At 37.3% G+C, this 144,179-nt stretch overlaps 1 protein-coding gene and 1 non-coding gene across 2 annotated transcripts; both read left to right on the top strand.

Moving 5' to 3' along the window:
• Positions 1-24,212: 24,212 nt before the first annotated feature.
• On the top strand, positions 24,213-122,262 carry NRIP1 (nuclear receptor interacting protein 1). The gene is made up of 4 exons (XM_030329365.1): positions 24,213-24,314; positions 42,676-42,756; positions 73,097-73,221; positions 114,956-122,262. Exon 4 carries the CDS (start codon positions 115,303-115,305, stop codon positions 118,768-118,770), a length of 3,468 nt encoding a protein of 1,155 aa, XP_030185225.1. The 5' UTR covers positions 24,213-24,314; positions 42,676-42,756; positions 73,097-73,221; positions 114,956-115,302; the 3' UTR covers positions 118,771-122,262.
• LOC115524356 lies at positions 47,136-47,289 on the top strand. Its single transcript, XR_003972059.1, has one exon. It is a non-coding gene; the product is annotated as a small nucleolar RNA SNORA62/SNORA6 family (small nucleolar RNA).
• Positions 122,263-144,179: the final 21,917 nt, after the last annotated feature.

The raw sequence follows: 144,179 nt of genomic DNA, 5'->3' as shown, positions 1-144,179 counted from the left end.
AACTTTTAATTGTTTCACAAATAAACTGTTAGTTTTTAGCTACCCTTTGTGTTTGTGGAAAAAAAAATTGCATGTTTACTAAAGAAATACTTGTATTTATATATGGTTCTTTGCTTCCAGTTTGTGCTCAGATTAAAATAAATAATTCAGGGAGTCTGTTGACCTGCTCTTTAGTCCATACATACGATTTACACTGAATGATGTTTTCTCTTGAATGTGTTGGAAGGACTTCTACTGAAAGGCTTCACTAGTGACCCCTTGTTGCTATAAACAACACTTACACTGACAATCTGGTTCAACATCTCTGCCGATCCTGTCTCAGCATCATTACCCACTCTGTTCATGACCAGGGAACTTTGCTGACCTATCCTTTCTCCTTCCTTCTCATTCTCCAAGCAAGATACCTGAAGCTATAGCTATGCCTGGTACCTATAGACTATGGCACTAGGGGACAAAACGTAAGGGTTAAAGAGTGCCTTCAGGCTGCACTCACTGTCTTTGCTAGAAGTGGTAAAACCATGATGATAGGCTGCTTTGTATGTAGGTGTCCAAACGAAGTATCACCGTCCACTGAAGAAGGGAGCGGGCTGGGATTTCTTTCATACTCTCGTCACATCTTAGGTGAAGAAGACAGACAGATATACTACATCCCATGGAATTAAAGTTAGAAGAGAACCACATCCAATTCTAACCCTGATAGACTCAGAGGGATCAGATAACTGCTTTATCCATGCACTGGTCCAGGGAAACCAGCAATTATCCTAAAATGAATCTGTTCCCTGTGATTAGGCAGTGCCATGAGAGCTTAAAGTTGAGAAATCTGGAAACACAAACTAGTCATGGGAAACTATTTTGTGCAGCTGCTTTTGCCCATCACACAGGTTTTTGTTAGCAAGTGTTTCCACTTTGTACATATTCAAAGAGATATAGATAGAGACATATACTTAAAGATCATTATGCCCTGTGGCACCCGTTTTGGAAAATAACAGAAAAGCTGGGGTTTTTCCACCCACATCTGCCATAGCCTTAATGAAATTCTCTTTTGGGACCCTTATCTATACTTGAATCAGCTCTATAGAAGTTGTGGTCATGTGACTCCATCATCTGCAAACTAAACCCTTGATCTGAGAGGTTGGCAAACAGAAGAGAGTTTCCCAAACTTTCGAATGCATTGTGGTTCCATTAAGTGTTGCAACAGTTGAGTCTAAGGATTCTGGACCAAGGGGAATTATAAGTATTGTCATTTTGGTATATATCATGGAGCTCCTTTCCGTCAGTTTCTAACTGGAACTATTCTAAATATAATGTGGATGTACCATCTTGGCATTGAGAGGTTTGCAAGTGAAAATTTTAGAACAATACAAATGTCACTAATCATAGAGAGAAAGGACAACCAAAGATGTCCAATAATTTCTGTGATTTTCTAGATACAAAGAGTGATTCGTGCCCTACCTTTTCACTCTGGCTCTCCCAATAAAGACCTCAGGAACTGAAATGGGTAATGTGACCCACGGAAAAGCATTCCAACAGTTGAAACCTACCCTTATTCTGACACTGTCTCATCTTCTACCATGAACACAGCTTGGAAGAGCATCCTTGCAAGAAAAATCTCAGTGCCCACTTCTCTAGAAACTCGGTCCTTCCTGAAATCCACGCTGCTCATGGAACAGGAAATTCTGGCAATCAATGCCAAGTTTGAGTCAGGTCTCCAGACAAATGATGACAAGGCATCTAAACACTGTAGCCTGGAAAAGCTAAGGCAACCAGAATAGGTAGGTGACATCGGCTATGTTCTTTAAACACTTCAACCTGTAGACTGCCTAAATCCTGGGCAGTCGGCATCAAGCAGATACCAGGTCAAACAATACAGTACAAGAGAACAAACAACTTTCTGAGAACTCCTCTGACCTGGGGACCTTCAGACCATACTGTAACTGACCAAGACAATTCAGTTTGGACAGCATACAAATGCCTGATCATGTCAGTGCCTAATTGAGGTACTACCCAGAATCTTTCCCAGACTTTACAGGATCCCTATTATCTTAGAAAAGTGGCAGCACATCCCAGCAGGACCATTAACAATAGCTCCTTATTCTAGGCATGTCCTGGATCCCTGCCTAAATCCTGATCTATTGCTCTGCTCTTTGTCTATCTGGCTTCATTTTCTAGCTTCAGTATCTGTGACCCTTATCATTTGGCAACTGTCCTTTGGCATTTGGGGCCTTAGCGTTCTTCCCATTGTAGAAAAACGAGGGAAAAAAAACAAAAAGCAAATATAAGAATTCTACCTTTCCATTCAGAGATGATCACTGTAAACATTTTAATGGTATGTCTTTATATACACACACACACATACATACATACACACACATGATAGTTCTGTATATATATATATACACACATATGAGATCACACATGAAAGATTTGTTTCACAGTGCTTGGCACACAAACACTCAGTAAACAAGAGCTATCATTATATTTCTGATTTTTAGCCTGCTTACATTATTCAGCAACATTTAATGAAAATGATCCATGTTCATAAATATTTGTCTATACATGATTTTTAATAGATACAGAGGATGCACCGTAATTTAATCCTCTATTGTCAGACACAGGTTGCTTACATTATTTTGCTAGTATAAACATGGCTACAGTAAACATTATTCTAGGTAAATTTTTGTATTCCAGGATAAATTCCTAGCAATAGAATTGCTGGGTCAAAGAATTTGCATAGTTAAGACCTTTCATATAGAGTGATAAACCTGCCTGCAGAAGACAAGTTTATACTGGTTTACACTCTCCCAACAGTAGTATGTCCAGAATATCAATTCATTCATTCATTCACTCATTCATTCATTCTTTAATTCAACAACTGAATTTCATGAACTACAATCAATGCTACGGATACTTTTGGGACTTAACGTGCAAGTACCATGCTCTCCTGGATCTGCAGTTTAAAGGCAGGGAGGCGGGACAGGCAGGGAAGAAACATTAAATAAATATCACAGTGATCAACACAAAAGTCACAATGATCAATTATAAAGTATAAAGCACCAAACTTGTTAAAAAAAATAAGTTTCTGTTAGGTGTGTATTAGTTATATTTTGATATGTAGCAAATTACCCCAAACCACAGTGGTTTCAAACAACAAACTATTTATTATCTTACAGTTTCTGTGGGTTAGGAATCTGGTTCAACTCAGCTATATCCTCAGAAGAGGTTTAGTGTGTATATTTTAGAGGATGACAAGCAGGTCTTAGTGAAAGAGTAAATATGGATGAAGCAGAGAAATAAGTCAGAAAATATCCCCAAGTTTCTGGCCTCAGAAATTGACATTTTAGGTTTCATTATTACTATTTTATTATTGTTATTATTATTTTCTTATTTAATAGGTAAAAATTATTTTCTCTTTTGCTTTTTTTTTTTTTTTAATTTTTTTCAACGTTTATTTATTTTTGGGACAGAGAGAGACAGAGCATGAACGGGGGAAGGGCAGAGAGAGAGGGAGACACAGAATCGGAAACAGGCTCCAGGCTCCGAGCCATCAGCCCAGAGCCTGACGCGGGGCTCGAACTCCCGGACCGCGAGATCGTGACCTGGCTGAAGTCGGACGCTTAACCGACTGCGCCACCCAGGCGCCCCCTCTCTTTTGCTTTTTAGTTTGCATTTATTTTCATGTATGTACTGGTGAGGAGGGTGTTTTGGTTTAATTACTTTATGCCTACTATCACAGCAGTTTTTCAAATGGCAGAATTCATCTTAGAAACTTGGTCTTTCACATCTTTGTTAGTAATTTAACCATTATAAACTTTTTAAGATGTTTTTAAAATTTTTATTTATTTTTGAAAGAGAGAGACAGACAGACAGAGTGTGAGCGGGGAAGGGTCAGAGAGAGAGGGAGACACAGAATCCGACGCAGGCTCCAGGCTCCGAGCTCTCAGCACAGAGCCTGATGCAGAGCTCGAACTCGTGAACCATGAGATCATGACCTGAGCCAAAGTCAGAGGCTTAACCAACCGAGCCACCCAGGTGCCCCATCATAAACTTTTAACATAGTAAGCGAAAAACGGAAGATGCATAACAATGTGTTTATAAATGAGCATATAATAATAAATTTGTAGAGGTACCCATGCTTGTAAGTGTTTAGGTTGCTTGTGGAAAGAAACTGGGAATAGTAGGTTTTTCTGGAGAGAAGTGGCTACCTGAGGGACTGAGAGACACTAACTTTCCCTGTATACTTTGTCTGCTTTAGGATTTAGTTCCTTTTGCTGATATTACCAGTTTTAAAAATTGCATTCTACTAACAAGTCCGTAGGTATACATATGACTTTTTTTTTTTTTTTAGGTCAACAGGTGACAGACTTGAGTACCCATGTTACTGTCACCCAATGGCTATTTTACCGAATGAACAAGATATAGCCACAGGCCTCCAGGATAATTCATTTCAGAAGACACTGGCTCAAAAATATTGGTTGTATCATTTTAAGAATTGAATACAAAGTCATTCTTGGTGCATGGTAGCTGGTAACCTGAGACCATTAGTAACAATAGTATTTGCTCTGTGTATCATTGTCTCCTGTGCATTATCTACACCAGGTATCAATTATTTAGCACTCACTGTTGAGCCTTGTGCATTATCTAGACTCTTTGATTCACATCCTTAGCTCCTCTGCCACCTGCCTCTTAATCATTTTCCTGCTCATTAACAGCTCCAGTGGGCATGGTCATAAAGGGGAGGCAAAACTCGAATAAATTTATTTGTTATTGTTAATTGCTCATATAAAAAGGCTTTATGAGGGAAAGGTTGAGTTTAGTGATTAAAATGAGATGTTTCAGTAATTTTATTTTTTTTCATTCTTAATTCTTTCACATCTATTCACCCTGCTTCCTACTAATTACTGGTTTTTCTCTTTGGCTATCAAAAAAATATATATATTATCTGCATAAAAGACTACTTAGATGCCTACTGGCCACTCATTCAGCATTCCAACATTTATCCCCAAATTGGGCAACATAAAATGAAGACACATACACAGTAGTGGGTGTTGAAATGAGATGTTTCACGATAGTAATCAAAGACGACAACAACAAAATGTAGTAATACATGAAAAGGACAATGGAAAGTGGGATGGGCCGACTTAAGATGAATATAGAAAGGCCAGGTGTTAGATGACTACTGAGGAACAAGCGTTCCCAAAGAAAACAGAGACCAACTATTTACCATGCTTATTAAAATAACTGGGAAAAGAAGCAGAAATGGAACCTAACCCAAAGATAGGAAGGAGTAGAATAGGTAACTGAAATGGCATTCTAGAGGCCATGAATTGTTCAGTAGGTGCCCAATATCCGTTCATTCTATTCTGATAACTGTTTCCCATTTATCTATTTGAGGATCTGTTCCCGGCCCCTGGTCTCAGTTCTCATGGTCCCTGACTTGAAAATGCTCCCTTGACTCCAGAGACAGCATGCACTCCAGAGCTGGCCAATCAAAGCATGAGATGTTCCTGGTGACGGTAATTGGTTCCCAATGATGCCATGGCCCACTTTAGACCACTCAGAGCCAGTAATACTGATTTGGGACAATTCATATTGCCCTTTTGTAGAATCAGATTTGTCCCACTGTGTTGCACTAGGAATGGGAAATTTAAAGTCAGGAAATGTTTCCACCCTCTTTTTTTCTGTGAATGAAGCTGAGAACAAAGCTGTAAAGGAAACAAACATACCAAAAGTTCAGAGCCCAATCCTGCCAAGAGGTCTGAGAGAAATCCAGACTGGCAGGACACTGTGTTAGTGCTTGCCTAAACCAGACCCACCTGAATCCATCAGTGTCTGTCACACAAGTTAATCAATGTAAGTTTCCCTACACCCTTACAATAGTTTGGATTGAGTTTTCATTGTACAGAAGAGTCCTGACTAACAGATGTTATTCATGTAAGGCGCTGAGGGAAAGAAAGATGGTTTCATTTTTGTCTGACTAACTAATAGTTTACAGGTAGGGTTCCTGGCTCATGGAGGTGGCTTGCCATTCATTCACTAGAAAGACCCAACCCAGGTCTACTGGAGCCACAGGGAGGAGGCTCTTTTACTGGGCTATAAATGCTAATAGTTTCCCTTTCACAAATTTAGAAAGTGGTAGACCCCCATGCGGGAGCTCTGAGAAAATAGCTGACACTGGCTTATTAACATTTTGTAATAGGAAGTATTGACCTCTGAAAGAATGAGGATTTGAGGCTGAATAAAAAAGGTGAATAAAACTAGGAGGGGGTGGGCAAAGAAACGGGGCAGTGAAATTCAGAGTGGAAGTGCGGGAAATGCAAAATCATTTCCATCCCTAATATAATTGAAATCTCTCTGGACCTGGTAGTGTAACTGATGCCTGGAAAACATGGTAAATTTCACTGTGACATTGAAACCGGCTGAACTGAAACACTTTGCTGCCATCACACTTTGAAATCATCATCCTAGACTTGAACTTTTGGGAAGAGTTGAACAAGATCAAAAACTCTGAGTCACTTCTGTGATAGCTTGATGCCAGGAAGTGATGACCTCTTCGGAATAATGGGACAGTGACATCAGTTTACAGTGGGGTCACTAGGTATTATGCAGGGTGGCAAGTTTTTGTGCACTATCCAGTAATATGCTTCTTGCATGAAATATGAGACCAGAGCTCTAATTCTAACAATGTTATAAACAAACCTATGCAATTAAAGCCTAGTGCATGACTGGAAGCAGAGATAAGCTAATAAGATTATAAACCAACTAAATAGATCCTGAAGCCATATGATGACATCATGAAATTTTAGAAGATACAGCTGGTTTCCCGTGATATTTTTGCAGTTGAAAATATGTAGCATCTGGTCTTTCGTTTATCATTCTTTGCTGAAGTAGTTGTCATCTTAAGTTTCCTTTTATCATGTAGATGTGTTAAGTTTAAAAATAAAGTTGGAAGATTTTGATAGAACATTCAATCCAATTTCAAGTAAGAATTAAGCAAAAATTAATTACTGTTTCATAAGCTAACTATAAAGATGGGCAGTGCCCTGAGCCTTTGCACATGCACTAAGCAATTTTGTACTGTTGGAGCACCATTAACCTCGAGAATGATTGTCTTTCATGCAACTGTAGAATGTTCAGTCATTCCTTTTTGCATGCTTACAGGGTAGGGAAGTAGTATAATATACTGAGTGTAGATTTCTTTGATCCAAATCCCAGTTTCACCATTAACTAGCTGTGTAACTTTGAACAAGTTACTTAATCTTTCAAGTTCTAGTTTACTCCTCTATAAAATAGGAGTAAGAGTAACTGGCATTAAATGACACAAAATTTATAAAGCATTTTGCAGCATGTCTAACATATATAAGCCTCAAATAAATATTATTAGTCATTCACTCAACAGATATTTACTGAGGTCCAAATATTGGCCAGGCACTATGATAATCCCTGGGAACACTTGACCAAGAAAAAGTAAATTGTCTCTTAACAATTAACTGGTGTGTAGGGATCATCTCTGACATTTTAATTGCCTAATACGTATCTGCTCCATTCCCTGACCCTCAACTAAAACGAGCTTCGGGAAACTATGTTTCTGACATCCAGTGTTCGAGATGAGAAAGGATTCATCCAGAGAAACAATGATAAGTGACACCTCTACAATAAAAGAGAATGTGTTCTAAAATAACATGCTATTATCAAAAATTTAATTCTAGGTGGTAGCAATGATATGTGTGGAGCCATGGAAATGTATTCTAGCATCCGAGTCTGCTCCTGATGGATGGACATCAGGCCAATCATACGGACTTCTCTGGCTTCACTTCTGTTACGTCTCCTCTGATTATTCAACTCCTACCTCTGTTATGCCTGCTGGCAACTTTCCCTCTGCTGCAGCCCCTGTCAGCCCCTGCCTCATGTCCTGTCATCTGCATTACACAACCTCAAGCACTACCTCCACTGACACTTCCTCTAGTCTTTCCCAGATCTGACAGGGTCCCTACCTGCCAGGAGCTCACAGTCTAACAGGGGATCGGGGATTTGAAAATTCAACTGTATTTAATTCTGGATGAAGTAAGTACCAACAAAGAAACTTAGGAAACATTATAGAAAAAGGAAAGTTTTATGAACAGAGTGGTATTTGAGCTGACTCTGTCTTTTGATGGGCAAAAAATAAAAGGAAGACCATCTCAGCCTACGGTAATGGCAGAAGCTTCTAAAAAGGTCATCACTTTGTTGTTCTTTTAATAGCACAAAAACCCAAAACCAATGAAGGCTTTCAACACGATGATCTAATCACTTACATCTTCTGGAAGGGCATATTTAGGTCAGTTTTTCCAAGTATACATGTGTGAATGACGCTTCTGGTTTTGCAGAGTTCCAGAAGAAACAGAAACGCAGCTTTTTCGCTTTGCTTTCGTCCACTAGTTACTTGCTTAATAATGTACTGCAAGTGGCAGCTGTTAACATAAAGTCCATTTATAATGTGTATGTGTTGGGGGGGTGGCGATGAGTACTGCGTGTATATGTGTACACATATACACACATACATACATGCATAAAATGTAAAACAATAATTTAGAAACAAGAACCATTTTGAATTCTAAAACAGTTCGTCTAATTTCTATAAAATAATACTAAATAGTGATAATATGATGTATTATATTTTCCACTGGTATTAGCAACTGGATTTATTTTGTTTCACATACCAGACGTATTGTAATTACCATAGGCTAATTCAAAAAGCACATGTGGAGTATTCGAACATTAATTACTCACTCTTTTTGTGATGAGTTGATTAATATGGCTAATCCTCATTACTCACCTGAGCCTTAGAGTCATGATGGCTTTGATCCGTAAGATATATAGAAACAGGACATGACTAAATGAGACAGTTCAGGCTCATGGTATTTAGATATGTCAATGAAAAACCTTTAATGCCATCACAATACCGGTTCTTATCTCTCTTCACCAGAAAAGAACACAATAGAGCGTGAGAAATGCATATGCCCAGGTTTTAACAAAGAGCCCATTACCATATTAGACTTAGCTGTGCTCAGTTAACTCTGAAAGATCAAAATACAGGCAAATGATCCAGCGAGTGCACTTTATTGCCAAATGTTGTCCAAATTAAATAGATTATTTTAGCAAATGTTTCATTAGTGTTTGACTTAACAGACAAACCACTATTTTCCCTCTGAGCATGTTTTAATCAAAATGGAGAAGCCAGCAAATGCTGTTTGATAGTTTTCAAACCTATACCAAAATCTCTTCCACCATCAAATACCTTTCAAGTTCCTTTAAAGGTGATATTAAGAATGCTTATGCCCAAATTATATAGCTCAGTTCACTTCAGAGCTTTCTTGCTATTTTATGTCAATTCTCTTCCACACATCATTCCAACAGGATTAAATTATATATGCTTTAAACATACAATGTGTTGAAGTAGTGAGAGTCAGCCTACCTTCCTGAAAAGATTAATTAAGTGCATAAGATCTTTCCTGGGTAGAAAGAACCTATCTATAAATTTGGTTCTTTGATGCAGGATCGAGCTACTCCCCCACCCCCACCCCTGCCACCAAATGGATTGGAAAAAAGTGTTGATCACAGGTAGGGCTAGTCTACAATAAGAATGTCTTGTTCACATTATACAACTGAGGAAATCTGAAAAAGCCTGACAGGTAAAAACCTGACCCCTTCACTGGCCTGTGGAGTGTCTCAAATTCCCACTCTTCAATTCACTCCTTGTGAATTTTCTAAGACCTCTTCTAAGGAGTCCAACACAGTAACTAGCCAATTTATTAGCAGGGATTAGTGTATTTGAGCCACTGATATATCTGTGTCCATGGAAAAAAGCAGGCTTTTAGGAGAGTGACTAAAAGATTTTAGTATTTGATTAAGAAATGAAACATTTGTAGGAAAGCTTTTTTCATAACACCCTGAAATGTTGCTAAAAACGAAAAGACTGTATATTTGTGTAAATTCAATATCATGTGAAACAAGGTTCTAGTATGGTCAACAGTAGCAGAAACTAGATTTAAAAACAAAATGTGAAAAGATTCCAAAAACTATCTGACAGCTGATTCCCCCCCACCCTGAAAATTGAGAAAAGATAACCGTTATTTGATTTTGAAAAAGAGAAAAGCTTGAAACATCAGTATTTTTCAAAATCAGTTTGTGAACTGTCAGATTAAATTTTTCAAGGATTGAGGTAAGTGATAAGTAAAAGGTTGAGAGTCACAGTGTAGGGCTAAAAAATCCCAGAGATGCTCATTGAGCACTCTTTTAAGAAATGCTACATAGGGGTGCGTGGCTGGCTCAGTAGGTTAAGTATCTGATTCTTAATTTTGGCTCAGGTCTTATCTCAGGGTCATGAGCTCAAGCCCCATGTTGGGCTTGGTGCTAGGCATGAAACCTGCTAAAAAAAAAAAAAAAAAAAAAAAAAAAAAAAAACTACATAGTCGATGCTTCTTGATGGCATAAAAGATTAAGTTGTGTTAAAAAACAAAATAGACATCAATGATTGGGCCAAAAAGTGATCCTTGGGAAATAGACCCAATGTGAAAACATTTTAGGAATACCTTAATGAATGTATTTTACTTATATTGTCCTTTGACTTATACATAAGAGTGATAAAAGATTTTTTAAAATCTATGTATCAGTTAAGCTTAAAAGGGTTCCTCCAATAAGTATAAAAGAAAAATTCTGTGTGATGAAAAAGCATTGTGTCTTTATTCGATTATAATCTTCTTTCTTAGCAGTACAAGAAACAATTGATGGTGTGTTAGAAAGAAAACTGGTGCATAAATCCACAACGTTCTATGGAGCTGTAATAAAGTGAGTTAGAAAAAGAGCATGTACTAGTACCAAAAGTAAGGTTGGCACATTGCATAACTTGGTTTAGGACTGGCCTTGATCCCAAGGAAGAGATCAAGGAAATAACAACCACTACTAAAAGAGACCTGTAAAGTTCTGATGCATGCAAGCCATCTGGGTATTAGAAAAGCAAATTTTACCCCATGGGAGGAATCTGAATCTGCTTACAATTGATAAAATACCGTTCTAGCCTTATATGTTAACACATTGACAATCAATGGAGCTTGCTGGAAGGGTAATAACATCTGCAACACATGGTTTAATGACAGTATGTTATAACAAGTAGGTTTTATAAAAGCCAATCAGTGATGACCATAAGAAAAAAAGCGTGTTGGTAAATTCATCATTTATGATATGGTTCAATAATCTCTTCCTTAAAAGGAAGAAACCCTTTTTTGAACTCCTAAAATATGAACCAATGCCTCCCTCCCTGTTAAAAAAAAGCAAAAAACATCTTAATCACGTCTTGATTAAAGAACATACCAAACAAAATATTAGCTGACTCCTCATATGGGTACCACAAAGTAAGTAACCATAGTTTGTTCATTTGGTATCAAGAGAACTTGATATAGTGCACTGCAGGGTACTTAGCAGGCAATCAATACATAATTGGTGAAAGAATGAATATGCTTAATGTATTTTGTATATAAGATTCACAGGCATTAATTTGTAGGCAGACAGTTCGTAAATAAGATTAATGATGCTGTTACAATATTACAAGTCTTAATTTATGTGGTATAAAAGATAATGACTACACTACAAATATTAGTTTATTGATCTACCGCACCCATCTTACCCTTCTAGTTTTACTAGCCCTTTTCACAGGCTTGGGAATGTCAATCCTTTGAATTAAGTTAACTTGCCCTCATCTCCACTCATGGCTGCAGCTGATTAGAAGAGGGGTGGATACTTGCACATAAAAGTAGTCCATTTGGTTGACCGATTGTCAATCAAAATTTCTATTTGGAGAACTGGACCAATAAATGGTCTGAACAGGAGGAGAATGAAGACACATTATTGGTGGAGCACTAGGATGAAGTGCTATGGTCTCCTGAGGGCGAGTGAGGCAGAATTTCCTTAGATTCCTTGTGTTTTAGTCCTTAGAAGTTCCTTTCTTTTCAAGTTAATTGGTATGTTTCTCTTCCTTAGCAGCAAAGATGCCCTATCCAAGAGCAAGTACATTTCTTGTATCCTATCGAGATCAAGATATAGTGTACTGGTTAACACTGGTTGGCCAACTTTCTAAGAGCTGGAATATGATGAAATATAATTAATGCAAGATGTACCCAGATTTATTGACCAACGATCATCAAATAATGATGAATCATTGTTTATTTTACAATCTAAAATATTGTATATGCCTCAAAAACTTTAGGTCTTGCTCTATACCAGAAATAACGCTTTGGCCACTGTGGCAAATAATACCATGGAAGGACACACTAAAGATCACTCTAATCCCTTTCTAGCATGCCTTCCCGGTGACTAGAACCTGGAAAACTGAATGTTACATATGTTACGCATATTTCCTGGGTCCCAGAAAAAATTGTGTAAATTATCTATTATATTACTTTATAATAAGCCCTTTGGCCGCTTAACTTAGCAAGAGTTCATTTTGTTTTCTGAACCAAAGAACCATGGCCTATGTAGTAATTGGTACCAGAAATGGGATGCTGCCCAGCACCGCTAGCCCTGAGTTAGTTGAAGTGGTTGGATGGTGAGTGGTGAGGGTCTAAGTTTAATGTGGCGGCCACACCTTTGCCTAACCTGTCCCTTGCTTACCTTAAAAATCAGGCTACTTGCTGACGGAGGCTATAACGTTAAGAGACAGAGCAAAAACAAATTTATAGTGTTGGTAGGTGGTGGTTCATTTTTGTTATTTTTAGCAAAATCTAATGCATTAGGTGAACCCAGACTAGAACTAAACCTTCTTGAAGCAGGGGTGGAAGGAAGCAAAGATTTATCAAGAGAGGTATTCTCTGCCTGTGCATGCTAATGACACTGATGGACAGTCCAATGATTTGGGCCTCATGGCGTTGAAAAAGCCATCTGCCTCTGTACCTGAACTTGAAGAAGTTTTAAGCTGTAGCCTTAGCAGGAGGTAAGACTCTTGCTTTGTCATAAAGCAGCAGTGATATTGCTGGCAGTAGGTGATGAACTGTATTGCTTCCCCATCTAAGCCTATTATTTCAGATGCTCTCAAGGTAACCACCATTAATTTAAGGGCCAAAGGGAGAGACAGAGTACAGAGCCTACTAAATAAAAGAGAATCTGCAGGTTGAAAAACCATGTCTAGGCAAGACTTTGGCTATGGTAGTTTATACATAGAACAGAATGGAAATACATCAAGTCTGTTAAATGTTTGAAGGAATTATCTTCATAAAGAAATCCCCAACTTGGTCTACAATAGTCTGTGGTTATCAAAACTTTAAAATAATCTCTGTGGGGGTGCCTGGGCGGCTCAGGCAGTTGAGTGTCCGACTTCAGCTCAGGTCATGATCTCTCAGCTGTCAGCACAGAGACAGCCCTTCGGATCCTCCACCCCCCGCCCCAGCCCCTCACTCACTCACACACACTTTCTCTCTCTCAAAAAATATAAACACTAAAAATTTTTTTAAATAATCTCTGCACCCCAGTGTTTCAAGTCCACAACGTCTCCAAGAAGGGCATCCTCCCTTGTGCCCACCTCATATGTATTTGTTGAGGAAAATTGGCAAGAAGAAATCTCCCAGGGGAAGATCCAGGAGCATCAGAGGACAAAACATGAAGGAAAACATTCAAGAGAAAGAACCAGAAGCTGTCAGGTTGGCCAACCAAGGAACTCCCTACGGTGTTAGGGCAGGGAGTCTTGGCTATTCCTGCTTAGTAGGTTTTGATAATTATTATGGAATAGTGACTAATGTTTCTCATTTGCCTTTTTCCAAATGGACAGGCTTATTGCAATAAGTCATTCCTTCTACAAAACTTAAATGTGCTGATAGCTGAAAACATGTCTTTAAAACTAAATTGGTGGTCAGCCTGCAAGGAGTTGCATCTGGGGTCCTGGGAGAGAGCTGCACATCACCTGGAAATCTTAGGCAGCAGATTTGATGCCGTCACAGAAAAAGACATGTGTCTGGATGCATGGGAGAAACAGTGCGACTGTTGTGTGTATGAAAACAAAGGTGTGCATGCTGGTTTGGGAAACCAGAGGCAGACCATGACAGAAAATTTCAATATCCTGCTGTAGTGGTTTTAAGCTGTGCCCGCAAATTACTTGATACCTCCCCTTCAAGATGACTTTCCTTTTAAGAGGGGAGTTAATTTAGCGACTTACCTCTAATTAGTAGAATAAAACGGAAGTACTTTCTGTGAATTAGGAGACCAGGTCACGAAGGACGTTGTGACTTCACCATTGCTTCCCTTGGATGGCTCCATCTGGGGGGAGTTCAGCAGCCACATCATCAGGATACTCAAGCTCATGTGGCAAGGACCTGAGGTCTCCTGCCAACAGCCATGTGAGGAACTGAGGCTTCCTGCCAAAAACCTTGTGAGGGAGACTTCTTGAAATTGGATACTCCAGCTCCAGGCAAGCCTTCAGATGATTGCAGACCCTGCCAATATCCTGATTGCAACCACATGAGAGACGTTGTATCAAAATAATCCAGCTAAGCTGTTCCTGAATTTATACCTATCAGAAACTATAAGACAATAGTGTTTCTTGTGTTAAACTACTAATTTTTCTGGTGCTTTGTTATGCAGCAGAAGATAACTAATACACCCACTCAACATCAGTTCTCATCTTCTTAGAAACCAAACCTTGGGGCGCCTGGGTGGCGCAGTCGGTTAAGCGTCCGACTTCAGCCAGGTCACGATCTCGCGGTCTGTGAGTTCGAGCCCCGCGTCGGGCTCTGGGCTGATGGCTCAGAGCCTGGAGCCTGTTTCCGATTCTGTTTCCGATTCCTTCTGTCTCCCTCTCTCTCTGCCCCTCGCCCGTTCATGCTCTGTCTCTCTCTGTCCCAAAAATAAAATAAACGTTGAAAGAAAAAATTAAAAAAAAAAAAAAGAAACCAAACCTTGATTTTATCTGAGTGTTGTTCCCAGCTAAAATACTATGTGCCCCATACTCCCTCTGGATACATCCAGTGAAATGTTAGTAGGAGTTATTGGATGGCCCTTTCAGGAAAACTCATTTAAAACCACATTCTTTTTGCCTGAAATGCAAACGCAATGACTGGAGCTTCAGCTGCCAATTAAACATCACAAGGCAATCTTTAGAATGAAAGCCAAGAGCTAAAGGTGACAGAATAGAAGCAACCTGGGTGTCTAAAGATGATGGCATCATCAAACCAGCCCCAGAAATGCATTTGTGGAGTCTCTTTACATTGCAAAAAAATAAACTTCTATCTCGGGTTAGTTGCTGTTAGTTCTTGTCTCTGTTACCAGCAACCAAACGTACTTACTAGCTGATGGAATGTAGAATTAGATTTCTTGGATATGACTGTTAGGAAACATAATATAGTGAACCATCTAACAGGAGTAATCATTTAGCTTTGTAGGAATAGTTATTATCATAAATTACTGAGTTATGTATCTCATGGAAGAGAGCTTTGTGGGACATGAGCAGTATGTGCTGTTTATCCAGGATTTTCTTCCTTAGTCACTCCTGGTACACACACACGCACACACACACACATGCACACATATGCATTCACACACACACACACACACACACACACACACACATATGCAAACACAGTATAACACACACTAAATTATTGACACTTGGGCTATCCTGATAAAACTGTCCTTCTGCACTGCGTCATTTAAGAATTACAAAGCAGCCAAAGCTAATTTCCAAAGTGTAGTTTTTTTGTTTCATGGATATATATATATATTATTTTGCTGATTTCTGGCAAATCACATGAAGCAAAAATAATTTTGAGTTGTAACATTTTTAAAACACCAGACTTTATTTTCTGATACATGTCAAAGTTTTATTTTCAAAACAAGAAGATAGAAAGGTCCTTTAGTGTTTACTTTGTTTTTTAAATATATAATGGCTTTATTTAGATATAATTTACATACCATACAATTCACCCATTTAAAGTGAGTAATTCAACAGTTTTTGGAATATCCACAGAGTTGTGCAAACATCACCTCAATCAATTTTAGACCACTTTTATCACTACAAAAAGAAATCCCATACCCATTATCAGTAAATCTCCATTTCTTCCTCAACCCTGCCCCAGCCCTGGGTAATCACTATTCTACTTTCTGTCTCTATGGATTTGCATATTATGGACATTTCATATACATGTAATTATATACTATGTGGTTTTTTGTGACTAAATTCTTTTACTGAGTATCATCTTTTCAACTTCATATTGAGGCACGTTTCAGTTCATTGCCTTTTTATTGCTGAGTAATATTTCACTGTAAAGATATACCACATGTTTACCCATTCATCAACTGATGGATATTTGGGTTTGTTTCCCTTTTTGGTTATTATGAAGAGTACTGGTGTGAACATTAATGGACAAGTTGTTTTTTTGTTTTTTTGTGGAGAAAAAGTTTTCATTTCTCTAGGGCATATACTTAGGAGTGGAATTGATAAGTCATATGGCAAATATATTTAACCTTTTGAAGAACTGCCCAAATGTCTTCCAAAGTAGCTGCAACATTCTAGATTTTCACCAGCAACGTATGAGGGGCCCAATTACTCTGCATCCTCCCAACACTTGTTTTTATCTGTTTTATTTTGTTTTGTTTGTTTATAGACATTCCTAGCAAGTGTGGAGTGGTAAAACATTGTCGTTTGGATTTGCATTTCCCGGGTGGCTAATGATAAGGAGCATCTTTCCATGTGCTTATTTATGTTTTCTTTGGAGAAATATCTATTCAAATCCTTTGCTAATTTTGTTTATTTATTTATTTAATTTATTAATTAATTTACTATTTTTGAGAGACAGAGAGCATGGGTGGGGGAGGGGGAGAGGGAGAGGGAGACAGAGAGGGAGAGGGAGACAGAGAGAGAGAGAGAGAGAGAGAGAGAGAGTCTTGAGTTGTGTGAGAATCCACTCACAGCGTGGATCCTGCCCTGGGGCTGGATCCCACAACCCTGGGTTTATGACGTGAGCCAAAATCAAGAGTCAGACACTCAACTGACTGAGCCACGCAGGCTCCCCAGATCCTCTGTTTATTTTTAAAAGTTGGGTATTAGTTTTTTTATTATTGAGTTATACATCCTAGATACAAGTCTCTTATCAGATACATGATTGCAATTTTTTTCTCCCATTCTGTGAATTGTCATTGCAGTTTTTATAGTTTCCATTGAAATAAGGAAGATTTTAATTTTAAGTCTCATATTCCTTCTTTCCCTTTTGTCACTTGTGCTTTTGGTATTACATCTAAGAAGGCTTTACTTAACTAAGATCGTGAAGATTTATTGTTATATTTCCTCCTAAGAGTTTTATCGTTTAGTTTTTGCAGTTAGGTCTATGATCCATTTTGAATTAATTTTTGTGTGTGGTACAAAGAAGGGGTCAAATTTCATTCTCTTCCATAAATATCTAGGAATCCCAGCATCATTTGTTGAAAAGACTATTCTTTCCCCCATTGAATTTTGTGAAATCTTAGTGGTGTATATGCATATTTGTGTATGTGCATGTATGTTTGTGAAAAGTAATTTCAGTTTAGTGAAGAGATTAACTATATAAGAATTTTATGTTTTTCAAACTAAACAAATCTAAAATAGACATGTTGGTGACCTTGTCAATTTCTTTTGAGGGTCAAACAAATGGTAAATATACATTTGTGACTTTATAGCTTTCTTCTCTACAGAACCTTGAATAATTTGGGAAAACAGATACGTACTTTGCTTTAGTTGAATGTTATCTGAAGAAGAGCCCTAAAAATTAGTAGGGTCATGTTGTACTCAAATGATTTATTATACAGATATATGTTTGTAAAATATCAAAACGAAATTATGTTATTCATTTATGACAGGACTGCTTAATGAGACTAAAGAACCCATTTCTACATAAAAAGATAAGACTCCATGCAATACTTACTTTCATACTAAATGGACACATCAACAAAACTGACATGTTTTCTTTAGCTTCACTGGGATTTCTTGGCTTTTTGGATCCCTTAACCATGTTAAAGATTTTCTTGTTTTGGCAATGAGAAGGCTTCATCCACATTCGCACTTCGCTGAAGCATCTTTTTCTTGCACATTTTCAGCTGCTTGTACACAATCGTTTTCAGACATTTTTTTTTCTTAAGATCCAGTTTACAGGATTCCTTTTAGTGTAGATACTGAGTGCCCTGGTTTTGCCAGTCCTTGGCCTTCAAGCCCCACCAAAAGTAAAAAGGCTCCAATCTCATGATGGAAAACCGCACAGTAACCGGCAGACGGGGTGTCTAAACATCTTCATCTCAGCTCTTTGGACCTTTTCGGTGCTCAGGGCACTGCAGCACATCCTCACCGCAGCAGCTTCAGGCAGGTGATTGCTTCAAATAAAGGCTGGGCTGCATTTTATAGTCCAACAGTAACTGAGCATGACAGCACTGAAAAGCAAAACCCTGGGCTTCTATACAAGAAGCCTGACGGTAACTAGCGTAGAGGTAGTTCTGTGTTCTAGGGAAGACTTTTTTAAAGCTTATTCAACCCCCAACTGATAGTGTTTTATTTCTGCCATAAAGCCAGTTTACATGAACAGTCCAGAGTTAATAGAGATAGGAGTCGTTGTAGCTACTGTATGGTTAATGAAGACACAGTACATAAAATGTAAACTTTGCTGATTCTCTAATTGGCAGAAAAGCCTAGATCCAAGAAAGTCGTTTTTATAACACAGCATCACTTCACTAGACACCAGTGATCAACGCAAATAAAGTCTCCGATTCAACGAGATTTAGACTTTCACCTTAAGAAAGTTTCTTTTAACTGTATTGTTAAATATTTTCATCTGTCCTCTGGGGCTGTGCTGGCCAGTGCGGCAGCCATTAGCCACATGTGGCTATTGAAGCTTTGAATGTGGCTAGTTCAAATGGAGCTGTTCACTGGCTTTTGAAAACATAGTGCGAATGAAAGAACAAAAAATCTCCAATAAATAGTTTTTAGGCTGTGTATACATTAAAATGATGCTTTTAATATATCTGGATAGGGAAAGTATGTTATTAAAATTAAGTTTACCTGTTTCTTTGTATTTTTTAAAGTGTGGCTGCTAGAAAGGTTAAAAGTACCTATGTAGCTCACATTTGTGGCTCCCTTTATATTTTTTATTGGATAGTGCTTTCTCTAGAGGCCAAGGGACTAGAGCTCTGTAGCTACACTGGAGTTCCATCTGTAAATATTTTTGTCAGTTGTCATAGTTCATTAGTCACTAGTTCATAGTGTATCATGTAGATGCAACACATCTCAATGTATATCTTTGTTTTCTTTACAAGTCTTTACTGTCAAACAGCCTTTTTCCTTTCCTCAGAATCTCTTTCCTACTTTGCCTGCCTGGTAAATTCCTCTTACTTTTCAATATTCAGCTGAAGCATTATTTTCTCTGTCAAAATTTCCCTGAACTCCCTCATCCCCCACCCATACGCCAAGTAGAGCTAAACACTGTCCACTGGGCTATGACAGAATCTTGCCCCGTATCTACTGAGTGCTGTTTGTTGAGCACAGGGATAGGTGGTAGAGGCATCCAAATGTGAACCCAAGGGATGTGGGCCCTGTGGTGTTTGCATCTAGAATGAGATACAGACAAGATAAACACCCAGTCACAAAATGATGTGAAACATGCTCTGCCAGCAGAGACTGCGGGAAGCCAAGCTATCCCTCCAACCAGCCTGATGGCAGGGCCCTGGCGGTGGACGGATGGGGACTGCATGGCGCCCCACTGAAAGTAAAGCTTCTTGTACTCCTGCTTTTTATGTAATTTGGCCTTAGCGTTGGTCAGGGCAGCCCCCCTACCAATGACGGTACCTGGGGATTTGTCGGTTGGGGAATTGCCCGCGACAGCCACCCCCCACTCCCCGGCCCCAGGAAAAGAACCACTGGGGAAGGAAGTAGGATTCCAAAGGGAAATTATACCCTACATCCAGCCCTTGCCACCCCCTATAAAGACTCCTCTACCTAAAGGAAGGATAGCCCCATATATTTCCCAGCCAAGGAGGGGACAAATGGGTTTGAAATCCCCACTCCGGCAACAAAGGAATGTATTTATGGATACAAGTTACTTCAACCCCTAGGCCCACTTGGCCCCTAGGAGGCATTCCAGATGATAACTGGACCTGGTGGGTTAAGGTACAGAATGGTCCATTAGTTCCTAGGTATACATTGCCTCTCTGGGAGTGCATAAGGTGTGGGTTCCCAAGGCCCTCTTGGCTCCCTCCCGGTACCCCAGACCAAAGGGAATACTTTTGGTCCTTGTACTGCAAATGGTTCAAAGGAACAATTAAGAAGTCATGTCCTTGTAAACGTTCCACTTGAGGTGTTGAGAGCTAGATGACCTTGAAAGGGCAGGAGGGAACGTTACAAGAAAATAACTATGTTGTTTCTTAATGGGTGATTACACAAAGGAACATTTTTAGAATTAGGTAATGCCAGAAAACATAGATGACGCACGCTATAAGGAATTTGCTAACAAATATAATGCCACGCTTGCCACAATAAAGCGGCCAGTCTAACATACTGCTGTTGTCTGAGCCCATTTGTTATTTTCACCGACGCCATTCATCCTTTGGGAACCCTTGGAGCTGCTGAGGCTGGACCCCGGCAAGAGACTCAGGGAGCACAACATAAACATACCTTTCCCAGGCTACTTCTTTGTGATGGATAATCATATAGATTCTGAACATTAAATGTCTGATGCCACAGGAACCATGGGTTTATAAAAATACTTTTGTGTTTAAGTATATAAACTGAAGGGCATCTTTTTCAGATCACAAGTGGTTAAAATGAGAGTTGTCTTCAAAATACAAATTACTGAATAGGCATTCTTACATTACATATATGCCCAATATCCCTGCAATGACTGTCTTAGACAGGAAATTTAGGTATTGATTTTTTTAAAAACAAAGAACAACAACAAAAGAGCCCCACCACAATTAGCACGATTAAGTAAAAATGAATTCCACAAAAGGTGGCCAATTTACTTTTAATGATGCACTATCAAAAAGAGTTCAGGATCTCACTATTGGATTTCTGTGGGGTTGAAGAGATAGATTAATAGGAGGTGGGCAGCTTTGTTAAGTCATCTAACATGGCGCTGGACTTTTTAACACTAGCATTGGAGGGCAGTACCAATACTCTGCTTGTTGGGTTAACTGTGTAACCTCACTTATTAGAAGGCCGTTTCTCTACGAACCTCAGTGATCCAAAACCTAGTTAAGGTACAAAAAAGAATACTTTTTTTTTTTTATTTTTTTAAATGTTTATTTATTTTTGAGAGAGACAGAGACAGAATGCGAGTGGGTTAGGGGCAGAGAGAGAGGGAGACACAGTACCTGAAGCAGGCTCCAGGCTCGAAGTGTCAGCACAGAGCCCTACGCGGGGCTCGAACTCAGGAGCTGTGAGGTCATGACCTGAGCCGAAGTCAGACACTCAACCGACTGAGCCACCCAGGCACCCCAAAAGAATACTTTTCAAAGCAACATTTGAGTAGTTTGAATAACTGTCCCTAAGTCTATGCATTAAGGTTCATGTGTCTTACTCCTTGGTGAGCACATCAGTTTCTTACCTAGGACCTACTTAGTTTTACTTTACTGAATTGTGACAAGTGAGGCTATCTAGATTCCCAGTCTGCACTAGACCAGACACTGCCAATGAGAAGAGGAGGAAAATATTGGAGGCAGCATGCTGTGGCAACAGAGAAAAAGGACAACAGATTGTCAGTTAGTGAAGGGGACGAGAGAAACTACAAAGAGCAGAGATAATCACTAAGTCATAGAGTCCTTCAGTGCAGCGATTGATAGCTTATATACCTCCTGGGAGCATCTCTTAACAACTAGGAAGAAGCCTGATATAGAATGTTTTTGTTGAATCTGCTACAACTTACTGCAATAAACACTTTTAATAAAATTAACCCTGAATTTCCAAGAAAAAAGCCAAAGAAAGTCCAATATATTGCTCAAGAAAAAAAAAAATATATATATAACCCATTTTAGAAAATCTGTGTATATCACTTAACAGTTTTTTGTTTGTTTTTTAAGTTTGACTCCTTAAAGGGCCAGATTCCAATTCTGATGATCATCACTTAATTAGAACAGTTCACTTTCACCAACTGGATAAATGATGTACTGTAGAATAGCTGACTTTACACAGTGGCCTTGAGCAAATTTCAAACTGTTGTATATGCACGCATAAGAAGCTACCACATGAAGTTTAAACTGTGTTAGATGGCAACAGATTACACAGTTGAATCACTAGGGTGATGTAAAATAATTGTTCTAAAATGCACCATCACCATTAAGCAAAATGATCCTACCATGTGCCCAGCACTGTGCTAGGTGGTGCATTTATTAAGCATTGCTTTCACTTTTAAGATTTGGAGGTGTTACAGAACACTCATTCATATTTTTAAAGGTTAAAAGACATTTTAAATGCACAATACAGCCATTACATAACAGGCATAGACTACTGTTTCATGACTAGGATAGTGGTTTTCTTAAGTGTGCTGGCAACTCTATTTTCCAATATTATCGAATTCTTAAGGATTTGAAAACCTATACATAGGAATGGAGTGCCTCATCCTCTCATTTGTTTTGTGTATTAAGTGTTTTAACACAGGCATGCCATTTCCGAGTTAAGGGTGAGGCTAAGCTGTACTTCAGCGTTTTTGTATCAGGCAAAAGACAATTTCAGCAACGGCACTCATTTCCCCCTGGTACTTTTTTTCATGGCGAGTTACTAAACGCTAGATGCTAGAGTCAAAAAGAAACCTGACATCTGGGGAGGTGTTGAAGGGGTGTTAATAGTTCTAGTTAGATGTCTGGGGGAGCGTTGAGGATAAGATTTTAAAACAGCAAATGCAAGGAGAAGGAGGGGGGGATTATGGTTTTGTAGGACGCTCTCCTCTCTCTACTTTCTCTCGCCACCAATCCATATGTGCCTCCCCCCCTCCCCAGTTCAGAGGCGGGTTCAGCGAGATTAAGCTGCAGGAAACCGAGAGGCTCCACAGCGCTGCCGCCCCGGCCTCGTGATGTAATTGTTATTTCTTATTCCGAGACTGAACCGAGCAGAGCTGCCGAAGAAGTGGCAGTCCTGTTCTTTCTGCCTCGTCTGGTGGGGTCAAATTCTTCCCCGGGATGATGTAGATTCGCTGACCGACTCCTGCCGGAGACTTCGCAGTGACAAAGCAGTTGAAGATAAACCCTGCTCCTGGGTCCTACGTCCGTCCAAGGAGCTGGACGGGGCACTCCTCAGGTCTCCTTCCCAGTCTTCCTCTCTGAGTCACTCCACATTGATTCCTGGGTGCCTACTACGTGCTAAGGCGTGGGGTCAAAGTGACCTGGAGTTAGTGCCCGTGCCCCCTCCCCCCCCCCCCACCGCGCCAAGATTAAAGCAGGACACACAGATTACAAGGTGGTGGAAGCTGGGGGTGGGGTGCGTGAGAAGGAGGCGAGGGAACGCGTGTCGTGGGGTGAAATGGGAGCGGGGGCGCCAGCACCCCGGCGGGACCTGGGCGTCCCGGCCCCCAGGCTGTGTCCCAGACGCGATCCCACGGCCGGCGTTAACGAGAACAAGCCCCCGGGGGGCCCGGGAGGAGCTGTCCAGTCGCCTTGGGCGGTCGGGGGCGGCTGGACAGAGCCGGGAGCCGAGCGTGGGGGGGGAAGGGGTCGGCTCGGGCGCGTGGAGCACCCACCTCTGCCGGCCGACGCAGTCCTCCCGCCGCCTTTGGGCCCTGCAGCCCCCGCCGGGCCATCCAGAGGGCGGGCAAGGAGGAAAACAGCAAACCGGGGGCGGGGGGGGGTGCTCCTCAGTTCCCGCGAGCTGCCGGGACCCGAGCGGTTCCTCCTGCCCCGGTGACAATGGGAGGGAGGGGGAAAAAAGGGTTAAGAAACTTGGCTGAAGAGCTGAATGGCGTGGAGCGGCGAGGGGAGGGACTGGGCCGCGGCGGACTCGGCGGCGGAGGGAGGAGCGCGGCTGCGGGCGGGCGGCGAGCGAGGCGCTCAAAGTCAGCCTCGCAGACATTGCAGCAGAGCCCCGAACTCGGGAGGCGGCGGCGGCGGCGGCGGAGGAGGAGGAGGCGGAGGCGGAGGAGGTGGAGGAGGCGGCCGAGGCGGAGGGACGCGCCGGCCCCAAGCCCTCCCGCCCGCCCGCGCACGCCCGCCGGTGGCCCCGCGGCTGCCACTGCGCTTGGCAGCGCTGCTGACCGGAGGGAAGAGCTCGCCGGGGCGCCGAGGGAGCACGGGGCGGCGGGGCGCCTTCGTGGAGTGCGCCTGACGGAGCCCGAGGCGCGGAGCCGCGGCGGCCTCGGGTGAGTGGCGGCCTCGGCCGGGGGCTGCAGGAGCGGCCGCGGGCGCCGCCGGAAACGGCCCGGGAGCGCGGCCCCGCGGCGGCGGCGGCGGCGGCGGCGGCGGCGGCGGCGGCGGCGGCGGCGGCTGGCAGGGCCGCGGGGGCGTCGGGGCGCCGGGGACCGCGCTGCCTGCGGCGGGAGCGGACGCGGACGGCGGGGTGGGCTCAGCCTCGGGGAGGAATCGTTTCCGGGGATATTCCGCCTCTCCTGCCGGGTCCGAATCTTCCCGGGAACTCGGGGTGGGGGTGGGGGGGGGAGGCAGCTGGGCCGGCAAGTTGTGGAGTTGGCCCCGGGCTCACCGGCCGCTCTGTGGCTGTCCTGGGCCGAGGGGCGGCCTCCGTGTGCTCCCCGAGGCGCGCCCGGCACGGGTGGCCAGGCCCGGGTCGTGCCCCGCTCCACTGCCCCCTCGGCCCGGAGTCCCGGGCGCTTCTCGCCGCGCAGCCCTCGGTCCTGCTGCCCGGGGCGACCTGGGCGGCGCCGGGTGCTGCTACCCGTCTCTCGCCCGGTGCCTCCCTGCTCAGGGCTCGCGGGATTCAGGGTCTGGACAAGCAAACAGGAAAAAAGGGACAGCTCTCCCGGCCCCCACCAGACCCCCAGGCCTGGCCGGTCGGTTCTTGTCCTTCCCCCTCCCGAGAGCGAGGCTCTTTGCACCCGAGGCCTCAACCATCACTTGACCCCCTGATGAGCCAGAAACCGGGCTCACATTTGGGGTGAGCCCAGTGGAGGTCCTGGGAGGCTGCCTTTCTCTCCTCTTGTGCAGCAGTGTCCTCCTTACTACTAGTGAATCTTGTTGTTTTATGAACGGTTTCCCTGGAAATATTCTACGATCCCTCCCATCCTTTCCAAAGTAGTTTCCAAATTTTAACCAAGAGTTGGTGTTCAGTGTGAAGGAACAAAGGAATCAACTGTGTGTCTCAGAGGCGACCAAGCTGGGAGTCTGTAACACATGTTGATCTCTGAAGCATTACAGGCGGTTCTACCTTCTATCTCGTTAGTGATTTAATTGGTTTCTGAAGATAGTGGAAGAAAAACAGAATGATAAGCGCTTTTGCGTTAAATATTTTTTTAATAGGGCATTTTATTTTGGAAAAAAATTAAGACGTTTCTAGCTACAAAGACTTTTTGCTCAGACGGTGGAACTAAGTTGGAGTTTGTCTCCGGTAAAGTAAATGATTAAATTGTGAGATGGTGCGGGGGTGAAAAACTGTCTTTAGAGGAAGAAAGCCTGTCTATAGGTGTCCAAAGTAAATATGGTTGTCGTGTAATATACATGAATACCCTTTACGTTTGGGGGGGGGGCATTCGTGGAGCAGAGGGCTTAGGTAATTCATTCTTTAAAGTTATGAATTGCCTTGAACCTGCTTATTAGTGGATCATATGTTTAGCAAGTGGGTGCATCTTCCGGATGTTTAACCACCACTTTGTCACCTTTGTTGAAGAGACACTGAAATAAGTGGACTTTTGAAACAAATAGTGCTTCAACTGCCTGGCACTTGAGTGTGGGTTGCTGCCTGGAGTATGTTGAAATGTTTTTCAACTTAGAAATAAGTTGCTTGGGTTTTGCCCAGGGCTTTGGTGGTAGTGTCGATTGGGTTTGGTTGGTTCAGAGTAGTGCCTTCCTAACCAGTAACAACTTTTCCCTGTCTGGAGTTAGTTCCTAGAGACAAAGAAGAATCAGTCCCTGGGAACAGCTACTATGCAGGCTGGGGGATTGTCACTCTAGTCTGTTTCACTCACTCTGGTGGGGAAACACCTCTTTCCACACTTACCCCTGCAGGTGCCCTAAGAGGGTGAGTTAAATGTATATTTTGGGGGGGAAAAAAAAAGAGGACTGCTTATTGTTAGTTTTACTCCAGTGAGGTCCCTACAGTGCTTTTGAAGCAGTTGAAAACCAGGTTTAATGCCTGTGGGAAGACTTGACTTAGAACTACTTTTTGCGTTTATCTCCAAAACTCTGTAGAACTTGGGTTTTACTAATTTAAACATCCCCAAATACTGTAAGTTTGCAACAAAGAAGTGTCTGTAAAAGAGGCTAAGGGCTCTTCTGACTCTTGCAGTTTTAAGAGCAAAACATCATGATAAAAAATAACCTATACCACCACCTAGAGTCTGTTTGTTAGTTTATTGCTCCTGAAGTTTGCTTAAATTGACACGTCTCTTGTGGTTCCAGTATAGCCAAAAAATGATTAAGAAGCGCTAGCTTTCAAAAGGCCATCCAAGAGAATAATTATTTGTGTAATAAATAGCAAGTGCCAATTTCAATTATCCATGCTACCTTTAGCATTGAAAATTATGACATATCAAGTTGAGTGGCTGTTCTCCAAAAGATACGGATTCAAAAGAATTTAAAACTGGGAATTTTTCAGTTTGCGCTCCAAGGTAGCTCTGTGATTGCTTAAAGACTGTCTTCACTGTTACCAGAGATTCAAGAAATCTTACAGGTGAAATGTCATTAGGACTTTTTGAGGTCCCACATCAAACAAAAGCAATGATAAAAGTATAAGGGAGTGTTACAACTCCAGGAATTCTGGAAATTTAAAAAGTAAGAGAGAACATAGGCTGTAGTAGACTTAGGGTTCCGAGAGGTGAAAAGTAAATCAATGTGAAATAAAGTGGTAATCTGTCTGGCTGGTAGTTTATACATAGTAAAGCGATCCGTTAAATGGGAGACCTGGGGATGGCAGCTTTAGTGCCATGCGGCTTATCACATTGTCTGGAGGAAGTAACGTTCCTTCTTTAAATGGTACAACCTGAGAGAAAGATGGCCTCCAAGATCTTTAATTAAGTACCGGTTGCACAGAGAGAACTAGAGCACTGTATTAATTCTGTCAAACATCACTATTTTAGAACATTGAGGACAACTAAAAATGAATTAACTCATATCTGAAAGCAGAGTTTTATGGAAGGTGACAGATGAGGCAAAATATGTCAATCTAATGGAACAAGTAAGAAGATAAGAAGATATGTCATTCTTGGCTCTCTAGAAAGATGGGAGAGAAGAAGGTTATTATTAATTGTACAGATTTCTTTGCAAACCAATACTGGAAGGCAGTGATATAGAAGGTAATTTTAAATCAGAGTGGCTTAGGATATCATACATGATGTTAAAGGGATTAGGTTTTTAATTTTAAAACTTGAAGATTGTAGGAAACGTAAAAGCTCGTATTTTAAGTGTTGTTTTGGAAAAGCAGTAAGAGTTTTGTGTATCAGGTTGAAAGATAATTCTGCCAGAAATAAGTTCAAAACGTCTAATTTTCACCTGGAAAGAATTGTTGAGTTTAAATTGTGATGGGTACAGTTTTGTTTTTCAAACTTTAGATTGCCTGATGCAGTTAGTTTTTAAAGCGTAGGTTAATAGAGAAGAAGAATTCTAGTTTATCTGTCAGTGGTACACCTCTCTCTGTATTGCTGTCTCCTCTCATCCCCTTTTCTAAAATAAACAGCTTCTACATTTTTGGATGCGTTCTTTCATGAAAATTGCCTTCCTTTGCAGCTTCCTGTCTTGGCCCTGGTGGGGTAAAGGTTCTTTACTCTTGAGCTTTTTCCATATGCCCCTTCACGTGGCTAATACACGATCAGTGTGCATTTTGTTTTGTTTTAATACTGATTTACTGTTAACGTAGATGAAGACTGGGGAAAGAAGCATTTGGTATTTTAACAAAGTTCCTTGTGCACATGTCTTCCAATGGAGGAAATATTTTTATGAAAAGCAATTATTGACTACCATTGAAAAGTCAAACATTCTCAGCAGAATATGGCAGGGGGAGGGGCTTCAGGATAATAAGTTTGAATCTGGGAATTGAATCGTTCAAGATGCATTTCCTTAAGTTGCTCTCCGGGGGCGAGGGGATGAACAGACTCATTCTGTAGTATTTAGATACCACAACAATCACAGAACTATAACACCAGGATGGTCACTAAGACTTGAGAAGGTAAAAATCAGGAGTGTCAGATGATGAAGCAGGCCATTGGAATGGAACTGAGGATTATGTCCGGAGGCTGGAATGAACAAAAAGTAAATGGAGGAGAGAGATCTTGTTTCCGTATCCTGTTTGCATCTGATGCTGAAGCAGGGACATGAATTGCTGATGGTAATGGATTCCCTTTTATGAGGGCTGCAATATTATATAAATAGTGGTTGTTTGGAGAGGGAAAAATGACAAATTCCACATTTGTGCCTCTGTATACTTTGCTGTTGAGTGTCTCTTAAATATATATTTAAGGTGGAAGCCCAAAACTGGGCACCAGAATAGAACCGGGAGTTATAGTTTGTTTAGAAGAAAATGAATTCATATTAGACCACTTTTCTTTGTTCTTTTAAGATCTTGTGTTTCCCGAGGGTCTTACTGAACACAGGAAACAGTACTGAGGTTTGGGTGGTGAACTAGAGAATTCTTTCCTAGGATTTCTGATAAAGATAACTTGAAGCGGATAACTACAGAAAGAATATTTCCTTTAAGCACCTTTAGGATTAGGGGGAAATTGGGACTTAGAGTTCTCTGAAGTCTTAGTAGGGTTTCTTCACAAACTGTGCTCTAAATGTCCATCTGTTTCGTTGTTGTTGTTGTCGTTGTTGTTGTTCCTTGAAATTTAATGTTCAATTTGATAGATATTGAATATTTAGGATTCTAAAAATTAGAGGTCATTTAGAACAGACTTTTCCTTTTCCTTTACTACAGGTATGAAGGGTAGTTTTAATTTTTCATTAAAAATACAGCTATTGAGATAATAGGATGTTATACTAATTGTTGTCACTGTGATAGTACATACTCTGCATTATGAACTTTGAAATCCAAACAGATTCCTGCACCTCTTAAAATATTACAAATAAAGCATTACAAAACTTGTGGTGTCTTAGAGTATCCATACACCTGAAACAAAGTAATCTTATTTAAGTTCATGAAACATTGAGAAGAACAGCAAAGAGGGGAAATATGATACATTTTACCACTGTATTAGGATTTTGTTAAAGTTAATACCTTAAACCATGCTAGGGATAACATTTGGCCTAGAACTGTAGGGGTAATATGATGAGAAGCAGATTTAAAGAATTTATGAGGAGACTAGCAATTCAAAAATGTAGCTATGAAAGAAGGGACTTCACTGTGTTTACTTAGTGGTATTAAGATACTTCTGAATGTCTATACCAGATTTTAGGATAGATTGTTTTTGAAGATAACATTATGGATAATTACCTGATTTGGATAATTCATCTGATTTGTTTTTTAGCTGAAAAAAATTCAAGAATAACTCCAGAATGTGTTCAAACTTTGGCTAGGAGGATGCTTGTGACATCCATTGGTCTGTCCGTCCATCATCCATCCATCCTTCCTCCCCACCTTTCTTCCTTCATCTATCCTGTCTTCCTTCTTCCCTCCCTCCCTCTTTCAATAAATAGCGTGAGGGGAAAAATCATTTTGTTAAGAAATTTGGAAATAGAATTGCTTCTCTGAAAGGGTTAATAGTTGTGTTTGAAATTCAAAGCTAGCATGCTTCACTCTTCCCAGGAAATTTTTTTGACTTGGTATACTTCAGGGAATAAAAGCTCTAAATTAAAACCCATCTTGCCTCTTTAACTTTGTGTCATTTAGCAAAAATATCTTTAAGGATGAAGAAAGAGACCCTTATTTGCCTTAAATTCCAGGTCACTCTGTGACTAAGCCTGGTGTTTCAAGAAATATTAAACTAGAAGCTTGCTGGGAACTTGAGTCATCAGCTTAAGATTCCACGAGGACCAGGACAACTCTGATTGACCTGATGTTGGTGTTTATTCAGAGCTTTGGTGGAATGAAGTCTCTTATCCTTGGACTTCTAATTAAGAAAGTCCTTTTTCAGTCACGTGTTAAATGATAGGGCTACTCCTTATTTTTAAATCTGTAATCTGCTAATGAATTGAGAACAAATCAGGAATTAAGGAGTTAGGAGCTTCTGTTAATTGGGGTGCTTTATTTTGCTTTTACCTTCCTCACCAGCTATGTAAGGATACTGGGTAGAAGTCAGGCAATTAGCTTTAGGTAGATGAGAGAAAAGCTCAAGTCACATAGTTGATAAGCAAACTTCTCCTTGTAGTTGTGTGCTTTGACTTGTTGAGTTTGTCTATACTGTATATAACATGTGACTGCATTAAAAAATACATTAATGCATTAAAAAGTCATGATAATTCAGCATTGCAGTAGTTAGGAAATTATGTTTATATGTAGTCTTAAAATGAGAATAGTATAATTGTTGTGTTGATTTAATAACAGTGTAGATAAGAGAGCTGACATGTGACAGAACATAATCAAAATTTGAGAATTAGAAGTTCAAAATAGAAAAAAAAAGAGTCTTCTCCCTTGAGGGATCTCTCCAGGATTCGAGAGATAGGAAATGTTTAAGGGATTGTAGCTGGTTTTTGAAATGCGCACTTTTTTAGATTATCTTTTTTGATTCTTGCATTTATGAATTTAGAGTAATCTACAACAGAGTGGTAGATGTATACACTGGAAAAGAAACAAATTAAGGGAAGGAAGGGGGATAGAAGAAAGTGGAGAATCCCAAGAAAAACTCTAGAATAGGAATTGACCCCACCTTTCAAATAGGCTAGAATAAGAAACACTCAAATAGGACATAAATAAAAAACATCCTCAAAATGAATTAATCATAGTTGCAGGGTTTTGTTTTATTTGTTTGTTTGTTTTCCTATAAAGGGAATATTTGCACAATGGATCATGTAAGCTCAACTTTGATTTTTAAAACACAAATTTTTAAATAGTCTTTGTTCTAGGGGCACCTGGGTGGCTCAGTGGGTTAAGTGTCCGACATTGGCTCTGGTCATGATCTCATGGTTTGTGGGTTCAAGCCCCACGTCAGGCTCTGTGCTGACAGCTCAGAGCCTGGAACTTGCTTCAGATTCTGTGCCTCCCTCTTCCCCCCCCCCGCCCCCTCTCTGCCCCTCCGCCGTTCACTCTCTGCCTCTCTCAAAAATAAACATTAAAAAAAAATAAAAGTATTTGTTTTGTTATTCCACATCCAATTTTCTAGCTTAGGATCTGCTACTAAAACCGTGTATAATACAGATAATGGGAACGTCCTTTTATCTCTCTGTAGACTAGAACAAGGGGGTTAGATTTGATTTCTAAATTGTGAAATTCTGATTCTATACATTGACGTGTGCTGTCAGTAAGCAGTAAAGATTTCAAGCCTGAGGTTTTAAAAGTAGACATGATAGGGTAAAAACTGGAAATCCAAAAAGCTGCCTTTTTTTTTTTTTTTAAACGTTTATTTATTTTTGAGACAGAGACAGCATGAACGGGGGAGGTTCAGAGAGAGAGGGAGACCACAGAATCTGAAACAGGCTCCAGGTTCCGAGCTGTCAGCACAGAGCCCGACGCGGGGCTTGAATTCACGAACCGCAAGATCATGACCTGAGCCGAAGTTGGACGCTTAACCGACTGAGCCACCTAGGTGCCCCACTGCCCTTTTTTTTTTTTTTTTTTTTTTGCCTTTTACTTTTTTATTGAGAGAAAGAGCAGGAAAAGGAAGAGGATTTGGGGACATCTGCTTTGTTCCAGGCACTTGGCTGTCTGCTTTGCAATTTCCATGTGACATAGGTATCATTTTCTCGATTTACAGAGAAAGAAACCTAGTGTGAGAAATGCCTGAGGTCACACAGCTAATGTCATTGATAATAATTTGCTTTTTCATGAGAGTATGCCATCTTTTTTAAAAGAAAGCCAGTCTCTATTTGATTTTTAGAAAGTTCTAAAAGCCTGCTCCCAAATAGAGCGTAGAATAGCCATAGAACTCGGTGCAGCACCCCCAGTCTGCCGGGCCTGGCTTTCCAAAGACCGGTCTCATAAGGAAGGCACCCTGTTTCCAACTGGTAATTCTGTAGCAGTTGATGTTAATTCTCAAGAGAACTGATGCCCTCTGTTCCCTGGGCTTACCTGAGAAGTGTAGTCACCCAGGGTAACTCTGCAAGCTCCTTTCCCTCCTCAGATGCTAACCCTTGTGAGGTATTCCACACAATTACCATAGTGTTCTTTGAGGCAGAGAAAGCAACCATGTTTCTTGATATAATTCATTAAAATACCTTGTCATGGTCTTCATCCAGGTGCTCCCAAGGCTAATTTTGTTTGTCTACTTGAAGGAGCACTTTCAGCAAATTCAGGCCCATAGCTCTTTCTGGTGGAAAAGTTAAAATTCTTGACTAATGGTTCTTGACATGAATTTTGTGTCATTGCCCTATCTTCACCTACCATAATTTTATTTTAAAGACTACACCATGCTAATAAACTGGGCTCTTTGTTACAAAGAGGAAATTGTTAATGCATTTGTGAATTTATCAGGAGGAAACAGAGATAGATGAGTATTTGGCTTCATTCTGGGAGTAGAATATGGTCAGGAAAGAGATTTTTGGGTTAGGGAGGTTTGTGGTATACAGTATTTTTTTTTTAATTTTTTTTAATGTTTGTTTTCGAGAGAGCGCGTGTGTGTTTGAGCACGAGTTGGGGAGGGGCAGAGAGAGAGACAGGGAGTCACAGAATCTGAAGCAGGCTCCAGGCTCTGAGTCGTCAGCACAGAGCCCGACACGGGGATTGAACCCACGAACCCTGAGATCATGACCTGAGCCGAAGTTGGATGCTCAACCCACTGAGCCATCCAGGTGCCCCTGGTATACAGTATATTTTTAAGTGCACATCGGACATGCTCTGTTATTGTTGAGGCCATGAGAAATGTAGTTATAAACCTCTCCACCTCTTCTTACTTGCTTCATTTAAAATTTATGGAATTCTGAACCCAAAAGAATCAAGCTGGGTGGTAGTGGTTCCCTCTGCACTAAAAGATACAGTCAAATTAAAACTGTAGTGGAGACACAAGGATGAGTAATAGGCTCATATACATAATATTTTCTAGCGTGCTTTGGATTTTGAATTGCCAAGTGAATGTTGGATAAACAAAAGGGTTTGTATAAAAGCTGCAAAGGAGTGTTTTACTACAATGTTTTATTAAGAGAATATATTGTATCTGGCCAAATAAGAGAGAAGCCATGTAAGTAAACAATCTGGGGGGAAAAAAAATCTTTCTGGAGTTCAGATACATGTTTATATTCTCTCCCTAACCCATCCCTACCTTTTTAAGAAGTTTAACTGAAATAGACTGAATCTACATGAGGCCAGGGATTGAAGATAGAAATTTTTTTTTTATTCACCATCTGGTTCTTTCCCAATATCCAGATGTTTGGTGTTATTGAGTCAAAACTCAAAGCAATGCATTGTTTATTTTGTTAGTAAAACGCTGTGCTTACTATCCTAGTATCCTTGACTGACCTGAATCAATGTCATATTTTCTTCTTCCCTTTCTTTTCCTTTTTTTTTTTGCTTGGCTCTCACATAAGTTGAAGTAATTTCATAGAATCCTTACATTTTTCAGAGTGGAGGGGAACGTGATAAAAGCTATGGATGCTCCAGGTTTAAGTCTATTTGTCCTACAGGTACCTTGTCTTCCCCATTTCAAACAAGTTGGGTTATAAAGGCATCTTGCTTAATAGGAGAGTACACGGAATAGTAGTTGGTGTGAACTGTAAATCAAATAGTGTTAAATGCTACCTTTTAGCACTTACACACCTTTTTCCTTTGATCCTCCTTTTTTTTTTTGCCAAGGTATACATATGATGCAATGGGGTATTACTTGCTTATCTTCCAACACTTTTGTCGTTGTTAATGCTGAAATGAGGGTGTTGTATATATTGTACACCTGAAACTATTATACTGTTCACTAACTGGAATTTAAATAAAAACTTTAAAAAAATGAAATAATATTTCCAAAACTTTTGTTGTTTGCATTTTACAGAGGAGGAAATTGAACCCCTGAGAATTTAAGTACATTTTAAAATTTATACAGCCAGTACTTGGGTAAACCCAGGATAAGAAATCAAGCCTTAATTTATTTCAGTTTATTAGTTTTTGTGAAGGCAGTCACAGAAAGAGGGCTTAGGTACCAGATGTTAAGAAATCGTTAATAACGTTTGGTGATGGATCCAGCAGTAAAGTCCACACTGACCAGAAAGACAGTCTTGAGAAGCGGAGCGAGAAAGGACCAGCTACATCCCCCTTGTTTTTGGAGCATATTTTCTTCTCCTGCTACCAAAATATGGTCTTCAGAACAGTCTTGTGATTCATTTGATATTCTCGTACTTGGAACGTACTTTCTAGGCTGAGAATTTAAAAACAAGTTTTACAGTACAGGTGCGCATTTATTCATGCAGCAGCTTTGTTTCTACATGTTATATACATTTTGAGCTCTATTTAAAAATCAGTACGGAAACTTCTATTTGTAGATTACCAGAGCCAGGTACCTTTCGTTAACTAGTGGGATCAGAATACTCACAGGTCAGCTCTAGTTATTACTGAAGAGTGATATTTTAAAATTACTAGTGCAGGTAGTTGGGTCTGTCTGTTCAACTGGGAATATAATGCAAAGGTTATGGACCCCATTACTGTATACTCCTGTGAAAAGGTAACATAATGACAGGGCACTGTGTGGACTAGTGGTGAGAATGTGCCCTGAACCAAGGGCCTCTAGATCCAGCCCTGTAGAATGAGAACAAGAGAGAAGAAACCTAATGGGAGCCACTTATATGGGCCACAGACCATATTTTGACCTTGGCGAAGTAAATTGGAAAGAAATATTCTTACTCATGGGACAGTGGGCAAGAGAGTGTAGGTGCTCACTGCAGTCCCCAAGCCTCCAACAAGATCAGGTTTGTCTCCCACAGTTCTCTGTACCCTGATTGCAATGGCCACACTTGTTTAATGTTTGTGTTTCTCAGTGGACCGTCCGCTCCATGAATAGGAGCTCATTCATCAGTGTACTGTTGGTGTTGTAGATGCCTGGCACATAGAGGGCCGTTACAAACATTTGTTGAACTGAACTGTACCAATCCAATTATTGGTAAACTCTGGCTTTGTGGGGTCAGGGATAGAGCCTTTATGTATTTATATGTAACAGTTGCCAATTATTGTGCATAGCTAATTCGTAATAGCTGCTGTTCTACATTTTTTTTCTTTATTTAAATTAGGGCATCTAAAAGGAATACTGTTTCTTCCTTAAAATTTATCATCATCTTTCCAGGCGTATTAACTATGAAGGAAAAAGTGCACCTATTGGTGACATTATAATTACTTGGCACTTGCAATTGTTTTGTAATGCTGGGTTTCTTCAAAAATACACAAACTACAATATCTCAGAAAACACATTTAGCACAATCTTTGGGGGCAACATTTAATTATTTTTTAAAGAAACAAATTTTTTATAGAGCTGCATAGAGAGTTTTCTTAGCTTCATTTCCTTAGTTAAAGACACTTAGTTTATGGTAGTGGTAAAGAGACCCGAGCTTGACACATTTAATCACATTGGATTTGACTAGTTGGGAAGACGGAGGCATTTCAAAATCTCATGTCTAGAGTTAATTTTGGTGTTCAGTAATCTAAAAGTTAGAGACCATCAAGAATGACCTGATGATTCAAACCCTACTAAGTTACAGGACTTAAATAGTAGATGAACCCCCTTTGTTATTATTATTTTTTAAATTAGTAATAGCTCTTTTCTGGAGGTGAATTTTTTGACTGTCACAACACTATTCTGTTCAACTAGATTAATAATGCTCAGGTAGAAAGGAAACATTTTAAAATGGAGCTCAGAAATTTCTAAACTACCAGTTAATTTTCAAATGCTAAAATGTATAGATTATCTGGGGTATATGTTTACAACACTGAGATTTCACAAATGCTCTTAAAGTAACTTTAACCCGGTTTCTTGCTTTGTGAAGAAAAGTTTTACTAAACTTCATCCATGCTTGGGAGTGGATATCTTTTGTAAACAGAAAAAACAGCTCTCATGGCTCTCATGTATATATATATGTGTGTAGTGTGTGTGTGTGTGTGTGTGTATGTCACATGCTTATAAATTATAGCAAAAGAAGATCTGCAGGCCAATGGACTATTGTCCAAAGTAAAAAGGTAGAAAAAATTGCACATTGACTAATTATGTGATACATTCTACTTTGTGCTTTCAAAATTGTTTATCCTGATTGACTGGACATCTTTGCTTTTCATAGTTCCTTAGCGTCAATGTGTTACAGAATGCATGAATTCTGTACATTAGTATAAGTTTTCCAATGTTAGATTCCTCAACAGAGACCCAAACTTAATTTCTATATTCATGAACTGACTCTTGTAAGTAAGGCATGATGTTTCATTTAAAATAACAGCATTTTCCTTTGTGGTAAAAAAAAAAAAAAAAAAAAAGGTGAATAAGATTCTAAATCATTATTTTGTGGGTAATTATTTTGTGTCTGCTACAAGTGTTTGTTCTAGCTCTGACCACTCATCCAGCCACGTATTTTACATTTTATACATCCTTGTAGATACTCGTCCTGATAATGCCAAGCCATGCTTTCCTTTGAAATAGGGTAAACAAATTCACTTTGAGTTTTAAACTCTCGTACCATGTTTTCTTACCTGTTAAAATAGAGTAAATTCCATCATTGGATTTATTCATCATTTTAGCACAACTCTGAATGATCTTTCTTTTAAAAATTATGGTATGTTCCAATTAGTGGCATATTACCTTAACTTGTCAGTTTCCTGTAAAATGACAATATTGATTACTGAAAATGGGTGAAATGGGCCTTGGGACAGTCAACAACAAAAAGGATAGAAGTAAAATCTGACTTTTAATCTTTTGAAAATCTGAGACCAATTTGTATTTTCTCACAAGATTCACAGATGATAATCCAATATTTGTTATATGTTATTGATCTTTAAATTGTTTTCATGTGTTATAGTGAAAGTAGTAAAAAATTTTTCTAGCTGTGTGAGGAAAATGGAAGAGGACTAATAACACACATTTCTGTATGTTAAAACTAAAATACCCCTGTGAAGACAGCATGTTAGTTTCGACTATATTTTTTATTTTATAGTGAATTTAAAAGTTTTTTTTTGTTTTGTTTTTATATTTTGAAATCCTGGTAGATGCAAACAGCAATCTGTATACATACAGGTGTTAAAAAAAAAAAAAAAAGGTATTTTTAGAGATCTCCAGCTGTGAATTTGTCCACTGGGAATAAATTGTGAGTTGTAATTGCTTTCTGTAACTTAAGTCATTTGCTCTGTTGAATATTTAAATGAAGCGTCAGGAAAGAAAAAAAAACTGTATTCATACAATACATATTCACACATACTTATATGTGAATGTGGCAGAATTTAGCAGTTCTTGATGACCGTTGTTACTTTTAAAAAGAATTAGCAAGGGGAGAGAAAGTTTTGTGTGTGTAGGGAAATTACTTCTGAGGCCTGTTCACATGCCTATTTGTTTTGCTTTAGTCTAGTTTGTGTGGTGCATTCTAGAGGGTGGTGAAAGATAATAATTTGTGGTGAACAATTAGTATCCTTAACACACTGTTGAGTGGTTTAACTATTAATCAGAGATATCATGGAGAATAAAGGAGTAGAGGTAGAGATTAGATAGGTTTCAATGTGGCTCAGCTGAAGCTGTGAAATGGGCTTCATTTAATGTTTTCTGGCCTCAGTTTATAAAATAAGGGAGGCGGACTAGAATGATGATTTGGTTCCTCTCCGTAAGAATCAGTATCACTTCACAAATGAGGTTTTACTGTTGCATGCATTGAGTAACAGTGTGCATAGAACTAAGGGCTGAGAGGATGTCCCTTATGATTTTTTGAGCTTGGCATTTCATATTTTACAGCAAAGTTTTTAGTTTAACATAATTGAACTTGTACTAGATAGGGTTAATAGGCTAGAACAAAAGGTCAAAGCATAAGGCATTAGGCTTAATTAAGGGAGAGCAGGAGTGGCAGGAGTGTGTGACAGTTAAATGGGTTTCCCACAGACTAATGTCGGTTACAGTGCAACCATGCCTCAACTTAAGTGGGTTATTTTGTGCAAAGGGCAGCAGTGATTAGCAGTTTGACATGCCAGACACTTCTGGCCAATCCCATCTGTTTTAGAGGTTAAAAAAGCACACCTTTATGAGCTGATGGATTGATTTGTGTGCCCGTCTGGTAAAGATTAGAAGTCCAAGGCCAATGCAGTAAATGTCAGTTACAGAATATTGTACTTTCTTCGTTGGCTCATTGTTTTAACCGTCAACTGTTTTATAATGGGGGATTACTGCTGTTTATGGAGTTGAATGCAAGATGGGTGGGGGAACAGGTAAGAGAGGAAGAAAAAATATTTCCTAGATGGAACTGTGAAGTCACATATTCTTAGCAAGTGTTTCAAATAGAGATGATGGCCTATTCTAGATACACTTGATTTGATGGAATGTTTTTGGCCTGTTCCTTACAGTTTGAGTCACGTTGTTCTTTTCTGAGTGTTATTTGAACAACGCTGTCAGTCCAGGATTTAATTTTACATACAGAATTGTTAAGTTTCTTTATTTAGGTAACTCTGTTTCTGACAGATGGATAGTTTATCTCCATATCATTATATCTATTTAAAAAAGTGTAATATTTTGTTCATTAACCTCCTGGGGAAGAGGAAAGGGAAAAGAAAAGAGAAAATGGAAAGGCATAAGTGTGCATGCTTGCTTTGTGGCTAGGGTTTACTGGGCGCACCTGAGATTGATGCATGCTGTTAAAATGAAGTGTATCTGAACCTAGACTCAGACTCCTTTCTTTCTTTGAGAGCAGTAGGAGTGATGCCATTAATGTAGTTCATTTTCAGTTCAAGGTTGTAGACCATTTAAAGATACACAAAGGCTAGATTGTGGCTATAAAGATTGGCTTTAACATGTTCTGATGTCCATGGAAAGGAAAATCCTCAATTTATGTGGATGAAATAGAACTTTAGATATTGTGATCGTAATCAAGGAGCTGTAGGCACATAAGGCATTCAGTCTTTTGTGTGGACAGACGGAAGTGTTTTAGAAATAACAAAAAGTTATCATCTTTATCAGAAAATTATTGACAACCTGAGATTTGAGTTTAAGTAAAAAGGTGACCAAGAACACGGAAACAATACTAGAAGATTCTGATTGGCCCCCTATGCTTTTATCCTTGTCAAAGGATGTGAACCATGAATTACCTGTTATGTGTTTATACAAATTATATATATATATATATCATGTTAGACTCTGAATTGCTTCTTATAGAAAGGAAACTTAAATATCTAAATAAGATATGGTCACTGAAAGTAATATGTGGATCATAGTAACTGGTATTTCTAAAAATGTATATATACATTTATTTTACCACTAAGCTATTCAAAGTGAATAGGCTTAACTTATAGAAGGAAATCAAGATATTTTATTTCTCATTTAAAAAAGACAAAGTGATGTTATAATATTGGAGTTTATTTAGGAATATAGGACTTCAGTATATATGTACTCATCGTTGTGTTCTTGGTGGAGTAGCATTAGTTGAAACTTTTTGGCTAATACAGATTTACATGAAAAACTGTGCTGCCCTTCTGTGAAGGTAGAGAATGTGAATACCAGTGCTTCTCTTTCACTAAGTCATTTTTAAATTATGAAAGATTGGCTTGAGTAGTATAAAAGTACTTGATTAGTAAATTAAATGTGGGAGATTTATCTAATGCACAGAAACTTCTTTTTTGGGGGGGCAGGATCTTCTTAAGCGAATCTTCTGGTGATGTTATGTTAAACCTAAAACAAATATTTGATACTCTACATTTCATTATAAACATTTTAAAGTGTCCTGGATCCTATTTTAGCTTCTTTCTTTTTTCTCCAGTAAATTCAAGCGCCAGTATTATGTAGTCTGTTCGAATTTTATAAAAATAAACGGAAATATTTTGTTGAGTTAACTTGTTTTTGTGCGTTTTGATGTATTTTGAGGTTTACAAAGAGTACACATTGTATCTTGTAATCTGTAGTAGTCAATTTCTGTCTGCTGTATTTCCTTCCTTTTACTAATGTTAATTACTGACTTTGAGACATGTAAAGTCTGCTTCTCTAAGCAAAATAGTTGAACATATGCTCGTTTAGGTTATAAAAAGTGAAAGCAGAAACTCTTAATATACTTAAGATCCTATGTTTGCAGTTCTTGGCCTAAAAACTGTTATAGCTCTGTAACCTGAATTTTAGTTGTTAGAAATTTTATTAGATAATGGAAAAATAATAGCCCTGTTTCATCTTTTGATTTTAAATGCTATTAAGGCATAGAATTGTCCTTTACCTCTTTTCGGCAGATTGATTTTAATAAGCAAGGCATAATATATGATGAACTTATTCAAATATATATGCTTAGTATATTATATCTATATTAATAGTTATATAGTTATATCCATATTAATAGTTATAAAATCAGCATGCATATGTGTGATATGTTTCAAAGAGACCTCTGCACCTGTTGATTGCATTAAAACATTTGCTATCTTCTAATGAGGAAGGAGAAGGTGCTACCACTCTAAGTGGATCATTCCTCAGTAAATTGCGTACATTTTACTTTTTTGTATTCTGTGACCTTGCAGTCAGTGACTTCAGCCCAGAATAGTTTCAAAGTCATGTAAATGAATGCAATTAAGGTATTGCTTATCATCTTACATAGTTCAGATGGAACCTTATTAGATAGAGAGATTTGTTTGCTTTATGAGGAAGGTGAAAATAAGGTTAAATTTTATTACATAAAATGATTTGGTAATGTTTTTATTTAGTTGCTGAAAAAGAAATGTCCTAACAGGAAATGATAATGCTTTTTTCCCCTTCTTTAAATCACTGGGAGGTCTTTTCAGGGTGTTTGTTTGTTTGTTTGTTTGTTATTTCTCTCTAGTAGTTATAATTCTATTTTAAGATGATGCCTTCTGTCTACTTATAAAATTTTGGGAACATTCTACGCTTAGTTGATTCTGGATATCTTTGACTCATACATGTAGGTGGCATTTCCTGCTGCTGATGGAGTGTTGCTTAGGAGCAGCTCACGTATGTGCTTAGAGGATTTGTGTTAATGTCCAGTCGTCATGACAGTTGGTGCAGGACCTCGGACAGCAGGATTGGAGTCCCAGTTCACCTGGGCAGAAAGGAGATCTGCCACCCTAGCAGGATGATTGTAAGGGTTGGGAGAGCATTGACACGGATACTAGAAGAGTCTTGCTGATGAAGAACTGTGTGTATGTGTGTACATGCATGCGTGTGTGTGTGTGTGTGTGTGTGTGTGTTTCTGTGCATATGAAGTGCTTAAAAGAAAGGTATTCTTCACTTTGTAGTTGGCCCACATAATTACCTTCTTTCCTTCTATGGTATCATTTTTACTTCAGCATGGTATATTAATTAATTGGTAAAGACTCTAAGAGATACTGGTTGAGCAGATATTTACTGCACGTAGCTCTGTGCCCTGCACCATCTGAGATGCTGGAGGATTCAGAGATGAGTGAGGGGCTCACAGTCGCAGGGAGAATAACAATAAGCATGATGCAGAGAAAGTGATCTGGAAGCATAATGATCAAAGAGCCTGCTTTGGCTGGGTGTTGAGAAAGCATTACTCAAAAGAAATTTGGTACCTCTGTATGGTTGTGGGGAAACTGACAGGCACTGGGGAATGAAGTGATAATCAAAAGCAGCTACTTTGTTTTGCGAAGTTAAAGTTCCTGTAGTGGAATCAGGGAGTCCGCATCACACCTTCCTTATCCCCAGCTGGCTTCACTGTCCAGTAGCCTGTTGATCAATATGAAGTTCCCTCAGCCACCACAGTATTAAAGTGTAGGCTATGTCTCTTGCTGCTCAAAAACTTTTCACCCAGTGTGTTATTCCTGAAGGTATAAACTTTCCCACATGTTGATGTCGTTCTGTATCTAGAAGGCTTCTAATTCTCAGTTCAACATTTTTTTCTTACCAGTGCTCTAGAAAAAAAATATATATATACATACATACATACATATATATATATACATATACATATATATGTATATGTATATATATATGTATGTATGTATGTATAGAAAAAGAAAAGAAGGTGTTTCAAACTCTGTGTTGACAACCAAATAATCCTAGTAATTTTTCTCCCGGAATTCTTGATCAGAATTCCTCTTCATCACCATTAACTTCTCACCTTTAGAATAGGTGTAGCACAAAGATAGTGTATTTTGGTAAATTTTATAATGCAGATTGTTCATCACGTATGGTCAACAACTATGCCCAAGGAAAGCGTGTATAATTAAGAATATTTTTTGTCTTACATTTTTTTTTGTTATTTTTTGAGATAATTTATTTTAGCCAGTAGTTAAGATTCCATCGTAAAACATACCACTGAAATTCTTTGAGATACGATGCGCTTGAAGTAATATTTATTTTTCTTAATTTTCAGGGAGTGTTGGACTGTGAGCTATTGCAGAACTCTGTTCTCAGGACCCGTTATTTTAACAGTCAGGAGAAACACATCTAGAAGGTACTGTATTTTGTCTATTGTCCCATTTTTTTAAATGTAGTTAAGCCTTTCCAGTTAGAGAAGAAAGAACATCATGTTGCATTTTGTTATTTATTTTTCTTTAAGTTTCAGATGTCGATTAACTAGTTGTTTGACATCTGTAACCCAGGGGAGGAATATATTTCAGTGTCAGTAATTCTGAGTTTTGTGTAAGTGAGTAAAAAGTCTAGTTTAGATGGAACCAGTTTTGCCTGTTTTAAACATCTGAAGTATTTACATTTTTTTTCTTTCTAATATATAATTAATGAATATTTTGATTTGAAAATAAGGTATAAAAGGCTCTTTTTTTTTTATCTAAGACAGTATGAAATATACCTTAAATAATCAGGCAGGCTTAAAGTCCTTCCTGCCTATGACAACTCTACCTTCCAGTAGAGGGATCAGCTGCCATCTGTATTTCTGCCGTCTTTCATCTGGATCCATGGACACCTGATTCTGCCTGTGTCCGTCTGTTATGTTCCCTATCTGCATTATCACATGTGGTTTATTATTGTAGCATAAGAATTCATCTACTTGCCGAGCCTGAGTCTCAGGACAGGTGACATATTACTAGGAAGGAAGGAAGAATCTTCCCTGCTTTGTGTTTTTGCCTTTTGCAATCCCAGGACCCCATATGAATGTACCAAATGATTTGACTAAAGTCAGTGGTGAACGCAGTCCCCTTCAGCCCTATCCAAAGTTTCCTTCTTAGTATCCACCTTTAAACCTCCCCCAAGTTTTGTGTTTTCCTTAAAAAACTTGCCAGCTGTCTTTCTTGGAATACAAATATTTAATAAAATAATGTGTTTGTTAAAGGGTAGTGAATAAGTCAACTTCTTTGAATATGTATTTTCTTTATTAACTGGATATTCATTATTTATATTCATATGCAATGACACAAAAATCATTTTTACAGATTTTCTTAATCACTTGTCAAGCCATATGAATTTCTAGGATTGGATAAATTTACAGTATTTTATGTTTCCATCACACAGTGTATTGAACTTTCATTTTCTTTAATTTTTATTTTTTTAAATTTTTTAATGTTTATTTATTTCTGAGACAGAGAGAGACAGAGCGTGAGTGGGGGAGGGGCAGAGAGAGAGGGAGACACAGAATCAGAAGCAGGCTCTGAGCTGTCAGCCTGACGTGGGGCTCGAACTCACAAACCGCGAGATCATGACCTGAGCCGACTGAGCCACCCAGGCGCCCCTGTATTGAACTTTTAAAGTAGTAACTGTTCAAGATTATTCACCATTGGCAAAGCAGCATCTTTTCTTTTTTATTGTCAGTTAAGAGAGGGAGGGTGAAAGCAAATAAGAAATTTAAACAAGCACATTAGGACTATAAAAGAAAATGTAGACAACCTCCCAAATATTAACTTTAATTTTGACTATGCATACTTTCTCAGTGAAAAAAATGATAGGATCAGAAACTCTGGATTTTTTGAAATTCAAAGTTATCCTTTTATTTTTTAGTTTTTTGGAGGGTGGGTTACTGGTTATTTATTTATTTATTAGCTTAAAATTTAATTTAATTTTAATTCCGGTGTAGTTAACATACAGTGTTATATTAGTTTCAAGTGTATGATGTAGTGATTTAACACTTCCATACATAACCCCATGCTCATGAGGACAAGTGCCCTTCTGAATCCCTATCACCTATTTCATGCATCCCCTCATCTATTTCTGGTAATTGTCAGTTTGTTCTCAGTAGTTAAGTGTCTGTTTCTTGGCTTGTTCCTCTCTTTTTTTTTTTTTTTTTTTTTTTTACCTCTTGCTCATTTGTTTTATTTCCTAAATTCCACCTATGAGTGAAATCATATGGCATTTGTCTTTCTCTAACTGACTTATTTCATTTAGCATTATACTCCCTGTTTCCATCCAGGTCATTGCAAATGGCAAGATTTCATTCTTTATTATGAGTGAATATTCCATTATGTATACACACACACACACACACAACACACACACACACACACACACACACACACACACACACACACCTTCTTTATCTGTTCATCAATCGATGGACACTTGGGCTGCTTCCATAATTTGGCAATTGTAAATAATGCTGCTGTAAACGTAGGGGTGCATATATCCCTTTGAATTAGTGTTTTTGCATTTGGGGGGTAAATACCCAGTAGCATGATAACTGGATCACAGTGTCTATTTTGTGCCAGTACCATACTGTTTTGATTACTACAGCTTTGTAATATAACTTGAGGTCTGAAATTGTGATACCTGCAGCTTTGCTTTGCTTTTTTCTTTTTAAAAAAAGTTTATATTTGGTGGGGGGGGAAGGGCAGTAAGAAAGGGAGAGAGAGTCCCAAGCATGCTCTGTGCTGTCAGTGCAGAGCTCTGCTCGAGGCTTGGATTCATGAATGGTGAGATCATGACCTGAGCCAAAAATAAGAGTTGGGCACCCAGCCAGCTGACCCAACCAGGTGCCCCACTTTTCTTTTTCAAAATTGCTTTGGCTATTCGGGGTCTTTTGTGGTTCCATATAAATTTTAGGATTTTTTTTGTTCTAGTTCTGTGAAGAATGCCATTGGTATTTTGATAGGGATTGCCTTAAATGTGTGGATTGCTTGGGGTAGTAGACATTTTAACAATATTTGTTTCTTTGATCCAGGAGCATGGAAAGTTATCTTTTTAAATTGAAGATAAGAATTAACTGTTAAAATTAAATATTTAGAGATACAAACATTCAAATGGACTTTAAAACTCTTTAAAACTAACAGATATAAACCATTTTTTTTAAAAAGTTACCTAAATAAACATTTTATCAACGTATAATTTCACCTAGTGAAATAGACTCTTTCTTGCCCATTCAGTGATTTTTCTTTTCTTCTACATAAGCAAACCCTGCGTAGCTAACACCCAACCTCAAAAGGCTGTCTTTCTTAGTCAGTACTGCTTCCACTCAACAGAAACCAATCTTTGGTGTTTTTTACTGTGTGTTAATTTTGCCTGTTTTTGAACTTTATACAGTTGGAACCATGTAATATGAGCTGTTTTGTGTCTGAGTGTTTTGATCAACCTTATGTCTGCGAGAGTCCTCCATATGTGTATTATTTGTCTCTCCCTTTTCAAATTGTCTGTATTCCATTGTATGTATGATTAGACTACCATTATCTTTTCCATTGTACATGGATTTTGAATATCTTTCCAATTGGGGGGGTATAAGAAAGGTTACTGTGAGTTTGTTTATATCTTTTGGTAGAAACAAACATTCATTTCTGATGCGTATATGCACAGGACTGGAACCGGGGAATTGTGGAATATGGAAATGTTTAACTTTAGTATAATATATACTTGGAGTGCTTTTAAGGATATTTGGGAAATGTCTATCAGTGTATCTTTTCTTAATGATAGATCTTACTATGAAATGGACTTAATTTTTTCCAACTTTAAGTAAAATCTAAAGTTGTTTTTTAGGAGGTATGAAATTTTTCTGTCCATTAAAAATTAATTGCCCGTTTTCTGATGCCATTATGGTATATATTTAGTCACTGAAACTGAGGTCTGTCCTAACCCTAGGGAAGGAAAATAAGACACAGAACCCTTATATATACTTACTAGTGTAGAAGTACTGAACGTTGATTTTAAAATAAGTTAGACATTTCATACGTAGGGCTTTTATTTTATTCCTGGATTTTTGGATACCTCTTGAATATCTAAAATAATATACCCTTGAGTTACAAAATAATTTGCTTTAGCATTTCTGATAAATATATCTTGCTAACTTTATCCATGTTGTGTTAATCTTTTTGGATATCTAATGTGAAATTATTTATTCTGGAACATAAGGACTTGAGAAATTTTATGTCCATCTTTTTCTCAGTCTTACTATAGAACAGTGCTGTTCATTGAGTAGAAGTTCACACAGAAGAAGGGCGCCTGGGTGGCTCATTCGGTTAAGTGTCCGACTTCGGCTCAGGTCATGATCTCACAGTTCGTGAGTCTGAGCCCCACATCTGACTCTGTGCTGACAGCTTAGAGCCTGGAGCCTGCTTCAAATTCTGTGTCTTCCTTGCTATCTGCTCCTCCCCTGCTCATGCTCTGTCTTTTTCTCCTTCAAAAATAAATAAAAACATTAAAAATAAATTAAAAAAAAAAAGTATAGTATAAGCTACACATGTAATTTGAAATTTTTCCCTAGGCACATTAAAAGAGGAAAAAGGAACTAATCAATCAATGAAATATTTTATTTAACCCCCATCAGTAAAATACTATCATTTCATTGCATAATTAATATAAAATTCTGAGATATTTTACATTCATTTTCTCACAGTAAGTTTTTGAAATTCAGTGTATATTTTCATTTATAGCACATCTCAATTCAAACTAGTCACTTTTCCTGCACATTGTTAGAGCTTGGAGTTGAGGCCACTGGCTGGCAGATGAACTTACAGGTGTATATAGTGTGCTGTAGGAGGGGGAAATCTTTTGTTAACACCGCAAGGATCTCCGGCTCAGTGAGTGGAATTTGATAGTAATTCTGGCTACAAGCATATAAATAAGTAAGTAAATAAATAAATAAATAATTTAATCTTTACTTATTTTTGAAAGAGAGAGAAACAGTGTGTGAGCAGGGGAGGGTCAGAGAAAGAGAGGGAGACACAGAATCCGAAGTAGGCTCCAGCTCTAAGCTGTCAGCAGAGCCCTACATGGGGCCTGAACTCATGAACCATAAGATCATGACCTGAACCAAAGTTGGACGCATAATCCACTGAGCCACCCAGGCATTCCAATAAATAAACATTTTAAAAAATGAAATAAAAATTAAAAAGTTTTAAAAAGGCAAACTAGTCACTTTTCAAATGCTCAGTAGCCACATGTCTACCATATTGGACATCATAGCTATAGTTATATCTTGGGTTTTTTAAAGACCATGTGTTTGCCAAATTCATATCTAATTAAAAGTATCCTTTAAAATCCGGTAGAAAGATGCCATGTTGAAAGCTAATATACCATCTTTTTAGTGGGTCTCAAACAGCCTGGTTTTCCTTCGGTGTTGAAATAAGTAACGTTTCCGTTTGTTGAACATCAGATAAAGCAATTAGTCAATGGTTGGGGCACATGTATGAAAAATACACTACCTTTATACTGTACAATTCAAAATCTGTAATAGCAGACTCATATTTTCCACCTTACTCTAGGTTATATGCTGAATACAAATTTATTCTTTTGTATGTTCCTGTTTTTCCTTTTTTTAATTTTTTTTTAATGTTTATCTATTTTTGAGAGAGACAGAGACAGAACGTGAGCGGGTTAGGGGCAGAGAGAGAGGGAGACACAGAATCGGAAGCAGGCTCCAGGCTCCGAGCTGTCAGCACAGAGCCCTACGTGAGGCTCGAACTCACCAGCCATGAGATCATGACCTGAGCCAAAGTTGGATGCTGAACCGACTGAGCTATCCAGGCGCCCCCCTTTTTGTCCATTTTGTAAAAGCATGGCTGGTTTTTGTGATAAACTGAATGATGTAACTCCTCTATCTCCTGCATAAAATAGGGCAGTTAAGAAAAAATGGTTATATGTATATGTATATGTATATGTATAGATGTATCTATGACTTTTCATTAATTAGGATATTTAAAGGTTACCTAGATTTTGGGGGTAATGTTTCTTCATGTATATATTTGCCAAGTAGGATAAATCAAGATCTATATGCTATCTTATATGAACTTAGATCAGATTTTACCACCAATTTGGCTTGTTTTAAGCTTTTTTAGTGTTCAGACTTCAGAATGTAATTCAGAATATGGATAAGGTAGTATTGACCTTTGAACATGGTAACACGTGGTGTTGTCATGGGGGATAAAGCTCCTGGATTAATACTTGCTATAACTGTATGTTAGCTGTTACTTTGGGCTCTAGATCTGTGGTAGTTGTTTTATAGTCCTACTCACTTTTTTTTTCCTTTTTAATATGTAGTACTACTTCTTCCTTTTTAACGAAATCTATTTTTTTTGACACCCAGTTCTTTAAAAAATTTTTTTTTTAACATTTATTTACTATTGAGAGACAGAGAGACACAGAGTGTGCGCAGGGGAGGAGTAGAGAGAGGGAAGACACAGAATCTGAAGCAGGCTCCAGGCTCCGAGCTGTCAGCACAGACTACCATGAAATTAATTTTTAAAAAATTATTGGTTACTGATCATTTTCCTCTTCTATAGTGAAAGCTCCCTGAGGGCAGGAATCTTTTTATGTTGTGTTGTTCATCCCTAATATATCTGAAAGAACCTAGAGTGGTGCTGGGCATCAGTTGGTATAGCCACTATTGAACACAATGATTATGGAACCATATGATCCAGTAGTCCTGCTTCTGGGTATATAACAAAACAAATTGAAATTAGGATCTTGAAGAGGTATCTGCACTCTTGGGGCTCATTGCAGCACTATTGACAATAGCCAAGACATGGATAAAGAAAATGTGGTATTTCCGTATAATGGAATTATTCAACCTTAAAAAAGAAGGAAATCCTGTCATTTGTGACAACATGATGAACTTATAGGACATTATCCTAGGTGAAATAAGCTAGACAGAAGAACATGACCTCACTTATATCAGGAACCCAAAATAGTCAGACTCATAGAAGCAGGGAATAGAATGGTGTTTACCAGGAATTGGGAGGAGGAAACTGAGGTTTTGGTCAAAAGTACAAACTTTAAATTACACAAGAGGTATAAATCCTAAAGACCTGTACAGCATACTACCTATGGTTAACAGTACTGTATTTTATATTTAAAAAATTGCAAAGAGGTAGATCTTATGTTAAGTGTTCTTACCATACAAAAAATAAAGAGGGCAGGAGGAAACTTTTCAAGGTGTTGGATGTATTTATGGCATTGACTGTGGCAGTGATTTCATGAGTCTGTGTTTACCTCCAATCTCATCAAGTTGTACAGCTTTTTGTGTATCAATTATACCTTTAAAAATTATTGTTTTTTAATGATAGGCATCTAGAAGGAGCTCGTAAGTATTTATTGAGTAAATATTTCTTGAATGCATGGAGAAGATACACTTTTTTCCAATCCTGAAAATGTGCCTTAGGAATTTTCTAGGGATAGGGAATATTTAAAGCACAAGGAAACAAAGATCTTCAGTTGTATATATAATAATACATTTTGATAGTTTGAATTAGTTGAAAGTAGTTTATTTCTCAGACTGATACGTATGTACCTACGAAAGGTAGCATGTAACTATGTGTTTTCAAAAAGTAGGGTTTATAATTATGGTCAGGTAATTTATCTTTTGGGTATTTACATGTATATTTTTTCATTTGGATCATAAAAATAATCTTATCAGAGAAGGATATTTATAAGATACTTTTTTTGTTCTTGTGAAATATAGAGACATACATCGTAATTTGGTATCTTAAAATTAGTATGAACCAAATAGACCTTGATAGTTTTTAAGAAGTGATTTCTATCTAGTATAGATTGTCTTTCGTTGTATATAGATATTTTCTAATTGTAGTTGTTGAAAGTTTTATTTTTAGGCCACCTACAATAAATGTTTTTAAAATAATACAAAAATGTAATCAAAGCCTTATATTAAGAAATTGTATATGCTACCTGAGAATATATTGAAAGCAGATTTATAAATGTTTTTTCCTTTGTAGAATAGGTAACTTTATGCAATCATTTAACCAAAGTTTTCATGCAAGTGTGTTTATAAGTGTTTGGTTTTATTTTATGCCTTCATATATCAGCACATGATATATATGACTATTTCAGTAATCATTTTCATTAGAACAGGAAGAATTATGAGTTTGGGTTTATTTTTTTTCTCTTTCCACTGTCATCTTCCAAATTCAAGTATTAGTACTTCATGATTGTTACTGCAGTAGCTTTCTAACTGGTCTTTTTTTTTTTTTTTTTTTTTTTTGCCATTTAGTTTTTATTATTCACATTGTATATACTATAGGACGGTAAATCTTTCTGAAGTATCATAACTCTAAACAAAGACCTTTGCCTATAAGAAAAAGGCCAAGTCCTATTTTTATCTGGCTCCTACTTCTCAGCATCATATTCCATTTGCCTCATCCTTAAAGACGTTAAAGTGCACATTTCTTAGACGGCCACACTGGTTTCTCAGTCTTCATCATCAGCGTCTTGTGATCACCGCTCATTTTCTTTTACCAGAACGCTCCCCATTCTGTGATTTGAGTAATCACACTGAAGTGCCCTCTTACACTCTTCCTTAGTTGATGAGTACCATTCACACTGCATTTATTTTATCCATCTCTTCTGAAAGACTGTAAACTTCTAAGGGGAAGGGACCATGTCTTTTATAAAGTTGTGATGGGTAAAGCACTCAGCTTTCTGCCATATATATATATATATATATATATATATATATATATATATATAGTTATCAATCAAAATGTCATTGAAATAACTCCTCCAGGGTGTATCCCGGAGCTCTAGAAATAATTAAGAAAAGGATAAAAACTCATCCCATGTTATGTGATGCAAGTCACTTGAACTTACTGTGCAACAGTTTTCTGTGTGAAGGTGACATGATGGCATGTGTGTTAGAAATTTGTACGTTCTGGGGCGCCTGGATGGCTCAGTCGGTTAAGCGTCCGACTTCGGCTCAGGTCATGATCTCACGGTTCGTGAGTTCGAGCCCCGCGTCGGGCTCTGTGCTGACAGCTCAGAGCCTGGAGCCTGTTTCAGATTCTGTGTCTCCCTCTCTCTCTCTGACCCTCCCCCATTCATGCTCTGTCTCTCTCTGTCTCAAAAAAGTAAATATTAAAAAAAAAAAAAAGAAATTTGTACGTTCCAAAGTGTGGGCTAAGTGTTCATGAAAGTACTCAAACTGTATCTTGTTGACTACATAAGTTTCTTTGTTTTTATGTAAAACATATAGAATGTTGTTTTGTTTCTTACCTGAATAATGGCAAGATTGATTTAATGTGTTAGCTGAATGTTTACTATAATAAGTCTCTTTACTATTCATCTGAAACAAGAAAGAAAATAGGCCTGTGGTGAAAGTAATAAATTACCTGTGTGAAATGCAACAGTTTCAGAGATGAATGGATTTAAAAGTTTTGTTAACACCTTTCCAAAATTGATCCTTAATTCATCGTATGTTTGAATTACATGGAGTAAAATACATTTTTTGAAGGGCATCATCTCATAGATTTCCATAAATTTCTCAAAGGTGACCCCATCCCTGTCAATTCTATTTCCCAGGAGTATTTAAAATTAAATAGCTTACCTGGCTAGCGGAGGTTCTAAACGAGACTGAATTTGGGATGGTGAATTCTTTTTTAAATTTAATTGGGGTATAGTTCTTGTACTAAGAACAGTATGTAGGATTGGAGTAAGTTTCTGATTTTTGGAGATTTTTTTTTTCTCAAAAACAAATCTGGATATTGTGTATATCTGGGTTATAACTGTGAATTAGTTCAAAGAAGAAGAGAGGTTGAGGTTGAGGGAGGAAACAAGTTTCATAGAACCAGCATCTTGAGGCATGAATACTGTGATCATCCGTAGACCCTGAAAATATGAGCCTGTATGTTCTTTTGTGTTTAAGTGCTCAGATGTTGGTGACACGAATTGGTAACAGAGACTGAATTTGTAAGGAGGAAGCAGTGACTGCGGTTTCTAAGTCTTCCTTACTCGTGACAAAGTATGATGTGCAATTTGGAAACTGTTCTGTTGGCAACTAAGCAGGTTTGGGAAGTTAACCTTATAGGCCGCCCAGGCGTATTTTAGGTGGTCATTACAGAGAGCCCTTGTTTTATTACCTAGGTCATAATAGAAAATATTTGGCCTTTTAAATTTTTTAATGGTGACTAAAAATTTGATCCTTTGGTTTTATTTTATGATACAGACAAAAATTCAGAAGGAAGTCTAAGTGTTTATCCTAATTGAAATGGATATAACCTGACCATGAATGTTATTAATGTTACTTTGACATATGTGTTAAAAATATGTGCACAGAGTTTGTATTAATACTGAATTTGTGCTGATTTACTATTTTCATAGTAATTTCAGTAAATAAGAAGTGGATAAATAATACTTTCATTTCATTAAGTACTCCCATGAGTTTCTGTTAAGGGTGAACAGTATTTCTTGGAAAGTTACAATTTAAACCTAGTCTGGTGACCACAGAATGCTATTTACTTAGCTTTTAAGTCTTTCGCAATAGTGTAACTTGAGAGAAAGCAGCAGTAGTTGTTTTGTTTCTTTGTTTTATACACACACACACACACACACACACATATACATATACATATATATACACACACACACATATATGTATATATATATATACACACACACACATATGTGTGTATATATACATATGTATACACACACACACCCACACACACACACATGTATACATACACACCCAAAGGATATACAGTTGACCCTTGAACAACATGGGGGTTAAGGGGACTGATCCCTGGAACAGTTGAAAATCTGTAACTTTTGACTACCCCCAAACTTAACTCCTAATAGCCTACTGTTTATCAGAAGCCTTACTGACAACATAAACATTTTATTAACACATATTTTATGTGTGTTATATACTGTAGTCTTACAATAATACCTAACTTTTTCTTAAATTTTTTGGTATTTCTAGCTTACATTGGTTCATCTGTTTTTTTTTTCAAAATGTTGCAGGTCTCCAAAAAAATTTCCAATGTATCTATTGAAAGAGAGTGTACCTGCGCAGTTCAAACCCATGCTGTTCAAGGACCAGCTGCATTTCTCTTTTACCTATTGTGCAGATACTAAGAGTAACCACTATTATGGCCACAGTTTCACACAGTGACATGGAAAGTGCTGGTCTTTAGAGTCTTAAGATTTATATTTGAACCATAGCTTACCAAGCAGACTGTTAACAAATCATTTCACCCGAGCCTCAGTTTCCTAATCTGTAACCTGAGCTATAACCTACATCAAAGGAATATTATGCAGAGTAAATGAGGAAATAAAATTTGTTGTCACCAGTGTAATGTTCTCGAAGGATAGTGTTGTACTCGCAATATTGTTAATTCTGTATGTTCCAGAAGAAATAAAATAGGTGATGACTGTTGATGATTGCTGTTTTACTCAATAGCACACTCTTCTAAATAAAGACCACTGTTCCACACATTTTGCATTTTTCTTTCTTTGCTTCTATTCCACTTGAAGAGTATTCACAAACCCTGCTCCACGCATTTGAACTCCTTTCAAGTTTAAACCAGTTACCATCTGCCACCTACTGACCCAGTTCTCTCTACTTCCTTCAACCCTGCTCTCCCCATCCACACTTGCTTATTTTTGTTGGCTGATTAAATTGGCCTTCAGTTGATTTTTCCAAAGATCTGGATTAATACCGGGTTAGAAACAGCAGCTTCCAAATGTGTTTGAACTATCAAGCAAGGTGCATAGGAGCCAATAGTAATACTCTTTTTTTTTTTTTTTTTTTTTTCCCTCTAGGGAAGACAGTTGTCAGGGGAAACAAGTAGTAAAACCCCAAATGGACTTGCTTTTTCTTTCGTTGTACAGCAGTTCTGGGTTTTCAAAGTGATTTCTGCCTCCATACTCAAGTGAAGAAAGTTTTCAGTATAAAGTATGAGTTTGTAAAGTGACTCACCACATATGCAGGTGCTTCAAAATGCATGCCCTGAACTACTATTTGAATTTTTATAGGTTTGCAGTTTTGCTGACTGCAAGAGAATAAAAGGCCTGGTGCCAGTTCTTACTAGGTCAAGATTTATTTTAAAGGATCAACATTTCCTCAGGTTTTTTGGTATTTACAAAAGTCCTAAAGATTTTCCTGCAAAAAGACTTAATAGGCTTTATTCCAGTAAGGAAAATTCAGAATGCTTGTGCCATGGTAGTAACAAAAGCAATGTATTTGGTGAATTTGTTTAGATACATTGCCAGAAGCCAGACTACCCTAAAGATGTATTTTTATTTAAAGAGGCTCATGGGGGCAGCAAGGACTAGTAATTGTATTTGTATAGCTCTAGGTGCAGAAAATTTGACCAGTGATTTAAAAACAGACTGTTAGTCTTCATGAAATGGTCAGGAGATGGGTTGACCAAGGTGATTGGTCTGACACTGTGGAGGCTTACTTCAGTAGCGGTTTGTGAAATGGATTATAAAAGCACACTGACCTGAATTTGAATCCCAGGCCTGCTCCTTAGCTGTGGTGTGACTTTGGACAAGTCATTCCACTGCTCTGAGCCTTACCTTCTTCAGCTGTAAGGTTGAATAGTATCTATTTTATAGATAATGATTAAGTGAGTTAATGTATGACTTAGTATAATTGTCAAAAACTGGCATTCACTTGCCAACCAGTTAATAAAAGTTAATTATAATGGCTGGGAGTTAACCCTCCAAGTAGTTGTTTTAAAAGCTTGCATTCCTAAAAGTACGCTTACCAAGACTAGCACTGAGTAATGCGTAGAATTGTTGAATCACTATATTGTACACCTGAAACTGTAACACTGGATATTGACTATACTGGAATTAAAGTAGAAAGCTTTGGGGCGCTTGGGTGGCTCAGTTGGTTAAGCGCCAGACTTCAGCTCAGGTCATGATCTCACGGTTTGTGGGTTTGAGCCCCACGTCGGGCTCTGTGCTGACAGCTCAGAGCCTGGAGACTGCTTCGGATTCTGTGTCTCCCTCTCTCTCTGCCCCGCCCCTGCTTGTGCTCTCTCTCTCTCAAAAAGTGAATAAACATTAAAAAAAAATTTTTTTTTTAAAAAGTAGAAACTTCATTAAAAAAAATTGCATTCCCTATTGAGGCATTGAGAGGCCTATTGAGAGGCATTAAAGCATAGAAATATATTTGAGGTTTCTTAAAAATCTTAGGGAAGCCACATTAGACTCAAAGCAGTACTTATAGGTAATAGATTGAATTTGACAAGCATTGAGACACTATGGTGTGGTGGTTTTGAACAAGTGTGAATCCTACCTAACTCTGCCACTTACTTTGTTGGCTTTGACTAATCATCTTACCTCCTAAGGCTCAGTGTTCTCATCTGTAAAATGGGGATAACTTTATAGCATTGTTTTGAGAATTGAAAGAATTAAATCATAGGGGTGCCTCAGTCGGTTAAGTGTCTGACTTCGGCTCAGGTCATGATCTTACAGTTTGTGAGTTCGAGCCCCGAATCGCGCTCTGTGCTGACAGCTCAGAGCCTGGAGCCTGCTTCTGCTTCTGTGTCTCCTTCTATCTCTGCCCCTCCCCCACTTGTGCTTTGTCTTTCTCTGTCTCTCAAAAATTAAAAGAAAAAAGAAAGAATGAAACCATAGAAAGCACTTAATGTCATTCTTGGCACATACTGTGCACAGTAAGTTTTAGTTTTTCTTGTGAGTCCATAGATACCCTTTTGGACATGGCCTTGAGTACTTGTGAGAAATAAAATTCTGAATTTTTTTTTGATGTAATAGTTAATGTTGGAATTTTGGAATTAATACATTTTTTTTTATTTGTATAATGCTTATCTAGTTGACTTAAGATAAAACACTAAAATGTTTTGAATCTCCTATAGTCAAAATAACAATTTGTATTTGGAAAAACAAATTTTTAAATATCATCTGCTATAATCTAAATGTTTATTTTCTTCTCCTCCAAATTCGTATGTTGAAATCCTAACCCCCAAGGAGATGGTATTGGGAGGTGGTGCCTTTGGGAGTGATTAGGTCGTGAAGGTAGAGTCCTCACAGTGGGATGAGCTCCCATATAAAAGAGGCCTGAAGGAGATCCCTTTCCCTTTCTGCCACTTTAGGTATAGTGAAAAGATGGCCATCTATGAGTTAGAAAGCTAGATTCTCACTAGATGCTGCACCTGCATGCATGGGGATCCTAGACTTACCAACCTCCAAAACTGTGAGAAATAAATGTTTGTCATTTATAAGCAACCCAGTCCATGGTATTCCATGTCAGCAGCCTGACTGGACTAAGATAGCATCCATTGTTTTGGATAATTCCATGGCTCTATACTTTTAATCCAGTTTTTATTCATGTTTCTGCCTTCCTTCCTCTTCATTGCCTGAGAGTAACCCAAAGGAGAAGCAGGGTAGAGCAGGATGAGGCAGGATTGCCAATAGATACTCAGCCTTACCATGATCATGTCGGGACTAACGTCCTCAGTTAAATTGATTCGTGAATACTTTTTGGTTTTACCAGCAGAATAATTTTGATTGCTTTTTTTACTGTTGTAGTGTATGCTGAGAAGATTTTAAAGGAAATTTCTACTTTTCCCAGCATCTTTCAATAATTTTTTTTAAGAGCTGTAAATCAGTAAATTTTCAGTTTGACAGCTAATAAAAGATTGGTAATTAAATACCTACCATATATTATAGGTATTATATTAAGGGTAGAGTTAAGTTTATCCTGTATGAAGTTAATTTTTTATATCTTCTATTTGGGGCCCATGATGTCTAAAGTGAGTTATTTAATAGCATAGGGGTTTTACATGTGTAGAAATTTTCTAAGTTTATAAGACTTTTATGAGGAAACACTGTAGTTTGGTAGGTTCTTACAGTGAGAACTCAAAGTTAGAGTTTCAGATAGATAAAGCTTTGATTTTGTTACTAACGGTTTGGCTTTGAGGTAAAAATCAAAACCTGATGACTGTTAGCCCTTTGACACAAACCATTACTGACCCACAACCTCTCTTCCCTTCCAACCTAGAATTACTTCAAAGAGGAAGGGAAACATGTGAGATCAACTAGAAAGCTAAATTTCCAGTGTGTATACACACACAAAGGAAGTGTAGTTATTTATGTTTAATCCATCATGTCCTGATTTTGTTTGGCCTTGGGACCTTCCACCTCCCTCTTACCACCTACCATCCTCTCTCCCTCCTTCCCTTTCTTCCTTCCTTTGGATAAGTACTGACAGTTCTGCAGATCCTTGTTAGGCATGTGGTGGTTTAGAGCACATTTTACTATTTAGATTATTTCAAAGCTCTATATTTGGATTGCCTTTGCTTTGGTCATATGTTTATTTTCAACTCTTAATTAAGAACACACTGTTTATAAATTAATTCCTGTGAGAAAATATGACTCATGTTGGGAGATCTTGTTTTATTGTCATATGACATGTTCTGTAAGGCATGCAGCTTAATAGAAAGGGGGGGGGGCACCTGACATCCATCTTCATTTTAGTTTGACTTAACACATTGCAGGAAACCGTGTGACTATTTGTAATTTTTTTTTTTTTTTTAGTGTTTATTTATTTTTGAGAGACAGAGACAGCATGAGCGGGGGAGGGCAGAGAGAGAGAGAGGGAGACCCAGAATATGAAGCAGGCTCCAGGCTCTGAGCTGTCAGCCCAGAGCCCGGCGCGGGGCTCAAACTCACAGACCGCGAGATCATGACCTGAGCCGAAGTCGGACGCTCAACCGACTGAGCCACCCAGGCGCCCCCTATTTGAAATTTTTTTTGTGTTAATTAAAATATAAGTAATAGAAGACATTACCAAAATAACTTAAACAGTAGGGGATATATCATCCTACTCAACATGAACAGGTGGGTAATTAATTGTCATAGTGGTATTATCAGGAACCCACATGGTATTTTCCATTTTTCTATACTGTTGCCTTGAGTGTTTTGGCAAACTTTGGTTAAGATGGACATTTTTCCATGCTACTTTTTTTTTTTTTAAAGTGAGAAAAACATTTCCAAGTAAACTTCATTGGCCATAATTGCATCATATGCCTGTGCTTCAACCCCTGATTGGCATAGTAAACATTACTTATCTAAGTGGCTTGACCTAATCAGGATTCACCTAAGAGGAAGAGGGTGAGTGTTCTGCCAGCAAGTAAGGTAAGGGGACGTGTGTATTTGAGAGGGCTCCTGAAGTGGATGACACAGCTAGGGATGGTCACAGTTTTGTTAATTTCTTCAGCCTTCCTCATGAGATCACAAAATATAGACAGTCACACTTTGATTCATTCGATATATGTTTATTGAGTATCTACTGTATTCCATTTATTCTCTGTCCTAAGAGCAGTGAGCAAAAAGGGGAAAAATTGCTGCCCTCTTGAAGCTTACATTTAATTGATGAGATAAACAGTGTAAAGCAGTTCAACTTCATGATATCTTACGAGCAGTACTGAGTAAAAACTGAACCGGAGAAGGGAACATGGAAGGTCTGGGGCAGGGGTGTATGAAATTGTAGATTATGTCCAGAGAAGGTGTCGCCTAGAAGATGACTTTCATATAAAGGCGGAGATGGTGCGAGAGCCAGTGTACAGCTCTTTGGGGAGAAGAGTATTCTAGTCAAAGCCCCTGTGGGTGAACGAGGGAGAGTCACAGGAAGTGAGGTCAGAGTGGGGAACCGCTGCACACTTTTGAGCGAAGGACTGACTCAGTAAAGCATTTTCACAGAATCACTTTGGCAGTTGTGTTGAATAGGCCAAAAGGCATTACAAACAAAAGCAGGGAAGCCAGTTAGGAAGCTATTGTAATAATCCAGGAGAAATGATGGTGATTTGAATGGGGGCAGTGAGTTGTTGGATTCTAGATATTTCCAAGGCAAAGCCTACAGGGTTTGCTGATAAATTGGGTGGGGCCCATGAGAAGAGGAGAGGCATTAAGGATGGCAGCCAGGTTTTTGGCCTGAACAGTTAAAAGAATGGAGTTGATATTATCTGAGATTAGGAAGAACAGGGACTCAGTTATTGACATGTTAAATCTGAGATGTCAAATAAACAATTTATAGATGTCAAATGGAGATGTCAAATAAAAAATGGATATATACATATTTCTTGAAGAGGGATCAATACATATATTTTAGAAGTATGACATTGGCCATTAATAATAGGGAATGGCTTTTAAAAGAATATAAATTAAAAAAAAAACAATAAGGGGAGAATAGGAAATAGAGAAATAAAGTATATATGGGGACATATATTTTATATTTCATTGAACAAATACAAGGAAATATTGGAAGTAATTTAAAAAAAATTTAATGTTTATTTAGTTTTGAGAGAGACAGAAACAGAGCGTGAGTTGGGGAGGGTCAGAGAGAGAGGGAGTCACATAATCTGAAACAGGCTCCTGGCTCTGAGCTGTCAGCACAGAGCCCAACGCAGGGCTCAAACTCACGAATTGTGAGATCATGACCTGAGCTGAAGTCGGACGCCCAACCGATTGAGCCACTCAGGTGCCCTGGAAGTAATTTTAAAGTAGAGATTCAAAGAAGCATTTATACACTGAGCATTTATTTAGTGCCCAGTGTATTCTAGTTTCAGAAACTGCATAACAAATATATTTATTCTTTCTATCAATACCTCATTTAGTTTTTGTTTGTTCCCTGTATAACATGATGCAACAGTCCGTCTAAAGGACGCATGTTGTTAACAAATAGGCTGTTGTCCCCACCCCAGCTTCCTCAGCCTGTTAAGTATTGTGCAGCCTGTTAAGTAATGTTCACGCATATCATTTAATAGTTATCTAAGCCAAGAGAAAGAATTGCCGTGATACACACACGCACACACACACACACACACACACACACACACGTACACTATGTATGTATCAAGACAAGTGACTTTTCTTTTGAAAAAGAATTAGTGCAAGATGCCTTTTAACCAGATTATTGTATTTGTTTGTGTTTAACAAGAATGCAGCACATAGCTAAGATTTTCAATCTGTATTGCATAAAATGCTGAGAAGGATCTTATAAAGTACGTTTTATATTATAGGTACTCAATAAATATTTCTAACTTATTTTTAAACTTTTAAAAATATTTTACTGCATGAGGTAGGTGTTGCTTGATAATATGTACCCTATGTTTAATGCAGGGTTGTGGAGAAAATTGAATTACCCTGGGTTTTGTCAGATAAAAGTACTACATAGTAAATATAAGGAGTTGTTTATTGGGCAAAAAAATTTTGCTCTTTAATGTGCATTAGGCATTTCTGCCAATCAGGTGAATATGTGACCACTAGCCTATACACCAATGAGGGGAAATGTTTATAATTAAAGGGGAAATACTGTTTGTTCAGAATGAAGTATATTGAATTACTTCCGTTTGCCTATTTCTCGTGTTAAGTAATTTGTTGCAAAATGACCATCTCCCATAAGAGAGTTCTGCAAATTTGCAGTAATTAAGCTAACATTTATACTAGTTTTGAGACCAGATTGATGATAGATAAGAATTAGGCTCATTTTTTGGTTGACCAAGCTCTAAGTTTTTATCTATACATCTGCTTCCCAGTTCTTTGGAGTGTATCTCTTTATATACTCCTTTGCTTTTTTTTAAAAAGGAGAGTTAGGAAAATCTGTTGCCCAGCAATTAACATTTGTTCATGGGTGCAACTTAAGATGCATACCTAACTAATATTCTTATCAAAGTAAAACTTTAATTTGCCACAATGTGGCGCTTATTTTTTATTATGCAAACAGGAATATATTAATATTATAAAGCATAATATTAAAATGATCTACCAGCCAACATGGAACTAGAGCTTTACTAATAAGGTTGCATCTATTAGCATATACCTCTTGCCTGTACCTCTGCTCTTACTGCTCTCCCTGACCCCCCCAATCACTCTTCAATTTTTTTATCATTTACTTTTGAATAACACTGGTTTTAATCCATGGATCTTTAAGTAATATGCTGTTTAATTTTCCTTTTTTTTTTTAAGTTTTATAAAAATAGTGGCATATGTAGTCTGAGATCTGCTTTTTTTGCTCATTATGGTCTTTTAAAATTTATTTATTGTTGTGTGTAGTTGTACATTTATTTCACTGCTGAGTAATATTTCATTGTATGAATTTATTTATTGTCTTAGCAGTAGACATCTGGATTGTTGCTGTTTCGTATTTTTTTTCTTGTTTGCTTGTCTTATTTATTTTTGGTGTATCTATATTGAAGTTGGTGTACATCTGTACATTGATATATATATACATCCGCACATACACACACACACACACACACACACAATGAATTGTTTATTGGGCCAAGAAATTCTGCTCTTTAGGATGGATTAGGCTTTTCTTATCATACTTCTGACCAATCAGGTGAATATGTGACCACTAGCCTTTATGACCAGTGAGGGGAAATGTTTATAATTAAAGGGGAAATACCGTTTGTTCAGAATGAAGTGTATTGAATTACTTCCGTTTGCCTATGTCTCGTGTATATATGTAGCTATTGGACACATTGCTAATGTCTGTATTCTTTTATATGTGTTTTGGTGCACATGTGTAAGACTCTAGAAAATATACCTAAGATTAGAAGTGTAGAGAATTATGTGAGTATTATATGAGTACGTTATGCAATTATATGAGTCAATGCCAATTGTTTTCCAAAGTCATTGGACCAGTTTCCATACCACTTACAATATCACAGAAGCTCCCAGTGAACCAAATCATTGCTGAAACTTGGAAATCTCGGGCTACGTAATTTTTCTTAATATAGCAGCTACAAAATGGAACCTTATTGTGGTCTTAATTTGCCTTTCTGTGATTGCTAATGACGTCTGGAACATCTTTTCATGCGACTACTCACCATTGGTATTTTTCTTTCATGAATTGCTTGTGTATGTCTTCTATGCATTATATACTTAAAACTATGCATTAAATATATTTATTTTTATATTTAAAAAATTTTAAGTAACAGCACATGGAAAAGTTTTAAGTACAATAAAGGAGAAAATTTTTCCCCTGAAGATTTGATTTGATGCCTCATCACCCCTGAATAAATGAGTGTATATTTCCTACAAACAAGGACATTGTCCTATAAGACACAATAAAGCCATCAAAATCAGGAAATTAACATTGATGCATTACTACCATCTAATCCTCAGATCTCATTCAATTTTCACAAGTAGTCCCAATAATGTCCTTTATAGCAAAAGGATCTAGTTTAGAAGCACGCCTTGCATTTTACTTGTCACATCTTTTCAGTCTCCTTCAATCTGGAACAGTTCTTCAGTGTTTGTTTGACTTTCAAGACCTTGGCACTTTTCAAGACTATACAGTATTGGCCACTTATTTTGTAGAATGTCTCTTCTTTATGTTTGTCTGCTGTTTCCTAATGACTACATGCAAGTTATGAACACTTGGCAGGGATATCACAGACGTTATGGTCTGTCTTCTCTTTGTATCTTATCAAGTGGCACGTGATTTTCATTTTGACCCTTTACTATTTATATTAACTTGATTAAGATGGTGTCTGCCCTGTTTCTTTCTGTGAAATTACTCATTTTCCCTTTGTGTTTAATAATTGTTTTGTGTGGAGATACTGTGAAACTGTGTGACTGTCTCCTTCCTGATCAAACTTTAATTAATTTCTCTGTATCAGTACGAGTTAATGATTCTGTATATTATTTCAATGAGCTATAATCAGTTACTATTGTTATTTTGATGCTCATCTTGCCCTGATTTAGCCAGTGGGATCTTTTTTTTTTTTTTTTTTTTTTTATGAAATTTATTGACAAATTGGTTTCCATACAACACCCAGTGCTCATCCCAAAAGGTGCCCTCCTCAATACCCATCACCCACCCTCCCCTTCCTCCCACCCCCCATCAACCCTCAGTTTGTTCTCAGTTTTTAACAGTCTCTTATGCTTTGGCTCTCTCCCACTCTAACCTCTTTTTTTTTTTTTTTTCCTTCCCCTCCCCCATGGGTTCCTGTTAAGTTTCTCAGGATCCACATAAGAGTGAAACCATATGGTATCTGTCTTTCTCTGTATGGCTTATTTCACTTAGCATTACACTCTCCAGTTCCATCCACGTTGCTACAAAGGGCCATATTTCATTTTTTCTCATTGCCACATAGTACTCCATTGTGTATATAAACCACAATTTCTTTATCCATTCATCAGTCTTTTTAAGTTGGCTTCTGTGTCCTTTTGCCATGCCACTCATCACTCATGCTGCTGCTACTTCCAATTTCATTTCTTTCTATAACAGTGAAATTAGTCGAAATTTATTTACTTATTAACCTAAATTTATTTACTTATTTGATCAGTCCCACTGTATGTAATGAACCTGCCCTATTCCTTGGACCCTCTTCCCCAAATTCGGTTTGAGCTTTGAAGACCCTTCATGTGGAAGCCTTCCTCACCAGGTTTGGATTCCTACAGTATACAGCACAGTGCATCTTTTAATGGGCACCTTCCTCCCCCTGATCAGGCATTGACATCTGCTGTTAGATCACTGCTGTACAGGGTCCTGCTCAACCCACACTACTCTGCCAGAGCTTGAACTCTGACTCTCATGCCACATGGTTGTCTCCACCCTCCACAGGCACTGCCTCATCCTGTTCAGGCCCTCACACCCTTAATTAGGGATACTTTTTTACATTTTGCCTATTTTTAATTAAAATGCTGTAGGATATACACACAGACACACAGGCACACACACACATACATTCTGGGTACCAAAATTTTCTTTGTCCGTGTGCTTCGTGGTATTGCAATCTTACTTTTCCTTATTGTATTTACAGATGAAAGGAGATTTTTAATTATAATATAGTTGAATTTATTAATCACATGCTTTATGGTTAACCCTTTCTGTGTCTTAAGTTTTAAACTTTTTTTCATACTCTGAGTTCATAATGATAGTCTCTTATGTTTTATTTAAAAAAATAGTAAAGACTTGTCTTCTCTACCTAAAATTTTAATCTCTCTGGAATTTATTGTTTCTATATTATACAAGCGTGGTCTAGTTTCGTTTTCCCCCCAAATGAATAACCAATTCTCTCAGCACTGTTGAATGATTCCTCCTTTCTTCAATGATTTGCAGTGTGACTTTTGTCAAATATCGTTTTTCTTATATGTGAAGGTCTGTTTCTTTTCCAACAGTTTGTTTCTTTTCCAGAAACACACTAATTTCATTAGGACAGCTTTATGATAGATCTCGGTATAGGCAGGGCCAGTTCCCTACTGGATTCTATTTCTGGTTGGATGGCTTGTCCATTTGGGCTTTGGTGCTCCACTGTGAATTTTAGAATCAACTTATAAAACCTTTTGGATTTCAGTTGGCATTGCATTAAATATATTAGTCCAATTTGGGGAAAAATCATCATTTTATGATACAGAGTTTTTCTATCATATCATGAACGTGGTATGTCCTCTTACTTATTTAGCTTGTATTTAATGTCTCCCAGTATATTTTCAAGTTACTTTTATTCTTAGATATATTTTGTTGTTGGATGTTTTTAAAATGTTATTTTCTGTTTGTTACTGGTTTGTAAAAATACAGTTGACTTTTAAAAAATGATTTATAATTAGCCACCATGAACTGAACACTAACATACCTGTTTAAATAAATGTTAGACATGCCCAAAAGCGAATAGCAAGATTAGAAATCTAGATTTTTACTCTGAAATTTCTTTTGATGTTTTAATAAATCCTAGGTTAATAGTCCTCTTTTAAATAGATTTATTGAAATACAGTTCACATACAATAAAATTTACCCATTTCAAGTGTTCTTTATAGTCACGCAGGTATGCGACCAACACCACCATCCATCTGATTTATGAACATTTTCATGACCCTAATAAGAAACTCCATACCCATTAGCAGTCACTCCCCATTCCTGTCCTTCCTCACTCCCAGCCCTAGGCAACTAGTACGAATCTGTTTTCTGTTTCTGAATTTGCCTGTTCTGGATATTTCACATGAATGGAATCACAATACATGGGTTTTTTTGTGACTGGCTTCTTTCACTCAGTATAATAATTTTCAGGGTTCATCTATGTTGTAGCATGTATCAATACTTCATCTTTTTTTTTTTTTTTTGGCTGGATAATATTCTATTGTATTGTATATATCGTATTTTGTTTACCCATTCGTTAGTTGATAGACACTTAGATTGTTTCCAGTTTTGGGTCATTATGAATCATGCTGTTATGAACATGCAGATACAGATATTTATATGGACATAAGTTTTCATTTCTCTTCTATTTATACCTAGGGGTTAGAATTTCTGGGTCATATGGTAATTCTATGTTTAACTTTTAAGGAACTGCCAAACTGTTCTCCTTAGCAGTTGTACCATTTTACATTTCCACCAGCAGTATGAGAGAGATGAATAGTCCTCTTAAAACTGCTTTTGAATTCTCTAAAAAGTAATTGTTATACATTAGGTTTATCATTAAGTATGATTATTATTTTAAATAAATGAGAAAAATGGCAATTTATTTTAATATCAGATTCATTTTATGCATCTGTATAGAATGTATCCTTTTTACGATTATGGGTAGAATATATCCTTTTTATTTTTTACAGCCTTATTGAGGTATAGTTTCCATACCATACAGTTCACTCATTCTCATTGTTCAGTTTGGGGATTTTGAGTCAATTTATTTAGATGTGCAACCATCACCACAGTCTAGTTTTAGAACAGTTTCATCGTTCCAAAGGGTTCCTTCATGCTTGTTGCAGTTAATTTCTGTTCCCTTCTCCTGTCCCAGGAGATGATCTGCTTTCTTTCTCTGTAATTTTGGCTTTTCTAGACATTTTACATTATAAATGGAACCATCCAAAAAACAGCTATAAATCCAGCTTCCTTCCCTGAGCATTATGTTTCTTAGGTTTATCCTTGTTGCATGAATTATTAATTTATTTCTTTTTTTGGTCGCTACTTTATGCTCATCCCTTCACCAGTTGATGAATATTTGGGTTGTTTACAGTTTGGGGCTATTATGACTGATGCTGCTCTGATCATTTGCATACAAATGCATATGTTTTCATTCCTCTTGGTTAGATATCCAGGAGTGAAATTGCTGGGTCATATGTTTAAGTATATGGGTATGTTTCACTTTTTAAGAAATTGCCAAGCTGTTTTCCAGAGTGGCTATGCCATTTTACATTCGTAATGTATGAGGACTTCACTTTCTCCCTATCCTCCCAACCTTTAGATTTTTCAGTTAAAAAAATATATATATATAGCTATTTTAATGAGTTGTCTAGTGGAATTCCATTGTGGTTTTATTTGCATTTCTCTATTAGGTAATGATGATGAACATCTTTTTGTATGTTTACTACACATTTGTGTGTCTTTGGTGAGATGTCTTCAGATATTTAGCCCATTTAAAAAAAATTGTTTTATTCTTCTTCAAGTCTTGAGGGTTTTAATATGTTAGATACCACTTCTTTATCATGTATATCATGTATGATTTGCAAATATTTTATATTATTATGTGGTTTGTCTTTTATGTAAATTATGTCTTTTGAAAACTTTTTCAAGTCCCAATTGTCCATTTTTTGTTTGTTTTTTAATGGATTACACCTTTGTTGCCATGTTTAAGAATTTTTTCCCTGACATAAGGTCACAAGATTTTTTCCTGTGCCTCTTAGAAGTTTTGTAGTTTTAGTTCTTATAATTCGAGTTATGATCCAAGTTCTGATTTTTGTATGTTGTGAAAGATTTACACTTATTTGTCTTTTTATTGTTGTGTATGATTTTTCACCTGTTCCAGCATCATATATTAAAAAGACTATTCTTTCCTCATTGAAACACTATGGCACATTTGTTAAATTCAAATGACTATGAATGTGAGAGTTTATTCTGGGCTCGATCCTATTTCATTATCTGTATGTCTATCTTTATGCCAATATCACACTGTGTTGGTAATTACAGCTTTATAGTAAGTTTTAAAGTTAGGTAGTATAAGTCCTAAAGCTTTAGTCTTCTTTTTCAAAATTGTTTTGGATATTCTCAATCCTTTATACTTTCATATGTATATCAGAATCAATTTCTACAAAAAAGAAAGCATGGTAGAAATTGATAGATTTATTTTTTTATTTTAATTCCAGTATAGTTAACATACAGTGTTATATTCGTTTTAAGTGTACAATGTAGTGATTCAACAATTCTGTATATAACCCCACGTTTATCACAAGTGTGCTCCTTCATCCCCATCACCTATTTTCACACCCCTCCCCCCCATTGATCTCCCCTCTGGTAACCATCAATTTGTTCTCAATAGTTAAGAGTTTGTTTCTTCGTTTCTTTCTCTCTCTTTCTCTTTCTCTCTCTCTCTCTCTCTCTCTCCCTCCCTCCCTCCCTCCCCCTCTTTCTTTTTATCCCCTTGCTCATTTGTTTTGTTTCTTAAATTCCACATGAGTGAAATCATATGGTATTTGTCTTTCTCTGACCAGCTTATCTTACTTGGCATTATACTCTCTGGCTCCATCCATGTCATTGCAAATGGCAAGATTTCACTCTTTTTTTTTTTTTTTTTTTTTTTTTACAGCCAAATAATATTCCATTGTATATAGACAACACATCTTTTTTATCCATTCATCTATTGATGGACATTGGGCTGCTTCCATAATTTGACGATTTTAAACAATGCTGCTGTAAACATAGGGGTGCATGTATCCCTTTAATTAGTACTTTTGTATTTTGGAGGTAAAATCCAGTAGCATGATTATTGGGTTGTAGGATAGTTCTATTTTTAACTTTTTGAGGAACATCCATACCGTATTCCAGCGTGGCTGCACCAGTTTGATTCTCACCAGCAGTGAAAGAGGGTTCCTTTTTCTCCATATCCTCCCCAACACTTGTTGTTTCTTGTTTTTTTTTTTTTTGATGTTTTTTATTTACTTACTGAGAGAAAGAGAGAGAGCATGAGGAGAGAGGGGGCAGCGAGAGAGAGGGGGACAGATGATCTAAAGTGGGCTCTGAGCTGATAGCAGCAAGCCCAGTGTGGGGCTTGAACCCACAAACACGAGATCGTGACCTAAGCCAAAGTCGGCCACTTAACCAACTGAATCACACAGGTACCCATCTTGTGTTTTTGATTTTAGCCATTCTTAGAGGTATGAGGGGATATCTTATTGTGGTTTTGACTTGCATTTCCCTGATGATCAGTGATGTTGAGCATCTTTTCATGTGTCTGTTGGCCAGCTGCATGTCTTGTTTGGGAAAATGTCTGTTCATTTCTTCTGCCTATTTTTTAATTGGATTATTCATTTTGGGGGGGGTGTTGATTTGTAGAATTGCTATCTTAACAACATTGTCTTCTAATCCATGAACATAGAATGTATCTTTGTTTATTTAGATCTTTAATTTCTCTTAACGTTTTCTAGTTTTTCAGTGCACAGGTGTTGCACTTCTTTTGTTAAATTTCTCCTAAGTCTCTTTTTGCACTTTTTGCTGCTATTGTGAGTGGAACTTTAAAAATTTAATTTTTGGATTTATTTTTAGTATATAGAAATGCGATTAATTCTTACATTTGGATCTCATACCCTACAACCTTTCTACATATTCTTAGTAGTTTTTTTTTTTTTTTTTTGTAGATTTCTTATCTACATACAAGGTAATGTTGCCTGCAAATAGAGAGTTTTAACTTTTTCTTTTCCTGTCTATGTGTCTTTAAATTTCTGGCCTGATTGCAATGAGTAAAGTCTCAGAGTGGTATCTAGAGCAAATGTCTTACCTCTTTACCAGCGTGATACGGCAAAGCATTCAGTCTTTCACCATTAATTATGGTGTTAGTTGTAGATATTTGTCTCAAAAAGGAAGGGTTGTTTTCACACTGAAACAATCAATTAATTGTTTGTTTCACACTGAAACAATCAATTAATATAGCTTAATATAACGTAGTAATCCATTAATGATAGAATAAAGGATAAGAACCCCATTAAGCATCTCAGTAGATGCAGATAAAAGAAAACAAGGAAACAGAAAACAAAATAAAGAGTTTAAACAAAGTAAGAGGTAGAGAGGAAGCTACTTTCCATAAAGTGATAAGGAGAAGCTTCTCTGAGGAAATGACATTTAAACTGATATCTAAACAACCTGAAGGTCCTAATCATGCAAATAACACAGTGAAGAGTAGTTTCGCACTTGGAATCTTGTTCCCTTTGTAATTCCAACACCTAGCACAGTCCCTAGCCCCTAGAATTTCTTCAACTTAACAGATAGTTTAGAACCTTGCTTTCTTAGCATCACATACATTCCTTTTACCATCTTTATCATTAAATATTATTTGAAATAATATATTTTGATGATTGCATAATATTCTACAGAAATACTTCTTTTCTACAATTCTAACAAAGTTATTTAAATGTTTTCTTATTCATAGAAATGCTTCCTATCTTCATAGTTCAAAACACCTGGCACATTCAGTTTCACTGACTTGGACTTAAGACTGAATTACTCATCTATTGATATAAGACAGTTTTAATCTGTGAGAGGTGTTTCTTTTATATTATCTTTTGCTAATTTTTATTTAAATACTTATTAATCTTTCACGTGATCCTGTTAGCTCAAAGGGGTTAAAACAATGCTTTAATAGAGACCAGCCATTAAACATTAATACAAACTATTCTAGAATGTGGCACCGTATCAGACACAGATTGTGAGCTCTGGATATTTTTTACTCTTTACATGGAAAATGTAGTCATGAACCTCATATACCATTCTCCAGTGTTTTTGCCCTACTTTAATTGAAACCATTGTAGGTGGGTTACACCAGAGAAGAGTCAGATTTATGTTCCAGAGAACTGCCCAAGGCCCCATCTTGGTTCCAAGTAAAATATACCAGAGTTTGAATTCTACTTTAAGCTTTTACTGGTTTTATGATTTGGGGTAACTTAAACTTAGTTTCCTCATCTATAAAGTGGGGTTGATAACAGTTCTCTCATTAGGTTGTTTTAAAGATGGTGTATAGAGAGAGGTTAGTGGAGTCCTGATACACAATAAGTGTCCAGAAAACAAGAGCTTTTTAGTCTCTCGTAGTCATGGGGGTGATGGTTGGAGTAGTAACTACAATGGTTTCTTATGCTTCAAGACCTCATCAGCAGATGCTGACCAGCTTCTTCATAATGTACCTCTGAAGATGTTTACTGATACTTTTGTGAGGAGTTGGTCATTTTCTTCACTGAATATAATATACTTGGGGTTGTTCGGAGACTATTTCTTGTCTGCACATGTACCAAAAGAGATTTGGCCCAAAAGGTGGTATTTTAAAGTACCGTTAAGTTAGATCTTTTGACATCAAACTTGTAAGTCACTATTTGCAGCATTCATAAATGTAGTTATGGGTTCTACTTTTTTTTTTTTTTTCCAAGAAGGAAAGAAATGCAACTGAAAACTGAGTAATCAAATTCTTGAATTTCAGTGCTTTAGTAGGTAATGTTGACCAGGGACAAGATGAGGTTGCCTGGGTATAGCTTCTGAGGTTGGGCCTGGGAATTTAGGACGTCCCTAAGGCCCCTAGCATATTCAAATGAGAATACTAATATAGTAGCAAATATGGGTATTTTTATTTTTTTTTTATTTTTTTTTCAACGTTTATTTATTTTTGGGACAGAGAGAGACAGAGCATGAACAGGGGAGGGGCAGAGAGAGAGGGAGACACAGAATCGGAAACAGGCTCCAGGCTCTGAGCCATCAGCCCAGAGCCCGACGCGGGGCTCGAACTCACGGACCACGAGATCGTGACCTGGCTGAAGTCGGACGCTTAACCGACTGCGCCACCCAGGCGCCCCAAATATGGGTATTTTTAAATTCACGTGTAAATCACTGCCTTCTAGTTATACATAATCAGAAGTGATTGTCCCCTATTCCTCTTAGAATTCGTACCAGAATTGATAGTTAAGACTCCATTTAAATCCAAGATCTGTAATACTGGGACATGACATTTACCTAGTCTTGCTCATTGTCTGTTTCCCCTTCTATAAAATGGGATAATGCCTTCTCTGCTTGTTTCACTGAGTTATGAAGATCAAATGAGGTCATGCCCATAAAAGTGCTTCATAACTGGTAAATCACTTGGCTACTAATTATTACTCCAGTTCATCCTGTCAGACCTGCCCTTTTCTCACTACTGTTGGCTAGGTCACTGGTAGAGGTGACGTGATAGCTCAAAACTCTGTAATGTACACCCCCTCTGAGGAGTATTTTACTTGTACAAGTTTTACTTGTACTAGGGAGTGGACACTTGTAGACTGCTGCTGTTTTCATCCTTGAATTTGTTTTATTGATTACCAAAGTAATACATGTTTATTATAAAGAAACTAGGAAATATAAATCAGCAAAAAAGGAAAAATAAAAATTATCTCTAAATGAAATAATTGCTGCATTTATTTTCATATACTTTTGAAACACATTCAGTTTACTGAACATAATGCTGTGTTTCCTATTTTTATCACTTACTATGTAATAAGTTATATATGATGATATACTATAATTTTTTATGTAGTATTTTAGTGTATACATAGTATCTCACCATGTAATATACGAAAATTTCCCAGACTTTTTATTTGGAGATTCAATGGCTGTTTTCAATGGTTTCTACTATTATAAATAACGTGTATTATGACATCCTTATGGCTAAATACTTGTATATATCTTCATTAGGATAAATCCTTGACTTGGAATTGCTACATCAAGGAGCATAAAACATTTTAAGAAATTTAATTTTTTATAGCTTTATTGAGTTATAATTGACATCCAATAAACTTCACGTATTTAAGGTTTACAGTTTGATCAATTTTGACATATGTACATACGCATGATACCGTCTCTCCACAATTAAGGTAGTGTTCTTTTGTAATCCCTCCTTCCTGTACCTTCCCACCCCTGTATCCCCAGGCAACCACTGAAATGTTTTCTCTCCCTCTTGATTACTTTGCATTTTCTACAGTTTTATGCAAATGAAATTATACCCTATGTTTTCCTTTTTGTCTGACTTCTTGCACTCAACATGATTATTTTGAAACTCATCCATGCTGTTGCTTATATCAACAGTGCATCCTTTTTTGTTGCTGAGTAGTAAATGTTTCATTGTATAGGCATACCGTAATTTATTTACCTACTGATAGGCATTTTAGTTGTTTCCAACAACTTTATTTAAAATAAAGTTACTTTGAAGATTGGGGCACAAGTCTGTCTATGAACATAAGTCATTTGATATCTATTACAAATTTTGTGCTAGGAAGGTTACATAAATAGTATTTTGTAACAGAAAAAGCTTAATATGAGAAAAAACTATATTTTTTCTTTTTATTTTTCTGTTTTGAAAATACACCTTTGGAAGGATTTAGAATTTTTAGTTGTAACTTAATTGAATTCATTTGACTGAAATTTAAAATTAACAGAGGTTATAAGTATATCCGAAACAATTATAAACCTTTTCACAGTTTGTTTTCTTGAAGCATCTACTTTTATCAAATGTATTGTCTAGAAAGCAAAGATCTGTTGCTCTCCTTTAATGAATGATTCATATTTCATAAAACCATATTTCTCTCTTAAATGCCTATTTCTACATGGAACTTGAACAAGAAAAGATACTGGGAAAAGTTTACAGAACTTCACACAAGATATTCCAGAATCTGGTTTGGAATAGATGCAAAACTATCTTTTTCCTTTTCCTCAGATGCACATGAGACTGAAGGAGGAACAGGGAATCTGAAGACTCCAGATGACAGGAGAGCTACTTTTCAACAGCCTTCTCGATTTCCTTTCTCAGAAAGTAGATACAAACCTTGTTGGAGACAGATGGTGAGAATATTTTTCCTGCATTCTTAAGGCTTAATCAATGTAATTTTAATATATTTTGGACCATAATTTCTTAGTTATAAATTAGCTCGTAGTCACCAGATTTATATTTTGTGTTATATCTGTGCAAATTATTTCATTAGGCACAGTGTGGTTTAAAACAAAACAGTGAGTAAGATATAGTCTAAGGAGCTTACAGCGAAAGGAGATAAATAAATTTTATCAAGCAGTAGAAAGAAGTTAAATGCCCTAAGAAAGACACGAGAGATTCTTCAGAATTCAAAGGTATAGATTACTTCTGGAGAGGGACTGAGAAGCTTGAAATCAGAAATATTAGTTGCGCTGATGATAATTTGTTTTTACCAAAAACCAGAGAAAATGGACAGTTAATATAAAACCCGAAATAGCAATCTGATTTCAGATAAAAAGTTAATTATTGTTTTGAGGAAAAACAGAAGCATGTTTGATTATTGTGGTTTTATCACAATCTGAGTCAATGATTACTTTTTGAATTATATAAAATGGTTACCTCTTACAAGGCAGATAGTATATTAGCATTTCTGAGATGTGATAAAATAATCTGATTAAGTTACCACAAGTAGGTGGGCAGTACGACAGAAAGAGATGGGCAAGTGGTTAATTCTACTTGGATTAGCACTCCTGTTATCTCGTATAGCTACAGCCTAAATGAATTTGTCATGTCTTAAGCTCTAGCACTTTGCGCTGCTTATGCCTGGACAGAAGCACTTCGAGTAAACTGGGAAAGGACATAGTGATGAATTATTGTGCTCATAGTTAGTTGTGAAGAGTTCACTTTCAATTAGCTAGCTGAAAATTCTTGTTAGAAGAAATCAGATAGGAAATCCTAAAATTCACGGTATTTTAATGGACCCTGATGTTTCTAAAGGGGGATGGCAACTTTGAGCCAGATTTTTTCCTTATTTTATGTGTGAGATGGTGGGCACAGTGCTAATACAAATTCCTGTTTCCTGACTATTCTGAGTATATTCAGAAAACCCAGGGATTAAGTTATTTAATTATTCTTCTTGTTTTTTTTGTTTTAATCATTCTCTTTGTTCTTTTTTGTAATTTAAGTAGGAAAATCTTTAAACCATTGTATTTGTCAAATAAAAGGACTATACAGTTACTAATAATTTTTTGGTTTGCTAGTCATTCCTCACATACTCTTATATTATTTTTTCCTCTAAATTGAGATTTTAAATCGACCAGAGTTTTATTTGTTAAATGCTAAGAGTTCTTTCATTCAGGTATAATTATGTGTTAATGACTGATAGTCCAAAATCTGCTTTTATTATTTGATGAGCATAGTTGTTACTGCGCTCTAATTCTCAACTTTTAATTTTGCTAAAATGAAAATTATAGTCATGCATATTCTTGTGACCCACAAGATATAATTAGTTTGTTGTTCTTAATTTGTCAACGCCCTTGTTTTACCAAGTAACCAACAACCACTTATGACAGTTGGATAAATAAATCATAGATAGCCAGCTGGCAAATTTACATAGCCAAAAAGTTGTCCTTGAAAATGATCAAATTTAGATCTTTTCTCCCAGATAGAAAAGACAGATTATTTTGAGTGTACAATGAATAGTTTGAAAGCATATAAAAATGAGCTATTAGTGATGATCACTTATGTACATTTAAATTTTTTCAAGATTTAAAAAATGAATATATGTTCAATATGTGTTTTCTAAAATATGTTTTGTTAAACAATTCTTTGTTTTGAACTAGAGGTCCATGGTCAAATAAATTTGGAGAAGTTGTTATAATATATCTTTTCAGTAGGCATTCTGTTAGTCAGCCGTTGGATTCTTAGTTTCCAAAGGAGGATTTTTATATATCTCAGAAGACTAGTATTCGATAGAATACAGTTGAAGAGTGTGAATTAATATATTCCATGAGGTTTTACTATAATCTGTCCATTATACAGCTACCCTCCAGAAACAGGTATGTCATATTTTTAAGTAGAGTAATGTTCTTGTGAATGAGAGGCCAAAGAGGGTGATAAGGAAAAGGGAAAAGAATTTGATTCAATGAATATTGCAAATCATATAAAGTATGAAGTGTTTATAAAGCTTCTCCGTGCCTTAGGCCAGATTTCCTTTGCTCACTTGTCAGCTCTGTCTTTTGAAAAAAAAAAACAAAAAACAAAAACTTATCCCATATAAATTACAAAATAAAATCACCTTGTTTAATGTTTTATAGGACTCCATATACTTTCTGTGCTCTTTTTATTTCAGAGTGCAACATTTATTAGCTAATTTTGGTAAGTGTTGGTAATACAAAAAACAGTGACCATCTCAGGTGGAATTAGATAATTGACCATAAATCAGTTTAGCTTCAAATACTCATTTTCTCACTAAGTGGAGTTTTTATTGTTATATCTTACGATTTCTCCCTGGGAAGAGTTCTTTAATGTATATATTTTTCTTCTAGTTCAATTAAATTGTTGGTAACTATTTCAGTAGATTTTATGTCAGATATAGAAATGTCTGTATGAAGACACAAAAATGGCCAGTGATTCAGCTGGTTCTAACAGATTGGGTTACCAGGCTGGTAAGTCTAGTTGTCTACATGGAATGCCTTCCCCAAACTTTACAAAACATGCCTCATAGTAAGGTTTTTAATTTAAGAACTAACACTTTGAAAAAGTGTTTAAACTCCTACACAAGGTTTTCAGTTGATAACATGGTACTGGTGAAACCAAGATCAATCCAGAATCTAGGGGAGTTATTTTAGTTGGAATTAATTCCCATAAATTAACTTGGCTTTCTCAACTGATGTTTCCTTGGTTTTGTGGACAACCTGGGCAAGAAAATGTGGATGCTGGGCTTAAATGAAGCATTAATTAACCAACGTTGCTTCCACTCCCTCTTTAATTTCCTTTCCCACAGCCAGCATTTTGTCTCAGAGTGCATTTCTCATCTGGAGTGTTTGTGCTGGAAGCCTCCTTACTTATGCCTTTGCCTCCACAGCCACTACATTTTCCTAAAACTTCCAATTCACTCCTGTTACTAGTCTGATAAAGTAATTCAGCAATCCCAATAGCATAATGACCATAAGAAAGTAACAGGTCTTCCTTAATCCTAATACACTGTTACAATGGGAAACGTTAGTGTAATTAACATTTTGCTGAACTTGGTGTCTTTAAAGAATTGGCTTTTTTTTTTAAGTCTTTTACCTAATACCTTTAGTAAGCTTTACCTAATACCTTTAGTAAGTTAATGATATTAACGAACATCATTTTGAGAGGAAAATTCTCCACTATACCAAGCCACCATGGCAACTCAGGGTTTTTCTGTCCCATGAAAGGTGGCAAATGAAATAATTAAAATAATTTTAAAATGTGTTGATCAGAGTGTCAATTCACTTTCTCTTCTTACACAGACCCTGGTCGTCTTCACTTAAAATAACTAGGGAACCTGATATTCTCCTTGATTCTCTGCTATGTTTGCCCATCAATCACATGGCCTGCGGTTTGCACATCTGAAATTAGTGTGATTCTAACAGTAGGGTTTATGCCCTTCATCTAGATGACTAGAATTTCCCCATTCTGGATTAGAGATATGCCAGTAATTTTTAAACCCCATTTATTTTCTTTTCTTCATTTACTTGTAGAGAGATTATTGACAGTACTGTCCATGCAAGCTCTAGCATGAAGCTTTTCTCTCTAGTTTACTGCCCCTCTGTCCCACCATCTTGCAGCCTATTCTCCAAGGTTCTCAAAATATCTGTGGTGAAGAACCAGCTTTTGTTTTCACTTCATTTTTTTTTTAAACAAATTACTTTCATTGTATTTTTTAAAAGTTTCTCTCTACAACAGGTTGGATATTAAGAAAAAGACATACAAATTATAAATCCAGATTTTTCATCACTGAATTCAACAGATAACCTCAAATTACTTTATCAAATTCCATAAAACTTCCTAATTACTCACAGTTTCTGTTATTTGAGTAGATTACTTAACATTTCTAAAACATACTGTGTGCTGTTGGGCTTCCCTGCTGGGACTGATGCTCCTCCCACTGCTTAAAGAGAGCCTTTTAACTTCTGTTCCATTTGGCAAAGCCTTGATTATTGCCAGTCAGTTCACATGCCACCTCCATGGTGTGCCTTCACAACTAGCAAACACGTTCCCTGCCTGTCTTCTTCCCAGTAATTTGCCCTTCCATTTTTTTTTTTTTTTTTTTAACTGTGTCCATACCTTTTCTGTTACTAGTATCTCACCATGTTGTGGACTATATTTTTTCTGACAGGATGGTGAGCCTACCAAGGGCTAGTTTGTCACTTAGTTATCCTTCTGTCTTCAGTTCTCAATGCATAGCAGCCTCTTTATAAATATCTGTGGATCTGTTACTTCTTGCATGGTAAATTCAGAAGAGGAGTGACTGCACAAAAATAGTAGATATCTCTTACCCTCTTTAGTCTACTAATTTTCTTTTTTAAAAGATCGTTTTTTTGTTTTTTGTTTTCTTCCCCCACCTGGGTCTTTGAGACATGTCTGCACAGAGAACAGTATTTATCTGGCATTGTTAAAAGTATAAATTGTTGAAAATTAGAAAGTAGAGATATTGTTTGAAGATTGAAACCAAGATTGTGAAGTTCTTGACTCTATGTCAGTAGACTAGCAGCAGTTCTCGAACTTTTCAGTCTCAGGACCCCTTTAGGCTTTTAAATTATTGAGGACCCAAAAGAGCTTTTCTTTATGAGGGCCATATCAACCAATATTTGCCATATTAGAAATTAAAACTGAGAGGGGCACCTGAATAACTCACCAGGTTGAGCATCCAACTCTTGATTTCAGCTCAGGTCATGATCCCAGGGTCATATAGGCCTCCACGCTAAGCATGGAGCCCGCTTGAGATTCTCTCCCTCCCTAAAGAGAGCTCACGTATTCTCTCTCTCTCTCAAATTAAAAAAAAAAAAAAAAAAATTTTTTTAAAGACATTAAAACTGACAAAATATTTAAAACTCAAGAATATACAAGGCTATGTTCCTTTAGTCATTAACACATTATCAGTAACACACATCACTTACTTCTGTGTACATTCATGAGAGAAAGAGACAACAAGCAGGTAACAGGTTGTTATTATGAAAGTAGTTTTGACTTCACGCACCTCCTAAGAGGTGCTTTAAGAATTTTTTCCTTACAGGAATTAACTTGTCTAATTGCCAACAGAGTATTCTCTATTGTTATTTAAATAATGTCGTATCCTACTTTTCGTGTTTGCAGATTAGTAAATTTTTTTTTTAATCTGCAAGGCTTATCATATTACCCATCCTCATATGAATGTCTAGACATAAAATGTGCTGCAAAGTATTACAGGTAGGATGGAGATGCTTACTCAAGGAAAAGTCATTTTATTTGTAGATACTTGGGGAGGTCATCACTAGTTGTGCCCTGTCAGTACCCTGCTTTCAATTGCTAGACCTTTTTATGACCTGTGGACTTCCAAACACTTCTCCTGTGATGGATTCTTCTTACTTTAGGGGGTTTGGTGATTTGGTCATTTTCTTCATGATTTCACAGAGTAAAGTTTACTTCTTCAGGGAAGTGAGAAATATTCCCTTCAGAATCTTTCTTCTTCTCTCCTTTGTTTGACCTTCCCCTCTACTTGCCTCAACCTGATCCCTGATGCTGGCTTTCCTTTTCTGAGAGTACAGTCTGCTCTCTGGCAGATAGTTTCCTGGCTCTAGTGACTCCTGTTCTTTTTCACTCCCTACCCCTCTTACTTTGGCTGATACTCTGTTAAATTCTTTCTGAGGTCTTAGCAGGACAGTCAGTCTCTGAAGTATTTGACGACTCTCTTCAAATTGCACGGGTACTGGGTCTTCCCAGAGAGTTCTGAGATTTCATTGCGTACCTTGTCAGCTGCATGGGGATACCAAGATGGCTGCTGGTTGGGACTTAATTCACTAACAGCTTAATATTCTTTGTACTTGTAGTCTGTTAACTGTGTAATGGTGTCATGGTGTGAACTATAATTTAGGGACTTATCGTTATAAGTGATACACTAGAAGTACAAAGCTGATAGAATGTTGGGGACTTTTTATTTTTTAATTCTGAGTTCTAAACATAGTATACACAGAATAAATGTTTGCTGAGTTAATTTTATTCTCATTAGTGTTGATGGAACTCTTTATAATGTGGGAGCTCCAGCAACCACATTATGGTTTAAGCCAGACATCTGTCTCCTATGGCCAAGGGAAGATACCTTCACACTATTCTGAAAAGTTACATGTTCCTGCCTTAATAGGCAAAAATCCTTACTTGATATTTAATGAAGAGTGTTATTTTAAATGTACAAAATTCAAATCTCCAACAGAATCTGATTCTAACTCGTTGTTAAATACCTCTACAGGAGTTCCTGCTTTTCTTGAAACTTTGTACAAAGCATGTCAGCAAGGTGATTTACAAACCTGGGCTTGAGATATGGTTATTATTTTCATAATTGTTTGATTTAATGTATTTGCTATTAAAATATCCTATTTTATAGCACTATTTATGTTCTACACATTGCTTTCTAAATATTCAGACCAGCCTTTATCGTTTTTTGGAGTTATCTTTTTCTTCAACATTCTTGCCCCTGTCTCATTTGGACCATGTTTTCTGCGCTAGTTCATCTCAGTTTCTCCCCTCCAAGCCGTCAACAACTCTACAACTTTTGTTTTTGTTTTTGACATGCGTTTAATCAGACTATTGCCTGTAACCCTTCCACTGCCCACCAGATAAAGGCCAGCTCCTTGTCATGGCCTTGATTCAAAGTCCTTGGTCCCAATTGCGTTTTCATCCTAATCTCTAGTCACATTGGACCACCCCCCCTTCCTGTCTCACACTCAGCTCTTCCCTGCCTTTGAGTGCTATTTCTGTAACCTAGAGTGGTGCCATTCTCTTCTCCCTGGCCAGCCCTTCCTTGTTTGTTAACCATCACTGACCACCACCTAGGGCACATGTACCTGTGAACTGAAAACCTAGTTACTGCTCACTCTGTGTCCCTAGAGTCCTTTTTTTTTTTTTTTTTTTTTTTTTTTTAACAGCCTTCAGCCACAGCATTCAGTACAGTATATGCTCTTGTCTCCTTTTGCACAGGGACTAAAGAAATGCACACGTATGGTTCACTCTCATATATTGTCTGCTTACTAGGTGTTACTTTACCCTTTTCCTGTCCCATTCAGAAAAGTGTGTCTGAATTCAAGTAAGTGAAAGTGTGGTTGTTACTCCGCATAATATTGGATTTACTTAGCCTATTTTTTTTTAAAGGACCTAATTTGCAACCTACCAAACCTTAATAAACTCTGTACCTTTTACTAAATATTCTCTCCGACTAGTTACGTCATACCTTTTATCTGATGATGACAAATTAACATGTTCTAGATGGAAAGGTAGTTAAAATGCAGTATCCTAAAGACAGTGATATGGCTATTTGTTCCTTCGACTACTTCTTGGCAGCATAGCTACTTAATAAACTTTGAAAACATTGCCAGGGAAGACTCGCACCCAGTTCTTGGTTCGTGCATTGGAGATACTACAGCACAGTAACAACGTTTCACACTGATTTTTTTTCCTAACAAGGCTGACATTGCTTTGTTCATTTTATGTTCCTTTTCACTATTCTGATTTTTCCCCCTCTTAGCAGTGTATCCATCATGTTAGATATAAGAACTTTGTAAACCTATGATGTAATTTTGTTGACCTGTTGTCATTTTAGTAAGCTCTTTGTAATATGCATGAAGTTTGTGACTTAACCAGCTACCGCTTAGTCCTTAAAAAAAAAAAAAAAAGAATTCTAGAGATTAATGTGGATGGAAATGTTTCCTTATTAACCTCTCACTGTGCTACAAATCGAAAAGATAGCAAATAGAGCTTTAAGTTTTACATTCACTACATTAAAATATGGTCAAGAAAAAAAAAATTGACCCAAATTCTTTAATCAGTGTCACGGGAGGTTTGATTTTGAGAACTAATAGCTGCCCCATCCTTTATGATTGCTTGCTTACGTAATTTGTTATGAAAGAATGCTTCTAGGTAAACCGTCTATCCAGAAAGCCTGTGATTTGTTCTGTTCTGCTTAGGAAGGGTTAAGAGGAGACAACATCCTGTCAAAGACCTTGTTTTTAATTTTGCCTCTCACACTGGCACAGATCCTGCTAAGAGCAGCCCAGATTAGTTCGGAAAACCTTTGAAGAGATTTAAGATGTCCTTCAGCTAGTTTGAAGGTTTTTGTCTTGCAAATCCAGTACAAGGGCGCCTGCAGGCATCTCGACCCTTGCTGTGCTGCTGATGCAGCTCAAGGTCACACTAACCCGCCCTGTGACATTCAACAACAACAAAAAAAAATTATGCGGTGAAACTGCTTCAGCGTTTAGCCAACCAACAACTTCCTTTAGTGAGGAACTGAGGAAGAAGTCTTTTTTTTCCCCTCTTTTTCTTTTTTTTGGGGGGGACTCTGTGAATTTTTTGCTGTAGGAAATAATCCCGGATTTATGGTGTGTGTGATGACAAGGTCATTTCTTAATTAGAACACATGTAAAGAACAAAGCTAAATGGCTTCAAAACAGCTTTGTAGTTGATGGAGAGGATTTAAATTATTTAAAGAGATAGTCACCCATGTATGATGGAAGCTGAATTCTAAAGGCATTAACTCCTTCTTTCCGGTCTACTTGCCATTTCTCTCTTTGAATTCTTACGTCTGACTTTAGAAGGTTGAATTCTAAACTAAAGAAAATTTATAAATGCCCATTTTTTCACAATGTGAAACATAATTTATGAATCAAATTCTTGGATAAACTTTTAATGGAGAAGTTTTCTTCCCACGACAATTCTCTCCTAGAAACTTCATCAAATGACTTGATTTAGGAGCTAGGAATTATGAACTTTTCCCTCTGGCAACTGTGATTTATTTCTAATGTGTTAGAGGGGGATGAGTGAAGTGCTTTTTATTGCCTCCCCTTGTCTTCCTCACTCTTACCCATTTGTGATGTAGAATTCTAGTTGAGCAATTTATCCCTGCTTCTTTACAAATTATAGCACCTATCATTCAGGTTTCTCAACTTTCAAAGAATCAGCGTGGGAAGATACATGCTTTTTTCCAAGGAAAATAAGGAGCATTAGTTTAAAATGGACTTTAAGAAAGTTGTTTCTGAACATACGTAACTTTTTCAGAGCACGAGGAAACCGTGTCCATAAACGTTAAGCCATGTTGGATTCCCTCTCCTTTGTGGGCCATGTTTGCCCATTTTTGTTCCTTTTCTGCTGCCTCCCAGTGCTAACTACCAAAGACATCCGTTGGATACAGTCCAAGTGGATTGGCTTTCTATGCTTGAGACTCAATGCGTATCACCTCTGCAGGAGCAAAATAATCTGAGTAGTTTAATGTAGTTGTTTTTTTAAAAATATATATCATATAGAGAAGCATGCATTGCAGTTATTTCTTTATACACAGAATCACACTGTGCAGAGAAATTTAACATCAACATAATGATACCAGCCTAACAGTTTTCCCAGAATTCATACCCAGTTGCTTTCGGAGAGGTATTTCCCAGTAAGTGTGATTAAAGTAGCATAGGGGCAAGTACTTTATGAAGATGGATAATATTTGAGGTGTGATTATTTGAACTGGTATTTTCGATTCCGTGGGCCACACTTAAATGTAAGTGTGAGGGGATAGCATGATAGATTGTATAAGAGCAATTTAGAGTTAACTAGACTTACTGTTCTGAAGGATTTTCTTCTGGTCAAGAAATAGTTTATTTGGGTCTTCCCAGAAAAGTAAAAAGGTATGTATACTATTAGGTAATGAGCATTTTAAAGGATTTGAGGCTTATAAAAAAGAAAATGCCAGAGGGAAAATCTACATGCAAGAAAATGCTTAGCGTGACTCTGTACATCCCTGCCCTTGCCTGGGGTCTGGTATGCCCTTATGTCATGTATGACCCAGGCTCACCTGCTAGTAATTTCTAATTCACTGTCCTAATTCATCGATTTGTTATCACTAATTGTTCTTCATTTACTTCTGTGTAGTTTCCAGTACCTAAAGGGTTGAAAGGTTGCTGTAATTGGCACCCGCAGCTGCTCTTTCTTTTGACAGGGGATAATTTTGCAGCCTATGCTTTGTGTGACAGCTGCCTAATTGGGCATTCTCCCCTTGTAGCAAGCCTGCCTCCTCCAGCCTCCCTGCTGACAAATGGTGGTGGATTATAGATGAGGACACGCTGACCCATTCGACCTTGCTGAGACAGCGGGGAGGGGCCTCCTGCTACTTGAGGGAAGCTTTAGGTCATTTAGAGGACAAGGTCATGAGCCAGGTGGGGAAATGACATGATATCACATGACAGTAGCCTGATGACACGGTCAGTGTGTCAAGGACAAATGCATCAGTATCGATTAAACATTATTGCAATACTTCATTGAAGGCCCCAGTATTTCCTAATTGTTCCTGCTGCATTTTTTTTTTTTTGAAGTAAAGGGAAGAGTGCAGAATAAGACACATGTTTTTTTATCAGTGTTAAAGCATTTGCGTACATGAAAATAGAGCTGGTTTAGGAAGCCTCCTTTTAAGTTTCTTTGATTATGTAGAGTGTTTTGTTCTTAATTGTTTCTTAGTTTGCAGACCCTTGACTATCAGTACTTTTCAGAGTTATTTGAAAATTAAGGCAAGCAAATGAAAATGAGGTAATATGTGTTGTTAAAACATATTTAACAACTTCTGTCATCACCCTACTCAATGATTGGCATACCTTTTAACATTTTGGATAAAAGAAGAAGAAGCCAAGTGAAAATCCTTCATAGAGAGGAACCTCAGCATTGTGGATTTATGAGATCAAAATTACCACTATGCTACCATAATTATAAAGTGTTTATGATGTTTTTTTAAGTAACATTTTAAGACCTGGAAATATTTTTTAAATAGGTTGGGGTTATACCTAGTATAAAAACTTTAAGATAAATGAAAATCTTCCAGACATCTTTTCATTATTGGTAATGTGCATCCTTTTCTTGAAGAAGTGGACTTGAGCTATTTTATTACCTTTTTAAGTTTAAAATTTAAAGAATCTTTGCTGTGTCTGTTAACCCTATGTTAATACCTGAAAGTATAAGTCTATGTACACTGTATTGGATAGTCCAATTTAGAAAAATGCCATGTTTAAAAAACTGAATACTGTCATGCAGAGAATACTGATCATGATCCTCATCTCTGGAAAATCATAATTATTGTTGGGTACTGTTGGATCTAAGCCCCCAGTCCAACAGGAGGTGATTTTATGCTCTGAAATTTAAAAAAAAAAAAAAAGAAAGAAAGAAAGAAAGAAAGAAAGAAAGAAAGAAACTATTAGTGGTAAAGTGTGATGAATTAGTTCACTGAAGTAGACACATCTGTATTTTTGTGGCATGTGCATGGTGTGTGTGTGTGTGTGCGTGCGTGCGTGTGTTTAATTTTGACCGTGCTGTGCATGTGTTAGCTGCTCTCAAGCCCTGACTCAAGCTTGGTGGAGGTTTAATCCTGTGCCCTTGTACACGTAGACTTGATTAGTAGTTGTGGTTATCTCAGCAGAAGACATACCGCCCTCCTCCTAGTATTGGTCGGGACCTGGGCATTGGGGAGTCAAGGCAAAGGAGAAAGAAAAGAGATTTTACATTAGTATTCTATGAAAGCCTTACTGTCTGCAGAACAAATTGATTGCTCCGGTGTACCTGTGCTTGGCACCACTGCTGTGAAAGAAAGGTAGGGTTGTAATCTGTTTTATTGTATTACATATTGTGACACTCCAGGAATATTTAACATGCGCTCTTTCTGTGGCACGTGCTTGAAGTCTAAGTAAAGAAAAAGGAAATAAATGAATGGAAAGTATGCAAGAGCAGTGGGCTACAGCTTTGTTTACTTCAATCCATGAGAGTTCATTCGAATAAGATAATTTTGCTGAAAGCGTCACCGGGAACATAACCTGATTGATAACGAAACCCTGTAAAGTGTTCTGAGGCACTAATCTGCTTCACTGCTTGAAACGTGTCAGACGGAGATGAAATTCAAGCTAATATTGTGAGGATTTTAAGCACAAAATGAGTGGGAGAAGTCATGGAGGACCTAGTTGGTTTAGGAAATGATTTTTAATTATGTTTCAGGGTATTACATCGTTAAAGGTCCTACCTAATGTGGTACAGAGAATGAGAAAAAGAGATTTTCAATTAAAAAAAAAAAGAAAGAAAAGAAAAAGAGGTAGCCACTATACTACATTAAACTATATTAAGGAAATTAAGAAATGTGTTATTTACTTTATTCTTTTACTAGTTTCATTCATTTGCATAAACACTGTACTGTTTGATTCTGTTTTGGGAAATTGAAACAGTTTTTCTAGTTTTTTTTTTCTTTTTCTTTTGGTTTGTTTTTATTTCTGGGAATGTTTTTCAGAGAGAGACTTAACAGTATAAAATTCAGGATTGCTCAGTATGAATTAAATAAATGTTTTAATATTTCACAAAACGGTTGAAATATCTGTGATTGGGATTTGACCCCTTGCCATTTTCAGGCATTCTTGAAATGTTGTAGCTGCACTTTTGAGGTTACATATAAATCTGTACTGTGAAAGGGAGAGGAGATATTCCTCTTGTCCAAGCCCCTTGCCACATTGAACTGCAGGTGCCCTTTGCCTCCTCTGTCCCCATCCTGATCCTTTGATTATAATCGGAACACTTGATTTAGGAAAGAGAGGAAGCCGAATAGCTCACTGATGGAATTAAAGTTGTTTTCCATTGTTTACTTTAGCAATGAAATTAGTATATAGCTTTACAGGTTTTACGTTACATTTCGCTTCTGTAAATATGTGAGTAATTGTTGTGTATATACTAACTTTATCTCACAAAAACATCCTGACACAGAAGATCAGTGTAATCAGAGGTAATGGACATTGGTTTAGACTTGCTCCCCGATACTTTTATAGAAAATGAGTGAATGGAGAAACATGTATTTTAAGCATCTGTTAAATAACAAATACAAATGTACCAATTCCTGACATGATTAAAATTTAAGGTTATATTATCTATAAAGGGAAGGGATGTTTTCAGAGAACTTTTAAACTTGATGGCAAAATGAAGACTATTAGGTAGGTTTTCAGTTGAATGTAAGTCATCAAAATGATTAGTACTGTACTCTTATACACTAAGTTTTGTGGGTTTTTTTCTTATTGAAAAAATGTAAATTGAGATAATGTAAAGGAAAAATAAACCATAGAACTAAGAGCCAGAATATTTTCATTTCTAGAATAAAACATATTTTGAACTTCTTCTACTTTTAATTTTAGTTTTTAGTTTTGTAATTGCTTTTCAAACTGAAAATTTTGGACTCTTTTACCTTTTTAAAAGAAATGAATGATATGCATATATATAATCTTCAGCCAACTCAGAATGGGAACACAGAGGAGAGAATACCAAGTAAAAGAAATTGATATTTATGTTTTCTTGTTGTTGTCTTTTTTTTTTTTTTTTTTTTTTTTGTGGAGAGGGAGGTTGCTTTTTGTTTACCAAAGTACCCACAATTCTTACTGTACCTGGCACATAATAACTGCTCAGTAAATATTTCTTGGTCAAATGAATAAACAGCACTCAACCAACACCCCTTGCCCCCCATACACACAGACTTGTTTTTTTCCTCTGGTCTATTTAGTTTCAGTTTTTGCTGTGCTGATGGTAGTGAGTTTTTAGCGTCAGCTTCTCTTCTGAAAATACTCTGTGTGTTGAAGGAATAGAGATTTATAGCTTTAGAACCAACCTAGGGACCATGTTTATAGAATTGTTTTACAGTTAGAGTAATTCACTGTGCCTCACATCGTTCTTCCTCTGAGCATTAGATGAGCACGTACGAGTATATGAGTTCCTCACTTCAGATCGACTCGTCTTTTTTCCTCCTATACTGGTCTATGATAAGACATTTTCTAAAGCTATGAAATCTGTTTCTTATTTAGATTCTTTTTGCGAATCTAGGCACATTATGCTTATCAACCAACACCAACACGTTACATTGAACATCCAAGAAAACTGCATGTTCACTTTAGTGTTCACTTTAGTCAGAGATACCTAAGCACACTAAATATATGACAAAAACAATGTTTAGCATGTTATCATGACTATTAATTTAGGCCATGAAATGAAAGTCATTCATGAGGACAACTTGAAATATGTGGGTGACAATTCTCTAAGCTCAGTTAATGAGCAAAAGTTTTTATTTGGTGTCCAGCATTGGCTAGGCTGGGACCAGAGTTTTTGCATGGTAGCAACCTCAGAAAGCAGTTAATATAGAGTATGTTTAACAAATGAGAAATCTTATAGCCACAGTAAAATTTAATTCATTCCCAAATAGGATGTATATTAAAGCAAACTGATGTTACATCATTTTATATACACACAATTATGGATTGGTCCCCATGAATGTGGACCCAGTATATTTTTATACTGGAAAGAATGACAAAATACTGAGTATCACTAAGAAAGATATTAAAAACTAAAGAAAAATCTTTATATAAAATTGTAGTGTTTGTATTAGTGTAAATATGTGAATGGTGCAATCACAAATAAATGCATTATGGTCTATTGATATTTAATATTTTATGGCAGTGTTTTCTTTAATAATGTAGTAATTGCTGAGCAGAGAAAGAGGACAGCTAGCATAGACTCTTATTGGGAAGGAACCTCCAAGAGGGGATACTAGCCAGGCATGGCCTCTTTGAAGCATAATTAAATGCTGAATTGCCAAATTCGAGAAATATTCTGATTCAGATTGTCTTCAGAAAGATTAGACTCCTGGGGATGGAGTTGGGGTTTGTGGATGGGTCCCAGCATGTCAGATGGGTATCCAAGTTAAAGACGGTCTGTCCAAAAATCAGTGCCTGACAAGAATAGACTTGCCTTCATATAGCTGGGCTGAGATTCATAACCTAATTTTGTTTCTAGCTGAGAAATGAATAGGGAACTAGAGAACTGACAGAAAACCAAATTGACCACCCATGGAGGCAATGGGGAACCTAGTCAGCATTGGAGGTGTGGTTTGGGGACTTGGCCATCTCAGGCTCAAAATTCAACTCTATATGAAGCTTATAAGTCATAGGAGTTGACTATGGAGCCTTTCCCCCACATTAGTGGGGGAAAGAATTCCATATGTATCTCTTTGATTCAACAGTTGGGCAGAGCTGTTTATAGGCAAACTATTTAACACCTTTAAACCTCAGTTTACCCATCTTCAAAATGGGATTATTATATATCTGCCTTTTGAGCTTATTATGAAGATTAAATGAAAAGACACATGAATGGTGCTTGGACCTTATACATATTTGATAGTTTTGGTGAGCGGGGGGGGGGGGGGGGGGGCTGGTGGTTTGTGTGTCTCAGTGTAAGACAGCCAAGCCCTGTGTAGATGTATTCTTTATGCTACTAATGATAACAGAGGACTTGACTAGTTAACCATAATATGATGCAGTAGAACTGGGTATTTCAAAATGAATGATATAGTCTTTACATCTTTTATATTCAACATGGTAAAGCTATTTATAAACTCTTATTCCTATTTTTTACCTATCAATTTAGTTTCAGATTTCAACATTAAAAAAAGTCTGTAATTTTAATAATATGATTCCTTGTCAAAAGTACATACTTGATCAGTTATCTGAGCTTTATTTGTATTGACTGTGTTAAAATATGTATAAAAACTGTGCATGATTTCAGTGACCACCTTTCCATGTAAGAGTGTAAAACACCTAAGTAGATCATGGCTCTCACTTTAGAATCTAGAAGTTTACCTTTCTTCAAATGCCACTCGTAGTTTCTAGACTCTTCTTTTCTCCCTTAAGTTGTAGAAATTACTTAGCAATCTACTTTTGTAGATTTTTAGGAGACTGGGATGATCTAAGTTTAGAAATGTGAATGCCAAATAAATAGCAATTAATACAATACTTTCTCTGGAAGGCACAGAAAAGAGGATATTAGAAATGCTTTATGATTGATCTGAGTTTAAAGGTAAACTTTTTCGTTGGGTAGTACTTGTAATTTTAAATGAAGTGATTATTTCTTTTGATCTTTATAAAAGCTCATTACTTAAAAATCAAAGGATTTCTTAAAGCATCTTTAGTTGGCTTACATGATAAATTTAAATGATTATATATATATTTCTTATACTGTAAGTTGCTTTTCAGTATAAAAATTACGTGGTCAGAGAGAAATATGTATAGATACCCACTTACTCAGCAAAAATTTAGCGTCTCAGACGTACCTGTGGCAAACAGAATAAAAGTAATCCTGGTCCTTGTGGAGCAATAATTACAGCATAGTACTAGAAGACAGGCATTAAGTACTTTAAAAGCAAGGAAAAGCAAGTAAGCAAAAGTATAAAACTACAGAATGAGAGAACTCCTAAGACAACTGTGTTTTCCTGGGTGCTTTGCTAGGGAATAAAGCCATTGGGAAAGGCTTGTGGGAAAGGAGGTGGACATATAGGCTAAGCTGGGGAAGGAGGCAAAGAAGCAAAGGAAGAGCCTTTCAGGAAGAGGGAACCACACATGCAGAGGCTAGAAGGCCAGTAAGAATTGTCTGTTCTGGCACCGAAGGACGTTTGCATAGCTTGAGTGATGCTGCCCAGTATAGCAGCCATGAGCCATACGCGGTTTGTCTGAATTGAGATGTCCTCTCAGTGTAAAATACACTCTACGGAAGGCCTGACCTGATGAAAAGAATGTAAAATATCTTAAGAATTTTATATATCACAATGTTTTGGATATATCGGGTTAAATAAAACCTGTTCAAATTAGTTTTACCTTTTTTTAGCTTTTAAAAAGTATGGCTACTAGAAAATTTTAAATTACGTTTCTGATGCTCATTGTATTTCTGCTGGACAGCACCTTAGTAGGATGTGATGAGCAAGGGACTCAATGACTGGAGATGAGATTGGGTAGATTCACTGGAGCCAGTTTACAAGGCCTTGCGGACCCGTAGAGGGGAATTCAGACTTTATTCAGAGTGAAATAGGAAACCATTATGGGTTTTTAGCCAAAGGGATTTACCTTTTACAAAGAGCATTGACTACAATGTGGAGAATGTATTGGAGGGGGGCCAATTAGGAAGCTAGTACAGTAGTCCACACATAACACACAGCTAAACTGGTTATCCCAACAGCTGTCAGATAATGTTATATAAAAACTAATCTCTGTAATCATCAATGAGTTTCTCAGTGTTATTTGATAGAATTTCTTAAGCTGTGGATGCAGACATTGGTTTAGGTTTACATGTATAAGAATTTTCTTTCCTCCATGTTCATGGAATATTAAAATTCTCACAAATTTAAATATCGACCAGCCTCGGAGAACACTGTTCATGGAAATAGCAATACCTGAAAAGCCTGTAAAAGGTTTTTAAGAGTTTTGACAAGCCTGAAATATCTCTTAATACTTTGGGGTTCAAGTACTTATTTGATGATTTGATGGGGGCTATTGACGTCATGGGTCTCTCAGGCAGGCACAGCCACCTGTCCAGGAGCCTTGGATCTCAAATTTAAGAAATGTCATCATGCCCAACTATTTTCTTGGTAATCTCCCATCTCTTGTCCCAACTATTTCATCCTCCCAACTATTCTCTTGGTAGAGTTTATTCTCCCTCTTTTGTACGTGAAGAAACTTGAGACTTAAAGTAATTAAGCAAGCTGCCAAGGTTATAGGGTAGTAAGTGACAAACCTTAAGCTGAAACTCAGATCTTTCAGATATGTGTTGTGATTTCCTCTTATCTAAATTGTTCCTTTTATGTAATGTGTGTGTGTATTTGTGCACATGAATGTGAATTAGATTTGTCATTAGTTTTATTTGGCTCAGAAGCTATATTTGTAGTACCACTGTTTAATTATATAAAATTGGAATGATTCATAACTTTGGCTTTTCACTATTGCTTGTACTATTCTGTGGTGGTACACGTTTTGGGTTATTTTTCATAGTATTGGAAAAATGAAGAACATATAGTCTAATTTTGGGTTTTTTAAATTGTTTTTGGTTTTTTGCTTTAGAGGGAAAGATAGAGTTTATTTACTATAGAATCTGCTTCCACTTATGAGTACTTAGAGGATACCAGCCACAATTCTATGTACTTTGCATGTTTTATTTCATTAAATCCTTTTTACAGCCTTATTAGATAGTAACATCATTTCTAGAATCACAGAAAAGTTAATATCTGACTTAAGATTTAAAGCCCAAATCCTCAGCTTCAGTATGTTACCCACTTTTTAGGTATATTTGAAACAATTATCTTCTCAGTATCCATTATAGAGCACTTACACTGTCGATAGTATTTTTCACTGCAAAAAGCAAAGGTTGTTTAAACATTAAGTTTTTAAAAATCACATTTCCTTAGCAAAATTAAAATTGGTCCAAGTTTTATCACTGACAAGGCTGATACTTTTCAGTAAACTAATAGTTTTATTTCCTTTTGTTAAATGAAAACAAGAGACGAAAAATCAGGTAGCACTTAAGTTCCCACTGTAACAGCATAAAAATCTAGCATTTTGCTTGTAATGGATGATCTTATAAATAATTGGATAGTGGAATCACTAGGCCCAATACTGTGGCTAAGCAATGTCCTATAACTTAACGTACCAAGTCCTAGTAGAATACATCTTATATGGTTTTACTTTAGATTTCAGATTCTATTTGTTAGATATTCTGTTAGTTAGGTATGTGGTATTATATAAAAGGTTGTTTAAAATACTTGAGTATCTGGGGCGCCTGGGTGGCTCAGTCGATTAAGTGCCTGACTTTGGCTCAGGTCATGATCTCACGGTTCATGGTTCGAGCCCCACTGTAGGGCTCTGTGCTGACAGCTGAGAGCCTGGACCCTGCTTTTGCTTCTGTGTCTACCTCTCTCCCTGCCCCTCCCCTACTCATGTGCGCGTGCATGCTCGCTCGCTCTCTCAAAAATAGACATTAAAAAAACTTAATAAAATACTTTACTATCCAAAACATTTGCAGTATAGTACTACCTACTGTAGTTTCCACTATGCTATTTGATTTTGGAAAGCATAGGTTTTGCCTGATTAACATAAAATTATATTAAAACAATTATGTAAATTATCATCAATATCTATTAGAGATGTAAGCAGCGCAGAGAAGGGGAGAGTACATTACCATTTCTTAAGGACTTGCTGTGTTGGGTGTTTTATATCCGTTATTTAAGTCTTCACACTGTCTCTGTAGATAAGTTGATATCGTACGTATTAAACTGAGGCTCAGACAGATTTACCCAGAGTTGCAGAGCTAGTGGATGAGCCCCAGTGCTACTGCGTTTGAAGTTCACAGTATGTTTTATAAATGAAAACTGGAAGGAGTTTTTGATTCTACAAATTGTTTGAAGGTGTAAAAGAAGCTCTTTCCAAAGGGAGCTGTGGAAAATCTGACTTTTAGATTTTCTTCATTTTAAATTATTGACATGGAAAGCTGGTGAGATTAGAGTGATGTCTAGTCCTGCGACTAGCCAGTGCAGTAAAACAGTTTATGGAGTCTAGTTTCTTAGTCACTGATGGTTTGCTGTTACTGGTCTCGAGTTTCGTTGGTTACTTCCAGTCCTGTCTTGTCCCCAGGCCCATCCCTTGATAAAACAAAAGTAGAAATACTTAACATTGCAAAATGCAAAGATTATCTTCTGCAGCTGTAGAAGTGTTTTTCTTCTTGGCCTTTTTTTTTTTTTTTTTTTTTTTTTTGTAACTAAAAACTGGATATTGAACAGATTTTAAGGAGGTTGAATCATTTTTATCCCTTCTCAGTCGTAAATAATTGTATTAAGAGTATTTGGCTAGTATCAACTACCTGCTGACCACTTTTCTTGATTATGTAGTTATAAGTAGAAACTCAGGGCACATTCTTATTTAGTTTTGTTCCAGTGTGCAGATTTTAATGTATAGTTTTATTCTTTCATTTTGTGGGTACCTAGCCCTTTTAATTCTGAACATGTGTTCCGACCCGTTTTACTTCACAGTATTTATGCTATTAAATAATATATTTAGAACAAAAATATTGTTAAATCTGGGGACTGTCTTTAGTACACTGTAGATGTTTTTAGATATGGAAGGAGTTTTTCCCCCTCTTTGTGCCACTTTTCTTGAGAGTACTCCAATAGCATACATATCTTTTGAAAGGGTGAGGGGATACCATAATCGGTAAGTCAGTTTTGGTAACTATAGCAAACCCATGTTTGCGGTTAGACTTTTTTAGGGGTGGGGTGGATTCTAAGTTTTTTATTTGAAAAGTTTGAATGGTATTCTCTTGTGTAAATCGATACAGAAACTTATCAACCATTTCTATGAGTATATCATAAACTACAAAACTCACTGAAGCTGAATTTGTAAGTTAAATTGTTTAAGTGTTTTCCTTGCCTCTGGGACTTATTTCAAACATAGACTGAGTTTCTTTAGGTACTATAGGGTATTCAGAATAGAGGAGAAAACATTGGTCAGAGAAACAGAGAGAGTATGGGAGAGGAGGAAAATTTCTTAAAGGAAAAGCCACCTTTTAATCCTGGATGAGGTTTCTTACCATCTCAAAGGTAAATGGACAATATTTATATAAAGTCTCTCCCACTTTAATGCTGGGAATATTTTTTTTAATTTATTTATTTATTTTGAGAGAGAGAGAGAGAGAGAGAGAGAGAATGGAAGAGAGGTGGAGAAAGAGGGAGAGAGAGAATCCCAAGCAGGCTCCACGCTTGGCTTGGAACCCTAGATGAGGCTCAATCTCAGGACCTTGAGATCAACCTGAGCCAGTATCAAGAGTCAGATTTTTTTTTTAATGTTTATTTATTATTGAGAGACAGAGCATGAACAGGGGAGGGGCAGAGAGAGAGGGAGACACAGAATCAGAAGCAGGCTCCAGGCTCTGAGCTGTCAGCATAGAGCCCCACGTGGGGCTTGAACTCACAAACCACAAGATCATGACCTGAGCTGAAGTCGGACGCTTAACCGACTGAGCCACCCAGGTGCCCCAAGAGTCGGATGCTTAACCAACTGAGCCATCTAGGTGCCCCAGTACTGGGAATGTTTTGGCAAATCTTTGTCACATGCCTGGGCTCTAGAGTATGTTGTGGGGAAAGTAAATGGAGCAATGGATACCACATTTTCTCTGATTTCTTCCTTCTCCAAGAGGAGTGTATTAATTTTTCATTCTAGTCACTTTTTGAACATTCATTATCATTTATGCAAGTATTTTTATTTCCTTTCGCTGTCCATGATACTTACCTCTAAAGCTCAACTGCAAAAAAATTGGAGTGGCACTTATACAAGTCCCCCTTGTGTAAGTAAGAAGGAAGACGAAGAAGGCATTTTATTCCATCTGGAGTGGGAATACACACTTAACCCTTGAAAGGAGCTTCGGTTCTAAAAGATGGAGAAGAGAAAGAAAGGCAGAGTGATTAGGCTTAGCTGTACTAAGAACATTCTCAAGAAGGCCTTTAAAATAACTAGAGCCTGGGGAGATGTGATAGAATCTTAAAGAGGATCTTGTTGAGCCTTCTACTTTTCAATGAGTAAAGTGAGGCACAAAGAGATAATATAATAACACAAGGTCACTTTTTTCTTTTTTTTTTTTTCTTCAGTATCTGTTGTAGCCACAGAGTTCCAGGAGTTCGTCCAGATGGCCAAATTGTGTATCTTCCCTCTGTTGATTCTGCCCAGGTCCTATTAGTAGGAAGAGGCATTATATATGATATGCAGGAAGGAATTGAGCAAGAACTAGTTGGAGAACTATTGCGGTGGAGCCTTCTGATTCTTTCCTTGTTTATCCCACCATGGAATAATCATTATTTCTGACCAAATCATTATTCCTTTGGTCAATTATTGTCAAAACATTTTGGGCCAAGGCTGATCTAGGATCAGGAGCCACCAAAGTTTGGTTAAGAATTGGAGACAGGTGGAAATCCAATAGTTGACAGCAGCAAATGAAACAAGAGAAGCATTTAGAGCCCTTAGGTACAACCTGACCTTGCATGAGACAGGGTAACCCTGTTTCCCACTCAACTTCACTAATGAAGCTTCGCTGCAGGCACTGTAACAGTGTGATGCTGCTCACTGTTCAATGCCATGCCTATTTTCTATTAGAAATAGGGTCCAGGCGCCTGGGTGACTCAGTCGGTTGAGCGTCCAACTTCAGCCCGGGTCATGGTCTTGCAGTTCGTGAGTTTGAGCCCCATGTTGGGCTCTGTGCTAACAAACAGCCCAGAGCCTGGAGCCTGCTTCAGAGTCTGTATCTCTCTCCCGCTCCCCTGCTCATGCTTTGACTCTGTCTCTCAAAAATAAATAAATGTTAAAAAAAAAAAAATTAAAGAAATAGGGGCATGTTTTTCTAGAGATGGTAGAGGTTAGCTGAATCAAGATCCCTCAAGAGCCCTCTGAGCAAGAACCATCTGGTCTTTATTTGCTTGCAAACTTCAGCATAACCCATCTACCTATCCTTATTGCTTGGTTCTACTTTAAGAATTCACTTTCCACATGCTCTCACACATATAGCTTGAATACAAGTGTCTCCCTTAAGATTTTATCACCTCTTATCTGACCCCTAATGTAGCTCCATGGCATGGATGCGTACATTTCAAATTAAGAGAAAGTAACTGGATTGTATATTGGATAGACATTCCCTCTAAGCTTGCCTTTCTTTCTGACATTGAGTCTCAAGGCGTTAAACCCTGCTCAAGGCGCATCAATGTAGGGGTTGGGCAACACTGGTCTGAACCACAGTTAGACATTAATATCTGCATTATTAAGTATTAATAACCCACCCTCTCCCACTCTTAGAGACAATTCCCAGCATAGAGAATGTGGCTTTCCCATCAATACCAGGACCCTTTCTAGTTCTGAATACCAGCAGTATTCATGAGTAAAACAGGCAGTATTAATTTAAGACTGGAGAATTAAAAAAGAAGAGTAAACACCTTGAGAGCAGAGGAAGGGTGGAAGGATTCAGGAAGAAAGAAGGAATGTGAGGGGAAAAATACATGCTTAAGAGCTGGAGCAACTCTTGACTGTTGCCTTAGACTTGTGGTGCTAGAGTCATGATCTGAACCCACTTGATGGATATGAGTCTGACTCTAAGATCTTAGGGACTGCTCTTGAATTCAGAAGTCCAGATTTGTGGACTTTGTGCAAAATTACAAAGTAGAAGAACTCAGGAGCATGGGCAAGGAAATAGGCCACCTGTGCTCTTTCATGGTTCCTTCTTTTCTTGATTGAGAGCAAGACCAATATTCTGTTTTACTTTTCATGTGAAAAGAACAATGAGTCTTTATTTCTTTTCTAGTGCCAATGGTTTAAACGAATTGCTCTCATTTTGAGTATGAGAAATCATTCTTAACATCAGAAAATTTCAATCCCCTTCACCCCCCCCACACACACATAATATATATGTTCATGTAAATTCAGTAACTTCAAAGTCAGTTAAGTTGTTTGGCTAATAGGAAAATAAAGATTTATCTACTTTTAGATTTAATAGAGTAGAGGGAAAATGATAAAGCAAATTAAACTGTAAAGTTCTTCAACATCAGTAAGTTTCACACAGCTGCAGGGATAACTTGACGAAAGGACATGTTCAGCCAGATGGCCTGTGCTGGCCTCCTTCCCATTCCTGCAAAAGATACGTTATTCACTCCCAGGGTAGCTCAGGGAAAGAGCTGATTATGGAATTAAAACAACCAATGTCCAATTAACCCCTGTTTTGGTCAATGTTTCCTACACAGTTTGGATAATTGGCATACTTTAGTTCTGTCAAGGGAGGCAGCTGGTTTATTGGTTAGTTCAAGCTCATGGGAATAAGAAATTTGAAATTCTCTTATCAGCTCTGCCCCTACAAACTTTAAGTATGACCTTGGACAACTTATTTACCTCTTTGTGTCATTAAATCTCCCTATTTGAAAATTGGAGATCCATGTTTCTCCAAGACCATACACGAAGCAGAGGCACGGTAGGAAAAGTAAGGGCGAGTATTAATATTTGCAGAGGTCTTTAAGACTGTAGATACAAAGGTGAAGTTTGTGTCCTATAATATTACTATAATATCTTAAGGATGCTGTGATTGCACAGAACAGAAGGCCACTGAACAGCGCTCAAGCACGGGGCATTCATTCATTATAGAGACATGCCAGAGGCTCCACAGGAACCTAGTGACGAGTGCATTGCCCGTTGTTGAAACTGGAAAACCATTCAGCAGCTTGTGTCTCTTCTCTTTTCCTTTTTGCTTTCCTCGTCTTTGCTTCTCTGAATGTGCCTACTTCATTCTTTCCTTTCAACATACTAAGTCCTTGGTATTCTTATCTCTGCATTGTGGCCTCATTAAAGCAACCCAAAGTGAAGGTTTTCCATCTCCTTGAATTTTAGATCCCAGAAGAAGAAAGGAATTGATGACGTGTAGTTGGATTCCTGACGTTCCCACACTTCCCTGTGGCTAGTGGACTGGGAACAGATTCTTTAAGAAAAAAGGTCTCGGAAAGAAAGAAATGATAGGCATCTTTTGTACCTAAAATTACTCTTTGGTTTATGGGAACATGTCTTATAAAATTATAAAAGTAAAGAATTAATTAGCTAGGTATTTAAAATATTTTATGGATACAAAGTTGTGGTGTTTTTTTTTTTGTTTGTTTTTTGTTTTGGTTTTTTTTTCTGGGATATTTGGAGTATATGTTAAAGCATTCAACAGATAATTTTGAGTGCCTCTAATCTATCAGGTCTGGGATTATAAACGCAAAAGACAGCCTCAGTTCTCAAGAAGCTTTGTGTGTAGTGACCGGCAAATGAAGATTTTTTTTTTCTTTTTACAAAAGTCTGTTGCTATGGCCATGGCTAGTAGAATAGTTAACATTAATCGAGTGCTTAGAAAATGCCAGATGTTATACTAAATGTTTTACATACATATTTCATTTAAGGCAATAACTTTATGAGGTAGACACTATGATTTCTATTTTACAGCTAAAGGTACTGAGCCCCAGGATGGATAGGTAACTGACCAAAGTCACTTACTGATGAATTACAGAGTCAGGAATCCACAGACTGTTCTCTGAACCACTGTGCTTGGTGGTCTTTCTAATAAAAGCAAAGAGACTTAGGACAACCGAGATAAGATTTTGAAGTGGAAAAAATAAGCCAAAGTTCTAAGAGTGCTATAAGAGCATTTGTCTTACCAGATGTTTCCAAATTCACTTTTGTTCTATACTGTGGCAGCTTAACATACTACTAGGCAAGGCTAGAACTGAGAAGACCCTGCTTGGGTTTGGATAAGCTACTTAATTTGCAGTTTAAACAATCATTCAATTGCTCTTAGCTTGAGTACCTTTTTTGTTAAAATGTGAATGAGGATAATATAATATTAACCAACCCCATGAGGAAAAACAAAGAAAATACATCTTGGTATTTCATTTAAGGAGGAGGTATGGTTTAGAGCACTGGGGGAAAAGCAGGGCCTTCGTAGTTACAGCAAACTCTGTAGGAGTCAATAGTTTGTGGCAATACACTGCTTTGGCCAGTCAGGAATTTGTGAAGAATTGCATCTTTGCAGCACCCACCACAGACTGGAGCCCTGGAACATTCATCTTCTCTTGTTTGGCCTTTGCTAGCCCCCTGTCAACAATGGAATTTAACTATCTTATCTAGACCTTAACAAGGTGATAGACTTAGTCAGTGGAATATGGCAGCTATCTTCTAGTGTTTGAAGGATAATTGAAGGATTAGCCTGGTTTTCTGAGGCCTCTAAAAGACCAGTCATCAGACTAAAAGGAGATAGATTATAGCCCAGTGCAAGGAAGAATTTTATGGGAGTGCAGTTGTGCAAATGTGGAAGGAGTTCTGTAAATAATGGATAACCTTTACTGAGTGCCTGCTTTGTACCCAGGTACTGTGCTAAGCACTATATGAACATTGTCACATTTATCTCTCACAGAGGCTCTGTGACAAAGGTACTGGTTTTTATACATTTGTATATAAAACTTTCAAGAGTAGTTAACTTATTTGCTCAAGGTCAAACAGTTTACCAACTATTTGGTAAGAACAGTTGGAAGAATTAGAAATTGAACCCAGAGCTCTCTGATTCCAAAAGATACTGTGTTGGATGACAATCCATGGTCACTAGAGGTCTTCAGGAAAAAAACAAAAACAAAAGAACAAAAAAAACTAGACAATCAGAGTTAGCAAAAAGGTTATAAAGGGGTTTAAGCATTCTGTGGGAACGATTGGTTAGGCAGATGACCTTTCGCCTCTCTTTTAAACTTTAAATTCTATGATCCAGTTGTGTTTATAGAAACAATTTGCAAGACATACTGTTAGGAAAATGATGGCCAATGGTAGAATCATCGTAAGAAAATAGCTTTCTCTTTCTAACCATTTGCTCCTCTGCCAATTTTATACAAGCTCTATAAATTCGTTTTCCTATGATGTTTGTCACTTTAGCTTTAAAAAGAAGTGATTGGTCTAGGTGAATAAAGTCAGGAAAAAAAATCATAATAAATGTCAAGGAAATTTGATGAGAAAGTTCAGTATCTTTAAAAGAAATGACTAAATAGTTTTTGATTTGTTTTGTTTTTAATTAAAGAGTACTTACTTGTACATTTTAGAAAACTCAGATTTTCAAAATCTTACCCACCTACATCAAAGTTAGATATTTTTTTAGACCTACATGACTTCTTCGCTTCCTCAGACCTGGGAAACATTATTTCGGTTTGATACATGCCACGTGGCAAGAAGAGACCTAAAGCTTACCCCTTCAGCATGGCTCAGAGGAGCGACTGTCATAATTTTATATTGCCACTAACAGAAACATTGCAGGTAGGGTGAAGGGTAGAAAAGGCAGAGCAGGGACACCTGAGTGCCTCAGTTGGTTAAGCATCCGACTCTTGGTTTTGGCTCAGCTCACGATCTCATGGTTTGTGAATTCAAGCCTCGCATGGGACTCTGTGCTGACATTGCAGAGCCTGCTTGGGATTCTCTCCCTCCCCCCCTTTCTCTGCCCCCCTTCTCCTCACTCTCTATGCCTTTCTCTCTCAAAATAAATAAATAAACATTTAAAAAAAGAAAGAAAAGTCATAGCAATGACACACTGACTCTTCTTGCATCAGTGTTCAAGACCTGCTTGGATAATATTTGTTTTTATTGACTTGGTTTTTAGTTTTTCATGTTCAAGTCCTTAAACAACTATTTGATTATGTTTACATACTCTCATTGAGTCACTTCATGGTAGGATATTGTTTTTATTTAGCCAGACACAGTGAAAACTCACACTTAAAGCATTTTAAGTTCACATGAAAAAGATCATCCTGAGAAGAGTTTTCACCAATTTGATTTAATCTTTATCACATAATTTAAAGGGTTCAAGTTCTTTACTATATGGTGATATATGCTGCAGTGATTGGTTTTTAAAATGGGTATAGGGAAACAGTTTCTCAATTGTGGTCGATACAGTAAAAGTTATTTCACAAAGCTTTTCTTTCCCCATTTTACCATAACTATTTTTTAGGATGAATTTGATTTGTCTAGTTTGGGGGAATAAATCTTTCAATATATTAACTTCATTGCTTAACACATGCCCATCATATGAAAATTTAACAAAGTAATGTTTTAATGTTAAATAGATTTGATTCAGTTTTCTATAGGATGAGTAGTTTGAGAAAGAAAAATGATAAAAAGTTGTATGATACCAGTATTCTGAAACATTTATCCATTCTAGATATAGTCTGTGGGCATATTAGTTCTTATAAACGTTGACTGGGAAGACACTAATTAAAGGAAATTCAATGACTATGATCATTTTTTTTTATGTCAACAGATGTTGAAAATGATCTTATCTAAAATGTTTAAATGTTGTGTTTTTCTTTTAAAAAAAATTTTTTTTAACGTTTATTTATTATTGAGAGACAGAGACAGAGCGTGAGCAGGGGAGGGGCAGAGAGAGAGAGGGAGACACAGAATCTGAAGCAGGCTCCAGGCTCCAGGCTCCAAGCTGTCAGCACAGAGCCCGACGCGGGGCTCAAACTCACAAACCGCAAGATCATGACCTGAGCCGAAGTCGGACATTTAACTAACTGAGCCACCCAGGCGCCCCTAAATGTTGTGTTTTTCTAACAGAATGCTAGTCACACTGTCTTCCAAACAGAGAAAAATATTTTATTGCTCTTTAATTTTATGATTTTTTTGTTAGTTTATATTCAGGGTGGGGGGCACCAAAAAGAGATAAATTGAATTTGAAACTAAACATTATAAATAGGTTTATCATATCATGTTAAATCTTAAGATACCTTAGAATTTATGGTAGCTTACCCCTCATTTTACAGACTCAGTCTCTAAGAGGTTGACTTTTTTGCATGTTCCATTGGGAATGCTACCTCTGCCAGGTACTGAGATGTAAGGATGACGAAGACATAGTCCTTGCCTATCAGGAAGTTACCCTCTCTTTGAGGGCCAGGCATAAACAAACCAAAATACAACATTATGATGAGATGATTGGAAGATCTACTGAGTACTGTGGAGCTCCAGAGATGAAAACTATCGTCAGCCTGTGGAGGTGAGGGAAGGTGTCCAAGGAAGGGGTGAGTCCTCAGCTGAGGCTTACAGGATAAAAGACATGCCTTAATCCTTTAGCTTGGTTGTAGGCAGTTGGGGCTTATTTTATGATTGAGAAATGCATTATATGATGATGCATTTTTCAGTCTGATATATTTTACCAAATAATGATTATAGGGACTGTGTTGGGGAAAGGGCACTGAGCAGAATGTTCTTTACTTTTTGTACATTATTGCTCCCACTCTTATGTCTTTTTCAAGTGTAATGACAAGAATTTAAATGTAAAACAAATTATTCATTTTATAGAAATGCTATCATCAAAAGCACAATAAGGACCAAAACAACAAAGCAAAATATAAACAGTAGGAAATATTTATATAAGGATTTCAGTAATTGATGTTAGAATTGAACAAACTACTAAGCATAGAAGTGATGGATATAGTATATATATGCCGTTCCACATAAATGCTATTCTATCAAAAAAAAAAAAAGATGTATATGATAGATTGAGGGTCTCATAAAGCCAGAGTGTGTAATTATTTTTTATTAAGTAATGCTAATGGAAGACAGTAGTGGTTACTTTTAATGATCTTAATTGCTCAAGTGAAAGTTGTTCTGAAATGTTTCTGTCCAGTGAGTGAGGTCAGAAAAGCCCTGACTTCTGTCACTGCTGCTCTTCTTGTTTCTTTGCCAGCTCATAGGAGCCTCTGCTAAAGCGTCCTTACTACCCCCACCCCCACCTCGGTCTATGTCTGTGTCTGACTGTCAGGTGCCCTGGCAAGGGCCACATGCAGGCTGCCCCTGCTGCATGGACTGAACACACCAGAGACTTGGACAGCAGCAATGCTGGGGCTCAAATTGGCAGCTACTGCCTATAGTTACTGAGATTATTCCTACAAACATTTGCTTACGTGTATGGATGAGCAAAAGAGAGGTCAGAGGAAAGTATGGGTGGCAATTTCTTCAATAAAAATGAAACCACTTAAAATGAATAGCCTGTTGATGGATGGTATGCCAGTAGCTTTATCTTCCTAGTTGAAGAACGTATTTTAATGTTACCCTTTAATATTTAAAGACATAGAAATTCTCCAGGTACATTGTACATGTTCTTGTTTTTGTTTATTAATCCCCTGGGGTGGGACCCTGTCAGGTTTATTGACTTCTTCTCTTTACAGATATCGTCATTATATCTGTCTTCCCAGGGATTGTGTCTGTAGTGATGTTTCTCTGCCTCAAGCTGACTAAAACCTTCAATCTGGAAAGCTTTGTATTCTGGGCCAATACAAGCAAGAATGATGTCATGATGTTTTCCATTTCTGGAAAATCAAGTCAGGGTTCATGGACCATTCAAAGCAAAGTAACACTTTTACCAGGCAGCACACAAAGGAGAATGTTAATTGATTAACTGATTAATTGATTAAAAAGCGATTCCTGCAAATAGACTTTAATAGTGTATTTTATAAGGAATTCTGTTAGTTTTAAAATAAAATAAGTTGTCAGTAGATTTTCTGATCAACTTTTGATATACAAATTAGTGTCCACTACTAGTAATTTTTCTATACCCACAGTTTTTTTCTCCTGGTAAAGGATGGTCCACTTTTTGTGGCATTTAATTTGACACATATTTCTTTCTTTTTACTTTGTTACCTAGAAACCCCAGTCTTCCTAATATAGTACAATTCTCGTGCTTTCATTTAAACCTATTTAATTCTCAAAATAATTTGCAAAATGAAAATCTGGTCACTGAGAACATTTGCATGTACATATATCTTGATTGGCAAATTATATAAAGCCGTAGCAGGTGATATTTGATTTAACAAGGAAGGCTTTTCTATTATAAATTTACCCCAACAGCATGATGTATCCTTAAAAATGATGATTTCTGGGGCGCCTGGGTGGCGCAGTCGGTTAAGCGTCCGACTTCAGCCAGGTCACGATCTCGCGGTCCGGGAGTTCGAGCCCCGCGTCAGGCTCTGGGCTGATGGCTCGGAGCCTGGAGCCTGTTTCCGATTCTGTGTCTCCCTCTCTCTCTGCCCCTCCCCCGTTCATGCTCTGTCTCTCTCTGTCCCAAAAATAAATAAACGTTGAAAAAAAAAAATTTAAAAATAAAAAAAAAAATGATGATTTCTTCACCAGAACACTTTCAGTAAGAACATTTATCACAGAATTTTTGGTTCATAAATATAATTTAAAATCAATTCAATATCTTATTTGAACAGCTAAAACAAAAGCATGGTTTTGTTAGATAATTGCCCTGTTCAATAATATAATTTCATTAAGAATCACTTTTGTTGCTGTTGTTGATGACAAAACTTTCTTCTTCTATGTATAATTTAGAAACTGTCATGGAAAGCTATGGTTATATTATAAAATTTTCCTGGTTGAACCAATTTTTAGCCGTTAAATCTGTGTATTTGGGAAGAAGTGGCCCAAGATATTCAGGAATATGCAATTAATTTCCATTTCAGCTGGTACAAAGACATGGAGGTGTGGGGGAACATGGGATGATTCAGGAACCTGCAAGTGAAATTAATTTCAAATTGTCATATTGCAAAGATCAGTAGTAGCAAATTAATATGAAAGCATACATATACATACACACACATAAAAACTTATGATTCTGAATTACACATACACAAGTTTCTTCTCTTGTTCTGTGATCAATGCAATATTTTAGCAGAATATGCTTTATAACAAAAGGTACATGAAGATCTTGTCTTCAAAGATGGGAAACATTTTTAAAACAGAGTGTACCCTATGAGTAAATGCAGACTATCTGGTAAGTGTACTAAAAACTCCAGGAGCTTTGATCAATTGCCAGCTGTTATATCCGTTCTGTTGGTAATCTTTCTTACTGATCTGTGACCTTGACCTTGTGCTTGTATCTGTATGTCAGATCTATTTTAGGGATGGGGAGACCATAGTTGAATTTAATAGAATTTATACTCCAATCTCAAAGAATGTCCCAGTATGTATGTATGGTATGTATGTATGTATGTATGTATGTATGTTTATAAACTATACTATAAACACTCAATTCCAGAAAAAAGCACCATTTTCCATTATATTTTATATTTTGATAGAGTTTGGAAAATATGCTTTTGAAAACTGATAGAAAGAACCAGTTATTTTGAACAGCTATTGAAAAAGGTTAGGAGAACCTATACTCTCTGTTTTATACTTAAACCCCCCTTTTTTTTTTCACTTTTACGTGCTACCAAAATAATTTGTTAGTGATTATTTTGTGTTTCTTCAAAGAAGCTGTTTGTTATTCAAGAATAGTAGGAGGCAGTGAGAGACATTAATATTAATGCTAAATAAATAATTATGTATTTATCATATAATGTTTATCTTCTCGGTTTTTAACAGTTGTAGTTAGAATTAATTTTCGTTAATGATATTCTAGTTTTCTGTGTTTTCAAGAAAATGCAACACAGTATCCAGGAAAATATTACATTTTTGGAATAGAAATTGTTTGGCAGTTAAGCTCTTTCTCTAGCTCCTGTGATTCGTGGGCCTTTTTTTTTTTTTTTTGCTTCAAATCTTAATTTTGATTTAAGATTAATTTTTTTAATGAATTGTAAAGGCAGAGTGAAATAGTGGCTTTTATCGAATTTGCTTCATAAACATAAGCCTTCTGATAATTCAGAACAATGAAGCTCTTTCTTTTGCTATATCAGTTATAGGAGATCTTTGTTTCTGTCACCAGGACAATAATTGTCCTCTCTCTCATATGCTTTTATCTGCCACCAAGGATCCTGAATCTTTATTATTGCATTTTATTCAGTGTGTAGTCATTGTGAGATCAGCAAAAGCTCCAGTTTGGACATAAGCTCATTTTTAGCTTTGAAGTAAACATCTGTTTGAAATTCTGTGGCCCCCTTAAAGAAAGTAATGAAGATAAATAATTTGGGGCGATTGGATGGGGAGGTTGTATAGCTGTTACAAAATCATTTCCTTCCCCCAGAATTCACTGAAAAGACTATGACACATACTGGTCAGGACTGTTTCCACAACTTTATGATAGCATTATCAACTTTCTGGTTAACATGCTTGTCCTTTTTATCAACTACAATTTGATAAATTACTTGGAGTCATAGAAATAAAATTTTAGGGTTGAAGAGGTCCTCACATACACATGTCTTTATATTGAACACTTGAGTCAGGCAAGCATTGGCGTGTCCTAGTGAGTCTCATTTAATAGAGAATGTGAATGACACAATTTTACTCCTATGGAAGCAGCTGACAGCAAGTTAAAGCTGATGGACCTCGAAGTCAGGAGCAAATTTGGCCTTGGGCAAAAATATGTAAGTCCCTCAGGTTGCAGTGGAGAGCAATCTGGGCCGCTGTTTTACTCACACAGTGTCACTGGCTTCTGTTACCAACCTTTGAAGACTATTTACTATTTAAATTGAGAACCCCTGGGAGAGGGCAAGAAGCTCTTCTGTTCTATAATGTTGAGGCCCTCAGTTGAGCAAAATGTTTTCAGATAAGCTTATTTTCTTGGCACCCATCAAATTGTACAACCACACATTCGTCTTTGCACAAAGATAATACTACAAAGAAAGTTACTGTCTCAGAATTCAAATTATATCAAAGGACATTAATATCTATTCCTTTTTTCTCAATAGATTAGAAATGTATTCTAATAAATTTCAGTCATCCTTTCTTATCACGTCCTTATTATTCCCAGCTTGAAATGACAACAATTGAATGTGGTTTTTTTTCCTTAAATTTTTTTCAAAAACCAACTTTTCTTTTTTCCCTTTTCTGTCATTTATTCTGCTTCTGTTGTAGTGGTGATCAGTCCTTTAGACTGAGTTACTGAAACTAAATCTAAATTTAATAACTAGTTTCCATTTATATATAAGACAGTTTTATTTATTTTTTAATTTTTTTAATGTTTATTTTAGAGAGAGAGACAGAGTGTGATCAAGGGAGGGGCAGAGAGAGAGGGAGACACAGAACTCAAAGCAGGCTCCAGGCTCCGAGCGGTCAGTACAGAGCCCGACGCAGTGCTCAAATTCACCAACGCGAGTGAGATAATGACCTGAGCCGAAGTTGGGCGCTTTAACCGACTGAGACACCCAGATGCCCCTATATGTAAGACAATTGTAAAGTGGAATAAAGCAATAGTTGTGATAATTAAAAGAATAGCAAATGATATTTATAATTTTTTTAGACACAATAACTCCATTTTTCAAATGTTTACAAATACTTAGAATTCTTTGTTTTTCCAGCTTGAGAAGTAGTTGACATATGTCACTGTAATTTTACAGCACAGTGATTTGATTTTCATATATTGTGAAATGAATACTACCATACATTTAGCTGACTTCCATCTTCTCATATAAATACAATTTTTAAAAAGAAAAAAACCTCATTATGAGAACTCTTAGGATTTACTCTCTTAACAACTTTCCTATATATCATACAGCAGTGCTAGCTCTAGTCATCATGCTGTGTGTTACATCCCAAGGACTTATTTATCTTATAACAGGAAGTCTGCATCTTTTGACCACCTTCCTCCCATCTTCCCTCCCCCCAACTCTCTGCCTCTGGTAATGATAAGCGATCAGTGTGATCTCTTTGAGTTGGCTATTTTGTTTTGTTTTTGTTTTGGATTTTCCATATAAGTGTTACCATATATGGTATCTGCCTTTCTCTGTCTGACTTATTATTTCACTGAGGATAATGCCTCAAAGGCCATCTATGTTGTCACAAATGGTAAGATTTCCTTGTTTTTTAATGGCTGAATGATATGCCATCATGTGTATTTGTGTGTGTGTGTGTGTGTGTGTGTGTGTGTGTGTGTGTGTATTTCACAGCTACTTTGTTCATTCATCCATCCATGGACACTTAGCTTATTTCCATGTCTTGGCTTTTGTTAATAATACTGCTAGGAATAAGGGGATGCAGATATATTTTCAAATTAGTATTTTCATTGGCTTTGGATATTGGATATATTCTCAGCAGTACAATTGCCAAATCGTATGATTGGTCTGTTTTTAATTTTTGAGGATCCTCCATACTGTTTTCCATAGTGGCTGTACCAGTTTAAATCCCACCAAAAGTGCACAAGGACTTTTTTTCTCTGCATCGACATTAACATTTGCTACGTCTTGTCCTTTGATGGTGGTCATTCTAACAGGCATGAGGTGATAGCCCATTGTAATTTTAATTTGCATTTCCCTAATGACTACTGATACTGAGCATATTTTCACATACCTGTTGGCTCTCTGTATATCTTCTTTGGAGAAATGTCACTTCAGGTCCTTTGCCCTTTTTAAAAATGATTTATTTGCCGTTTTTGCTATTAAGTTGTATGAGTTCTTTATATTTTTTGGTTATTAACCCTTATCAGATATATGGCTTGTAAATATCTTTTCCCATTCCATCAGTTGTCTTTTCACTCTGTCCATGATTTATTTTGCTGTGCAGAAGCTTTTTAGTTTGATGTAGTATACTTATTTTTTTTATTTTATTGTTTGTGCTTTATTTTATTGCTAGGTGTTGTATCCTAAAACTCATTACCAAGACCCACATCAGGGAGCTTTATTCCTATGTTTTCTTCTAGGAATTTCATGATTTCAGATCATATATTTAAGTCTTTAATACATTTTGAGTTAATTTTGGGGAGTGGTAAAATATATGAGTCCAGGTTTATTCTTTTACATGTTATCCAATTATCCCCATACCATTAATTGAAAAGACTGTCTTTTCTCCATTCAGTTTTTTTGGTTCCGTTGTCAAAATATTAGTTGATCGTATATGCTTGAGTTTATTTTGGGGTTCTTTCTTCTGTCCCATTGGCCTGTTTGTTTTTATGCTAATACAAGCTATTTTGATGAGTGTAGCTTTATAGTATAGGTTGAAATCAAAAAGTGTGATGCCTCCTGCTTTATTCTACTTTCCTAGGAGATAGATAGATAGATAGATATATTTATTTTACTATTTGGTATCTTTTGTGGTTTCATATAAATTTTAAGAGTGTTTTTTATTCTTCTATGAAAAAATTCCATTGGAATCTTGATAGGAATGGCATTAAGTTGATGGCTTTTGGTAGTGTTGACATTTTAGCAGTATTAATTGTTCCAGTCCGTGAACACAGGATACCTTTCCATTTATTTGTGTCTTCTTCCTTTTCTTTCATGAGTGTCTTGTAGTTTTCAGAGGAGAGATCATTCACTTCCTTAGTTAAATTTATTTCTAACTAATTTGTGACATTATAAGTAGGATCGATTTCTTTTTCAGAAAATTCATTGCTAGTGTATAGAAATGCTGCTGATTTTTGTCGGTTAATTTTGTATCTTGCAATTTTTACTGAACTTATTGATTACATCTAACAGTTCTTTGCTTGGTTGAATCTTTAGGATTTTCTATGTATAAAATCATTATAAATAGAGAAAGTTTTTACTTCTTCCTTTCTAATTCTGACACCTTTTATTTATTTTTCTTGCCTAATTGCTCTACCTAGGACTAATACCATTTTAATAGGAGTGGTGAGATTGGACATCCTTGCCTTGCTCCTGATCTCAAAGCAAAAACTTTTAACTTTTCACCATTGAGTGTGCTGTTAGCTGTGGGTTTGTCATATAATGGCCTTTACTATGTTGAGATGTTTCTTCTATACCTATTTTTAACGAGTAGATGTTGAATTTTGTCAAATGCTTTTTCTGCATCCAGTGAGATGGTCATGATAATTTCATTCCATTAATGTGATATATCACATTGATTGATTTTCTGGTGTTGAACCACCCATGCATCTGTGGGATTAGTCCCATTTGATCATGGTGAATGATTCTTTTAATATGCTGCCGAATTTGGTTTACTAGTATCTTACTGAAAATTTTTGTATCTATACTCATCATATACAATTCATCATTGTAGTTTTTTGTTTGTTTGTCTGGTAGTGACCTTTTTCTGGTTTTGGTATCAGGGTAATGCTGACCTCATAAAATGAGTTTGGCAGTGTTCCCTCATCTTTGACTTTTTGGAAGGGTTTGATAAGGATTGGTGTTAATTTTTCAAATGTTCCGTGAAATTCTGGTCCTGGGCTTTTCTTCATTGGGAGATATTTTAGCACTAATTTGATCGCCATACTAGTAATTGGTCTATTCAGATTTTCTATTTTTTTTCCTGATTCAGTCTTTGGAAGTTGTATGTTTCTAGGAATATTTCCATTTCATATAGGTTGTCAAGTTTGTTGGGAGTATAGTTGTTCATAGTAACCTCTTATGATCGTTTTCATTTCTGTGGTGTCGGTATTGGTAGTATTTCCTTTTTCAGTTACAGTTTTGTTGACTTGGTTAAAAAATAACTTTCAATTTATAATAGGGGATTCACTGTAATCCTGACTTTTTAAAGAAGCCCCAGAACCCTTATCTGAAATGTTACTTTTTCTTTCTTGTTCTGTGAAATTAAGTGTTGAGTGCTATGTATTACAACTTTTCATAGGCCACTGGTTTGGAAAGCCTAATCTTACACATTTGGATAAACTGTTTGGTGTTACATCCTCCTGATAAATTTTTCTTGGATTTTGTTTCCTTTCAACTTTTAAAACTTTTTTTCAAGGCCTCACCTTAGAGAACACCAAGAATTTTCTGAATTATTTACCTCAGTTTGTATTGTTTTAATAAAAGGTTCAATAATTAGGACTTTGGAATCTTCTTAAAACTTCAGTATTTTTCTTCTAATCCTTAGTGAAACATCTTAATATTTTTCTTAGCCTTTTGTATAAAAAGCATCCCTAAAATAATCTACAGTGGAATTTAGGTAATGTTATCCAATAGGAGTTATTCTTGAATGTCACAAATAAGTAGACTTTCAGTTAATTTTACATTTTGAGGAACCAGAGCCAAAAATTGAAATGCTTATTAAAGTGGCATTGGAGAAATACGTTTAAATTCAGCAAACTGGTATTACTTGCTAATGCAAAATAAATTAGAAGAGATTTCACAGAAACAATTGGAAGTCATGAAGTGTTCACTAGACATAATTTAACCACCATACAAAGTAACTTCATGGATGTTTAGTCATTGAAATGTGTTTTTAATGGAGAGTTTAATGACAAGTAAGATACTGTATCCTTTCCTTAAAAACAGCTGGAGGAAGACCTTTCTCATTATTTATGTGTTGTCAACCAAAAGTAGTCCCACATATAAGAATTCTATTAGATTCATCCTTCATTTATCCAAATAAAATTTTATTTTGCCATTTTCAAAAGTGGTTAAAAATTCAGATTTTCCCTTTGCTTAATAAGCCATTTCCATATAGAAAGTACAAAACACATTTCAATGAAATTAGTTTAACTTCCTCAAAGATCAGTATAATACCCATTTGGGAATGGTTAATGTGCAAATTATTTACAACTATCGTATTGATTAAAACTCTAAATAAAAAAAGTTAGACTTCAACATAATTTCATATTTTTCAGGTACTTAAAAATGTAGCTTTTAAAAAATACTCTCTGAATTCAAGCATTTTACTAGATATTTAAATAAACTAGTCTGTGTGTTGAAGCTTGGATCTTTCTCCAAATCTGTGCATATGGTCAAGATTCCATGGAATTCTTTCACAGTTTAGTTTGATTTTATTGTTTTTTTTTAAATCTAGCAATTTTTTTTAGCTGTAGGCTAGTTAGAGCAGTGAAAAGTCAATTTTATGAAATTTAAAAGGTTTTTATTCTTATAAACAATTTTAAATTAATAAAAGGAAGATTCAGTTTATAATTTTAACATTGTGAAGTAGTTGTACATGAATTTTATTAAATTGCCATGAAATACATTAATCCTTGATATACTCTCAGGCAGCATTCTTTGAAACATGTAATGTTAGTTTTTTAGTTGTTTTTTTTTTTAATGTTTTATTTATTTTTTTGAGAGAAAGAAATAGCAAGCAGGGAGGGGCAGAGAGAGAGAGGGAGATAGAATCAGCAGGCTCCACGGTGTCAGTGCAGAGCCTATCATGGGACTCGAACCCATAAACCATGAGATTATTACCTGAGCTGAAATCAAGAGTCAGATGCTTAACCCACTGAGCCACCCAGGCACCACAAATCTGGTTTTAGATTTTGAAGCTTTTTTTTTTTTTTTAATATTTCTAAGTAGTAGCAAGGATTATATGACTTTTATTCGTTCTTAAAGTTTTAATGAATGTATTTTTAATAGGAAAGAATAGTGTTATATTGCTATTACTATATATGTCTAATAGAGCCTTTTATAAATCAAAGATACATTATTGGAACTTTAGTGATCTTAATTTTCCTATATCTATGTATATTTTTCCATTTTCTGATCTTGAGAATTGATTCATTATTTCCAGTTGTGCCAAATAAAGACTAAATAATAAGCCAAGGGAAAATAATAGAAGTGCCTAGAAGGATGATGCAATAATGAAATAAGTCATCACTGTATCATCTTCAGTTTCCTTATTGCATAGCCCATTAATTCTGTATCATTTCTCATGAATGTTTAAAAAGAAAAGTCTGGAGACACTGTCTTTGTAGTCTTCTTCTTCTGTTTTAAGTTGTTAGGAAACACAATAGAGAATTCAGTATTTTTTCCTTCCCATCTATAATGTGAAAGAGAAGAAAGTTGGCATAGGAAGATGCTTCAATTAGATGAATCAGAGGATGGCTGCAGAGAATGATAGTTGTACTCTAGACATGAATGATGATGGTGACATTGAGTGCACAGGCAACATCACTGACTGTTGTCTTCAGGGGACAAAATCCTAAATGAATTTTCTCAGACTCAAGAATCGATGAGTAAACAATATAGTTCAACAGTATGGTTCTCATTTTCCCAGGTTTATTGAGATATAATTGACATATAACATTGTGAAGGTTTAAGGTGTACAACATGATGATTTGATATGCACATATATTGCAAAATGATTATCATAGTAAAGTTAGTTAATACATCTGTCACCTCACATTGTTTCCATAGCAGTATATTTCTAAAGACAAAAAGGAAATAGGGTACTTCCGTCTAGTCAGCTATTCAATAAGAAGGACTTCGTCACTCACTGTATCGTGACAAGAACCTCAACTGCCCTGTTTTGCTCAAAGGATGCATGGCAGTACTCTTTCTTCTCTTATCATGTTGGCACACCAAAATTTATTTGAAATGGTTCATAAATGGACAATTATTGAAGGCTGGTATGTAAGAACAGAGATTAGAAGAAAATAGATGACGTGGAAATGAGATAATCCATTGATTAATCGTTGTAATTGGCGTTAGAAAATCTAAAAATAAAATACATATTTTGCAGTTTATGGAACAAGGAAGATGTCTGTCCTCTCTTCAGCATAATTATGAGCTACCGAAGTTTTCCAAAGTAACACATTTTGATTTATACAGGTACAGAGAGCAGACCCAGAAGTGATAACGCCCGCCTCTTAGACATGTATTTGAAATCTGGAATTGATGTTTACAAGATATTTCCAAGTTCATGCATGACAGTTAACAAGCTGTCAGTTGCCCATATGGATATGTTGTCTTTCAAAACCAGGAAGATACGGAATTAAGAATGGGTTGGCTATGTGTAAATTCTTATTTAAAATTATAATGGATTTGTTTTTTATTATCTCTTCCTTCTTACTTTGTTATTTATAAATTGACTTAAATATTAATAAAATGTAACGATTTCTCCTGCTTCAGTTATTGAAAGGAAAAAAAAGGAAGTTTTCTGAAGAGATTTGGCTCACTGGATTCCCTGAAGAGTTTTTAATAGCAGAGTCTGAGTGAATTCAGGCCTTAAGTAGTCTCAGAGTTCCTAATTTCTTCAGCATTTCATTTTTTTGCTAGAATGATGGTAGGTGTTGTGGCTGAGTGCCGCCTGAACCAGTGTCATAGGAAATACAATCTTTCATTTACAGAGTCATCTTATTAAAAAGCAGGTTTCTCTAAGAAGTTCTTTCCTCACCGTTTCATGTAATGGTGCTATTTGTAGAATTTCTTTCCAAAGAAATTAATCAAAAACAACCAATTGACTTAGAATTTTCTGGAAGAAGTCAATTATCTTCCCTTCAAATCTATTCTAAATTCATTTCCTGCCCATTTTTCAACAGGATGCTGTGATAGCCTATTGTATACACATAGTTATACATCTCAGAGTAACCACATTTTCTAAACTAAAAGTAGGTACAAGTACCTTAACACATTTTTCTAAATTAATGATTTTTATTTTAAAATCTTACAAAATTGTTTCAAATCACATACGATATTTTAATTTATTTATACTCAGTAATAGCAAAGCCACACAAAAAGAGATAGCATGCGTGGGGAGAAAAGTACTTTATATTAGGAACATCCTAGGAACTTGGGAGTTACAGGTTCACCCACAACCTATGTTCTGCATGTGCTCAGAATGGACCTCACATTAAAATTTCTACATAAAGCAAACGAGTAAAGATTTCAAAACAAACATTAAACCTCGGATACACTTGATGAGCATCTAGAGAATCCATCTCTTCGATTTTAATAAGTCATGGTAAAAATTATGGGTGAATAAGTTTGTGATTACACTTAAATGTTTATGAATATGACTAAGACTGTCATAGTTTGCATAGGCCCACAAAATACTTGTATTTGTTAGTGCTTCCATTTCTTTGAAAACAGAAATTCTACAGATCACTTGTGGAATGTGTGATGTCTCAAGGATGATGTCAGAAGTGCGTCTCTCTTCAGTCCTGACCTCCACATCCAGCTCATCAGAGGGGTTCATGTCATGTTTGTCTCTTTTCTTGTTTTCTCCTGGACTGCTGCTTTTGTTCCTTCATAAGCTCCCAGGCACGTCAGAGAGCAAATTCTGGCTCCCTTACTATAAAAGAGACTTAGCATTCATATTACTTTGCAGAAAGTGCTCATGAAAATTTAGAAACCTTGTGCTCTTCGGAAGACAGTCCTATAACAACTAAGTGCTTTCTCTAAATGATTTGATCATTTTAACAATATGGATTAATTTATAGGCTTTCCAGTGGAGATTTCCGATCTAATAGGAATGGCAAAATCTATTAGTAAAGAAGTGACTGTAATGCATACATATGTATGTGTATTATGTTTATGTACACACACACATATATACAGAAACTTACACATATTTGATTCTTTTGCTTATAGGTATCCTAGCTCTGTCCCTTCCTAACTTTTTTATGTATTTATTTATTTTTTAGAGCACTGATATTTGCATTTAATTGGAAGCAAGATGAAGAAGGAGCAGTGCATTCACTAAGGAGTCTGTCTGCTTGCTTCTGTAGACCTACGTATTAAGGAATTCTTCTGCTTCTTCTTGCTTAGGAGTTGATCTGCTCTGTGGTCCTACTGCTTTGGAGTTTGCCTGCTTTTTTTTCTTGTCATTGCCAGAAGAAATCCTGGTTGGAGTGAAACAGTGCATCTCTGTCTAATTACCATGGAAGGTGATAAACTGACGCCCACTTATTAAAGTTACATCTCACTCCCCACAGAAAACCATTCTTCAGCGTGACTAGAAACCAAGCCCTTGTGAACACTTCTATTGAACATGACTCATGGAGAAGAGCTTGGCTCTGATGTGCACCAGGATTCTATTGTTTTAACTTACCTAGAAGGATTACTAATGCATCAGGCAGCAGAGGGATCAGGGACTGCCGTTGACAAAAAGTCTGCTGGGCATAATGAAGACGATCAGAACTTTAACATTTCTGGCAGTGCATTTCCCACCTGTCAAAGTAATGGGCCCGTTCTCAATACACATTCACATCAGGGATCTGGCATGTTGCATCTCAAAAAAGCCAGGCTCTTGCAGTCTTCTGAGGACTGGAACGCAGCGAAGCGGAAGAGGCTGTCTGATTCCATCGTAAATTTAAACGTAAAGAAGGAAGCTTTGCTAGCTGGCATGGTTGACAATGTGCCTAAAGGCAAACAAGATAGCACATTACTGGCCTCTTTGCTTCAGTCATTCAGCTCTAGGCTGCAGACTGTTGCTCTGTCGCAACAAATTAGGCAGAGCCTCAAGGAGCAAGGATATGCCCTCAGTCATGACTCCTTAAAAGTGGAAAAAGATTTAAGGTGCTACGGTGTTGCGTCAAGTCACTTAAAAACTTTGTTGAAGAAAAGTAAAGCTAAAGATCAAAAGCCTGATACCAGTCTTCCTGACGTAACTAAGAACCTCATCAGAGATCGGTTCCCAGAGTCACCGCATCGTGTTGGACAAAGTGGGACAAAGGTCATGAGCGAACCCTTGTCGTGTGCTGCAAGATTGCAGGCGGTTGCAAGCATGGTGGAAAAAAGGGCTAGTCCTGCCACTTCCCCCAAACCTAGTGTTGCTTGCAGCCAGTTAGCATTACTCCTTTCGAGTGAAGCCCATTTGCAGCAGTATTCTCGAGAACATGCTTTAAAAACACAAAACGCCAGTCAGGCGGCGAGTGAGAGACTTGCTGCGATGGCCAGATTGCAGGAAAATGGCCAGAAGGATGTTGGCAGTTTCCAGCTCTCAAAAGGAATGTCAAGCCATCTCAATGGTCAGGCAAGAACATCATCAAGCAAACTAATGGCTAGCAAGAATACCACGTTTCAGAATCCGGTGGGTGTTCCCTCTTCCCCCAAAAATGCAGGCTATAAGAACTCACTGGAAAGAAACAGTATAAAACAAGCTGCTAGTAATAGTTTGCTTTTACATCTTCTTAAAAGCCAGACCATACCAAAGCCAATGAACGGACATAATCATAGTGAGAGAGGAAGCATTTTTGAGGATAGCAGTACACCTACAACCATTGATGAGTACTCAGATAACAATCCTAGTTTTACAGATGATAGCAGTGGCGATGAAAGTTCTTATTCCAACTGTGTTCCCATAGACTTGTCCTGCAAACATCGAATTGAGAAACCAGAACCCGACCAGCCTGTTTCTCTAGATAATTTAACTCAGTCCTTGCTAAACACTTGGGATCCCAAAGTCCCCAGTGTCGATCTCAAAGAAGATCAAGATACCTCAAAGAATTCCAAGCTAAATTCGCACCAGAAAGTAACACTTCTTCAATTGCTCCTCGGCCATAAGAATGAAGAAAGCGTCGAAAGAAACAGCATTCCTCAGGAAGTACACAGTGACGTGACAAAGTTCGGTTCACAGAATTACACGAGGACTTCTGTAATAGAAAGCCCCAGTACAAACAGGACTACCCCAGTGAGCACTCCTCCATTACTGGGATCCTCAAAAGCAGAGTCCCCCATCAACCTTTCCCAACACTCTCTGGTCATCAAATGGAACTCCCCACCATATGCCTGCAGCTCTCAACCTGAAAAGCCAGCAAATACTGCGTCTAACCACTTGATGGACCTTACGAAAAGCAAAGAATCGCAAGGAGAGAAACCAGTCCAAAATGAAGGTGCACAAAACTCTGCAACTTTCAGTGCCAGTAAACTGTTACAAAATTTAGCTCAGTGTGGAATGCAGTCTTCCGCAGCAGGAGAAGAGCAGAGACCTAGTAAGCAGCTGCTAAGTGTAAACACAGATAAACCTGTAGGCATGGTTGACAGATTAAATAGTCCTCTGCTCTCAAATAAAACAAATGCGGTTGAAGAAAATAAGGCATTTAGCAGTCCAGCAACAGGTCCCGAATCAGGACTTTCTGGTTCTGAAATAGAAAATCTGCTTGAAAGGCGCACTGTCCTCCAGTTGCTCCTGGGAAACCCCAACAAAGGGAAGAGTGAAAAGAAAGAGAAAATTCCTTTAAGAGATGAAAGCACTCAGGAACACACAGATAGAGCTTTAAATGAACAAATACTGATGGTAAAAATAAAATCTGAGCCTTGCGATGACTTACATATTCATAATACAAATGTGCACTTGAGCCACGACGCCAAGGGTGCCCCGTTCTTAGGTATGGCTCCTCCCGTGCAGAGAAGCGCAGCTGCCTTACCAGTGCCCGAGGACTTTAAATCGGAGCCCGTTTCACCTCAGGATTTTTCTTTCTCAAAGAATGGTCTGTTAAGTCGATTGCTAAGACAGAATCAAGAGAGTTACCTGGCAGATGATCTGGACAATAGTCACAGAAATAGTGAACTGACACTTCTAGAATCAAAGAATCTTTGCATGGTTCCTAAGAAAAGGAAGCTTTACACGGAGCCTTTAGAAAATCCGTTTAAAAAGATGAAAAATAACATAGTCGATGCTGCAAACAGTCACAGTGCTTCAGAAGTGTTGTATGGGTCCTTGCTTAACCAGCAAGAGCTGAAATTTAACAAAAGTGATCTTGAATTTAAATATCCTGCCAGCCATGGTTCAGCCAGCGATGGTGAACATAGGAGTTGGGCCAGAGAGAGCAAAAGCTTCAATGTTCTGAAACAGCTGCTTCTCTCAGAAAACTGTGTAAGAGATTTGTCCCAGCACAGGAGTAACTCTGTTGTTGAGAGTAAAAAGAAAGGACACAAAAATACTGTGACCAACAGCAAGCCTGAATTCAGCATTTCTTCTTTAAATGGACTGATGTACAGCTCCCCTCAGCCGAGCAGTTGCATGGATAGCAGGACATTTCCATACCCAGGGGGAGTAAAAACTCCCATGAGCCCTTCTTTTCCCGAGCACATGGGCTGTGCAGGGTCTAGACCAGAATCTGGGCTTTCGAATGGGTGTTCCATGACCAGTGAGAAGGGACCCATTAAGTGGGTTATCACAGATGCAGATAAGAATGAGTATGAAAAAGACTGTCCCAGACTGACCAAAACTAACCCAATACTGTATTACATGCTTCAGAAGGGAGGCAGTTCTGTTACCAGTCGAGAAACACAGGACAAGGACATTTGGAGGGAGCCCTCATCTGCTGAAAGCGTCTCACAGGTTACAATCAAAGAAGAGTTACTTCCTGCTGCAGAAACTAAAGCTTCTTTCTTTAATCTCAGAAGCCCTTACAATAGCCATATGGGAAGTAATGCCTCTCGCCCACACAGCGCAAATGGAGAAGTTTATGGACTTCTGGGAAACGTGCTAACAATAAAAAAAGAATCAGAATAAAATGTACCTGCCATCCAGCTTTGGATCTTTTTAAAACTAATTAGTATGAACTTGAGATCTGTATAAATAAGAGCATGATTTGAGAAAAGCATGGTATAATTGAAACTTTTTTCATTTTGAAAAGTATTGGTTACTGGTGATGTTTAAATATGCATACTACTTTTTGCTTTACGTTAGATGTCATGAGGAAACTACTGAACTAGCAATTGGTTGTTTAACACTCTGTATGCATCAGACAACAACTGTGAGTAGCCTATGAATGAAATTCTTTTATAATCACAAATAATAGGCATAAATGAAAATGTAAATCTCCATCCATAGTGGATTAATGCATTTTACTGCCTTTATTAGGGTACTTTATTTTGCTTTGCAGAAGTCAGTCTACATAACACATGTGTTTTTAAGTCCAAATTGTTAAATAACTCTTTAAATGTTAATTATTGAATAAAAAAAACCTAATTCACTTCTCATTATCCGATTCAAAAATAAAACAGAAAAAATATGCTTACATTTTTCACTTTTGCTAAAAAAAAAAATTATTTTTAACTCTTGGAAGGGGTTTTGTGGTTCCCAATGTGTCTACCCCACCCCAGTCCTTTTCAATACCTAATTCTTTAAACCTTGTACTACTTAGTAAAAATTGATTACAACTGATGGAAGTTTGATAGATCCTTAAAAACAAAAAAAAGGCAGATTTCCATTTTTGTATTTTAACTACTTTACTAAATTAATATTCCTCCTTTTACAGAATTAGGAAGTTAACATTTATCTTCAGGTGGTTTCCTGAATAGTTGAATATTTAAGAAGTAGTTTTTAACAGAAGCAAAATGGCTTTTCTTTGGACAGTTTTCACCATCTCTTGTAAAACTTACTTCTCACCATTTCTGTGGTACCTGTGAGTCTTATGACCAGGGTTTCTTAAAAGCTGGACTCAGACCACCTGCATTCGAATCATCTGGAGCACTTGTTTTAAAATGCAGATTCCTAGACGGCATCTCAGATCTACAGAACAACAATCTGTGCTAAGTGGACCTGGGAATCTCCCATCTGCATCTTAACACACTCCCCAGATGTTTCTTCTGCATGTTGAAGTTTGAGAACCATTGCTTATGACTTTTCTCAGAACACAGGATTGTAAAAAAAACAAAAAACCAAAAAAAAAAAAAAAAAAAACCCTATTTGATGCCTATATTTTCCCCAGTACAGTTATACATCAACCCAAAATTTGCAATATTGTAGTTCATATATAACCGCTATGTCTTTGGAAATCGGGTTCAGAATACTTTTTATGACAAAAAAAAATTGGGTGGAGGGGACAACTTTCATATCTGGCTCAACATCTCAGGAAAATCTGTGATTATTTATGTGTTCTAATGAGTAACATCTACTTAATTAGCCTTAGGGATGGAATAACAGGGCCACTTACCAAACTCAGGTGATTCCAGGATGGTTTGGACACTTCTCCTGAATACATCCTTAATTTCTATTAAAATCATTGTCCTAAGAACATTGCTGACAAAGGTGAAAATACTTACTTCAAACCCACGAATGGCACTAAACTCAGATTGACTAACAGAAAAGTAGAAAAGGCATGGCGTGACAGGAGTTGTACACAACCACTCCATTGGATCTATTATTTTAAAATAGTAATTAAAAGTAAACACGGGTGTTATCTTGGAAGAACTTACTATTGAGCCACATGGGGTTTTGATCTTGAAACGAATCCGTATGTTTAAGTGCAGTTTTTACAGTCCACCATTCATTCACCAGATATTTTTGTTTTTAAAAGTGAACCAGGTTTGCAACTGACCTATCAAAAAATCATTACATAATCAACTATTAATTAGAAGGATATCTATTTGAAGTTGTTCTACTTGAAGTTGTTTCTAAGATTTTTATATTAAAAATGGGCGTTATTTCCTAATATGATCCAAAACCCTAAGTGATTATTTTTTCTCAAAATGATTTGTAAATAGTTACTGGATATATTATAAAGCAGTAGTCAAGAGTGAATATTATGCTACATCATGGAGAGATGAAGGCATATGCTTATTCTGAAATGGAAATTCCACTGGCCAGTGAATATATTCTACTCCATCCCATATTTACTCTGTGACAATCTTGTGACAATATAAATGAGCTTTTAAGCAAGTCATTTTTTTTCCTGCCATTATGAAAAGTCTGGAGCCTTAGAGGTAGGTTAGAAAAATTGTTGGTATTCCCTTTTGATTAGGGGAAAAGAGGCTTTTACAAAGGAGTGAAATTTAGGTCAAGGAAAAGGACATCAAGGGCCAGCATTGCTACATTTTTGTTTGTTTCTTTGGTTGGTTGGTTTTGTTATCATTATTAACAGTTAAAGGGATGAGGGTATATAATACGTAGATAAACACGACCACAAGAATGATGTTCTGATGTACTGGAGAATGTCCCCAATTTGAGTTTAGGGTGATTTTAAAGAAGAGTGGTGAGAAAGGGCATACATCCATATCCACTTTGTTTATGCATATGTAGATACAAGGATGCACATACACACGTTTTCAAGGACTATTTTAGATATCTAGACAATTTCTTCTTAATGAAGTCATTTGTGAAAGGGTACTACAGCTCTCATTGGCATCAGTAAGGTAGCATTACCTGTTTATTCTCTGGTACATCTTACAGAAGAGTAAACTGGTGAGAATATATATTTTATATATATATATATATATATATAATATGTATATATATATATATTGACTTGTTACATGAAGATGTTAAAATCAGTTTTTAAAGGTGATGTAAATAGTGATTTCCTTAATGAAAAATACATATTTTGTATTGTTCTAATGCAACAGAAAAGCCTTTTAATCTCTTTGGTTTCTGTATATTCCATGTATAAGTGTAAATATAATCAGACAGGCTTAAAAATTGTGCATGTGTGTATACAGTTGCAAGTCTGGACAAATGTATAGAATAAACCCTTTATTTAAGTTGTGATTACCTGCTGCATGAAAAGTGCATGGGGGACCCTGTGCGTCTGTGCATTTGGCAAAATGTCTTAACAAGTCAGATCAGATGTCCGTCCCAACAGGACAGTATTCCATTTCCGGACATGACTTCTGTGGTTTAAGCTTTGTGAAAGAATGTGCTTTGAATCCAAGGGTCTTAAAACTTTTTAAAATCAAGTCAACCACTTTTCAACATAAAGAGTTCAGACAACTACTTTCATGAATTTTTTAATCCCATTGGAAATGTAACATTATACCAAGAGTGTTCCAGTATGCTGGAATACAGGCACATTACCATTCATGATATGAATTCTGGGGTTTACACAACCAATTTTGATGCAATCTGCTTAGTAATATAATTTGTCATTTTTATTAGAAATTTAATTTCTTCATGTGATGTCATGAAACTGTACATACTGCAGTGTGAATTTTTTGTTTTGTTTTTTAATCTTTTAGTGTTTACTTCCTGCAGTGAATTTGAATAAATGAGAAAAAATGCATTGTCTTTGGTTTGAAATGACTGTTATTTTGTGGGCTTTCTCTGGTTTTTAGGTTTTCCATAAATATAAAAGTCTCTGGTTATGAAAATAGCAAGTCTTCAAGGATGCTTTGCCCTTCTTAGAAAAATTAAGGCGGTGGGGGGGAGGGGTGCGGCGAAGAAGAAGGTGGCCAGCAACTTAGTGTATCTAGAAGCAGAGAACAATTAAAGCATCTCTCAAAAAGATAGTCAGCCTACCTGTCCTCAATTCTGTTATTTGGTGTATAACTGAATGATCACTGTAGATTTTAAAAGGGAAAACGAATTTGTACAATGTTAAAAAATAAAGACTTGATGAATATTTGTTTTAAATTAAGATTTTATTAGAAGGTTTTTATCCAGTTTTCAATGAGTGTTATGTTTATTTTAAAATTAAAATGGTCTTCCATCACATTCCAAAAATGAATGTATATGTGTGTACACATGCATCCATATATATATATATATATATATATATATATATATATATATATAATATAGGTATAGGTAATGAGCAATTGACAATGATAAGTGAAATACATATGTAATAAATAATAGAGACCAATTTTTTTTATGGAAAAAAAAACACAATTTTTGTGAACTGACAGCCTGGGAACTTTTATTTTACAAATATGTTATTAATGATAATTTAGGAAGAAGGCATTTTCCCAAAATGAGTTTATATTTTCTGTCACTAAAATAAGTCTATTACAATAGTGAAAATTTTGCAGGTACTCTCCTAACAGGTTTATAAACCTTGTCTAAAACATAACCAAGTAGCAGAAATACATTCAACTCTTCTACATTATTAAAATACTGAAAAAGTTAACACTTTGCTATAACATACAGACACCATCTTTAGAGTCAGAGATGTGCAACCATGTTTTGTTTGATCTATTGATTTATATTGTGAAAATACATAACAGGTGCACAGAATAATTGCCTAGTAAGGGATTTTTTTTAAGTTTACCTATTTATTTATTTATGTCGTCTCTAAGCCCAATGTGAGGCTTGAACCCATGACCCCGAGATCAAGAGTTGCATATTCTTCTGACTGAGCCAGCCAGGCACCCCAAGGGATTTTTAAGAAGAGAACCAGTTAGGTCTTGACTACAAGATAGTGCCAGTGATTTAAATGTGGAGAGTCTTTAGTAAACAAAGTTTTTTCTACTACTGGTATCACTAAACTGTGACCTATTTGGTTATTAAAAATGGGTTTTAAATATTTGTTATTAAGCATGCCACTTTTTGTTTATTCCATGAAACTTAGAGGAGTATCTGACACCGGCACCTTGTAGGGTTGGTGGAGGAATCTATTGGTATTATTTAGCATTATCTTCTTTCTACATTTCTCTAAATGGTCCAGGACTATTTACAACATTTTAAAGATGCCATGTTATGGGTAAGTTTTGAAAAACCAGAATTAATGTACTCTTTTGAGTTGTAGCGGAATAACCCAGGCATCCTCCCTTCTCCCTTCTCTAATCTACAGAAATGTGTTCTGCTATGAAATTCCTAATAAGAGGAGCTGGTCCTTGAAAGGAGAATGGAAACTTTGGGGGTTTTGCCAGTAAAAGTCTAATTACCTGTTGTACCATATTTTCCTACAAATAGCCGTGAGCATCTTAGAAGTCTTGCCTTTTAGCAAAGAAACTATCAACTCTTCAAACACCATGGTGCTGAGATAGGCCTTGGGCAAGAATTCATGGCCTCTCCTGAGAATCATGAACATGTTTATGTTCCAGAGGGCTACCTTTGTCTGAACTATCCAAAACCAAACTCAGGCAGAACATGCTGTCTTGATAAGTGTGGCACAAGTAACTCCTTGATGATAAGACCTTCAACCAGGGTAGGAGCTGGAATTAACATTAAGCTATTTTAGATTCTAAAGGAAATCTGGGTCCGTGTGGTGTAGAAATGCAAAAAAACAAGTGCCACATACAAACTAGTGCACTAGAATGAACATTCATCAGAGGACTTTGATGGCGCTTAGCTATAAGACCAAATGGCCAGGTTCTAAGAGTTATTAGAAAAGTAAAACATTCAGTAACTAGGTGCTGAGTAAAGATGTGTTAAATTGATGTAAAAGCAGAAGCTCATTTCATATGTGTGGAATTGGGCAGAAAGATGTAATTTCCTTACTGTCTTATACATAAGGTAAAATTAATGTAATAAACATTTTATTTTTAATTACCGCATTTTATTCAGAAAAACTACACTTCCTGTCCCCGGCCCCAAGAGAAGAAATAAGGTCTTAGTTGAAATTGTGCTTTGTTACATGTCCAAATGGCCTTAAGGAAAAGCAAACTAGTATTAAAGATGAAGTGAGCACACTAAAGTTATAGTCCAGGACTCTCTTTTGCTCCAAGTTGTAAATGATAGTAGTCTGAGGAAGGTTCTGAGAAGCCAAGGGTCTTGGAATAGTCAAAGTGCAACTTTCTAAAATAATGATGACCTTGATGCCAGTAGGTGAGTGGGATCCTAAGGTACTTAGAAGCTGCTTCTGATCATCACCAAGCAAACTCACTCAAGCAGGATTACAGGCCAGAGCGTCCTATGTATCAGATTGCTTTCTCAATCTCTCTCTCGTCGCCCTCTGTTTAAAATATAATAGATTTATGGAGATATGATTCCCCCCATATAAAGTATATAATTCAATGATTTCAATGATTTTTAGTATATTCATAGAGTCACCATAATCTCGAGGAACATTTTCCTCACTCCCAAAAGAAATTGCGCTTTTTCCTATATTCTTTGATAACCACTAATCTAGTTTCTGTCTCTGTAGATTCATATAGTCTGGACATTTCATATAAATGGAATCATATATGATCTTTCGTGAATGGCTTCTTTCACTTAGCTTAGTATTTCCAAGGTTTATCCATGTTGTAGCATGTATCAGCACTTAGATATTTTTTTATTGCTGAATAATTTCCCATGGTATGCATGCCACACTTTACTTAGCAACTTACCAGTTAATGGATATTTGAGTTATTTTCATTTTTAGCTGTCATGAATAACCGTGCTATGCTCTTTGTTGTTTTAGTCACTCTTCAGAAAGAAAACGCAAAACTAACAAAAATTTGGTTTCGATATTGCCACACATGCACTCGGACAGTATAAAGTTTATTGACTGTAAATGTGTGGGTTGATTTCTGGACTCTCAATTCTATTCCGTTGATTTATATGATTATTCTATGCCAGTACCGCACCATCTTGATTACTGCAGCTTTGTAGTCATTTTTGAAACCAGAAAGTGTGAGTTCTCCAAATTTGTTCTTCTTTTTTCAAGATTGTTTTGGCTATTGTTGGTTTCGTAAATTTATATATTCAAGTTTTAGAATGACTATCAATTTCTGCAAAAATGATTGGTGGGATTTTTTTTTTTAATTTTTTTTAATGTTTATTTATTTTTGAGACAGAGAGAGACAGAGCATGAACGGGGGAGGGTCAGAGAGAGAGGGAGACACAGAATCGGAAACAGGCTCCAGGCTCTGAGCAGGCAGCACAGAGCCCGACGCGGGGCTCGAACTCACAGACCGCGAGATCATGACCTGAGCTGAAGTCGGACGCTTAACCGACTGCGCCACCCAGGCGCCCCATTTCTGATTGGTGGGATTTTGATGGGGATTGTATTGAATGTATAGATCAGTTTTGGGAGTATTGTTATTTTAACAAGATCAATCCATCCAATCCATGAACATGGAATGTTTTCATATATTGCTCGGCTTTAATTTCTTTCAACACAGGCACCCTAGGATGATGGCTGTAGCAGGCTCTCTCTTTGACTGTCTTTTTCCCTGATCTGTTAAACTGTCTATATCTTTTGGTGTCACACCCAGCTGTTAGGCTCCACTAATTGCCTGATCCTTGCTCTATTGTTTTTGACAATGCCCTGAGGCATAAATAGCTCCATTGTCTGATCTAATTAAATTTGGGTCCTTTTGCAAGAGTAGTTTTTGAGGCCAGTCTTTGAGATTTGTTCTGTTCCCAGGAGGGCTCTTCTACAGTCTCTTTCCCTGATTCTCTCTGGTAAATAGCTGGCCTATGGTTTAGCTTCCTGTTCTCATGGAGCTACTAGCCACCCATCAATTGCTTACCACCAAAATCCTCATTATTTTCAAGAGCACATTAGGCTTGAACTTCCTCAACTCTATTCTAAATGGAGACTTTCAGAACTCTCTGTCCTTATGGCTTGCCTCCTCCCCTAGGCAAAATTTCTGAGCCATTGTTCCATTGCTAGAGCAGAGGTAGTGGCTTGCTTCTCTCAGTTAACACTCCAGATTTATAAGCAGGGTGCTGGGTGGAGATGATAACTTCTAGTCTTCTCAGTTCACCATTTCTGGTGAGAAACCTCTAACCCTATGATCAAGTCAGAATTGGGGCAACCAAAGCCAACCATTCCTGGCCTGCCACACTGAGGGCAGACTGTCTGCCCTTAGAGTGGAATCTGGGTAGAGGAAGACAGTCCTTGACTTTTGGTATTCACCTGAAATTTAGCTGTTGAAACACAGAGCTTTGCAGAAGATGAGAAATGCTGGTGGCCTGGCCCTTCCAAGGAAGTAAACCTTTAACTAGGAGCTGGGGAGAGGGATCCTCATCTTCTCAGCCACACCCACCTTGAGTGGAGTTTCCATTAAACTGAGGCAGAGGAAAAGGAGCAGGCCATAGCTCAAATGTCATAGACTCTCACTGTTCTTACCAAGATTTAACAGAGATTTTCCTGCATAAATGTCTTCTTCATTTGCTCTATGCCCTTAGGAAAATTTTCAGAGTAATTAAAAAAAAAATGTCTTTGGTGATGTTGTTTTGCTGGGGAGTGGGTTTGTAGAGCTCCTTATGCTTCCATTTTCAAAGTGGATCCTTCCTACATACCTTATATCTAATGACTAAATTCTAATGACTAAATAAATGCATTCAAAGCCATGGTCACCTGCTTGAGCAACATTGTGCTGCAGCATTATTTCTATCCATAAGATGGCACATTTCTGGCACATACTGTTTTGAAAGACTCTTTTTTCCTCACTCTCATTAATCATAGTTTGCCTAAATCTATTCATATTTCATTAAGAATCACTTTTTTTTTTTCATATCCCACCAGGATAACTTTTAGTTTCATCACTTCTTGCCCATCAAATGTTCCACAGTTGAACCCACCAGACCAACCTCAATGCGACAACAACCTGCCATCACTTACATATTCAATTTGTAATAGTTCAAATGGCTCTTTGGAATTTAAATCAGTAAAATTATTCTTAACTTTTCCTTTTTTTCTTTTTTTACTTAGTTTTTTTGAGCAGTTTCAGGTTTACAGAATTGAGCAGAAAGTACAGACATTTCCCCATACCACCATACCGCCACTCCCTCACTCAGTTTCCCTTATTATTAACACCTTGCATTAGTTAGTGTGGCACATTTTTACAACTGATGAGATAATATTGATACATTATTAACTAAAGTTCATAGTTTGCATTGGGGTTCACTCTTTGTATTATACCTTCTGTGTGTTTAACAAATGTATCATGACATGTAGCCACTGTAATATCATACAGAATCGTTTCACTGCCTTAAAATTTCCCTATACTGTTCACCCCTCTCATCCACCTTTGCTTCCATCCCGACTTCTCCCCAGCCCCTGACAACCAATGATCACTTTATCATCTCCATAATTTTGTCTTCTCCAGAATGTCATAAAATTGGAATCATATAGTATATAGCCTTCTTGGATTGGCTTCTCTCACTTAGCAATATGCATTTAAGTTTCCTTTGTGTCTTTTTGCAGCTTGATAGCTCATTTCTTTTTACTGCTGAATAATATTGCATTGTATGTATGTATCTCCATTTGTTTATCCATTCACTTATTGAAGGGCATCTTGGTTGCTTCCAAAGTTTTAACAATTATGAATAAAGCTGCTATAAACACCAATGCGCAGGTTTTTGTGTGCACATAAGTTTTCTTTCTTTTGTTTTCAGTATGTGCTTTCAGAGGTAGAGCTTACCATCTGGTAATTCAAATTTCCTACCATTCTTATGCTGCCAAAGTGCTTAACCATCAGTTCCAAGTCCACCAATTTCATTGGATGCATCAGTTGGGTAGGCTGAGTTATGTTGCAGTATCACACAACCTAAACTCTGAGTGACTGAAAAACACAAAGGTTTATTTCATATGCTTGCTATATGTCTGACTTGAGTTGGCACAAGCCTCTTTTTGTGGGACCCACGCTGGTGGAGCCTTCACTATCTGAAGAGGTCACTAGTTGCCATGCTAAAGAACAAGGTGAACTGAGCACCGACTTCTAAAAGATCTAACACCTCCCATTACATGAAACAGAAGTTTGGTCAGTTTAACTTCATGGATGTAGGTAATGCATTACATCATGTGCCTAGAAGAAAATGAATCTGAAATATTGATGAGCATTCAGCAATACCAACTTTTATTTTTCAATTTGTGTGAGCATAGAACAATCATCTTTTGATCACTAAACTTAAGGTCACTATATTTTAATGTTTACCTTCCCTCTCCAGACTATAGACAATAGACAAGAAGCTACCACTAACTAGACTTAAGGGATCACACAATATTTACTAACCCAAAAGAAAGGGTTCAGGTGGTATCTGAAGCTTCTATAGGCTGACTGTAAGGAAGACAGCAAGAGCCTGAGCGTGATTGATAGAGTTGGAACTACCAACATCATAAGACTCAAAATGATCGAGGATGAGTTCTTTTCACCAGGGCTCAGCGTAACAACGGAGAAACGATCACGTGTGGTGTCACATAACTGTATATTCATACACACTTATTGATCTTATTATTTCAGTTTGTTTATATGATTAAAGCTTTTCTTCTCTTTCCAAAATGGGATATTCCATTTGACTCTAAACACATCTTGAAGCAAATATTAATTCAAAAGACAGTTTGGGTTTAGGCCATCACAAATACCTTTAATTGTTCTTGAATCCTTAAGTTAAATACATGACTTGTTTGTTTGTTTGTTTACAAGATTTGCCGACAATTTCTTACTTACCAGCACCCACCTCATGGAAATCCTTTATTTATGAAAAGCTCCTAGAACTGGATACTCCTTTACCAGTCCATCCCCAGAAACTTCTCTTCCTTACAGAAGCTCCTTGTGATTAAATTTAGGATTTGGAGATGAAAAGATTATCACAAATTATCCAGATGCATATTAAATATAATCACAAGAGTTCCTTTTTTTAAAAAGTATTTATTTATTTATTTATTTATTTAGAGCAAACTTGAATGGGGGAGGGGGGAAAGAGAGGGGAGAGAAAGAATCCCAAGCAGGCTCCAAGTTGGAAGCACAGAGCCCGATGTGGGGCTCAAAACCACAAACCATGAGTTCGTGACCTGAGCTGAAGTGGACGCTTAACCAACTGAGGCACCCAAGAGTTCTTATAGGTGAGAAGCAGAGGGGACATTTCACACAGCCAGAAGAAGAGAAGGCAATGTGACTGTGGAGGCAGAGCCCGGCATGTTGCAGCCACAGACCAACGTCTGCCAGCAGCTACCAGGAGCTGGAAGAAACAAGGAATAGATTCTTCCCTAGAACCTCTGAAGGGATGGTGGCCCTGCTAACACCTTAATTTTGGCCCAGGAAAACTGATTTTGAACTTCTGATCTCCAGAACAGTACGAGAATAAGTTACTGTTGTTTGAAGTCACCAAGTTTGTGGTGATTGGTAACAACAGCCCTAGAAGATTTATATATCGCCTGCTGCTGCAGAGGAAATAAATGACATTACAAAGAAATCCATTTTAATGTTCCCCAAATATCTTCCCAGGGTAGGTGCAGGCTCCAGTAAACATGCACAAAATACATTAGAGATCTTTGTCTTTTTTTATGTGTTAAGTATCAAGTATTTATTGTCCTGTGGAGGGTAATATATATACCTCGTGTTTGAGGTATATATATTCGAAGTTGGACACACACACACACACACACACACACACTCACCTGGAGCAGAGTACAGAGCCCTGTGTTTTCTCAAAGTCCACCTTGAGGGACACACTTTGAAATATATCAGAATTCAGAGTACATAAACATGAAAGTGTAGTTTGAATCCTCCCCCTTTGGAGATATAATTGCAGTCGTGGAAAGGAAAACAACAAGGAGTCACAGATAATAGGGCCCCAAAGATCTCATAGAAATAGGTTAATCTCACTGTGGATCCTAACATGTCATAAAACATCAGTGTGCACTAGCTTCTCTTTCCCTTCCTTGGTTAAAAATGTCCCTTTATTGTCAAGGTCTAAAAAAAGGCAAGACATAACAAATGAATCCGCAGTGATGTTTGAAAAATATGCCCTGACACATTTGGAACATACCCACTGCTCAAAATCTGCCGGCTAAGAGAAGCTGATTAGAACCCCTGATGGCCCGTGGGGAGCCCCGTCCAGGTGCCTGCTACCTGCTGCTGTCCACCCTGCCTTGGGCCAGCATGGAACCAGAGTAGCCAGTTGCCTCTCATCTTTATGTAAACACCAGACCAGGAGGCAGCCACTGCTTTTGATATAAACATGAAGGGAAGGTTGTGCTAGCTGGGGAATCAGTGAGGCCCCTCTCTTCCTCTTCCTTGGCATTAGACTTCAGTTGGGCCTCTCCAGTGATGAAAACATCATCTTTTTCCTTACGAAGGGCCTTGACTTCAGTAGTTTTTGTGTATCTCTTCATTTGAAATCAGAAAAGATTCTTTCTACACATTCTCCCTGACAGCTCAGAACCAAGAGAGACTTAAAATGATCATCTCTGTTGGTACGTGGATTTGAAACTGAAAGGACAATTCTAAAATTGGCCAGAAGCCTCGTAGGCTATCCCCACGTGGTGGATTTTAAACGTATTTACCATCCACATTTCCTTCCTGAAGGTGGGAAAAAACCTGCCAGATTTCATTCAGCATGTATCATTTTTTATACTACAATATATTCTGAAATAAGTCATTAATGTGATTATGAATAATAAAAGTTTCCTAGGAATGAAATAAGTCAAAATGGAACATTTGATGCTGTAAGCCATAGACAAAGCAGCCATGATCCACGGCGTAGAGAAATTCTTATTAGGGGAAAAATGGTTCATACGTATATTTATTCACTTAACAAAACATTTATTAGTGCCCACTCTCTAACATCACTGTGTAAGCTGCTAGAAAAGCAGTGAGGAATGAGAGATCTTGTGTCTGCTCTTAAGGAATTTAAAGTCTAATTATTTTAAACACTAACAGGAGAGAGACACTGCAGTTACCACTTGGATAGAAAAACATCTAACTAAAACTTGACTGGTCATCAGGATTTGCAGAGGAAATAACATTTCCCTTGGAGCTTAGACGATGGAAACATCACGAGCAGTGGCTTGGAGGTAGGAGATAACTTGAAATATATTAAAATACTAAAATAGGATCACAGTAGCTGAGAGATGAAACTCGAAAGGGACAATGGGACCCCTTCATATGGATCTTGTAAATAAAGACACTGGAGGTTATTAAATGATCTTAAGCAGGTTAATGACGTGATCCAATTTGCCCTTAAGAGCTCTGTGTCTACAAGGTACAAGATGGCTGTCAGAGCTATTTCAGGGAGAGGTGATAGAGACCTAGGTAATGGCGGGGATAGTGAGGAAGCAGCTAAGGGGCTGCTCCAACAGATTCTTAGGAGAGGTATTTGTCAGCCTCGGTGACTGAGTAGGCGTGGTGTGAGAGGGGAGAAGGCTAAACCGAGGACGACTCCTAGATTTCCAGACTTCACCAAGCAGCAGGTGAAGTTCATGGGCTCAGTTTTGGACAAATGCATCAGATTATCTAAGCTATGTTTGAGGAAAGATGTTCAGCGGAGAGTCAGACAAACGAATTCCTTCAGGAGCGAGATTCAGGCTGTAGGTATAGATTTCAGAGTTGTCAGCATGCAGTTGATAACTGAAGCTACTGGAGCCGAAGAGGGTGCTCAGGGAAACTTGTACATTAAGACAAGACGAACACCTGGGACAGAACCTGAGAAATATGATGTTTTCACCAACGAGAAGAAGAGAATCCTGCAAAAGAAACTACTAGGTAGGAGAAAAACTGGGAGAGGCCGAAACAGAAGAGCATTTGAAGAAGGATGTCAACGGTCACAAATGCTGAGCGTCGCCTTGATCGGTACCCAGTGTATTTAATACCGGGGCAGAGTCCCTGTTTCATATGGTGAAATAAGTTTTAGCCATCATCGTGTAAGATCATAATCATCTGTATTTTATTGATTTGCTCTTTAAGTTTAAAATGAGCACAGTTTTAAAAGAATAAATTGTAATTTATAGGTACTATTCAAACTCAGTAAACTATTTCATAAAATTTGTACGTACCAAGCAAATAGCACCTCAAAGTTCACACTCTGTGTTGCTGTTTTCAATTTTATTTTATTTTAAAGATTTCCTTTTTTTTAAAGTTACCTCTACACCCCTACTGCACCCCCCCACCCCCAACGTGGGGCTTGAATTCACAATACCAAGATCCAGAGTGTATGTTCTACCGACTTAGCCAGCCAGGTACACCCCTATTTTAAATACAAATAAAAACTCCTAAGATGTGTTGACATTAAATGCCAGAATTAAAATAACTCAATTTCTGTGTCTTTGTTTTTACAATCTCTGTGTTGTGACGGCTTATTTTGAAGCTACTGATTAAACATGGGAATATGTATACCGTATGGTTGGAGACACAAACCATGCCCAAAGCAAGCCTGAATGGTTTGGAATCATTATGGATTTACTCTTGAAATGAATATATGTAGCTGAGTCCCTATGTGTCTGAGGTGAACTGGATAACTGCAGACTCGTGAAATTAACTTTCACGTAGAATATGATATTTGTTAAAAGATAATTAATAAAAGCGTGCTTATTTTAATTTTGCATAATATGCATTTGTACAGACAATATGCCCATCATAATATACATGTATAGTGGCTCAGTAGGTTACGCTTCTGACTCTTGATTTCTGTTCAGGTCTTGATTTCACAGTTCGTGGAATGGAGCCCTACACTGGGCTCCACGCTGACAACGCAGAACCTGCTTGGGATTCATGCTCTCCCACTCTTCTGCCCCTGCCCTTCTCACATGTGTTGAGCACTCTCTCTCAAAATAAAAAACAAATTTTAAAAATATAATATGTATGTATAGTAATAACGTATATGTTATTAAAATAAAGTAGCAACCATAGCAATTACATAGATCTTGGATCAACAAAAGAATTTTGGGAAAGAATATTTTATACTCACGTTGTTTGAATTGCTCGTGCATTGTGATAATAAAAAATGACAAACTTTTAAGTTTTTACTCTTTCTAAATTCCTTATAGAAAATGTACCCCTTTATCGCCTATACCCAAGATGGTCTCTATTCTCACCGCCCAGCCTTTGGTACATCACTGGTCTAGATGATAAGAAAAATGAGACCAGAAAATTATGCATGTATTCAGTCGTAAGAAGGTCATCAGTGACCTTGGCAAACAGTGTCAGAGGAGCAGTGGGAGGGAAGCCATTTTACACTGGGCTGAGAAAACACTAGGTGGAGAAGCAGTTTGGACAGTAATTTACCTTACTGGTCTATTTCCTTCAACTTCCTGGTCACTTTTTATCTTTTCCCTTTCATCCCTGCCTGTGTGTCCTACTAACCTGGCAGATAGAAATTTACCAGCCTTCCCTGAGCATAGCAAGACCTGCACTAACTTGCCCTTGCATTTACCATTCCTCCTGCTTGGAATGCCTTTTCCTCCTGGTGAATTCCTTCCTTTCTCAACGTCAGTGATCCAGTGGAGCCTTCTCAAGTCCCCTAGGCAAAATTTCAGTCTGCACCACCATCTCTGTTCCCATGTACGTACTACCTAGTGTGTAAAATGTTTTGTCTTTCACATCTCGAACAGTTAACATCATGCCTGCCTGTTTCACCCATAAGGTTTGTTGGGTGGATAAGTGAGAAAAGGAAGAGTAAGAAATTAAATGAGTGAACAAGTGAATGTGGAAATACAATTGAAGAAGACCCGAACCCTTTAGCTGTACGCGTGTAGACCATGTGCAGGCTAAATGGGCAGGGGGCGAGGTGATGATGAGCCACCATTACAGGTGAAGTTGGCAGATGATTAGCTCAGTCTGACAATTGTCGTCATAGTTAGTCATACTTACGTACGTACATACACATACTTAGTCAACATGTGGTCCTCGCTCAGACCCTGCAGCCCTTCCCTCTACTGGCATTTCTCTGGCCCTTCTACTGCTGTGATTCTCTGGCACCGTAACCCAGAGAAACTTTTTAATTCTCCAGGGGAAAGGAAGTAAGCGGGATTTCTGCAAGAGCAGTTTTGTCAGCTCAATCTTAAAGATCAGTTGAGCAAAGCAGGAGTCATTGTTGCCTTAATGTGTCTGACTTGCGCAGGAAAGGCTCTGCCGGGTTTTCAAAATGAATGATTCAGGTGCATCTAAGTATTTACATTTGTTTGGGAAAGATTGAGATTTCAGAAAGTAATCTGATATGTACCTTTCCCCCAATGCGTTAGCCTCTCTTTTCCTGTGCTTTGTTAAGTGTTCAGTGACATGAAACCAGGTGGCACTTGACACTCGAAATAACTATAAGCGGGCCATTGTTGGCTCCAAAGTCGACCGTGTTTGCCTGATGTCAGGAAGGAAAACTGGGTTGTGACTTCATTTCCTAATGCTTCAGACTTAGGGTTTTCCCCTGCCTTCCTCTTACCCCTTTCTTAGTGCTTTTTCTCATTGTTGTTAAGCTTAAAATGGGGCTTTTCGACGTCTTGAGTTCACAATGTGAACTGAGAGAGACTTGATCAGGGAACTGCTTGAGGCTGGTGTCCTGGATGTAAAATTGGGCTCTTTATTCTGAATATTTGTTTTCAGAGTGTTCCCATGGGGCTCGCCAGCCTATTTGGGCTGAAACACTCTGTCTCTCACAAAAGCCATTTAAATATTTGCAGTACGTTCTCCTCAGTGAGTTCAATTGAATGAATAGTTGAATAAATAGTAAAAGGATCAATTTCTGTGAAGGAACAGTAACATTCAATAATATCTTTTTAAGTATGGTAACCTTTATGACTTTTAAATATTAGAAAATCTTAACAACGTGTAGCTGGTGAGTGAATGCCCTTTTGATAATTGAACATTTTTCTGGGATATAAGCTCTAGATTTAACACGTGTCCAGTCAACAGTGAAAGCTATACTCAGTTGTGTAAACACTGACCTTTTCTTACCCAATTTTCCCCCTGAGTTTGTTGATACACATCTAAGCACTCTTTACAATGGCCTCTCCAAATCTTGCACAAATTTTTGTTATTTACTAGCAACTCAGCTAGAGTCGGACACAGTAAGACCAGGATGAGAATAATAAGATCTTGTTATTTGTTGATAACAAATGGCTATTCGGTGATGTTTTTCAAGGGAGGATATTCATGCTAAAATTAAATTCAGGAAATGTAATGATGTAATAGATCTTGTTGCAGTCCTGTCTTGGCCACGAAAGCTACCATGTGACCTTAGAGAAAATCCATGAACATCTCTGGGCCTCAGTTCCTTCATGATTATAATAAAATCACTGGGTTAGATCACCAGTGTTCAACTATGTTTCTAAAAGCCCCAAAGCCTTTCAGACAATGTTAAGTGAGTACCATATGGTTTGTTTTCTCTGAGATGTGTTTTTTGTTTTGTTTTGTTTTGTTTTTTGCAGCATGTTTCTATAAAAACTGGCATAAAACTTTGCCATAATTTTATCTATTTATTTATAAATATTTATATATTTTTGTTTATAGATTTATATTTTATATATTATTTATATATGTGTTATCTATATTGTTTATTTTAAATATTTAATTTACTTTTTATTGTTTTTTAAATTTTTAATTAGTTTAGTATTTCATACTCGTACAGTAAAACCTTGGTTTGGGAGTATAATTCATTCTGGAAACATGCTTATCATCCAAAGCACCTGTATATCAAAGCGAATTTCCCCATATGAAAGAATGGAATCTGAGATGATTCATTCCACAACCCAAAGATATTCATATAAAAATGATGGCAATACTGTAAAATGATACAAAATAATGAAAGAAAATACAAAATATAAATGAGCAAATTGACCTGAAGTTACCTTTGAAAACCTTGATGGCTGGTGTAAGGAAGACCAGGGAGAGGAGGGTTATTGTGAATGATGACTTTCAGTATCACTGACAGAACCACTGCTATCTACTGGCTCAATGGAATCTTTTTCTGCATGGGAGCCATTGTATACACTTGCACAGATATTGACTATAATACAGGATTGAGAAACCCTTGTCATATACTACATTTAATGTAAGTGGCAAGAAGGCGGCAGAGGAAAGGGTCTCTATCTGCAGGCAGCCTGACCAGAATGAAGCAAAGCATCCCTAAGCTTACTCTTGGAGGGAAAAGCAAAGGACTGTCCATAGGTGCTTGGAAGTGACAAAAAATACACAAGTGTCAGTTATGGGCACCTTGCAATGTTCTAAAAAAATCACTGATTTCTGCCAAACACTGCAGCCTGAGGCAGAGCATCTGAGCATGGGAGATGATCACCCACAATCCCGAGAGAGAGAGAGAGAGAGAGAGAGAGAGAGAGAGAGAGAGAGAGAACCACCTTTGGCTCAGTTGTGATCATGTGACAATTTGGCGTCACATACTACTTGTATTGCAAGACATCACTCGTATGTCAAGTTAAAATTTATTAGAAACGTTTGCTTATCTCGCAAAACACTCGCAGAACAATTGACTCACAATCCAAGGTTTTACTACATTTTATTTATTTAACATGTACACACACATATATATATATATAATTATATATTTATTGTCACTGTTTATGATGGAGTTGATGTTCTGACTTTTATGTCCCAACTCCATTCCCACTGTCAACCTCATGTCTTTCTGATGTGGCTTCTCCAATCCAAGGACAAACCCCAAGAACTCCCTCTTATGATACCATTATTAATTTTCAACTCATGTAAATTGTTTTATGTCTCTGAACTTCAATGAAATAAACACTTTGTGTCTTCTTTTATATAGTGTTATTCTCTGTTGTAACTTCAGACTCAGCAAGTAGATTAAAGATTTCATGTGGCAACCTCTTAGTGACCTCCCCAGTATCCCTTCCCCTTAGGCGCAACTTAATGGGTCCTCTGGCTATGTTCTTATCTAAAGCCAGAGATTCATGATTGGTCTAAATCAATTATAGAAATCCTGTTTCCTTTTCTCAACTTCTCTACCACTGAGCTTCAGCCTGTGACCTAGTGAGATTAAAGCTAGTAGAAGACTACAGGAGAGATTAAGGGAAAGAAAGCGTTTGTTCTCTTGGGGAGAACTGTTCAATTTGCTTTCTCATTCTTCCTGCCTGGACCACAGATAAGAAGCCTGGAATAGCAACAGCCATATTGCAACTATGAAGCAGCCGTGAAGGAAAGACCAAGGAAATCTCAGAGACATGACCCTGACCTTGTTAAACGACAAAACAAATGACATCAATGTACCGCTGGAGGTTTTTTTTTTTTTTTTTTTTTCAGGAAATTTTATTTAATTAATAGTTAGAATTTCAAATTCATTCATTCATTCAACAAATATTTATGATGTACCTATAATTTCCCAAACATAGGCATGAAACACATTAATAAACAAAGTATAAAAAGTTCCCACCCTCATGGGGCACCTGGGTGGCTCAGTCCGTTAAGCGTCCGACTTTGGCTCAGGTCATGATCTTACGGTTTGTGAGTTCCAGCCCCGTGTAGGGCTCTGTGCTGACAGCTCCGAGCCTGGAGCCTGCTTTGGATTCTGTGTCTCCTTTCTCTGCTGCTCCTCCACTTGAACTCTGTCTCTCAAAAATAAATAAACGTAAAAAAAAAAAAAAAATTTTTTTAAAAGTTCCCACCCTCACAGTTTCCATTCTAGTAGGGGAGAAGAGACAGGAAATTAGCAATAGCCATAATAAATACCCTCACGCCTTTCCATATATACAATTTGGAAAATGCTACCTGTTATAGAGAAAAGAAAGAGCAGGATGTGTGGAGTAGGAAGTCCACGCTCGGGGGTCAGATGTGGTTGCACACAGGATAGAAAGAACTTAAGAAAGTGACATTTGAGCACAAACTTGAAGGAGGTGAGACATTTAATCATATGGTCTGGGGGAAAAGCAATTCAGACATTGGGTGTGATCAGCACAAAGATTGGAAGGCAGGAGCAAGCCCAATCTGACCAAAGAACTGCAAGGAAACCAACGTGGCTAGAGTGAAGTGAGCATGGTGGACAAGTGCATGTGTGCGTGTGTGTGTGTGTGTGTGTGTGTGCGTGTGCGTGTGGTTGATCATGCAGAATCATGCAGTGATTGCAAAGACTGTCTTTTTTTCTGCATGAAATGAGTAGCGATTTGAAGGGTTTGAGCAGAATTATAATATGGCCTGGCTTACATTGAACAAGATTACCTGATTTGCTCTGGTGAAAGTAAATATAGGAGAAATCAAGGGTAGAAGCAGGGAGCAGAGCTAGGAGATTAATACAGTAATCCAGAAGAGAAATGGTTCTTACTTGGATTAAGATAGTTGGAACAGAAGTGCAAGTGGAAGAAGCTTTCCTCTTCTAGATATATTTAAAAAAAAATTTTTTTAATGTTTATTTATTTCTGAGACAGAGAGACAGAGCATGAGTGGGGAAGGGGCAGAGAGAGAGGGAGACACAAAATCTGAAGCAGGCTCCAGGCTCCGAGCTGTCAGCACAGAGCCTGACGCGGGGCCCGAACTCACAAACCATGAGATCATGACCTGAGCCAAAGTCGGTCGCTCAACCGACTGAGCCACCCAGGCACCCCTCTTCTAAATATATCTTAAAGGCAGAAACAAGATTTCCTAATGGATTTGAGGAAAAATTATCAAGCTTTGTTATTATCAAGCTTTGTTATCAAGCAAAATAAACATCACAAAATAGAAAATTCTAGTTTTTATTTTTTTAATGTTATTTATTTTTGAGAGAGAGAGAAAGAGCATGAGTGAGGTGAGGGGGGAGCAGAGACAGAGGGAGAATCCGAAGCAGGCTCCAGGCTCTGAGCTGTTAGCACAGAGCCCAGGGCAGGGCTTGAAGTTGTGAACTGCGAGATCATGACCTGAGCCGAAGTCAGATGCTCAACTGACTGAACCACCCAGGCACCTCCAAAATTCTGGGTTTTAGTCCAGGTCAACTGAACAGAACTTTAACAATCATTTAATGAAAAAGTTTTCATCTAACATGGAAATGTAACATAGCAGGCAATACCTTATAGCCAAAAAACGTTTATTGATTTTTAAGAAGTTATCTCATTATTCACTCAATCCTACCAAAATTACCTCATAAGTAGATAGAACTTCACATACATAAGTCTTCGTTTGCTAAGGAGCAATTCCTAAATACAACGTATAAAATTAACATACAGTCCTCTTTTGCTATTCTCCTAAAACTAATTTGACTGAACCTGAATGAACTTTTAGTGGCAATAACAATTTTTTTAGACAAAATGTGGAGAAAAGTGGAAGCACTCGATTTCATAATTTCAGATGCAGAATACCTGCCACAAAATAGGTGGCAGTTGTTCAGATTTGACCTAGAAACTTTGCAGAACACCTTTGAGGATTTCTTAGCAGCCAGTTATTGGTCACCTTGGATCTTCAAGATAATGTTAAGTGTGTGTGTGTGTGTGTGTGTGTGTGTCCCCAAGTTTAATGTTGACAAATCAAATTGGGTGACCTGTCTACAAAGTATAGGTACTGGTGAGACTTGGGAGCTTGTTGAAAAGACAATGCCTATGTCTAGATAGCATTCTAGTTTTCCATTGTATTGTGTGAACTTTGGTTGTCAGAGGAAGGATGGTGATGTAACAGCAATTTTCTTATGTGTATCAGATACATTTATTGGCAGCTCTCAGGCTATAATGAATTAAATAAAAACCACAGGAGAAGCAAAGGTATTTACAAGCTTTTTAAAGTTAAATCTCTTAGAAAAAAGACTCAGTCTTAGATCTGTTGGGGAGAAAAAGTTTTTCTCGGCCATCTCAGTGTCCCTGACTGTCTGAAAATTAAATGTACAGAGACAGCAGAACAAGAAAAGCATACACATCTTATTGAATTTTTGCATGTACATGGGAGTCTTCACAAAATAATGAAAATCTAAGGAAGTGACTGGAGCAGAAAACTTTTACACCTTTTAGACAAAGAAACACTAAATTTGTGAACAACTGGTAAGACAGAGGGGGTTTGTACTTGATGGTGAAGAAGTAACTAAGACGTTAAGCGTGAGTTTAACAAGTTTGTTTGTACAGATGCCTTGGTGTCTCTGGTGAGACACCTGTCTCTGGTGATAAGAATGTCTTCCTTCCTCCTGGTACAGGAAGGGTACCTTTCACATGATAGTTTTATGACCTGTTTTAGGGAAGAAGGGGCAGGGGCAGGGGGCAGGTCAGAGTGAACTTCCTCCTTCTGCCATTTTCTGAGACTCCTTCACTTAAGATACCTAATATATCAAGGTGCCAAATTTTGAGATAGCAGGCCCTGAACCCTATCAGGTATTTCTCAGAAAATGCATAAATTGTAAATTAAATACTTCTGACTATTCCCCATTTAGTATTCTAAATACAAAGCTTCTTTTGAAATGCTTGGTTTTTATTTTTGTTTTTGTTTCGAATATATGTCAAATATTTTTACATTTCCGAATACTCAACACATATTTAAAGACCATCTACTGGGTGCTAAGTTCTGCATTATGCGATGGCGACTGAGATGGGCATGATCCCTATTCTCAAGAAATTTTTCTTATTCTATTCAAATGCCAGTGAAATTTATGGAAATGTCCACACAGCATGCAGTGAGCTGGAATATCAGGGTTTTAGATCTGGAAGAAATCCTTACAACTTACAGATGATAAAGCCGAGGCAGAAAATGGTTAAATGACTTGGCCTACATGATGAAGTAGCAGACCAAGGAAAGGATCCAGGTTTGTCAAACTTCCATGTTCCACACTCCATCACAGGGGTACAGTTGGTTGGGAAGAGAAGATGATGGGGGGAGATAGGAGAGATCTTTTAAATTAATCAGCTAATTTTCCAGCAGGAAAAATACAATTTTAAAGATTAAATCAAATGAATATATAGAAATTTAAATGGATCTTGGAACTGACCCACTTATTCTGAGGACTTGTTTTAATGGTGCAACCTACCAAAAATAATGTGAATCCTGTCCAGACACGTTTCAATACTGTGGAGCTCATACCCTGCCCTTACTCTGTCCAGACACAAGGTAAAAATTCACATTGTGGCTGCTTTTGTGGAACTGAACTGGTTCCCATAATGGAGGTCTTAATTCTTGTCTAGTACTTAGGGACTAGACTATGGAATATGTCCTTCTGTCTTTTCACACTCTTGCTGAGAAGCAGCTTAGCTCAGTGAGAGATAGCAGAGTGGCAAGACTGTAGACCTGTCCTTGGAGTGTAAGGTTTGGCTTTCCACTTACTAGTTATATGAACTTGAATAAGTGACTTAACCGCTCTGAGCCTTAGTTTTGTGGCATAAAAAAATAGGTATCATAATGCAGATGTTCTGAAGATTGAGTTAATATGCGGAAATCCCTTAGAATAGTATCTGGCACATAGGAAGATCCAAATAATTGCTATTTTTAGAGTAACCACCACCATTTGTGTGATATGGATTGGGGCTACAATTAGATGTCAGTGAAGCAATATTGTGTGTGTGTGTGTGTGTGTGTGTGTGTATCTGTATGAGTGTGTGTGTGTGTGTGTGTGTGTGTATGTATATATGGCAGATCCAGTGCTTAAGACAAAGCAAAACTGTCCAATGTAAAGACTCCCAAAAGTATTCATTTTTTCCCCTCAATTTAAACTGATCACTTCTCCATCAGAGAACTGTTAAAAAGCAAATGCTTACTGTGTATTATTGGTCTACTTTCACAAGTTTGTGGGCCTTACATAATTCTTCTGCTTTGTTAAAAAAAATCAAAACCAAAACCAAACCAATGAACCCCCAAAAAACCAAAGTAGCAAGGTGTTTCAAGCATTTTATGCAGTGCTATTAAATCCAGAGTTTCTGTTTTACTTCCTCACACAGCAAGAGGTCTTCAAGTTTGGTACCGTGAAAGGTATGCTGTATCCCCCAACCCCTGTGGTTCCAAGATGGGAAGTGCCCACGCAAGTCCCCACATTCAGTTAGTCATCACCCCCTACCTGTATGCTCTTACTCTCTGAAGAAATTGTTTGCTATTATTGCAGAGGAGTGTTTGGACATATGAGTGGGGCTCTGCTGAAGGGTCAATAACGGCATTTCGAATCTTCCCTCTTCTTTTCAAGAACTGGATTCAGTATCTGAACAATCTTCTGTGAGAGAGGGTTTCTGTGTGCTGTTTGACTAAGCTGAGCATTTGCTCATTCTTGCAAAGTCTGTATTGTCTGTTTTATTTAAGTAATTTCAAGCCGTTGTAGGAGAATAGCTAGAACAAAATAGGAGGTGGATTTCATCAACCTATATGTCTAGCAGGCCACTACTGATTCCTGAGATTTATGAGATTAAAACGGCTTAGGAGCTTTTGTGTTTTACCCCACACAGATCAGATAAAAAATGATACAAATTATAGAGAAATTGGAATATTTTAATTTTGCCATTCACACTGTATGTATGAATGATGTCTGTGAACATCCAGCTAATTAAGTTAAATTTACTAAAATATCAAATAACGGTCTAATGATAACTTCAAAATACACATCTGTGAAGAAGCAACCATCTCTCAAAACTTTAAAAACATTACCTTGAAGTGTGTGACTGCATCAGAAAGAGACCGCGGGTATGATGTCCTTAAGTGAAAAATATCTCTGGGTGCCCCAGGGATTTGGTTTTTCTATCAAATATACCTTTGCCCCATCTTTCTCATGACCCTTCATGGGACCAAGTAAGGAGAGACAAGCGAGTTTTGAAAGGAGCTGCATTTTATGATGTGATGCTAATGAAACTATCTGTGATACTCCATTTCTGAATTTCTTTTTCTTGTATCTACATGGACTTAAGGGAAGGCTAATTTCTACATACCAGGATACATGTTTCATCTATGAAAAGCCTGGAAAGTTTTTCAGATTGGAGTTTATACCAGAACACATGTATCAGACCTTTGCAAAATCAAGATGATGTGTTGGAGGCCAATACTCCAGTAATGACTGGAATAGGAGGTTTTTAAAAGATACTTGTCAAGTGGATGGCAGTGAAGCCACCGATTAAACTTAGTTTGAAGAAAGTTGAAGATGCATGGCAGTCTGTCCTGGGTAGACTTCATAGTCCCCTTTAGTTTCAGAGAATCGTTAGTTGTCAGGGAATTCTTGGCATTGTGACACGATGTAGCATTCATTGTAAAATAATGTACTAATAGACAAAAAACTAGAAAACATTTCAGCAAAGGTAGTGCATTCTTGGCAGAAATGACTACATTTGGCATTAACCTCAAGGGTACAAGAGGAAGATTGAAAGCATATTTACAAATTAGTATTTTTTCCAAGATCCATTTATTTTTACACTATGATTTAGAAGCTTTAACTCCTATTCTTCTAATACTCTCTTGCAATTTTCACATACTTCTTAAAGGTTTTTTTTTTTTTTTCTATTTGATATTTAGGATTAAAACTAAGGATTAAAAAACCCCCAGAAGAGTGAGAAACTTCATTTCCATTTTCTTCCTCACTAACTCCAGCACCTTTAATATTTAATTTAACTGAAATGTTTGCTCCGAGTGTTTATTATGCTTTGAATTTTGCACTGCATATCAACAATTATTTAGGTATTACTAGGAATGTGCCATTACTCTTGTATATTTGGGGCCACCTCATGCCCCTTTTTTGGT

The sequence above is a fragment of the Lynx canadensis genome, chromosome C2 (genome assembly GCF_007474595.2).
Source record: "Lynx canadensis isolate LIC74 chromosome C2, mLynCan4.pri.v2, whole genome shotgun sequence".
Taxonomy (NCBI): Eukaryota; Metazoa; Chordata; class Mammalia; order Carnivora; family Felidae; genus Lynx; species Lynx canadensis.
The sequence above is the reverse complement of the archived record's forward strand: the minus strand, read 5'-3'. Positions and strand labels throughout refer to the sequence as shown.

Bases quoted from the DNA above. Each gene is read 5' to 3' on its own strand.
- NRIP1 (XM_030329365.1), top strand. From the start codon at position 115,303: ATGACTCATGGAGAAGAGCTTGGCTCTGATGTGCACCAGGATTCTATT.